The sequence below is a fragment of the Homo sapiens genome, chromosome 4 (genome assembly GCF_000001405.40).
Source record: "Homo sapiens chromosome 4, GRCh38.p14 Primary Assembly".
In the NCBI taxonomy this organism is placed as follows: domain Eukaryota; kingdom Metazoa; phylum Chordata; class Mammalia; order Primates; family Hominidae; genus Homo; species Homo sapiens.
The window spans coordinates 107207344-107351522 of record NC_000004.12 but is presented as its reverse complement, the minus strand read 5'-3'; the positions used below and the strand labels follow the sequence as shown (position 1 = coordinate 107351522).

At 36.2% G+C, this 144179-nt stretch overlaps 1 long non-coding RNA gene across 2 annotated transcripts, besides 2 other annotated features; it reads right to left on the bottom strand.

Annotated features, from left to right (window-relative positions):
- Positions 1 to 49647: 49647 nt before the first annotated feature.
- Positions 49648 to 92949, bottom strand: LOC102725220 (uncharacterized). Of its 2 annotated transcripts, none has more exons than NR_188365.1 (2): positions 92649 to 92949; positions 49648 to 50034 (listed from the first exon to the last, which is right to left on the bottom strand). It is a non-coding gene; the product is annotated as an uncharacterized LOC102725220 (long non-coding RNA). The 2 variants fall into 2 exon arrangements; NR_188366.1 differs by lacking the exon at positions 92649 to 92949 and adding an exon at positions 64780 to 64973.
- Positions 60387 to 60912: an enhancer, noted in NCBI's record as "NANOG hESC enhancer chr4:108211768-108212293 (GRCh37/hg19 assembly coordinates)". NCBI's record gives its function as "activates a minimal SCP1, AML or CMV promoter by ChIP-STARR-seq in naive and primed H9 embryonic stem cells {active_cell/tissue: H9 hESC(naive and primed)}" and the evidence as "EXISTENCE:reporter gene assay evidence [ECO:0000049][PMID:30033119]".
- Positions 82062 to 82621: an enhancer, noted in NCBI's record as "H3K27ac-H3K4me1 hESC enhancer chr4:108190059-108190618 (GRCh37/hg19 assembly coordinates)". NCBI's record gives its function as "activates a minimal SCP1, AML or CMV promoter by ChIP-STARR-seq in naive H9 embryonic stem cells {active_cell/tissue: H9 hESC(naive)}" and the evidence as "EXISTENCE:reporter gene assay evidence [ECO:0000049][PMID:30033119]".
- Positions 92950 to 144179: the final 51230 nt, after the last annotated feature.

Genomic DNA, 144179 nt, shown 5'->3' with positions numbered 1-144179 from the left:
TTTTTAATTTTCTGAGCCCTCTTTCCTAGACTTCATGTTTGTGGGCTTCAGGCCCATGGATGTGTCAGAGGCATTCTAACCAGAGTGACTCCATCTTGAGTGAGAGCTAGGACAATGAGGCTGGGGCTTGCTGGGCTGCATTCCCAGAAAGTTAGGTATTCCTAGCCTCTAGATGTTTATGGTTAAGAGAACAGATTGATAATGTTTACTAAACAGACTCAGACTTGGGAGTGTTCTGATACCCTGATACCTTGAGAACAGAAGCATTCCTACTTTTGCTTTAAAGATAACAATATCAATTCTTGCAAAATACAGAAATTAAGAAAATTAATCCTTTATCACAAACTTTTGTAGCAGAACACATCTCCCCATGATCTTTTTTAAAAAATCTTATATAGAAACAAGTATTGTATCTAGGGTGGACACATTCCTCCTCTTACTTTTGGGAATGCCCTACTCTGTCTATGGAGTAGCTGTTCTTTCACTACTTTACTTTCTTAATAAACTTGCTTTTGCTTTGTACTGTGGACTCAACTTGAATTCTTTCTTATGCAAGATCTAAGTACTCTCTCTTGGGGTCTGGATCAGGACCCCTTTCCTGTAACAGATATATTGGGAAGTAGGGATAGATCCAGGTTGCAAGATACATAAAAAGCTTTTGATAGACTTTCAAGGAATAGGCTCTAAACACACTTAGTTCAGGTTTCAGCTCAGAATGTTCTGGGCCCATCACAGTCCAGCACATCTATCTTCTCGAGTGCATAACTAACTGGAGGTTCACTTTTGTAAGTGAATATCAGATGTTCTTTGAAAAGTGAATCTGGTGCAATAAATATCTTACAAAATAATTCCAAGGGAAAATAAAATATTTTGTTGTTATTTGCTCTCTAGAAATAAATATTAAATAATAAAGTTGAGCTCACTGGGATGATGTCTCTGAAATCTTAAACCAGCTCATTAATAGAAGTGCTTTAGGGGGCTAATGGAGTAAAGAATCTTTTGTCTATTTGGATACCATAAAAGGTTGTACAATTATATTGTAATATTATATTGTTAGCAATGTAAATGAGGTAGCTAAGAAAGTAAATAATTTAAAAGCATTTGATAAAAATTAAGATGCCAACAAATATTATTACTGTGGATCCAATCACAGCTGAGTAGTTTCAAGCAAAAAGAGACTTTCCAATCTCTACAAAGGAATCTGTACCAATTACCCTACATGAAGCCAAATATTTGTATCAACTATCTCACATGATCTGTCCAAACATCTGGACTATGCATCAACAGTTTAGATATGAAATTTGCATTCAAAAAATTATTACAATCTAGGTGTTTAAATCTCAAGCTAAATATAGTTCCTCAACTAAACAACCCATCCAAGAGTATGTAACAGAATTAAGATTTCAAATTTACCACAAATCCCAGAAGTTTACATCCCCCAAATAAATGCATTCCATTCAAAAGCAAACAAAAATAGATTTTCAATATAAGTCCTTTGAGTTTCAAAAAACCCCACCAAACCAAGTAAGTACTTAATCATGCAAATCAACTGCTTTCAAGGAGAAGCCCAGTAAGCAGCATGCATGGATGACAATGAGAAAAGCAGAGACTGTTTTCATTTTCTCAGCAGGATAGATTTCTCACACTACAGATCAAACCCCCCACCCCAACCCTTTTTCCATCTATACATCTTGAAAAGAGACATATAAAAAACTTTTAAAAAAGACATTTTAAATGAAGTAGGTTTCAACTAAATTTCTTTTCCTGTGGCCTCTGAGTTAGCATTAAACAGATCAGTTGTGGTAAAGTAGATATAGGCAAATAGTTGCGTTCCTGAATGTGGTGGCCAATATGATTCAGTCATTGGGAAAAATTCTGGAGTCTTAGAAATGGATATAGAGGGTTATGTTCATCGATGTGGCCAAAGTCTGCCACTACTGAGTGCATTGCTAATCTATTTAGTTACTGAAAAGTAGTATTAGGCTCTGATTGTTCAGATTCCAGAATGAAGAGAGGAGACAGGAAGAGAGGGCTGTCTGTGGTTGGAACTATGACTGATTCTTAAGATAGCAGTGCTAATGAAAGCCCAAGCTATGCCTTTGGGGGCTGTGGGGGAGGGGAGTGTTCCATTTAGAAGGCACATCATGGATAAAGGCCTTATATGGGCATAGATGATGGGGACTAAGGTAGTAGAGAAGAAGTGAGTTAGATACATTTTCCCTGCTTGGGGTATGATACTCCCTGGAGATTTTTAGGACAGAGAATTAAGAAGGCAAATAAAGAATTTAATAGGTGTACTGTATGTTTGAATTCAGTTTAATTTTTAGAGAAATGCAAATAAAATTTTTGAGTTGTTTCTAAATTTATTTTATGGTCAGCACAAAATTTTGTTGAATGTGACCCTACTCCAGAACTCCACTACAAAGATTTCCAAGTACATAAGGAATTTTCATTCTGCATAATGATGAGGAACCTGGCAGGTCAGTGTAACTTGCTGTAAGGTCCTTAGAGAAGGCTTCTACAAGACTGGCTTGATCTCAACAATGCAATGCAACGAGCAGACCACACCTCAGTCACTATGCAGCTATGGTGAATTTTGATTGGAAGATCATTTGCAAACATTCTATCCCATAAGACAAGGAAATCCCTTAGAGGCTTTGAGAAAGCTGGCAAGGGAATCAAGTAGTTATTACTCTGTGTTTCATCTTAGCAAGAAAAAATGTTGAGAAGAAAAAACTTTGGACTTAAAGTCAGGAACACACTACCCTCACAACCAGAGAAGTAATAACATTGAGTAACAACCTATAAAACTTAGGCGCACCACTTAACTGCCCAGTGGGTGCACATTGCCTGCTGCGTACACAGAGCCTATTTATCAAGACAGCGAAATTGCAATAGAGAAAGAATAATTTATGCAGAGCCAGCTATATGGGAGATTGAAATTTTATTACTCAAATCAGTCTCCTTGAAAATTCAGGGATTGCAGTTTTTAAGGATAATTTGGTGGGTGGGCTGCTAGTGAGTCAGGAGTTAGGATTGGTCAGGTTAGAGATGAAATTACAGGGAGTTGAAGCTGTCCTCTTGTGCTGAGTCAGTTCCTGGGTCTGGGGCACAAGATCTGATAGGCCAGTTTATCGATCTGGGTGATGCCAGCTGATGCATCCTGTGCAGCGTCTGCAAAATATCTCAAGCACTGATCTTAGGTTTTACAATAGTGATGTTATCCCCAGGAACAATTTGGGGAGGTTTAGAATCTTGCAGCCTCCAGCTGCATGACTCCTAAACCATAATTTCTAATCTTGTGGCTAATTTGTTACTCCTACAAAGGCAGTCTAGTCCCCAGGCAGGAAAGGGGCTTTGTTTTGAGAAGGGGCTGTTACTGTCTTTGTTTCAAAGCTAAACTATAAACTAAGTTCCTCCCAACGTTAGTCTGGCCTAAGCCTAGGAATGAACAAGGACAGTGTGGAGGTTAGAAGCGAGATGGGGTCAGTTAGGTCAATCTCTTTTACTATAATAATATTTTCAGTTAAGAATTTTTACAAAGATGATTTTACCACCTGACTCAGGAGCCTCCCTAGAAGGAAGGAGTTAGGATCTTTCTTGAAGTAAGTATAGGCAAGGCCAGAAAATGAACTTTGTCCATATTCTGATCATTTACCCACAGTATACCCAGTCTTCTGTCTGTCAAATCATGCTAGTAGAATTGTTTGTCCTCCACTCCCAAAAAGTTTAGTTGCTGTTTGGAAATTTGCCTTGACCCAGTAGTCTTACACTATAGTAAAACTATTATTTTTTAAAAAATCCGGAATCTGTCTACAGTATCTATCTTTAACTGAGTAATGATTTGTAAAATGATGATATTATCACTAAAGATTTTTAAATGACCTTTAAATCCTCAGAAAAATATGAATTTTTTAACATAGATTTTGTCAATACATTTCTTAGTATATTTTGCAATGCTATGTTAGCCAAAGTCTCTAACTAAACAAAGCACTCTATTCTTTACCATGTCATATAAGAGAGAGTTCATTGTCATTTCCATTTGTATACTAGAAACAAAATTGTGAATTTCTAAGGAGCCATTCCAGATCAAGAATTACAGTGGATGAAGATGAAGTCAGCATTGGCTATTAAAATAGCAGATGCTACCATGAAGTTCACTGAGCCCAGTGTAATAGTCTCTCTTTTCAGCCTGTAGGTTTTCCTACTTGCCGATGAGGTAAGGAATAAAATAGTACATGAGGGTTCTGTAGCAAGAGATTTACACTAGAATACCAACTTCTGCCCAGGTGGGAGACAATCCCTGAAAGGCAAATATCCATGTTTTGGGTCAGAAAATGAACTTTGAAGCAAAAACTTATTTTACTTTAATCTTAGCTTAATGATTTTTTCTAGTGGGTTTTACTGCACTAAAATATTTACTTTAAACTTCAGGAGAGTGGAATATAGGAATTATGGAAGGCAGATATATTTACAATCTATAGAGTAATCAGAATTCTTTTTAATGTTTGAATTGTTGGGCTCATGGCCAGATCTTTGATTTCTAACTGAATCCATTTGCTTCTAAAAACCTATGAGTCTTCCGTATTTGGTGATTAGAATGTCTAAGAATTCTTCTAAAACATTCATTGGTTTTCTTTCTAAAAGACACATTTTTCATTCTATTGATTATGTTTTTTCTGTATTTGGTTGCAAAAACAATTTGATTTAATGTCTTTTATTTACTGAAGAATTATTTAATGAAAAGAACAAAGTAATAGTGACTTTTCTCCTAGAGGCAAACATAATTTGTTAAAAAAGTACTAGTTTTTGAGTAAGAATAGCTCAAAGAACATTTCTGAATTTGGTTTTTCATTTTATTTTGGAGATTATTATTTCCTGGAGTAAATTCTGCAGTTGATCAAGGAATGAAAATTGAATGAGAAAAACAGATACACTGAAGAAAATTATCTACAATGAGATGCAACTGTTATCTTTCAACTTTTTTTATGAACTAAAACAATGCCTCATTAATAATTAAAAATATTATAAATTTCTCCTTACTATATCTTATTTTCTAAGACTATGATAAATACAAAAAGTTTCCTCCACAGTCCTTTCCTGAGATTTTGAAATTAGGATTTGGTAACAAGCAGTGAAGGAACAGATGAAACTACAGGTCACCAATAATTTGCCTGCTAAAGGAAAAATGAATCTAGCATAGAGCCTTGCACATAATAGGCACCCAATAGATGGTGACTAGGTAAATGAATGAGACGAATAGGTTATTTTAGTGAATATTTTGATATTTTAGGTTTGCTGTGGTTCAACAGTTTTGGAAACTTAAGCTCTAGGTCTAATCTAACTTATGAAACCTTTTGGAAACATAATATGTAAAAACAAACAATCAAATAAAACATTTTAATTTGTTCCATTAAAAAATATTTTACAATTTCTTCTTGGAAATATCTTCAGCTTCATTATTTTCTATTTTTATTCCTCTTTTCCCCAGCTTAAGTTATGTCTCCTAAGTGGTTTGTTGATCCTTTCTTTTTTCCATTCTAACCAACAAGTTTAAACACTAATTTTAGTATATTACCTCCTTGATAAAAATATTCAATGAATGTATTGACCTCAGGATAAAAAGCAACCTTTTTATTAGCTTTCAAAGCAAAGTTCTTCAAAATTTGGCTTCACTCAATTTGTTAAATAAAGTTTATTACTATAAAAGATTCACTTATTATTTTTTAAATAAAATAAAACAAAACAACCTCCCACAAACACAAAGCTACTTCTTGTTTCCAAGTCTGAGTTTTTTCTTTTGCTCACTAACTCTCCTTTTTCTATCAAAATTCTACTTACTATTCATGTAAGTATTTTTTTAAATGTTGAGATGCCTCTCTTCATAAGGCATCTGCCAAGGCTCAGAACACCATGAGAGTGCCACACCCCAGAACAGGACTCTTGCTGGCCGTCTAAGAACCACCTATCAGTCAGAGCATCTCCTTTCCAGCCTCTGATAAAAGCTTACTCTCTTTTGAGTCTCACTCCATCAGGCAATATGATTTTCTCCTCTTCCTTATTGATGTCATTTATTGATTACTTGATCATTTCCCTTTACCCTTTGAAGTCTTTTAGATGATGAACATTCCCAATTGTCCTCTTCGGTTTATCTCCTGTCATAGCTGAAGCCAGTGCACTTGTAGAAAGCAATCAAGTTTTAAAATTCTAGCCTTCTTTTTCTTCAGTTAATTTTATCTCTACTCTGTCATTCATTTTCAAAGCTCCATTATGAATTGTTTCAATACATGAATGTATGAAGATCTTAATTTTATATATCTTACCATGACCAAAATCTCTTCTCTGTTAAGATTCTCTTCATGCTTGTTACTACTATAACCGCTCTTAGAACTCTCTAGTCTCTGGATTTCTGCCATTTTCTCCCATCATCTAACCTCCTCCAGGCACTTTACCTTTCTTATTCAGTCTCACTCAATGGAAAGACAAGTGTATGATCTTTTTCCCACTAAGTAGCCTTGATTTCCTTGAACCCCTATCTTTCCGCTGTACCAGTAGCATCTAGTAATCCAACCCAAAATCAGAGACATAATCCTATTTCTTGAGACCTCTAAGTAGGTGGTTGAAGGCTAACAGCTCAACCCATACATTCATGCGATTTCGTACTGCTCAATTTTATGAACTTAGCACTGTGCATATTTTTTCCCCATGACTTTGGTTAGCTTTCTTTCTCTGGCCCTTCTATATTTGTTTATGATATTTTATATACATGTAATCATGCAATATGTGATCTTTTGTGAGTGGCTTCTTTCATTTAACATGATGTTTTCAAGGTTCATCCTTGTTGTCGGGTGTATTGGTAAATGATGCAATTGCTGGTTATATGGAAACTCTATGTTTTGAGGAGGAGTCAGTGTTTTCTAAACTGGCTGCATCATTTTACAATCTCAGCAGCAATGTATGAGTATCCCAATTTCTCCATCTGCTCACTAACACATGTTATTTGCTATCTTTTGATTCATCATTCTAGTGGGTGTGAAGTGTTGCCTTACTGTGTTTTTTATTTGCATTTGATGTCTAATAATGTTGAGCATCATTTCATATATTTTTGGTCATTATATATCTTGAAGAAAAGTCTATTCAGGCCCTTTGCCCATTAACAATTTTTTAATTGACATATAATCAATGTACATATTTTGGGGGTACCTGTGATAGTTTAATACATTCATATAATTTGTAAAAATCAAATCAGTGTAATTGGAATATCAATCACCTTTAATATTTGTCTTTATGCTAGAAACATGTGAATTATTCTCTTCTAGCTATTTTGAAATATACAGTAGATTATTTTAAACAATAGTCACCTTACCCATCTATCAAACACTAGGTCTTATTCCTTCTATCAAACTATATATTTGTACCCATTAACCAATGTTTTTTCATCCCCTTTCCCCTCTTACCTTTCCCAGGTTTTGGGAACCATCAGTGTACTTCTATCTTCATAAGATCTCTTTCGTAGGGCCCACATATGAGTGATAACATGTGGTATTTGCCTGTCTGTGCCTGGCTTATTTTACTTAATATAATGACCTCTAGTTCCAACCATGTGCTGGAAATGTCAAGATTTTATTCTTTTTTATGGCAGAATAATATGGCATTGTGTATATATATCACATTGTCTTTATCCATTCATTTACTGATAGGCACTTAGGTTAATTTCTTATTTGGGCTATTGTGAGTAGTGCTTTAGTAAACATGAGAATGCACATATCTCTTCATTAAATGGATTACTTTTCTTTTGGATATATACGCAGTAGTGGAATTGCTGGATCATATGGTAGTTATATTCTTGCTTTTTTGATGAACCTTCATACAGTTCTCTATAGTGGCTGTATTAATTTACATTCCCACCAACATTGTACGAGGCTTCCTTTTCCCCACATCATCTCCTGCATCTGTTGGGCCCAATCTTTTTGATAAAAGCCACTTTAACTGGAGTGAGATGATATCTCATTATGGTTTTAATTTGCATTTCCCTGATGATTTGTGATATTGAACATTTTTTCATATACCTGCTGGTCATTTATATCTCTTCTTTTGAGAAATGTTTATTCAAATCTTTTGTCAATTTTTAAATTAGATGATTTATTTCTTTGCTATTGAGTTGTTTGAGTGCCTCATATATTCTTATCAATAGTTCCTTGTCAGATGGATAGTTTGCAAATATTATCTCCCATTCCCTAGATTGTCTGTTTACTCTATTGTTTTCTTTGGTGTGGAGAACTTTTAAGCTTAACATAATCCCATTTGTATATTTTTGCTTTGGTTGCTTGTGCTTTTGACACAAAAAATCCTTTGCCCAGAACAATGTCTTAGAACATTTCTCCAGTGTTTTCTTCTAGGAGTTTCATTGTTCTAGGTCTTACATTTAAATCTTCAATCAACTTTGATTTGATTTTTTAATATAGTGAGAGATAAGGATCTAGTTTCATTCTTTTGCATATGGTTATCCAGTTTTCTCAGCGCCATTTATTGAAGAGACTGTCCCTTCCCCATTGTATGTTCCTTATGCTTTTGTAGAAAATCAGTTGGCTATAATTGTGTGGATTTATTTCTGGGTTCTCTGTTCTCTTCCATTTGTCTATATGTCTGTTTTTATGTCAGTACCAAACTGATTTGGTCACCATAGCTTTGTAGGATAATTTGAAATCAGGTAGTATGACACCTCCAGCTTTGTTCTTTTTGCTTAGGATTGCTTTGGTGATTTAGGGTCTTTTGTAGTTCCATATAAATTTTAGGGTTGTTTTCTATTTCCATGAAAACTGTCATTTATATTTTATAGGGATGAATCTGTAAATTTAGAATTGTCATGATAACAATATTAATTCTTCCAATCAATGAACATGGAACATCTTTCCATTTTTTCTGTGTCCTCTTCAATTTTATTCATCAGTGTTTTGTAGTTTTCCTTGTAGAGATCTTTCACTTTTTGATTAAATTAATTGCTATGTATTTTATATTTTTCGTAGCTATTGTAAGTGTACTTGTTTTCTTTTTTGAGGCAGGATCTGGCTCTGCTGCCCAGGCTGGAGTGCTGTGGTGCTATCTCAACTCACTGCAACCTCAACCTCTGCCTCCTGGGCTCAAGCAATCCTTCCACCTCAGTCTTCTGAGTAGCTAGGACAACAGGTACATGCCACCATGCCTGGCTAATTTTTGTAATTTTTGTAGAGATGGGGTTTCACCACATTGCTCAGGCTGGTCTCCAGCTCCTGAGCTCAAGCCATCTGCCTGCTGCAGCCTACTAAAGTGCTAGGATTACAGGTGTGAGCTACCATGCCCAGCCATGATTGCTTTCTTGATTTCTTTTTCAGATTGCTTGCTATTGGCATATGTATATATCTGTGTGGGTATATGTGTGTGTGTGTGTGTGTGTGTGTGTGTATGCTACTGTTTTTTAAATGTTGATTTTTTATTTTGCTACTTTACCAAATTTATTAGTTCTAAGAGTTTTTTGTTGGATAGTTCAGATTTTTCTTAGTATAAGATCATGATTTCTGCAAACAAGGCTAATTTATCTTCTTCCTTTCTAATTTGGATGTTCTTTATTTATTTATTTATTTTTCTTTCATAATTGCCCCTGCCAGGACTTCCAATATTATATTGAATAATAGCCTTTTTCTAGAGGAAAGGCTTTCAATTTTTTCTCTTTCAGTACTATGATATCTATGGGTTTTACATATGGCCTTTACTATTTTGAGGCATGTTTCTTCTATGTCCAATTTGTTGAAGGTTTTTATCATAAAGGAATATTAAATTTTATCAAGTGAGGCCTATTAGATCTAGTGTGTAGTTGAACTCCTGTGTTCCTTTATTGATGAAATAAATATGTGGAAAATTTGTTCATTACTGAGAGTGGGGTGTTCAAATCCCCTATTACTATTGTATTTAATCTATCTCTCCCTTTAGACTTATTAATGTTTGCTTTATATACTTGAGAGCTCCAGTGTTGGATCCACAGATATTTATAATTGTTACATTGTCTTGCTGGATAGACCCCCTTTTCATTACATTGTGACCTTTATCTTTTTTTTCACAATCTTTGATTTGTAGTCTATTTTCTCTGATATAAGTATAGCTACTTCTGGTCTTTCTTGGTTTCCAGGTGCATGAAATATCTTTTTATACCTCTTTGTTTTCAGTATATGTGTGTATTTATAGGTGAAGTGGGTTGCTTGAGAGTAGTATAGAGCTAGGTTTTGTTTCTTTATCCATTCAGCCACTGTATGCCTTTTAATTGTCAATTTGAGTCCATTTACATCCTATGATGTTAGCAATAAGTAAAGACTTGCTACTGCTATTTTATTGCTTGTTTTCTGGTTAGTTTATAACATTTATCTTTCTTCCTTTCATACTGTCTTCCATTGTGGTTAAGTGATTTTCTCTGGCAGTATTTACTTTTTATTTTTAGTGAATTACTTTTTATTTTTAGTGAATATATTATAGTTTTTCTGCGTTGTGATTACTGTAGGCTTATACAGAACATCTTATAGATATAACAAATTATTTTAAAAGGATTACAACTTAGCTTAAATCCTAAGAAAATAATAACAACAATAAAAAGATTTTGAATATCCTCTGTACTTGAACTCAATTTACCCCACATTTTGACTTTATGTTGTCTCAATTTACATGTTTTTATATTGCCTATCTCCTAACTGGTTGCTGTATGTGTTATTGTTTTTGATAGATTTGTCTTTTTGGCCTCATACTAGAGTTATGAGTGAATTGCCCACCACAATTACAGTATTAGAGTATTCAGGGTTTTCTTGTACACTTAATTTTTCCAGTGTGTTTTACACCTTCAAATGTTTTCTTTTTCTATATTAGTGATTTTTTTATTTCAGATTGAAGAACTCTTTTCAGCATTTCTTGCAAAATGAGCCTGGTGGTGGTGAATTCTGTCAGCTTTTGTTTATCTGGGAAATACTTTAGCTCTCCTCCATAAAAGGATAGCTGTGCTGGATACAGTTTTCTTGAATGGCAGTTTAGTTTTTTCTTTCACTACTTTGAAAATGTTGATCCACTTTCTACTGACCTGTATGGTTTCTGTTGAGAAGTTTGTTGCCAGATACATCAAAGACCCTTTATTTGTTATTTCCCTCTCTTTTCTTGCTGCATTTAGGATCCTCTCTTTGCCCTTAATCTCTGAGTGTTTGATTATTATACGCCTTGAATTAGTCTTACTTGTACTAAATTTGTTTGGTATTCTCTGAAGCTCCTGTATCTGAATATTTCTCTCTTTCAAGTTTTGAAAAGTTTTCTGTTATTATTTCTTTAACTTAGCTCTCTACCTCTTATTCTTGTTCAACTCTCTCTTGAACACTAATAATGCTTAGATTTAGTCTTTTGAGGTAATTTTCTATATCTTGTAGGTGATCTTCATTCCTTTTATTTTTCTCTTTTTCCTCTGACTGTATATTTTCAAATAGCCTGTGGTCGAGCTCACTGATTCTTTCCTCTAGCTTAATCACTTCATCTGTTGAGAGCTTCTTTTTTTTAGTTCGTGTTTCTGTCCTCTGTTTGCTTTTTAAAAATTATTTTAATCTTGTTAAATTTCTCTGATAAGCCCCTGAATTGCTTTTCCGTGTTACCTTAAAGATTACTAAGTTTGACTAAAGCTGCTATTTTTACCCTTTGGTTACAGAGTTCACATATTGCCATCTAATTAGGGTCAATCATTGGTTCTTTGCATTGTCCATTTGAGGAGGTCATGGTTCCCTGTTTGCTGTTGTTTCTTGTGGATGTAAATCTATGCCTTTGCACTGAAGGATTAGTTATTTATGCCAGTCTTCCTTGTCTGGCTTGTTTTGGTTTTTATTAGATATGCTTGCTTAGATTTTTTTTGTAATTTCTTTGTTGATTTTCTTTCCTTTAAAATATTTTTCCAGTAGAGTGCTGTCTCATTTATGACACTAAACAGCACCTTAAGCCAAGGTTTGCCTTGATTCTAGTAAACAGTGCTGCCTGTCCCAAATTGGGGAGGCCCCAAAGGGGATATCCTGGTAGTGTTGTAAGATTGCTGAAGAGTTCTTGCTCAGGAGACTGTGGAACAAACCTCCTACAGTCTCTAATTTGACATCTTCCTTGGCTGAATCACAGAAAGGAGTTTTCAGGGCTGGGGATGGTAGTTTCACCTCCCCTCTTTTTTTCTGGCTGTCCTCAGGGCTATTTCTCCCTTTATGCACTCTTGATGCTTTCCATGGGTTGAGGCAGAGACAGGTCTCCTGTCAGGAAACCCAAGATGTGGGGAGAGCTGGATGTCCACATTAATCTCACTTTTTCCAGTGTAGAAACTGTGAGTTTATGAGAAATTTTCTGCATGCTTGGTGTGGGGCAATTTGGAGAGAGGGGCATTGTGAATATGGGAGTTAGATTTACTTAACATTTGCTTGGAGTTTTTAAATTTCTCTGTGGTCCTGGGAACTGTCTCATCCCTGTATTTGAGTTCTGGAATACTGCTGGTGGTAATATCAGTACTGTGTATTTGTTTCTGGTTTTCTTTGGGAAGTGGTGGGGTGGGGGGAAATGAAGCCAGCCTTCTATGTCACAACTTTGGAACCAGTTTGATTTCTCATTTTAAATAGGGTTATTGTCTTTTTATTACTGAATTGTATAAAATTTTTATATATTCTAGATACAAATCCTTTGTCAGATATATAATTTACAAACATTTTCTCCCATTCTGTGGGTTATCTTGATGGTCGTCTTTGAAGTATAAAATTAATTTTTAAAGTTCAGTACATTTATTTTTTCTTTTGTTGCTTATAATCTTAGTTTTATATATAAGACACTATCGATAAACCCAAGGTCATAAAAATTATTTCTAAGTATTCTTCTAAGAATTTTGTAATTTTTAGCTCTTACAATTCAGTTTATAATATATTTTGGGTTAATTTGTATGTATAGTATGAGCTAGGGGGTCCAAGTTCTTTCTTTGGTTATCCAGTTGTCTTAGGATTATTTGCTAAAAATATTATTCTTTCTCCATTGATATTCTTGGCATCTTGTGAAAAATCAGTAATGTAGGGGTTTATAATAGAATATCACATTCTATTCCATTTATCTACATGTTTATCATATAAGCTTCCTACTGGGGTGTTAACAAATTGCCACAAACTTAATGACTTAAAATAACACAAATTTATTATCTTAACAGTTATGGAGGTCAGAAGTCTGAAATAGTTTCACTGGGCTAAAACCAAATTGTTTGCAGGCTGTGTTCATTCTGGAGGCCCTAGGACAGCCATGCCTTTTTTATCTTCTATAGATTGCATGCATTCCTTGACATATGGCCATCTTCCATCCTCAAAGTCAGTAATTGCATTACTCTGACCTCTGCTTCCATTGTCATATCTTCTCTGACTCTCATTTTTCTCCCTTTTTAAATCACATATAAGGACCATTGGGATTACACTGGCCCCACCTGAATAATACAGGACTATTTTCTGGTCTCAATATCCTTCACTTAATAACATCTGTAAATTCTCTTTTGCTTTGTAAAGTAACATATTCCCAGAATCATGGGATTTAGAACATGGACATCTTTGAAGAGGTCATTTTTCTGTCTACCACATATACTTATAAGAGTATCACACTCTTAATTACTGTTATTTTTTTGTAAGTTTTAAAATCAGGAAATTTGAGTTTTCCAACTTTGTTCTTCTTTCTCAAAATCATTTTGGCTAGTCTGTGTTCCTTGAATTTCCATGTGAATTTTAGTGACACTTTGTCAAATTCTACAAAAAAGCTAGCTGGTGTTATGATAGGGATTGTGTTGAATCTATAGATGCTAACAATATTAATTCCTCTACAGGTCTTTCAAGTTAAATCAGTCAGATAAAAATAAAAAAAAGAATTTAAAAAATAAAAAAGTCATGGAGAAGTATGGTATTATGTTAAATGACTGAACCTACAAGTTATACGTATTCCTGAAGAAGAAAAAGTAAAAAGTCTAGAAAACCTATTTGAGAAAAAAAAATGAGGAAAGCTACGATAGTCTTGTTAGTGATGTAGACATCCAGATACAGGATACTCAGAGAACTTCAGGCAGATACATTGCAAGATGAACTTTACCAAGGTATATAATAATCAGACTATCTAAAATCAACATTAAGGAAAAATAATTCTAAAATCAGCCAGAGAAAAATGTCTAATCACCTATCAAGGAAATCTCACTGGACTAACAGCAGGCTTCTCAGGAGAAACTTTACAAACCAGAAGAGATTGGGGTTTTGCTTTTAGACTTCTAAAGGAAAAAACTGTTAACCATGAATTTTGTATTCTGCTAAACTAAGCTTCATAATTGAGGGAGAAATAAAGTCTTTGCAAGACAAGCAAATGCTAAGGGGATTTGTAACAACGGGACTCTACAAGAAATGCTCAAGAAAATTCTAAATGTGGAAACCAAAGGTTGATATTTGCCACCATAAAAACACATGAAAGTATTAACTCACAGGTCTGATAAAACAATCACACCATTGAGACTACAAAGCAACTAGGTAACAATTTCATGACAGGAATAAACCTCACATATAAATATTAATTTTGAACATAAAAGGATTAAAAGCTCCACTTAAAAGATAAAGTGGGCTGGGCGTGGTGGCTCACGCTTGTAATCCCAGCATTTTGGGAGGCTGAGGTGGGCAGATCACTTGAGGTCAGGAGTTCAAGAGCAGCCTGGCCAACATGGTGAAACCCTGTCTCTACTAAAAATACAAAAATTAGCCAGGCATGGTGGCAGGTGCCTGTAATTCCAGCTACTCAAAAGGCTGAGGCAAGAGAATCGCTGGAACTCAGGAGGCAGAGGTTGCAGTGAGCTGAGATCGTGCCACTGCACTCCAGCCTGGGGGACAAGGTCAAGACTTTCTCAAAAAAAAAAAAAAAAAAAAAAGATAAAGATTGGTGGAATGAGTAAACAAACAGGAATCAACCATACACTTCTTATGAGAAACCAACTTTACTGATAAAGACACTTACAGACTCAAGGCAAAGGGGTGTAAAAAGATATTCCATGCAAACAGAAACCAAAAGTGAGCAGGAGTCACCTTACTTATATCAGATATAACAGATTTTAAATCTAAAACAATAAAAAAATTACAAAGGTCATTATATAATAATAAAGGGATCAACTTAAGAAGGTATAACTATCCTAAATATATGTGTACCCAAAACTAGAGTACCCAGATTCATAAAACAAATAGCACTAGACCTAAGAAAGAAGACAGATGGTAATATAACAATAGTGGGGGACTTCATCACCCCACTAACAGCACTACACAGATTATTGAGACAAAAAATTAAAAAAAAAACCACTGGAGTTAAATTGGACTCTAGACAAAATGAACCTAACAGACATTTACAGAAAATATTATACCTAACAACCACAGAATATACATTTTTCTCATTAGTGCATAAAACATTTTCCAAGATAGACCTTATGTTAAGCCACAAAACAAGTCTCAACAAATAAAAAAAAATAAAAATCATACCAAGTATTTTCTCAGACCACAGTGGAATATAACTAGACACCAATTTTAAGAGGAACTCTCAAAAGTATACAAATACAAACAAATTAAACAACTTGCTCCTGAATGATCTTTGGGACAAAGATAGTATTAAGACCCAAATTAAAAATAGGTTTGGAATGGATGAAATTGGAGACAGAGCATACCAAAACCTCTGGGATAAAGCAAAAGCAGGGCTAAGAGGGGGAGTTTATAGAGTTAAATGCCTACATCAAAAAGATAGGTCACAAATTAATAACCTAAAATCACACCTCAAGGAATTATAAAAACAAGAATAAACCAAACCTAAAGGTAGCAAAATAAAATGACAAATATCAGAGCAGAACTAAATGAAATTGTGACCCACAAAACAAAACAATACAAAGCATGAAAAAAGTGAATTTTTGTTCTTTGAAAAGATAAACTAGGTAGATCAACCAAGAAAAGATTCTAATAAGTGCAATCAGAAACTAAAAAGGAAACATTGCAACTGATATCACAGAAGTACAAAAGATCATCAGAGACTACTATGAATACCTCTATGCCCAAAAAATGGAAACTCTAGAGGAAATGGATGAATTCCTGGAAACAGGAAGAAATAAATATTCTGAAGAGATGAATAATGAGTAGAGAGAATGAGCTACTAATAAAATATTTCCCAAAAACAACAACAACTCAGGATCAGATAGATTCACAGCTGAATTCTAACAATACAGAAAGAACTGGTATCAGTTCTACCAAAACTGTTCCAAAAAATTGTGAAGGAGGGATTCCTCCCCAACTCATTCTACAAGGCCAGTATCACCTTGATACCAAGGCCAGGCAAGGACCAAACAAAAGAAAAACTACAGACAAATATCCTCGATGAACATAGTTTCAAAAATCCTGAACAAAATAATAGCAAACCGAATCCAACAGCACATCCAAAAGATAATACACCATGATTGAGTGGGTTTTATTTCAGGGATGCTAGGATGTTTCAACACATGCAAATCAATAAATGTGATTCACCACATAAATAGACTTAAAAACAAAGACCATATGATCAGATCATCTCAATATATGCCAAAAAAACATTTGAGAAAATTTAGCATCCCTTCATGTAAGAAATTCTCAATGAACTAGGCATGGGAGGAACATACCTCAAAATAATAAAAGCCATGTACTGTTGGGGTGATCAGACCCAACACCAGGTCGTGGGGGTGACAAAGTCCGGCCGAGTCAAAGGAATGAGAAAAGACAGTGTGAAACAGAAAGTGGGTCCAGGGGTCAACGCGAGTATGGAGGCTGTGAAGGCCCCGAGCTCTGGAAGCCCAGACTATGTATAGTGATCAAACAAAGAAATGGGTGTTGAGAATGTGGGGGTGAAAGGGCAACCACATGACTGATCTACAGCTGTGATGGTTTAGCATTTCCCCTTGAGGCCTATGGAACATGTTCTGCTACTTGAGATAATGGGAGCATGTTCTTCTAGTTTAAGCTAGAAGCAAGGGGCCAGCAAGTCTAGACTCATTCCAGAAGCCATGAGGGGTTTTATGCCCTGAGCCCTGGACATTATGTCAGACATGCAAGCCCTGCCTCAGCCTTTTTTTCCCAAAACTCAGCCTTTTCCCAACATGCCCCCCTTCTCTTTTTTGTAAAACTGCCACAGCTGTCATTATTACTAGCATAAAAGGTGGCCTCTTTTTGTTTTTAAATTAATTGAGCAAGGCAATTGCAGGCTGTGCAGCCCTTAATTGCAGGTTGGTGATACAGCTTCATTTTTCTTAGCCCTTATTAAAAATGGAGTCACTCTGGTTTGAATGCTTCCCAGTTCCCACATATCTCCCCTTTCCGTTTTACAAGAGGACCCTTAATCCTAGGGGTTGCAGAAGGATGAATGTCCATCTTCTGTAACTTCTTCATGCTGAATAGGGGCGATGATATTCCTGGCCTAACTAATTAGGGTCTCTTGTATTCAGGGTAGAGAGGAGCTCAGTCAGAAAGCATTGGTCTTTTAAGCATCTATAGGTAAAACCCTGGTGCTCCAGCAGTTTCTCAGCTTCCTGTGCAGTTTTCTTGATCTGTCCCTATGTTATGGGGGTTGCACCCGCATGGTTTGTTCATCTCCTGCAAAAACACAAGCATACCCTCAACCCCACATTAGTAAATCTAGTGAAACAGAAGCAAAAACTTCTGTGGTTATAGGTGGGAGGCATGCCATTGCTGAAGCATTTGTTAACTCAGCTTCTGCCTCTTTGGTTACTTACCATGAGGTAAAACTTTCCACTAATAATGAGAAACAGGTCCCTTCTAACAGAAGGCACAGAGAAAGCAAATCAAGTGTTCTCAAACCTTCAATTTGCACTGTGCAGGTGGGTCCACTAGATGCTGTGGCTCATGATAGATCTTCAGATGTTTAGTGGGCACCCACACAGGCACCTGATTGTCACCTGGAGAGACACAAGAAAATCCTCTTCCCCATATAATTATCTTTCCTTTTTTCCAACTCTTTGTATGTACATCCCTCCACCATATATCTTGTCCAGCCTTTTTATTTTCCTTTTGTCCTGTCAGGTGTTGTTCCGCTGCAGTTATGGGTTGATTTTTTTGTAAATTTAAAAAATTTAATGTTAATAAAGCTAGATGCAATTGATGCATATGCAGTGTTTTATATTCTGCTCTCCTCCCTTTTGCTTTTGTATTTGAGTTTTTAAAGTATGATTAGCTCTTTCCACTATTGCCTGTCCTTGTGAGTTATATGGAATACCCGTAGTATGGGTAATATTCCACTGTTGAAAAAATGTAGCCATGGCTTTACTACAGTATCCTGGGCCGTTATCAGTTTTGATTTTTTCTGGGATTCCCATGACAGAAAAGCAAGATAAAAGATGTCTTTTAATACGAGCTGTAGCCTCTCCTGTTTGACATGTGGCCCAGATAAAATGTGAATAGGTATCTACTGAAACATGAACAAAGGACAATTTTCCAAAAGCAGGAATATGTGTTACATCCATCTGCCAGATGGAAGTTAGAGATAAACCTCTAGGGTTAACTCCTGTTCCTTGATGTGGCAGATGCAGGACTTGGCAGGCATAACAGTGTTGCACCATTTCTTTAGCTTGTTTCCATGATAAACCATATCTTTTTCTAAGGCCTGCAGCATTAAGATGGGTTAAAGAATGGAATGTTTGTGCATCAGCAAAGACAGCAGACACCAATGCATCCTCCTTTTGATTAAGTTTAGTTAAACGGCCAGGGAGGTTAGTATGTGCTTTCATATGAGTGATATAGAAAGGTGAATGCCTTTGTTGTACTACTTACTGTAAATAATGAAATAAAAGATTAAGTTGTTCATCAGTCACATTTTGAATTAAGGCACATTCAATATTTTGCATGGCTTGTACTACATAGGCTGAATCAGAAAAAATGTTTACTGGCTGTTTAAAAGTTTTTAACACTGTTATCACAGCCATAAGTACAGCCCTTTGAGCAGAAGCAAAATCAGTTTGCAAAACTTGTTGTTGAGGTCCTGCAAATAAGGCTTTTCCATTACTAGATCCATCCGTAAAAACAGTAATGGCCCCTTCAATAGGGGCTTTCTGAGTAATAGAAGGCAATATCCAGGATGTTAATTTTAGAAACTGGAAGATTTTAGACTTAGGATAATGATTATCAAGAATGCCAACAAAACTGGCCAAATTAACCTGCCATTCTTGGGAATTAATATAGGCTTGTTGAATTTGTTGTTTAGTTAATGGACCTATAATTGATTTGGATCATATCCCATTAGCTTTGTTGTGCACAGCCTCGCTTGTCCTACTAGCACAGCAATTTGATCTAAGTACAGAGTGAGCATTTTGGTTGTATTGTGAGGTAGAAAAAGCCACTCCACCAGATCATCCTGTTGAACTATAACTCCTGTAGGCAAATGCTTAGTAGGAAAAACTAAAAACTCTAATGGCTGTATCAGATGAGTTTGTTCTACTTGTGCTTGCTGAATTTTTTCCTTAATTAATTGAAGTTCCTCCGATGCTTTTTTGGACAGGGAGCATTTACTGTTAAGGTTAGAATCACCTCATGAAGTAGAAAAGAGGTGAGACAGCATAGGTAGGAATGCCTAAAGTTGGATGAATCCAATTAATGTCTCCTAATAATTTTTGAAAATCATTTAAGGTTTTTAAATTATCTCTTTGAATTTGAACCTTTTGAGGCTTAATAGCACTTTGTTCTATTCTAAATATTGAAAGGGAATAGAAGTTTGGATTTTTATTGGGGGCTATAATCTGCTGCATTTACAGTCTTTTCTAACTGTTTGTAGCACAACATCAATTCTTCCCTAGTTTCAGCTGCACACATGTATTCAGCTTCCCTAGTTTCAGCTGCACACCATGTAATGGATAATATAACATTTTTTAAACTCTTCTATAACTGGCTTAATAGCTTTCCCAATATGAGTTTGACAAATAATCGGGCTACTTAGCATGCCTTGTGGTAGTACTTTCCAATGGTATCTGTTCTTTATTATTTACGGCAGGAACATTAAAAGTGAATTTTTCATACTCTTGGGCAGCTAAAGCAATGGTAAAAAAAACAGTCCTTTAGATCTATTGCTATAAGAGGCCAGTAGTTTGGAATCATTGTTGGGAAGGGCAGCCCTGATTGTAGCTCACCCATTGGTTGAATTACAGCATTAACAAAGTCTGTTAGCATTCTCCATTTACCAGATTTTTTCTTAATGACAAATACAGGAAAATTCCAAGGGGAGAAAGTAGGCTCTATATGTCCCTTTTGCAATTGTTTCTGCACCAGTTCTTTTAAAGCCTCCAGTTTTCCTGTTTCAGTGGCCATTGTTCCACCCAAACCAGTTTGGCAGCTAGCCAAACAAGAGGAATGGGAGCCAGAGGCTCAACAATGGCCACTCCTAAAAATGACACCCCAATCTGGTCTGATCTGTTTGTCTTTTTAATTCTAAAGATTCTGATTGGCCATTTTAATTTTTTCCTAGTCCTTCTCCCAGGTGATATCCCATATTTTTCATCATTTGTCTACTATTATTACTATATTGATCCATAGGAATAGATATTTCAGCATCCCATTGTTGCAATAAGTCCCTACCCCATAAATTGACAGGAATAGGTGTAATAATAGGCTGAATTGTCCCTTCCTGGTCATCCGGCCCTTGACATGGTAAAATCAAGGAACTTTGAAAACCTCTGGGGCTGTTCCTATGCAAATGATACCCATGGAAGCCTTTTGTCTGGACCAGTGTCGGAGTCATTGATTTAGAGCAATAATAGAGAAATCAGCTCCAGTATCTACTAGTCCTTCAAAATCCTTTCCCTGAATAGTTATGGTACAAACAGGTCTTTTGTCAGACACTTGATTAACCCAATATACAGCCTTTCCTGCTGGATTAGTACTACCAAAGCCTCCTATTCTTTTCACTGTGCTGCTTCCTAGTTTTATGTAAGGTCACAGCAACAACTGATCAATTCTTTCTCCTGGGGAGGCAGACCATGGGGTCAAGGAACTAATAGCTAGTTGAATTTCTCTAGTATAATCAGAGTCAATTATTCCCGTATGCACTGTGACACCTTTTAAATTTAGACTAGACCTTCCAAGTAATAGATCAATTGTTCCTGAGGGTGAGGGTTCCCTAAATCCCGTGGGGACCTTCTTTGGTGGCTCCCCAGGAAGTAAGGAGGCGGGAATTGTGCTGCAAAGGTCTATGGCAACACTGCCTGCTGTGGCGGGGGACAATTGTTGTACATTTGTAAGCGCACTGGCTGTGCCGGGTATGCCTCGGTTTGTTGAGGGGCCCAAGGCGGGCCCCTATTCCTGCTTCCCAAAAGAGGTTGTTCATGTTTGCTAAATTTAGAACGACACTGATTTGCCCAGTGATTGCCTTTTTTACAATGGGAGCATACACCAGGGCTTTTCTGTTGATTGATGATAATAGTCCTTGCATTTTGATTTCCTCTTCTACATTCCTTTTTTGTGTGTTCAAATTGCCCACAATTGAAGCAAGAGCCTGAGAAATGGGGCATATTCTTTCCAACTCTTAATTCAGCCATAGCCTGAGCTAAAAGAGTAGCCTTATGTAAGTTACCTCCAATGCCAACGCAAGCCTTCATATATTCAGCTAAATGAGTTTTCTCTCTCAGGCATCTAATAGCAATTTGACATTCTGCATTAGCATTATCATATACAAGAAGCTGTATTACAACATCCTGAGCTGTTTTATCAGTTATGGCTTTATACACAGCCTCTTGGAGCCAAGCAATAAAATCAATATATGGTTCTTTAGGTCCTAGTTGGACAGAACTGAAAGAAGGGTATTTTTCCCCTGTAACATTTATCCTTTCCCATGCCTGTAAGCACACAGAGCCAGCTGTTCAATGGCAAAATCCTCCATTACTGCTTGATTTTCTAATCAACTCCAATTAGGGCCAACTCCCATGAACTGTTCAAAGGAAACAGGCACAGGTGGCTGTGCTTGTGGGTTTTCCCTTGCCTGAGATTGAGCTTCATCAGCCCACCAGGTTTTAAACTGCAAGTACTGAGATTGAGTGTGAATAGATTTTTTCAAAGTATCCCAATCATGTGGTATTAACCTTTTATCAAGAGCCATATTTTTTAACAAAGTTTGCACAAAAGAAGAGTTTGGCCCATATTGACTAATGGCTTGCTTGAATTCCTTTAACAATTTAAATGGAAAGATGGCCCAATTAGCTATATTCTGTCCTCCTTGCTGGATTATAGTAACAGGAAATTGCCATGCTTCAAGGTCTCCCTCAGCTCTAGCCTTTTGAATAGAATTTTGTATAGCACCACCAATTGCTCCAGGTTTTAATGTTGCAACTACAGGAGCTATAAGTTTTTCATCTAATTCATTTTCTCACCTATTAAGGGGAGAGAGAGGAGGTGGCCATTCACTTAATTCAGCAAGTGGAGCCGACGGGCTAGTAAAACATACTTTTTTCAGTTTTCCTTTCTTTTCTTTAATTTCCTCCAGTTTCTGTTCCTCACATTCAGAATCTGAAGTTAGTTTTTTACACTTGTCCTCCTCTTCCTCATCTGAATCTGCCTTATCATCTGTTTGAAATGGCTCAAGAGCTGCCTTTATTAGCATCCACGTTGACCAAACAGAAACTGGAATTTTTGCTCCATCTTTATACGTCTTTTTAAAATCTCTGCCAATTCTCTCCCATTCATCCAACTCCATAGTCCCTTTTTCTGGGAACCATGGGCAAAACTGCTTTACTGTACTAAAGACTGATAATAAATTCTGAGTACTAACTTTCACTCCCCCTCTTTGTAGTAAATGCCTTAAGAAATTTAAATAAGCAGAATGTTTGCTTTCACTTTGTCCCATTGTTACCCTGGTTCTTCTGAGCACTCAGCTTTCCCACTGAGCTTCCTTTAATCATCCTCAGGTGTCCTTTGATGATGTGTCCTCTGCTTTTACATGCTCTAGCCTTCCTTCACTGGGGTCTTTGTCGCCGCACGTTGGGCACCAGGAATGTTTGGGTGATCAGACCCAACACCAGGTCGTGGGGGCAATGAAGTCCAGCGGAGTCAAAGGAATGAGAAAAGACAGTTTGAGAGAGAAAGTGGGTCCAGGGGGCCAACGTGAGTATGGAGGTTGCAAAGACCCCGAGCTCTGAAAGCCCAGACTGTTTACTGGTGATCAAACAAAGAAACAGGTGGTGAGAATGTGGGGGTGAAAGGGCAAGTAAATGATCTACAGCTGTGATGGGTTAGCATTTCTTTTGAGGCATATGGAACATAACATGTTCTGCTACTTGAGATAATGGGCAGCATGTTCTTCTAGTTTAAACTAGAAGCAAGGAGCCAGCAAGTCTAGACTCATTCCAGAGGCCACGAGGAGTTTTATGCCCTGAGCCCGGGACATTATGTCAGACATGCAAGCCATGCCTCAGTTTTTTTTCCCAACACTCAGTTTTTTCCCAGTGTTGTACAACAAAGCCACAGTCAAAGACTATGAGCTGGAGCAAGACAAGGATGCCCACTGTAACCACTCCTATTCAACATAGTACTGGAATTCCTAGTCAGAGCAATCAGGCAAGACAAAACAATAAAAGATGGCTGGACACAGTGGCTCACACCTGTTATCTCAGCACTTTGGGAGGCTGAGGTGGGTGGATCGCCTGAGGTCAGGAGTTTGAGACCAGCCTGGAAAACATGGTGAAACTCTGTCTGTACTAAAAATACAAAAATTAGCTGGGCATGGTGGCGGACACCTGTAATCCCAGCTACTCAAGAGGCTGAGGCAAGAAAATTGCTTGAACCTAGGAGGCGGAGGTTGCAGTTAGCTGAAATCATGCCATTGCACTCCAGCCTGGCAACAAGAGCAAGACTCTGTCAAAAAAAAAAAAAAAAAAAAGCATCCAAATTGGAAAAGAGGAAGTCAAATTATCTCTGTTCTCTGAGAATATGATTTTATACACCCAAAAAAACCCAAAGATTCCTCCATAAGACTCCTAGATTTGATAAATAAATTTAGTAGAATTTCAGGATACAAAATCAACATAAAAAAATTAGTAGCAGTTCTATACAACCCTTCATGTATAATTCAATTCCTTTCACAATAGCTACAAAAAAATTGCTAAGAATACATGTAACCAAGAAGTTAAAATATCCCTGCAAGGAGAATTACAAACACTGATGAAAGAAATCATAGATAACATAAGCAAATGGAAAAATATTCCATGTTCATGGATTGGAAGAATCAATATCTTTAAAATCACCATACTTTCCTAAGCAGTGTACAATTAATGCAATTTCTATCAAATTATCAATGTCATTTTTCACATATCTAGAAAAAACAATCCTAAAATGAATAAGGAACCAAAAAAGAGCCTGAATAGCCAAAGAATTCCCAAGCAAAAAGAACAAAGCTGGAGGCATCACATTACCTGACTTCAAATTATATTGCAAGGCTATAGTAATCAAATACCATGATGCTGGTATATAAATAGACATATAGATCAATTGAACAAAATAAGGAACCCAGAGATAAAGCCACATACCTACAACCAAGTGATCTTTGACAAAGCAGGCAAAAACATACACTATGGAAAGACACCCTATTAAATAATTGGTGCTGGGAAAATTCAATAGCCAAATTAAGAAGAATGAAACTGGACCCATACATTTTACCACATATAAAAATTGCTAAAACTGGATTAAAAACTTAAATTTTAAGACCTGAAAGTATAAACATTCTAGAAGAAAACCTAGGAAAAATTCTTCTGGTTGTGGCCTAGGGAAATAATTTATGATTAAGACCTCAAAAGCAAATGCAATAAAAACTAAAATAGTTTTTTGATATTTGAACCTGTGATATCTCTCCATTTATTTAGATTTCTCTCAGTTTTTTCTACAATACAAATAGTGTTCAGTGGACAAGTCCTGCATTTCTCTGTTAAATTTATTCCCATTTCTATCCTTTTAATGTTATGGCAAATAATTGTTTTCATAATTTCATTTTGGAATTGTTTATTGTTAGTGAATATAAATACAATTTACATTTGTGTATTAATCTTATACCCTAAATCCTTGCTGATATTGTTTCTTAGTTATAAGAGTTTTTCAGTGGTTTTAGAATTCTGTCTCTTCGAATGTATATATATATTCAAATATATGTATATATACACATCCATATGTGTGTATATATATATAAAATATATATTTTATATATATATTATTTATTCTGTCCATGATGGCACATAGTTGTTTAAGTCCTTAAAATTATTTTTTCTTATTACATATTGAAGTATAATTTATATATAGTAAATTACTCATATTTTCAGTGTACCATTCTGAATTTTGATAAATGCTAAAAAATGGGTACACATGGCCATACAGAGTGGAAAAAGAAACATTGGAGATACCAGAGGGTGGGAGGGTGGGAGGGCTTTGAAGGTGGAAAGTTTACCTATTGGATGCAATGTTCACTGTTTGGTAATGGGTACACTAAAAGCTCAGCCTTCACTATGCAATATATTCATGTACTTGTATCCCCTAAATCTATAATCACAGAAACTGACCTTATGCCTTTTCCAGTTTGCCCTCTTCCCTCTGTCCAAAGTAAATATTTTGATTTTAAACATTATAGATAACTTATGCCTATTATTGAACTAAATGTAGCTTGAATAAAAATTGTGTACCCTTGTGTCTGACTTCTCTTGATCAACAACATGTTTTTGAGAGTCATCCATGTTGTTTGAAATATCAGCAGTTTGTTTTTTGTTATTGCTAAGTAGTGTTTCATTGTGTAGTTGTTTTCCAGTTGATAGATATTTGTGCTTTTTAGTTTTTGACTAGAACAGAGCTGCTGTATATGAAGATTCATTTATCATGGGCACAGGTTGACTATCCTTTTTCTAAAGCGTTTGGAACCAGAAGTGTTTCAGATTTTGAATTTTTTTCAGATTTAGGAAAATTTTTGTTATACTTACTGGTTGAGCATACCTAATTAAAAAATCTGAAATCTGAAATAACCCAAATGAGCATTTCCTTTGAATGTCATGTCAATACTCAAAAAGTTTTGGATTTTGGAGCATTTCAGATTTCAGATTTTTGGGTAAAGGATACTTAACCTGTAATTGCCTAGGTGTGAAATCACTGGGTTATAAAGTCAATGCATTGGTTCCTGTATAAAAAACTGCCCACATGTTTTCTGAAGTGATTGTTACCATTTTGTACCCCACCAACTAAATATGAGGGTTCGGGTTGTTCAAAATACATGCCAGCATTTGGCATTGTCAGTCTTTTTAAAATTGTGATAATTCTAGTGTGTTTGTGGTGGTATCTTTTTATGGGTTTTATCTTAAAAACAGATTTATTGAGATATAATTAATATGAAATAAAATGCACAATTACTAAGTTTAGACATAGGAATACACTTGTGAAATCATGACCACAATCAACATGATTAATATATCCATCATTCTCATGTACAGTTGTAATTCCTCTTTCCTGGCTTTTACCTTCCCCCTCATCTTTAGGAAACCACTGATCTGTCTTCCATTACTATGATTTACAACTGACTCTCCATATTTGTGGATTTTGCATCAGCAGATTTAACCAACTATGGATCAAAAATATTTAAAAAATTAAAAAGTAACAATACAACATAAAAATAATACAAATAAAATATAAAAAATATTTACATAATATTTACATTGTGTTAGGTATTATATAAGTAATCTAGATATGATATATAGTGTATGGGAGGATTTGCATAGATTATATGCAAATACTATGCCATTTTATATAAGGTACTTGAGTATCTGTGGATTTTGATATCTATGGGGGTCCTGGAACCAATCCCCCATGGATACCAAGTCATGGCTGCAGTTTCATTTTCTAGAATTTTCTCTTAATGAAATTATAAGACATCTACTCTATTATTTTCTGGCTCCTTTTTTATTTGCTCAGCATAACTGTTACTAGATTCATTCATGATGTTATATGTATCAGTAGTTTATTCCTTTTTGTTGTTTAGTGGTATTCCATTGCATAGATATATCACAATTTGTTTACCTGTTCATTTATTGATGGATATTGGGGCTGTTTCCAGTTGTTTCTATTGCAAATTAAGTTGCTATGAACATTTATGTACAAGCCTTTTTATGGAGATATACTTCCATTTCTCTTGTATAAATACCCAGGAATGGATTGTTGGGTCATAAAATAGGTATATGTTTAATAGTTTAAGAAATTGCCAAACTGTTTTCCAAAGTGGCTGTACCATTTTGCATTCACAGAAGCAGTTCTTTAGAGTTACAGTTCCTCCACTTCCTTGTCAATGCTTGGTATGGTTAGTTGTTTTAATTTTAGACATTCAGAAAACTATGTATTGGTATCTCACTATGGTTTTAATTTGAATTTCCTAATGATTAATAAAGTTGGATGTCTTTTAATGTGCTATTGGCCATCTATACATCTTCTTTGTTAAAATGCCTATTCAAATATTTTGACCTTTTAAAAAATTGATTTGGGTAGCCAAGATAGCCAACTAGAAGTAGGTAGTGTGTGTGGTTCCCATGCAGAGGAACAGAAGGGGTGAGTAAATACAACACCTTCAAATGAAACATCCAAGTACTTGCATTGGGATTAATCAAGGAAACAACTTGATCCACAGGGAACAAAGAAAAGAAAGACAGGACAATGGCCCACCTGGGAGCAACATGGAAGCAGGGTACCCTCCCCTACCCAGGGAAGTGGTAAGTGAATGAATGACCCTGGGAAACCATGTTTCTCCCAGAGATCTTTGCAACCCTCAGGTCAGGAGGTCTCCTTGTGAACCCACTCCACCAGGGCCTTTAATCTTCAGTCTGACAGACAGAGCTACATGGAGTTTCAACAGAGCAGCCACTCAAGTATACATGGAGACCCTGGAGCCTTGAATACTTGGGCTTTCCAGCAAATGTCACTGCAACTCTAGCAAAGTAGGTTAGACTCCTGTACATACCCCTAGGAAAGTGGCTGAATCCAGGGGGCTAAGCAGCAGCCTGCAGGTCCCACTTTCATGGCACCTCACAAGATGAGACCCAATGGCTTAGAATTCCAGCTAGCTACCAGCAGCAGCATTTCACCTCCCTAAGAAGGAGCTCCCGGGTGGAGGGGTGGGGTGCCATCTTTGCTGTTCAGAAGCCTTAGTGTTCCAGCCTTCAGGCTTTGGAGTGTCTGAGCCAAGCTGGGGTGGAAGGGATCCATCGGCATAGCACAGCTGCTCTACCAAAATGTGGCCAGACTGCAGCTTTAAGTGGGTGCCTGATCCTGTTCTTCCTCACTGGGTGGGACCTCCCAACTAGGGCCTCCAGCTACTGCGGTCCAAGCTCTCCAGATGACAGAGATCTGAAATCCCCTTGAGATGGCACTCCCAGAGGAAGGGGTGGGCCACCATCTTTGCTGTTTTGGGTGACAGAATAGAGATCCTAGAAATAAGGCCACACATCTATGACCATCTGATCTTTGACAAAGCTGACAAAAACAAAAATTGGGGAAAGATTCCCTATTCAATAAATGGTGCTCAGATAACTGGCTAGCCATATGCAGATGATTGAAGCTGGGTCCCTTCCTTACACTATATGCAAAAATCAACTCAAGATGGCTTAAAGACTTAAATGTAAAACCCCAATCTACAAAAACCCTGTAAGACAACCTAGGCAATACTGTCCTGGACCTAGGAACAGGCAAAGATTTCATGACAAAGACACCAAAAGCAATTGCAACAAAAGCAAAAATTCACAAGTGGGATCTAATCAAACATAAGAGCTTCTGCATAGTATAAGAAACTGTCAACAGGGTAAACAGACAACCTACAGAATGGGAGAAAATACTTGTAAACTATGCATCTGACAATGGTCTAATACCCAGCAACTATAAGGAACTGAAACAAATTTACAAGGTAAAAGCAAGCAACCCCATTAAAAAGTGGGCAAAGGACATAAACAGAGACATCTCAGAAGAAGACATACATGTGGCCAACAAGCATATGTAAAAAAGCTCAATATCACTGATCATTAGAGAAATGCAAATGAAAACCATAATGAGATACTGTCTCACACCAGTCAGAATGACTATTATTAAAAGGTCAAAAATAACAGATGTTGATGAGGTTGTGGAGAAAAGGGGACCCTTATACACTGTTGGTGGGAGTGCAAATGAGTTCAACCATTGTGGGAAACAGTATGGCGATTCCTCAAGGAGCTAAAAGCAGAACTGCCATTCATCCCAGTAATCCCATTACTGGGTATATACCCAGAGGAATATAAAGCATTCTACCGTAAAGACACATGCATGCAAATGTTCACTGCAGCACTGTTCACAATAGCAAAGATATGGAATCAAGCTAAATGCCCCCAATGACAGACTGGATAAAGAAAATATGGTACATATACATCATGGAATACTATGCAGCCATAAAAAAGAATGAGATCATGTCTTTTGCAGGAACATGGATGGAGTTGTAGGCTTTCATCCTTAGCAAACTTATACAGGAACACATAACCAAAAACTACATGTTCTCACTTATAATGAGAACTAAAGAGCTAAATGATTAGAACTTATGAACACAAAGAAGGAAACAACAGACACTGGGGGCTACCTGAGGGTGGAGGTGGAGGGAAGAGGAAGAAGAACAGAAAAGATAACTATTGGATACTCAGCTTAATACTTGGGTAATGTAATAATAGGTACAACAAACCCCCATGACACATGTTTATCTATGTAACAAACCTTCACATGTACCCCCCAAACCTAAAATAAAAATTAAAAAATGTATTTATTATTGAGTTTTGAGAATTCTTCACATATTTTGTATACAAATCTTTTATAAAACATGTAATTTGCAAATATTTTCTTGTAGTCTGTTGCATGTCTTTTCATTTCCTTAACAATTCCCTCCAAAGAGCAGAAGTTCTCAATTTTGAGGAATGACTTAACAAGTTTTATTTTATAGATCATGATTTTGGCATTGTGTTTATGAAATCTTGCTAATGCAAGGTCAAAAGATTTTCTTCTAGAAATTTTATAGTTTTGGTTTTACAGTCATTTTTATGATGTATTTTGAGTAAAAATTTCAAAGATTTTTTTTTGTGAGTGGTTGTTTCAGCACCATTTATTAAAAATGTTATCTTTCTTTATACAGAATTGCCTTTATATCTTTGTCAAAAATCACTTGACCACATATGTGTGGATACAATCATGAACTTCATTCTGTTTAATTAATATATTTGGCTATACTTATGCCCCTATTACACTGTTTGATTATAGTAGCTTAATAGTAAATTTTGAAATCAGGTACTATAAATCTACAACCTGGATTTTTATTTTTGGAAACTGTTTTAAAATTGTTTTGCCTACGTTAGGTTCTGTGTATTGGAATAAGAATTTGAATTAGTTTCTGCAAAAAGCCTGCAGTGATTTTTTTTGTATTTATTTTATGATTTTTCCTGTAGGTTTTCTTTTTATATTATCTTTTCTGACTGTTTTTTATCTGGTTCTCCTTTGCAAAACTCTTCCTTTGTAATCACTGAGTCCATTCCATTTCCCTACTTTTACTATTTTCTTGGGCATAGGACTCCATTTTAGTCTTTTTCATCTTTTCCTTAGCTGAGCTCCAATCTCCTTTAATCTAACCCTTTATTTATTCTTTTGCCATTACTCAGTATAAAGAACAAAAATGTAAGACTGCATGAATTTCCCAGAGGATGATATTCTGAGAACAGGAATCCAGGATGGGCTTATAACTTAGCGGCGCTTTCCTTTAAGGCGTTCTTGAATTCTCAAGAGAACTGTGGGTTGTACTCATTTATTCTTTAGGATACATTGCCTCAAAAACCATCCTGGGAAAAAACAGAAGATAAATAATAAATAAAGTATCCTTCTAGTACCAGTCTTTCATTTACCAGGTGTGGTTTAAGGAACTTCTGGTAATCCTGGATATGGGGCATTAAGGCAGATCTGTTATCTATTATTAGGGCCTGGATATAGGAAGCCCATTTTTGGATGGTTTCTTCCCCCTGGGTATCTTGAACTGGGTGTTAAAGAGTGAAACATATGTTTTAGATGTAGAAATTCATGAATAAAATGGCCTTTGGGTAAGCCTAGGTATTTTAAACATCTGGTCCTCAAATGCAGAAATCAACTTTGTGTTTTCTTGATGTAAGAACCATCACGTTGCAGTTAGGGGGAAATTCCAGGACCATAGGAAAAGCATTCTAACTGATCTCATTGTCTTTATTCTGTCCTCAATACTACCATATATTAATATTTTTATTTTCTGATAACATAGGATTGTTTCTCTCTACCTTTGAAAGATTAGTCTTTAACATTCTATTTCCTTCAGAATAATGTTGAATTCTCACCACGTGGCATTAAAAGCCTTTTACCACTTGTTTTCTTTCAACTTCATCACCGTGTACATCTTCTACAGCTCTCTGTTGCAGGCAATGTGGCTATATGTATTTTCATATCTCTCTTTGCTTCTTCAATTTCCTCTGCCTAGAATATCTTTTTTTACTTCTGATTTTTTTTGTATCTTTCAATACTCAGCTCAACCTCTGTAAATTCTAGCCACAAGTTTCTTACAATGCACAATTTCCACTTCTCTGGCTGTTCTTCTGGAAATATAATAGCTAGAATTTACTGTACACTTATGAAAATTTGGGTACTATTAATACCATCACTTTATGGTTAACAGGCACACAACCGGTAAGTGACAGGATTCAATTTTAAGGTTTCTCACTCCAGCACTAATACTTACATAATCTGTGACTCAAGCATGTCTTGTGCCTCTTACTATGACACTTAAAACTGAATGTATTGCATTTTACTTTAAAACATGTTTGCCTTGAGAGTAGAATTGTTTTTCTCTTCCATCAACTGTTTCACAATGCCTTGCAGAGTGCCTTTTATCACAACTATTTGATAAATACAAAATATGCATGGTAAATTCTTTCTAGTTACACCAGACATCCATTCAGACTAGTCTAAACAAAAGGAGAAATCTATAATAAGAAAATCAAGAAATTAAAGGGCCATAAATGAGAAACTGAAAGGTATTAGAAAACAAGGCAACCAAGCCTTCAGATTCTTTCTGGAGTTACATGCTTTCTTGTTTCTCTTTTTAAACACTCCCTGTCTTCCTTTCTTGCTTCCTCTGAGACAGGAAACGGCTGCCCAGCCATGCAGTGACATTGTCTGTGCTCCACTGCCGATAATTGGCTCACTGGCATTCCATGTTCTCAATTTCAATTAATAAAAGAGGAAATCTGAATAGGGCAGGTGCCCATCTTTGGTCTAGGCACCTTTGGTCTAGGCACCTTTAGCCGGAGGACAATGAGAACACTACCAAATGTCCTCATAGTTCTAGAGGCAGTTCTCAGAGAAGGGTAGACCTAAGAAGATACCTCTAAAATAGTATTTAAATAATTTAATGGTCCTATCTTGGTAAGTTCATGATTTATTCGTTCTTTATTATGTGTGATTTTGGTAAGAATATTCTGTTTTGTTGCTTTTTGAGTGAAACAGTGAAAAACAAAAGATGATTTTCTAAATTTTAATTCCAGGGTCTTGCTCTTTAAATCTCATTGAGAAGCACACAGCAAAAGGAAGAGATACCCTTATTTTAAGGAGAAATAATTGTCCATGTTGCCTATATGTTTGAAAATACTTTGTACTCAGTGGCTGGAATTTTTTTAATTTTAATTATATATAGTGATATATGCTCTTGGTGTTTTGTAAGTGACTGGGTACCATGCCATGCCATATTGATATTTAAGAAGTCTCTAATTTTCCAAGGAGCAAATAATCCCTTGGAAAAACCCACTTGGATGTAAGAGGACATAAATCCTTCTTGATGCATCTTTCAAGGTTTCATCAAAAGCTATGTACAATTTTACTGTCTCTGACAAGCAGTGAAAAGAAGTTGTTTTTCTCACTGCTTACCTCCTCGGTAAGCCTGGTGGTTCCTCATATAGAGGATTTTACCCCCGACTTGAGTGAAGTGTCAGATAGTTTTCATCATTTCAGAGTAAACATCAGCCAGATCTATCATTGCACAGTGAGCCATGCCAAAGGGAAGGATGTCCAGGAGTGGACCACAAATTGCCTCCCAAGACTTCATATCATTGCTTATTAATTGAGTGTTGACAGTGTGTTCACCTCTCTTTTAAGTGAGGGAGAAGAAACAGATCCACTTTTTGAGTTCAAGGTCTGAGTCAGTCAGGCAGTGCAGGGGAGGTTGAAGAGTTCTGCTTGTTACATCTTAGGGTATGAGTTGCTTTACTTTCAAGATATAATTTCTTCTTATGCAACCACTAGTGGAGAAACTATGATTTCATAGCATTAAAAAGGTATGAAATTTAGAAAAGCTTTGAGAGATGAAAAGGAGTTGCTTAGCCTAACAACAACAACAACAACAACAGAACAAAACAAAACAAAACCTCTAATTCTTTCCATTTCCTTTTGTGATCTAAATCTCTGTTTTCACCCTCAGAGTGGTTAACTAAAGCAATTGGCTTTTATGTGTAGAAAAGAATGAGTCTCAGAAATGAACCCAAATTCATTTCACTTCCCTGGAGATTTGTGGTTTTTAAATATTAGTACAGATTCCTTGCCTATATGATAAGAGGTGAGAAAGGGTGAAAGTCAAACTGAGTCATCATAACATAACCATGCCTTGCAAATGCCAATTATTCTAATTGGATTACTTCCCCTGTTAACAAGTCCCTTTGCTGCTTTAGACAACTATGGAGGGAATTCCTCATAAATTCTTCCAATCTCATATGACCCAGATGTTACCTATATAAGAATAAAAATGTGAACAAATGTCAAAAAACTTGAAACAACTTTAGATTGTTAGATTCCCTTGGAGCTGGATAGCTTAAGAATGTGTTGCCTTCAAGTCAGTGGTGACTGATGAATTCAATAACAGGATTTGATTTTTGATAGAAACTGCTTCTTGGAACAAGTATTCATGAATCATGGAAGACAGCTAATTGCACCTACATGTTATTCTGAATCCGTGAGGATGAACATGCATTTGTTTTATTATATGGAGTGAAGAAGAAGGAAGATAGAATTATGGTATAGGAAATGAGAGTCAAAGTGGAATAAAATTGTTTATTGGCAGATACAGTGGTGTAAGGGTTACAGCTAAAAACACAAACTATGAATTTTGAGTTTCTAGGATGAAGAGAATGCTTTTGACCATCAGGTAATATCACATTGCTTCCAAATTCTTTCTTTATGGTAAGATTTTTTTTCTTATATCTTGGTGTAGAAGTTAAAGATATAATTTCTTTTGCAAACCAACTATGAATCCTGTACAGTAAATCATATGATTCATAAGTGATTTTGGCTGTGACTGATTTCTTCTATAGAAACACAATTTTGGCTGAGGTTTTCTTCTTTTTGGCTGAATATTATATATTTCTTGTGTACCTATCATGTTCTGCACTGGAACTTGGAACTAGAGTGTACGTTCATTTTATGATTGTGTTTTCTACACTCCTGATTGCACTCCTAATAGAAGGTAAATTTAATTCATAGGTTTTAAACATCCCACCCTACTGTAACTCTAATACAAGATCAACCTATTTCAAGCCATTTTCTTGATCCTGTCTACTATAAAAATATTCTGGCCAGCAGAACTGTTGTGGGATTTGAGCTATGGCTTGTTGTAAGTTGACTAGTATGAATGTCAATCCAAAGGCCATTCACTGTAGCAGAGCAGCCCTTGGGACTCAGAGCACTTTGGATTCTTCCTCCAAAAGCATCTATAATGAACAGAGTTATTTTGAAAGTATTCCCTGCAGTTCATGTCTTAATTCACTCATCTGGGAATAGGAAAGCAGATCCCTCTCAATACACCACTAACTTGGATTTCTATGGTATTATGCACAATCCTCTCATTTATTTTTACAGTGATAGAGTGGTTTCTGAGCCAAGTTCTGCAGGCGTTTTGGGGAGAAGAAATTGGTTTTAGGTGGCTCCAAATTCTTTGACAATTGATATTTTTTGTTTTCTTGGTCTTCAGAAAGAAAAACACACATGGTGAGCTGCACACCTTAGAGCAGAAGGATGCAATTCTTGGCTTCTTGGCTCATTTTGGCAAAAATATACTTTTCTGATTTAAAAATATTTGTTTGTACCACTTTTCTTTAAATTTTGTTGTCTGTGTTCTGAGAATTGCTTTTTTGGCTTTTTCTTAACTTGCTTTATTACTTTGAATCAGAAAAGTAGAAAAGTAAAATTAAACTATATAGGAGAGGTAGATTATGAGACCTAGTTACATTAATCATGAAAATGGTATCTGTCATCTGCTTTAGCATTTGCTTAGCACATTCATAGAAGTGACTGCTTCTTATTAACATTCTTTTTTCCTAGAGGAGGTAATTTATTGAGAAGGGATTCTGATTGATGAATCTTCTGGTAATGCTCAGGTATACATGCAATAAATTATTATATGGAAATGAGGTCAGTAAACTCATGGTTGATTTTTGTTTAAGAAAATCCTTGTTATATAAACAAGAAACTCCAGTAATCTAGCACTTTGAAATTTACTCATAATCTTTCCCCAATTCCCCTCCTTTTTGTTTTGAATTATTAACTATGACCTCAGTATTTACTGTGCAGTGGAGATAAATTGATGATAAGGCACATTTTAGATCCAGCAAAATACTCATTGACTATATATTTATTAAAGAAAGTGAAAATGATGATAAGAAACAAGTCTGGAAACTTTTATGGATAAATATTAGTAAGCAAGAAAACTTTATTATGGGAAATTCCTTTCTTCATACATAATGACATCCCATTAAGTGATTTTAACTGGGACTACAATGACTTTACAATATTAGCTCCCACAAGTTATTTCCAATGTAGAAAACATCATAAATATTTCTATTCAGTATTGAGCTGAACTAGAACCATGTAAATATGTCTGCAGCATCCAGGAATAATGTAAAGAGTAGGAGGAAGTTTATTATTCTGCAGTAGAGTTGAAAACAGCAAGAATAAAGGTTAGCTTTGTTTCCTAGGAGTGATCAACTCTGGAGGAAATTTTACTCCTATAAAATTCTAGATTATTCTATATTTGTTTGGTATAGAAATCCCCAAACACTAGGTTTGAAGGAGATTCAAAATTAGTTAACAGTAGATATTCAAAGTAATGATGGTAATAATGACATAAGTAAAATTTTATTCCTTTAAGACAATGATATTTTTGCAGAATTAGTGGGCTCATCTGAGGCAGTCCTTACATAAAACAATAAACTTGTTGATGTAGTTAAATTGTATATAGGGGATTATATCCCAGAGGTTTTGACATAGTGATCATTATCAGAGTAATGGCCTCTTAGGAATCACAATTCACCTCTGCCAGTCTGTCCTAGAAACCCAGGATAATTGAATGAGAACTGAAAGCTATTATTACATTCTCCTGCCTCATCTACCAAAGTTCTGGCAGTTGTTTAGAAAACTGGATGTAGAAATGAATGAATGAAACTGTGGCTCTAAAATGAGAGAGTCTGAAAGAACACATGGATCTCTCCCTACTTCCAAAAATGATTAGCTTCTTGAGGCAGACCACCTGCATTGCTATGAACATAATTCATAATTTTCATTTCCAGTAGGTGCATGTGCCAACTTAACATTGAGTTAAAAGGTGTAAAATTCTGTTACACATAAATGACTCATCTAAATACAGGTGGTTCCCAACTTATGATGGTTTGACTTCATAAGTCAAATGTTTAGACTTTACAATGGGTTTATTGAGATGTAATCCCATCAAAATTGAGGGACATCTGGACTTACGATGATTTGATAGGATTTTTCAAATTTTTGATGGATTTATTCGGTATTAAATGTATTCTCAGCTTACAATATCTTCTATTTATGATGGGTTTATTGGGATATAACCCCATCATAAGTTGAGAAGCATCTGTGTTCTCCTACAGAATATAGCAAAAATAATATATATATATATATATATCTCCCTTGCAATCCAAAACCCTAAATATCAATAAGAGACTGAGTTACTCTAATAATTTTGGTTAGGTTGTGCCGGTGCCTGGGGGGAAAATGACTCAGAAAACACATTGAAGTATCATGTTTCTAGTTTCTATGAGATCTCTTTCTCTTTCTTTACCTGTTTTAATACCTCTTCCTAAACTTGGCAACAATCAAATTTTGAAAAGCACAGGTCATAGGAGGAATTCCTATGGAATTCTGTTCCCTTTCCTTATTCCTTAAACTTGTTGCAAGGGACCCTGATTGTTTGCCAGGTATACGTTAAATTTGGTTTATCAAGTGGTTTTAGCATGCAAAAAACATAAAATGAAATGAGAACCCAGAATTTCATAAAAATGGCACCAATAGAATTCTGCAAGAGAAAAATGTCACAGAGTGAGTTAGCAAAGTGAATAACACTTCTCATTCCGATGTCCAGAGACACTGTGGTTCTACCATTTGGGAAGGAGAAGCCCTTAATTGATGTTCAGTCATTCTTGGCTTGGCAGATCATAGGGAATCTCAATATGCTCAATACTGAATCTCAATACGCTCAAAATCTGGGTTTGGTGCTAATTCAAGATATAATCAATCTTTGGCTTGGGCCCATGTAAGAGGAAACCTAAACTGATACTTCATCTTTAAAGCCTTTTTCAAATTTTTAGTATGAGGGCTCAGATTGACACTGAATTGATCTCTGGAGGAGAGAAAAGAGAAATGTTTCTCTGGAAATCCTTTAGCATGGTCTGTCTATGAAAGGATTTGTGACTATTTGACCTGAAGTTTAAGTAACATTAGCATAACATTAAGTAATAGGCGCAACAGTTGCAAGCTGACTGCTTTATGAGTGTGATATTTATACAAGCCTCAGCCAAAGTCTTGAACATATTTTTTCATATGTTTTGGAGGCAAAAAATAAGGAATCAGTAAGTCTTAGTGACCCCAGAACCAAGAGTTGAGACAGTCAAACTGACAATGTTGAAATGTAATTTCAACAATCACAGTACTTGTAATAACTTGTGTTACCTTTTATGCTTTAGAAATATTTCAACTAAAGAAACACACAAAACAAAAAACAACTGTGGTACATCCAGACAATGGAATATTATTCAGTGCTAAAATGAAATGAGCTATCAAGCATGAAAAGACATGGAAGAAACTTAAAAGTATAGTATAGTATTAACAGAAAGAAGCCAATCTGAAAAGGCTGTATCACTGTAGGATTCCAACTATACGACATCCTGGAAAAGACAAAACTGTGGAGACAGTAAAAAGATTAATTGTTGCCAGGGGTTCGAGATGAATGGTGAAAGCACAAAGGACTTTTAGGGCAGTGAAACTATTCTGTACAACACTACAATGGTGGATCTATGTCATTATACATTTATCAATACCCATAGAATGCACAACACAAGAGTGAACCTTAATGTAAACTATGGCCTTTGGGTAATGCATCATTATCATCTGGATGTTTGGCTCATTGACTGTAAAAAATGTATGGTGCCCCATGTCAACAGCGAGAGTGATTGTAATTGTTTGGGGACAGAAAGTAAATGGAAACTGTGTACTTTCTGCTCAATTTTGCTGTAAACCTAAAACTGCTCTAAAAATAGTACACTAATTAAAAAATACTTAATCATTTAGTCTTAATTTTAATAATCCTATAAAGTAGTTAAAGCGTGTTATTTTTACTTTTAACAAATAGTGATTGAGTGCCTATTCTCTTCTCTAGGCGCTAGGATTGAGGTACCAAGATGTCCTTGCCCCATGGAACTTATACAGCTCTGTTGATTTAACTACTAAAGAATTTGATTTAAAACTCAAGTCCAGATCTTCACATTTCATACCACAGCTTCTTTGTGACTGAGCTGCACTGGGCAGAGCTGAGTATGAAGGATGTGAGACAAGATTATAGTTACGTGGTCAAGCAAAACATTCCCAGTTAAAAATCACCAAAAAAAAGACATCAAGCTATCATGTACTATACCTAGGCAAGGCGGAATCATGATGAGCTATGTAAATACCTCAAAATGTTGTCAAGTATGAAATATTGAAAATTTTTTTTAAAAAATGCTTTTTGATATGATGGTGCCTTAGACACACTTTTTTTTAATACATGATTGTTTTCATAACTACAGAAAAGAGTAATTTTTCAGAAGTGATTCTAGTATTTCCATGTCAGATTTGACCAACATGTGGTCATTTATAGCTTGGCTGTACGATGAATATTTTTTCTTTAGAAAATATGTCATTTTAAACAGACTGTCTGGAAGAACTTTAAAGGAAATGTGTTGATAGTTAACTCTATTGTAACAAACATTAGATGTATTTAAAATCCTTGTGTCAAAATCAGTCTAGATCTCATCAAGATTATTTTCTATTACAGAAATTCATTTCATCAACATCATTCCTTTATCATCAGGATATGCCCCTGCTTTGACTAAATTAATATTTTTCAAAACCACAATTTAATTATTTTTGAATCATCCATTAAACAACCCCACCTTAAAAATTGGAATTAAATCCAGATTAATTATAATAAAAAGAATCCTTGGCATTTCTCTGGGGCTCCACCCTAGGATTTTCCAGTTTTATCACATAAAAAATAAGCCAAATTTTGGTGCTTAATTAAGTAACACTGACTTCTAATGTTAGGTGGTAGAAAGAGCATGGCTTTGGAAGCAGATCTACTTGGGTTTGAATCCTAACTCTACATTTGTGTTGCCTTGAACAAATTGCTTAGTTTCTCTATACATTCTCTAATTTATCCATGAAATTATATAGTAAATACCTTCTGTGTCAGAAGATTATGTGATCCCATCAACATAAAGCGCCTGCCTTGGAAGAGAACATTCATCAAGATACAGTTCCTTACTTATTACCAAATAGAAGGAAGGATAGAGTTCATATTATTTTGATTTATTTTGACAATACAGAGGCATTTTTGTTAGTTTGTATTTTAGCTTCTCACTGTAATGATACTTTTATTATCTCATGCAGGACTTGCTTGGGGATCCCTGACTTTCTCAAAGTTCTTACAGGATACTCTTGGATTCATATGCTCAGTCTCTGAACTTTATTGGACTTGCATTTCTGTCTCCCAGAGACAATGATTCTCTATAAGAACTTCTAACCATCAGGGAGATAGAGGCAAGGGGGAGAAAAGAACCAAGAAAGTTTAAATGGCAGCCTCCTACCAGATTACTTTTTCTCTCTTTACTGATGTTAGTCATTATTGCTCTGTGATTTTATTTTCATTCCAACTTTTACTTATTGCCTACAATTTGCAGTTCAATAGCAGGATAATTAGTAGGTTGTGATTATTGTTCTTTTTCATAATCCTGCCTGATATGGTTTGGCTCCGTGTCCCCACCCAAATCTTGTCTTGAGTTGTACTCCCATAATTCCCACATGTTGTGGGAGGGACCAGATGTGAGATAATTGAATCATGGGGGCGATTCCTCCATACTGTTCTCTTGGTAGTGAATAAGTCTCACCAGATCTGATGGTTTTATCAGGGGTTTCCGCTTTTGCATCTTCTTCATTCTCTCTTTGCTTGCTGCCATCCATATAAGACGCAACTTGCTCCTCCTTGCCTTCCACCATGATTGTGAGGCTTCCCCAGCCACGTGGAACTGTAAGTCCAATTAAACCTCTTTCTTTTGTAAGTTGCCCAGTCTCGAGTTCGTATTTATCAGCAGCATGAAAACGGACTAATACACTGCCCTTCCAGCATCTTGCCAAAGGTGCTTATGATCTCACCATAACAACAGATATTTTACTACTTGACAAAACTCTTAGGTAGTTTTTTGATATTTTCTTCTATATTGCCATTAACTATCTATCTTCCCCTCCCTATAATGTGCTACATTGCACTAATCATTTAGCCTCGAATCAGGTATCTCTTTAACAGAATTTTGAGCTAAATAAAAATTCTACTTTTTCATATTAACCAGATTGTATAATACATGGACACATTTCAAATGTTTCGCAGATTTTTTCTATGCAATGGTTTAATTCTTGGTGAGACTTAGTTAGGCATTTCCTCACAAGTTTTTGTATCTGGTAACAAAAGAGGAAGAAAGAACATTCTAAAAATTGAACTCAAATTCTTGTTGGAGGGTTGAGCTACGACAGAAGACAATTTTTTAAATAAATAGGCATTAGATTTTGTGATTCATATTCATTTTTTCTTCAAATGAAACCAAAAATTGTTCTAGGAATTTAAAAAATTTACAGAAAACTACAACAGAGAAAGTGTAATATAATATTAATTCATTTTCCCACCAGTAAGAATGAACCATTGTTGACAATTTTGGTGCATTTGCTTTACATTTTCATTGGTTTTTAACAAAAAATAAATCATGGTATAGGTTTTATGAAATTGTTGTGTAACTCATACTACAAATTCAAATAGCACAGGAAATGTAAAATTTAAAGATTTTAAAAAATTCTACTACTTCTACCACCCAAAACCCAACATCATTAGCATTTTGTAAACAACATTACAGATATCTTTTTATTCACATAAATATAGAGAAGAAAGATAAAGAGATATAAATACTTTTATAAAAATTGGATTATGTTGTAGATGTTACTTTAAATAAAAGTTTATATATAATTTGAATCAATTAAACATAAGAAAATCAAACTGAATCTAAAGATAAATCTTAAAACTTCATGTATATGGATATATATACACCCACAGTACGTATATACATATTTATGTATAAACATGTATACAGATGTCTACAGTTATATCGTAATGTGTATATCTTCATCACAAGCAATATTCTTCCTAAAAGATTCTGCTAAAATACTTAAGGAAAATAGGTAAACAGAATAGAATATAAAGAAGTTGAAGTATTTGTGTTTTTCAAATTTTCTAACTATAGTATTTGGTTCAATTTCAGACAGTAGCAGTTGGTTCTCTTCAGTAAAAGAGTTGGTCATAAGCCAATATCATTGTGAAAAATCTATAGTTTTTCTTCGTTGTCAGGGCAATCAAGACCCATTTGTTGCAATAATCATACTTCTCCTAGTGTTTTAAAAATTAATTCCATATTTTAAATTACCATCAGGGCATCGTTATTCCTGAGTTCCTTATTTTGAGATTTGTTTTGAGTAGATATATTTGTCAAGTAGTTTTTTGAAAGGCTCATGGATTGTGTATTCTCCATCTTGTTTTATATTTTTACAGTGAGGTAATAACATAAATTCTAGATCATAAAAGCTTAAAAACAAATAATAAAGCATTAGAATAGCGTAGAAAGGAAATTCAAATATAAAATATTGAGGGTAAAAACAAAATGTTTTTGGAATTAAAATATAAATTTCAAAGAGCAACAAATTCAAGAGAATGATTGCCTACTTATTGCCTTCATACATAAACACCATTTAAGCTAAGTATAATATTCTTGTGTCAAACTTTCCCTCAGAATTTTATAGCTAGTGCTGTATTGTCTCCTAGCATAAAATATTGCTGTGGAAACATTTGAGGCCAACCTGATTTCTTTGCCTTGTAAATGATTTGCTTTAAAGCTTGGATGCTTGCAGAGCGTTTTCCTTATTCCATCTTATTCCTTATTCCATCTTAAAGTCTAAAACCTTAACACACACACACACACACACATATATATATATATATATATATATAAACACACACATATATACACATATAGATACACATACATACACATATATGCACATACACATACACATATATACACATACACATATATATACACACACATACGTGTGTATATACGCATATGTATACACATACGTGTGTATATACGCATATGTATACACATACGTGTGTATATACGCATATGTATACACATACGTGTGTATATATGTGTATATACACATGTATACAAACGTGTATATATACGCATATGTGTGTATATATATGTGTATATATACGTATATATAAAAATACATATATATGTATATACATATATGTATATATGTGTGTATATATATGTATATATGTGTATATATATGTGTATGTGTATATATGTGTATATATACACACATATGTATGCGTATATATGTGTATATATACACACATATGTATGCGTATATATGTGTATATATACACACATATGTATGCGTATATATGTGTATATATACACACATATGTATGCGTATATATGTGTATATATACACACATATGTATGCGTATATATGTGTATATATACACACATATGTATGCGTATATATGTGTATATATACACACATATGTATGCGTATATATGTGTATATATACACACATATGTATGCGTATATATGTGTATATATACACACATATGTATGCGTATATATGTGTATATATACACACATATGTATGCGTATATATGTGTATATATACACACATGTATGCGTATATATGTGTATATATACACACATGTATGTGTATATATGTGTATATATACACACATATGTATGTGTATATATGTGTATATATACACACATATGTATGTGTATATATGTGTATATATACACACATATGTATGTATGTGTATATATGTGTATATATACACACATATGTGTGTATGTGTATATATGTGTATATATACACACATATGTGTGTATGTGTATATATGTGTATATATACACACATATGTGTGTATGTGTATATATGTGTATATATACACACATGTGTGTATGTGTATATATGTGTATATATACACACATATGTGTGTATGTGTATATATGTGTATATATACACACATATGTGTGTATGTGTATATATGTGTATATATACACACATATGTATGTGTATATATGTGTATATATACACACATATGTATGTGTATATATGTGTATATATACACACATATGTATGTGTATATATGTGTATATATACACACATATGTATGTGTATATATGTGTATATATACACACATATGTATGTGTATATATGTGTATATATACACACATATGTATGTATATATGTGTATATATACACACATATGTATGTATATATATGTGTATATATACACACATATGTATGTATATATGTATATGTGTGTATATATACACACAAATAGCAGTATTGTAATTTCTGGAACACATTGCATTTATTTTTCCAATAGAAAATTCAATTTTTTATTTCAAAACTTTATTTATTAAATCAGTGAATACAAATTTTATTCCATTTATTGAACTTTTAACTTTGTGAATAATAATCCTTAACTGAATCATCTTTGCTTTTCTCTCTTACTAATTGCTTCCCAAATGCCATTACTTCTTTTTCCATGTGCATCTTCCATGATTATCTCAAGCTTTCCCTCTGTAACAATAATTAGCTTTATAGTGGTGACTATTGAATTCATTGCTCTTTGAAATTTATATTTTAATTCTAAAAACATTTTGTTTTTACCCTCAATATTTTACATTTGAATTTCCTTTCTATGGTATTCTAATGCTTTATTATTTGATTTTAAGCTTTTATGATCTTGAATTTATGTTATTATCACATTGTAAAAGTTTTTCTTCTGTTCTTCAGTTATAATTTCTTATAATCTGCATCCATGGCCTTTTAATATAATCCCTCTCTGTATTTCTTTAAGTTTCTCTGTTATTTCTTAGGATTTTGATTATGCTTGGGTGGCTTTGTCTATATATTCAATTTGCTGTTGTATAGAATGGGTGACTTCTTGACTCTATTCCAACATTATTGTATTCTCTAAACTATAGGCTATTATGGGAAAGAGGGAAAGCACAAGAGGAGAGGAAGAGAGGGAGGAAATGTTTAGTCTCTTTTAGAACACCTGGGCTCTGTTCTCTTTTCTGAAATGTTTGGAACTTTCAGGTGATTCCTCTTCTGGGAGCAGTAGTAGAATTCTTAATTCTGTAGGAGAAAGTCAAAACTATTTTTTAACTTTCTGTACATTTCATTACATTTCAGGAAGAGAAACAAGAGAAGGATACACATTTAATGTTTTTCTACCCAGGTTTGGAGTATTAATACAAATTCTCATGACTAACTTTCAACAATGTGAATTGTGGTAGGTAGTTGGGTTTAATTGCTGAGTCTTTATGCAGCATTTTCTGTTTCTTTTTTTTTTTTGGTAGTTGGATTTTAAAAATAATGCTGTGTATAACAAGACAGCTATTGTATATACCTTTGCCTTTGTGGTAGGTTATAGAAAGAGACAGACACAAATTCCTTCCATACATATAGGTGCATCCTTTTCCAATATGTCTTTGCACTCTTCCTATCAAGAAAATGACATCTATTACTCCACACCTTGAGTCTGACCTTTGCCAGTTGCTTTCTTTAGTCAATGGGATATTAGCAAATATGGTGCAAGCAGGGGCATGAAAAGCAGTTGAGCAGTGAAGTCTGTTCTTTCTTGATGTTCTTGGAATTCTATGGCCACTATCTGTAGAAGTCTAGACTGCTCTGTTAGAGGATGAGCAACATGTGGACCAGTTGCTCCAATATTCAGGATGATAGACTGCTAATTGCCAGACATATAAGTGAAAGGTCCTAGGCTATAGAGTCATCAGCAGACCAAATAGCTAAACACAAACTCATAAAAGAACCCAAGAGAGAGCAATCAAACTGGTCCAGATCAGAAGAATGACACAGGTGACCCACAGAATTTGGAGATAAGTAAATGGTTATTGTTTTAATGTTTTGAGGGGTTATTGTTTTAATGTCTTGAGGGGTTATTGTTATGCAGCAAAAACTAAGTGATCCAGTATCTTTTGTTGTTATTAGATTCAGGGAAGTACAAACTTCTAAAATGGAATTTTAGAAGAATTTTCCAATACTTACTTGTTTAAGGTCGTTAATTAGGACATATCTTGATATTAATTACAATATAAGTTTAACCAAAATTACTTGTTAGTTAACTAATACTTTGGAATCCACCAAGATAAATTCAGGGACTTCATACATTCAAAACATTGTTCTAGCTATATCTTTGTTTGTTTTTTTTTTTTGAATGAAAAAGTCCAGGAAATCAAATGGATATTTCTGGTTTATTTTTTTCTAACTAGGATAGTAATTTGTATAATCTTTAGTAATCTGTGCCTCCAATTTCATGTGGACAAAAAATACAGTTAATTGAATACAACTTCTCTATTGTTTATATTCTTATCTTTATTACCCTATTTTGAATTTTATTCAGAAAGGAATTAATCATACATCAAAAGAATTTATGATGAATTTATTTTGGCCTGTCAATATGAGAAATCTCAACACAAATCCTACAAAGGGGCCACAGAAAATAATGGCAAACAAATGCTCAGAAGCAAATAGTTATTGAATGCAGCGGAATGTCACGTTTGTTTTCAGCCTCAAGGGCTTAAGATCGTTTTAATGGGCTTTGTTGGAAAAGATCTGAAAGCTTTCAGGTCACACAGCCTGGAAGGTTGATAATTTTGGCTCTATTCCAGCCTGACCTATTAATCTGTAAGACAGCCTGGCTGCAGATACCGTTTTAGTGTTTGGTGTTGGCAGACAAGGTTAAAAGTCTAAGCTGGTATCTTCAATATTGATCTAAATGGCTCCAAACCCCTAAATTTGGCTAGTCGTGGATAAATTCTAGGCTCATTTTCATGTTTCAGCCCTACTACTCAGGTCAAAATTCATACTCTCTCTAGCTTGGAATTTGTACCAAATATTGGAAATAGAAATTTGACTTAGTGAAAAGAGACTCCATCTGAAGTCTTCAACTTATGATTTGGACTTGTCTCCACAACTTTAGATGGGCAACCTCTCATGAGTCTCTTAACAAAATTGAACCTCAATTTTCCTAACTGTAATGTGAGAATTATAGCACATTATTTCCCATGAGGGATTTTTGTGAATCAAATGAATCATTTTATGTAAGTACTTTGTAAACTGTAATGCTGTGTATAATAAGACAATTATTGTATATACAGAATCTCTGGAGAAATAATCTTTTGGTTTACTGGATAGCCTTTAATTTTCATCTTTGAATGATCCTTAGGCATTTGTCCCCTTTGTGATAGTTCCAAATTTATGCATCTCTAGCCAAGATGCATTTTCTGTATTTCAGAACTATTTATTCAGCTGATCACAGGTTATCTTTCTTCTTGGATACCACTGAGGCACCTCAAACTCAGCAAGTGAGAAGAGGAACTTGTCACTCTCTCTCTGAGATTGTTCCTCCTGTGTTTATTATATTGATTAATGACATCACCATATACCCAGCTTCCCAGGCCAGAAATCTTGGCATCATGCAAGGAGTAATCTTTTCCCCCTATTACTTACACGCCAATACAGGCATACTTCATTTTTCTGCACTTTGCTTTATTGCATTTTGCAGATACTGCACTTTTTATGAATTGAAGTTTTGTGGCAACCCTGGTGCAAGCAAATCTAGAGGTTCCCTTTCCCCAGTAGCATGTGCTCGCTTGTTTCTGTGTAACATTTTGGTAATACTTGTAATATTTCAAACATTTTCATGATTGTTATATCTGTCATAGTAATCTGTGACCAGTGGTCTTTGATATTACTTTTATAATTATTTTGGAGTCCCAAAAACTGTCCATATAGGATGACAAACTTAATCTATAAACTTTGTATGCTGACTCCTCCACCAACATGCTGTTCTCCATCTCTCTCCTTCTCCTCAGGCCTCTCTTTTCCCTGAAACACAGCAAATTGAAATTAAGCCGATAAATAAACCTACAATGGCCCCTAAATGTTCAAGTGAAAGGAAGAGTCACATATCTCTCATTTTTAGTCAAAAGCTAGAAATGATTAAACTTAGTGAGGAAGGCATTTCAAAAGCCAAGATAGGCCAAAGGCTAGGCCTCTTGTACCAAACAGTTAGCCAAGTTATGAATGCAAAGGGAAAGTTCTTGAAGGAAATAAAAGTACTAGTTTGATGAAGACATAAATGATAAGAAAGTGAAACAGCCCTGTTGCTGATGTAAAGAAAGTTTTAGTGGTCTGGATAGAAGATCAAACGAACCACAACATTCCCGTAAGCTAAAGCCTAATCCAGAGCAAGGCCCTAAGTCTCTTCAATTCTATTGGAGGCATAGAGAAGGAGTCTTCAGATGAAAAGTTGGAAGCTAGCACTGGTGGTTCATGAGATTTAAGGAGATAAGCCATTTCCATAACATAAAAGTGCAAGGTGAAGTGGCCAGTGCTGACGGAGAAGCTGCCAGAAGATCTAACTAAGATCATTAATGTAGGTGAACATACTAAAGAGCAGGTTTTCAATGTAGATGAAACAATCTTCTACTGAAAGAAGATGCCAGTTAGGACTTTCATTGCTAGAGAAGAGAAGCCAGTGCCTGACTTCAGGCTTCAAAGGACAGGCTGACTTTCTGTTAGGGCCTTATGTAGCTGGTGACTTTAAGTTGAAGCCAATGCTCATTTTCCATTCCAAAAATCCCAAGACCCTTATGAATTATGTTAAATATACTGTCCCTGTGCTCTATAAGTGAAGCAGAGCCTGGATGACAGCACTTTTATATTATTTTATTTTTTACAGCATAGCTTACTGATTTGTTTTTTTTTTTTTTTTTTTTTTGAGATGGAGTCTCACTCTGTCTCCCAGGCTGGAGTGCAGTGGCATGATCTCAGTTCACTGCAATTTCTACCTCCTGGGTTCAAGCAATTCTCCTACCTCAGCCTCCTGAGTAGCTGGGATTACAGGCACACACCACCACCCCCAACTAATTTTTGTAATTTTGTAGAGATGGGGTTTGGCCATGTTGGCCAGGCTGGTCTCGAACTCCTAACCTCAGGTGATCCACCCGCCTCGGCCTCCTAAAGTGCTGGGATTACAGGCATAAGCCACCATGCCTGGCCAGCTTACTGAATAGTTTAAGGCCAGTGTTGAGAACTACTACTCAGAAAAAAAAATTTCTTTCAAAATGTTACTGCTCATTGACAATGCGCCTAGCAATGCAAGAGCTCTGATAGAGATGTACAGGGAGATTAATGTTACTTTCATGACCACTAACCCAACATTCATTCTGCATCCCCTGGATAAAGGAGTAATTTTTACTTTCAAGTCTTATTATTTAAGAAATACATTTCAGAAGACTCTAACTGCCATAGATAGTGATTCCTCTGATGGATCTTGACAAGATAAATTAAAAACCTTCTGGAAAGGATTCACCAAACTAGATGATATTAAGAACAATTGTAATTAATTCATGGAAGGAGGTCAAGATATCATCATTAACAGGACTTTGGAAATAGTTGATTCCAACCCTCTTGGATGACTTGGAGGGGTTCAAGACTTCTGTGGAGGAAGTAATTGTAGCTGCTGTGGAAATGGCAGGGCTTGAGAAGATTGACTCCAATTTTAAAGAAATTCTACTGTGTGTAAAATGCTACCAAACAGCATTGCATCCTACAGACAAATTATTTATGAAAGGAAAAATTGATTGATGTGGCAAACTTTATTGTTGTCTTATTTTAAGAAATTGCCACAGCCACCCCAACCATCAACAAACACTACCCTGATCAGTCAGCAACCATCAACATTGAGGCAAGACCCTCCATCAGCAAAATGATTATAACTAATTGAAGGCTCAGATGATAGCATTTTTAGCAATAAAATATTTTTTAATTAAGGCATGTACTTTTAAAATACATAATGCTATTACACACTTAGACTATAGTATAGTGTAAACATAACTTTTATGTGCGCTGGGAAACCCAAAATTCATGTGATTCATTTTCTTGCAATATTTGCTTTACTGTGGTGTTCTAGAACTAAATCTGCAATGTTTCCAAGGTATGCCTGTAAGCACCGTTGAATTTGACCTTCTTGGTAGCATTCAGATCCATTCACATCTCTCCATCTGTCTTACCAAAATCCTGGTTTAGCTCTTCAATGTCTTATCTGGATTAACACTACAGTTTCTTCTGTCATCTTGCCTCTAGGCTTCCATTTCTTCTCTTATTTTTTTCACACTGTATGTAGAGATCCTGTAAAAATGCAAATTTAATCACATAACTTTCTTTAAATGCTCTGTGTCTCCTTTAGCCTATTACGTACAGTTTAATATGTGAGAGCCACAATAACTTGACCTTGGCTCATCTCTCCAGCCTTTTCTCTTACCTCCTTTCCCCTTGTACAGTGTATTCTACTCGGTTCTTGAACATACCATGAACTTTTTGCCAGTAATCTTGTGCATGCCTGGAATAACCATCTCCTAACAGTCTCATCTGAATAACTTGTTTCTCAGATCTCACATCCAGGTGACTTCACTAAGAAGCCACTCTTGACATACCTCCATTCCCAAATTCAGATTGGATTGGCAGCTCCATGAATTCACTTTGCATTTTATGTGTATCTCTATCATAACAATAAGTCACATTATATTGCAATTAGTTTTTCACTTGACCTGACTTAAAGGCAGAGGCTAGCATTATTCATCAGGTCATTAACTATCACTTCCTATCTACTTCTGATATGTCCTTCTTTTGCAGTGGTTCTGCTAATCTGCTAAGGAAGTAGCATAGTATGACACTTAATATTGCTGGATTTGGAGTCAGACACATAGGAATTTAAGCCCAACTTTTCTTTTCTTTTCTTTTTTTCTTAGATGGTGTCTTGCCCTTTCACCCATGCTGGAGTGCAGTAGCATGATCTTGGCTCACTGCAACCTCTGTCTCCTGGGTTCAAGCAATTCTCCTGCCTCAGCCTCCCAAGTAGCTGGGATTATTGGCACACACCGCCACACCTGGCTGTTTTGTGTGTGTGTGTATTTTTGGTAAAGATGGGGTTTTACCGTATTGACTAGGCTGGTCTTGAACTCCTAACTTCAAATGATCTGCCTGCCTCTGGCCTCCCAAATTGCTGGGATTACAGGCGTGAGCCACCACACTCGGTCAAAGCCCAAATTTTTAATCCCCTGTTTCCTCATCTGTAGAACATGAATGAAAATAATATGTTTCATACAATAAAGTGTTCGTCCAGTAAGAACTCAAAAACTATTATTATTTCTTATTTTAATTTTCTTCAGAAAAGAAACCTGAATATCATAGTCACTTCTATGAATTAAATACATGGGTTCTGAGGCATGGATTTTGAGACATCCTTACTGATGCTTCAACATACTGATTGATTACTTCCTGGTTCTTGGGTATTTAACATTGCCAGATTAACTGTACTCTGGATAAGTTAGGCTTTGTTAGATTCGAGAATTTTTGTTCAGATTGCATGACTAGTACACATCTAATTTCAGATTTTGGAACTCAAGTCTAAGCAAAACAAAGTAACACTAAGTAAAATAATAACAAAACTCAAACTTAAACGGCTTAAACCAATGAAACAAGAGTTTAGAGAGGGCATTGGAGATTTAAAACTTGATCATATTTTCCTATGTAAACATTTCCTCAGCATATGTACTTCTATCTGGGCACACAGTACAGCAGCCCCTCTAAGAACCAGAAATGAATGAATCAGCAGGCTAAAAGAGGCTAAATTTATGTCAAACTCACCTAAATGCTGCTAGTTCACCAACGCTTCTGTCTCCTTGTTGACCTGCTGTGGCTCTGATTCATTCATTTATTCATCCCACAATTATTAATTGAATACCAACTGTGTGCCAAGACAATGGTAAGCACAGGCTCATGACTGAGTGTTTGTGTTATATTCTGAGTTACACTTCACTGCTCATGATCGCATGCCTCCCCTAGAGTTCAGATTTCCACTGGTATAATTCATGGAGTAATGAACACCAAGGAAATCTTCAGTTCAGTGGCATGTTTTGCCTGCTTCTCCTTTGTTTATGAATTATCTTACAAACTCTCAGTCTACAGTAAAATTAGCTGTATCTCCCTTTGCATCCTGAATAGTCTTCCTGACAAATGTCACCTTTCAGCAATGGGACCATGAAGAGGCCTTGATTAGATCATTGCCATGGACACAGCTCTCTCCTGTGTTTTTATCTTGGAACCTAATTAGCCTCGCTAACCAGCATTGGCTAACCTTTACATCCATTTCTCTAAGACAGCATTTTGCAATAGAAATATAATGCAAACCATACATGTAATTTTAAATTTTATAGCAGCAAATTTTAAAAAAGTTAAAATTAATTTTAACAACAGATTTTGTTTAGCCAAATATATATAAACCATTATCATTTCATTATTTAATCAATATAAAAATTTTTCACTAAAATTTTTTTGGCTACATATAGTTTACAAAACCCAATGTATATTTCACACATATAGTACATATGGATTTGAAGTAGCCACATTTTAATTAATTAATTAATTTATTTATTTTTTGAGATGGAGTTTCACTCTTGTTGCCCAGGCTGGAGTGTAATGGCATGATCTTGGCTCACAGCAACCTCCGCCTCCTGGGTTCAACTGATTCTCCTGCCTCAGCCTCCCAAGTAGCTGGAATTACAGACATGCGCCGCCACACCTGGCTAATTTTGTATTTTTAGTAGAGACAGGGTTTCTCCATGTTGGTCAGGCTGGTCTTGAACTCCTGATCTCAGATGATCTGCCCGCCTTGGCCTCCCAAAGTGCTGGAATTACAGGCATGGGCCACCACTCCCGGCCTTAGTAGCCACATTTTAAGTGCTCAATATCCATGTGTGGCTGATGGATACCATATTACCATGTTGAAGAGGACAACTCTAAGGAGTATGTTTTCATCTGTTTAATCATCTATTTATCAAAACATTTTATCAAAGCTTTTCCTTGACCAGAGAGATGACAAGTTTACAATATAATTTAAAGCAGTTTAAGTATACAACGTAAGTCAAATTGTGTTATAAACTATTTTTAAAAGATTATATAGACCTATGCAAAGTCACAACTAATCTTAAAATTGATAGTGAAAACAACAGAAGTTTCAGTAATACAGAATAAGTTTATTCTATTTTTTTATAAAAATAAAAAGCCCAGGTCACAATAATGGCAATTTCTCCTCATACAAGGAATAACGACTGTAGCATTTGCAGGTGTAAAAAATTAGGCAGAAATGAAAATTATGCCCCCAAAATGTTTTCTTCTTGATTAACTTTTTTCTGTAGCTAGAGTACATTTTTATCATATAGTAGAGATCCCTTTCCTTTAGGCTATCTGCTATTGAGTATGGAATGTGCTTTTTAGATTCAGACTGAAGTCATTCAGTAAATTCAGGAAATATCTATGTAAACTAATGCCAGAGAAGTGGATCCCTGGACACTGGGGCTCTGTTAGAGCCATTTATAGGGGAAAATCTGCAGACCTAACTGAAGGGGTTCATTTAGCAGATGTACACCTGGCAAGCAGTGAGACAGGGAAGAAGAAAAAAGTAGTACATTGTGTGACAAAGGACAGATGTAGGGTGAGTTTGAGAGCTGAGAAAGCAATGGGTAAAGATTCTAAATGGGAGGATTAGGGTTAAACTCGAGGAATAGAAAGATGAAGTAAGAGGTTGTGATAGATTTTCTGATTGTTCTCCAAATTTGCTGCCTCTTTCTGTTTGAGGATTATATGTCTGCTTAGCGGATGTCAGGTTTGACCTTGTGTGACTTACTTAGACAAAAGAGAAGTGAGTGGATGCATGCCCCTTTGAAGTGGAAGCTTTAAGAACCATTGCAGATGTTGCCATCTTTGTTCTTCTTCTACAAGGTGATCAGCCTATTTCAGATAGGTGTTGCCAGTGAGGTCCATGCAATGTGAGGGAGAAATTAATTTTTGTTGTTGAAAGCCACAAGGATTTTTTTTTCTGCAGCATAACCTAACAAAAGCTGATTAATAAAGGTCAAAAGTGAGCAAGCAAGAATATTGTGGACAAGTCCGGGGCTGGCTTAAGATGAAGCTTAAGAACAAGAGTTCTGGTCTCTGGGTTTCTCCTAATGTTGTACCTGCCAGACTGTGTGCTTCTCTACAGTGCAGTGTGGTATCATGGTTATAAAAATATGGACTAGGCATCAAGCAGTAGCTCCTCTACTCAATAGGCACATTATTTAATGTCTCTTTCCCTTTGTACTTCAGCTTGCTCTGCAATTGGGATAACAAAACCTACCTCCTGGCGATTGTCATAAGGATTGAGCAAAGTAATAAGTGCTTCACAGACTCTCTGGCACACAGAAAGCACAAAGTAAATAGTAACTATAGTCATTATTTTAGTTTTACACAATGAAATATGCTTAAAATTGAGAATACATGAAAGGTTAATGCATATAACCCATTCAATGAAGGAATACATTTTAATGAAATTACTATAATAGATATTTGCTCAGTTTTTACCTAAGCACTTACTATGATGGCTGTTTAGCTAGTTCAATGGTGCTTCTCAAAAAATAGAAATAGATACATGGTTTTCCAAGTTAAATGTATGGTTTATTGTACATTATGACATTGGCATTGACTTTCATTTATTAAAGCAAAGTATTGTTTATTTTACTGCCACAAGACAAAGCTAACTGATTAGCCTCTGATGAGTGGTAGAATAATTGATAAGAGTACCAGACCTATTGTAAAGGATGGAGAATAGTTTTTAGAATAGGAAAACATGAATTTAAGCAAACATGTGTGGTAGGCAAAATAATGCCTTCCCTAAATATGTCCACATTCAATCTTTAGAATTTGTGAATATGTTAGGTTATACAGAAAAGGAAATTAAAGATGTAGATAGAATTAAGTTTGCAAATCAGCTGACTTTGAGATGAGAATAGCCTAGGTTATACAGATGGATTCAATCTAATCAGAAATTGCCTTATAAGTGAGAGAGAAAGGCAGCTGAGGGAAAACCCGAATGATGGCTATTTGAGAAAGATTTGGGCTGACATATTGGCTTGAAGACAGAAGGAGATCTTGAGCCAAGGAATGTGGGTAGCTTCTTGAAGCTATTAGGTTGGTGCAGAAGTAATTGCAGTTTTTACCGTTACTTTCAATGACAAACCACAATTACTTTTGCACCAACCTAATAGAAGAGGCAAAGAAATAGATTCTCCCTTATGGTCTCCAGAAGGAACAGCTCTGCAAACACCTTGATTTTAGCCCACTGAGACCTTTCAACAAATAGAGCTAAAAATTTAGATATCCACTTGAAAATAACAGATTTGAATCTATAATTAATTAAATTGAAAAGGAATAATAGACCTAAGTGTAAAAGCTAAAACTATAAAACTTTCAGAAGAAAACATAGGAGGATGACCTTGTGTTGGGCAAAGATTTCTTAGATACCACATTAAAAGTAAAGTCTATATAAAATAAATTAGACTTCATCAAAATTTAAAACTTTTGATGTTTTGAAAAGAATCCATAAGAGAATGGAAGATAATTCATATTCGATGACAAATGTTTGCAAACTTTACATCTGATGAAGTCCTTTTATTAAGAATGTGTAGAAAACTCAAAATTCAATGAGAAAATAAACCAATTAAATCTGTGTAAAATATTTGAATAGACATGTCATCAAAGAAAATACCTTAATAATAAATAAGCACATAAAAATATGCTCAATAGAGAAATGCAAATTAAAACCACAATGTCATACTATTACTACACCTCTATTAGAATAGCTAAAATTAAAGAACTGACCATAGCACATGTTGACAAAGATGTGGAGGAACTGGAATTCCCAGACACTGTTGGTGGGAATTTGAATAGTCTGAGCCCAAGCTAAGCCATCATATCCCCTGTGACCTGCACGTATACATCCAAATGGCCTGAAGCAACTGAAGAATCACAAAAGAAGTGAAAATGGCTGGTTTCTGCCTTAACTGATGACATTACCTTGTGAAATTCCTTCTCCTGGCTCAGAAGCTCCCCCACTGAGCACCTTGTGACCCCTGCCTCTGCTCACCAGAGAACAACCCTTTGACTGTAATTTTCCATTACCTACCCAAATCCTATAAAACTGCCCAACCCCTATCTCCCTTCACTGACTCCTTTTTTGGACTCAGCTCACCTACACCCAGGTGATTAAAATCTTTATTGCTCATACAAAGCCTGTTTGATGGTCTCTTCACACGGACGTGCATGACATTTGGTGTTGAAGACCTGGGACAGGAGGACTCCTTTGGGAGACCAGTCCTCTGTCCTTGTCCTCACTCTGTGAGGAGATCCACCTACGATCTCGGGTCCTCAGACCAAACAGCCCAAGGAACATCTTACCAATTTCAAATCAGATAAGCAGTCTTTTCACTCTCTTCTCCAGCCTCTCTTGCACCCTTCTATCTCCCTCTGTCGCTACCCTTCAATCCCCCTGTCCTTCCAATTCCAGTTCTTTTTCCTCTCTAGTAGCGACAAAGGAGACACATTTTATCCATGGACCCAAAACTCCAGTGCCAGTCACGGACTTGGGAAGACGGTCTTCCCTTGGTGTCTAATCACTACGGGGATGCCTGCCTGATTATTCACCCACACTGCATTGGTGTCTGATCACCACAGGGATGCCTGTCTTGGTCATTCACCCACATTCCCTTGGTGGCAAGTCAATTGCGGGGATGCCTGCTTTGGCTGCTCACCATCCCCCTTCTCCATGTCTCTACCCTCTCTTTTCTCTGGGCTTGCCTCCTTCACTATGGGCAACCTTCCACCCTCCATTACCCCTTCTCCTTTAGCCTGTGTTCTCAAAAACTTAAAACCTCTTTGACTCTTACTTGATCTAAAATCTAAGCGTCTTATTTTCTTCTGCAACACCGCTTGGCCCCAGTACAAACTCGATAATTGTTCTAAATAGCCAGAAAATGGCACTTTGGATTTCTCCATTTTACAAGATCTGGATGATTTTTGTTGAAAAATGGGCAAATGGTTCTGAGATGCCTGATGTCCAGGCATCCTTTTACACATTGGTCCCTCCCTAGCCTCTGCTCCCAATGTGACTTGTCCCAAATCTTTCTTCTTTCTCTCCTGTCTGTTCCTTCAGTCTCCACTCCAAGCTCTGAGTCCTTTGAATCCTCCTTTTCTACGGACCCATCCGACCTCTCCACTCCTCCCCAGGCTGCTCCTCACCAGGCCGAGCCTGGCCCCAATTCTTCCTCAGCCCTCAGCCTCCACTCCCCCACCCTATAGTCCTTTTATCACCTTCCCTCCTCACACCCAGTCTGGCTTACAGTTTCATTCGTCAACTAGCCCTCCCCCACCTGCCCAACAATTTCCTCTTGAAGAGGTGGCTGAAGCTGAAGGCATAGCCAAAGTTAATGCTCCTTTTCCTTTATCTGACATCTCCCAAATCAGTTAGAATTTAGGCTCTTTTTCATCAAACATAAAAACTCAACCCAGTTCATGGCCCATTTGGCAACACCCCTTAGACGCTTTACCGCCCTAGACTCAGAGGGGCCAGAAGGCTCTCTTATTCTCAATATTCATTTTATTACCCAACCAGCTCCCGACATTAGAAAAAGCTCTAAAAATTAGATTCTGACCTTCAAACCCTGCAACAGGACTTAACTAACCTCGCCATCAAGGTGTACAATAAAAGAGGCAGCCAAGTAGCAACGTATTTCTGAGTTGCAATTACTTGCCTCCACTGTGAGAGAAACCCCAGCCACATCTACAGCACACAAGAACTTCAAAATGCCTGAACCACAGTGGCCAGGCATTCCTCCAGGACTGCCTCCCCCAGGATCTTGCTTCAAGTGCTGGAAATCTGGCCACTGGGCCAAGGAATGCCCACAGCCAAGGTTTTCTCCTAAGCCATGTCCCATCTGTGTGGGACCCCACTGGAAATCGGACTGTCCAACTCACCTGGCAGCCACTCCCAGAGCCCCTGGAACTCTGGCCCAAGGCTCCCTGACTGACTCCTTCCCGGATCTTCTCAGCTTAGCGGCTGAAGATTGATGCTGCCCAATTGCCTTGGAAGCCTCCTGGACCATCACAGACACTTTGGGTAACTCTTACAATGAAGAGTAGGTCTGTCCTCTTCTTAATCAATATGGAGGCTACCCACTCCACATTACCTTCTTTTCAAGGGCCTGTTTCCCTTGCCTCCATAACTGCTGTGGTATTGACGGCCAGGCTTCTAAACCTCTTAAAACTCCCCAACTCTGGTGCCAATTTAGACAATATTCTTTTATACACTCCTTTTTAGTTATCCCCACCTGCCCAGCTCCCTTATTAACTCAAGATATTTTAACTAAATTATCTGCTTCCCTGACTATTCCTGTACGACAGCCACACCTTATTGCCACCCTTTTCCCCAGTTCATAGCCTCCTTTGCATCCTCCCCTTGTGTCTCCCTACCTTAATCCACAAGTATGGGACACCTCTACTTCCTCCTTGGTGACCCATCAGGCATGCCTTACGATCCCATTAAAACCTAATCACTCTTACCTGGCTCAATGCCAGTACCACATCCCACAACAGACTTTACGAGGACTAAAGCCTGCTATCACTTGCCTGTTACAACACGGCCTTTTAAAGCCTACACATTCTCCTTACAACTCCCCTACCCCACCTGTCCAGAAACTGGACAAATCTTATGGGCTAGTTCAGGATATTCACCTTATCTGCAGCACCTCTTACAAATCTTCCCAACAGGACACACTCCTGCTCCTCCAATATCTATTCTCAAAGGGATATCACATATCCCCCTCCAAAGCCTAAGTTTCTTCCTCATCTATTACCTATCTCTGCATAATTCTTCATAAAAACACATGTGCTCTCCCTACTGATTGTGTGTGGCTAATCTCCAAACCTCAACCCCTTCTACAAAACAACAGCTCTTTTCCTCGTAGGCATGGCTAGGTACTTTTGCCTTTGGATACCTAGTTTTACCATCCTGACTAAACCATTATATAAACTCACAGAAGGAAACATAGCTGACCCCATACATCCTAAATCCTTTCTCCACTCCTTTCTCCATTCCTTAAAAACAGCCCTAGAAGCTGCTTCCACACTAGCTCTCCCTAACTCATCCCAACTCTTTTCATTACACACAGCCAAAGTACAGGGCTATGCAGTTGGAATTCCTTACACAAAAGCCAGGACCGAGCCCTGTAGCCTTTCTGTCCAAACAACTTGACCTCACAGTTTTGGGCAAGCCCTCATATCTCTGTGTGGCAAAGGGACTATGTGTCAATATCTACACTGATTCCAAGTATGTCTTCCACATCCTTCACCACCATGCTATTACATGGGCAGAAAGAAGTTTCCTCACTACACAAGGGTCCTCCATCATTAATACCTCTTTAATAAAAACTCTTCTCAAGGCTGCTTTACTTCCAAAAAAAAAAAAAAGCTGGAGTCATTCACTGCAAAGGCCATTAAAGGGCCTCAGACCCCATTGCTCAAGGCAACAATTATGCTGATAAGATAGCTAAAAAAGCAGCCAATATTCCTACTTCTGTCCCTCATGGCCAGTTTTTCTCCTCATCAGTCACTCCTATTTACTCTCCCACTGAAGTTTCCACCTATCGATCCCTCACCACTCAAGGCAGATGGTTCTTAGACCAAAAAAGAATCTCCTTCCAGCCTCACAAGCCCGTTCTATTCTGTCGTCATTTCATTACCTCTTCCATGTAGGTTACAAGCCGCTAGCCCACCTCTTAGAACCAACCTCTCATTTCCTTTCCATCATAGGACTCTATCCTCAATGAAATCACTTCTCAGTGTTTCATCTGCTATTCTACTACTCCTTGGGGATTGTTCAGGCCCCCTCTCTTCCCTACACATCAAGCTCAGGGATTTGCCCCTGCCCAGGACTGGCAAATTGACTTTATTCACATGCCCCTAGTCAGGAAACTAAAATACCTCTTTGTCTGGGTACATACTTTCACTAGATGGGTAGAGGCCTTTCCCACATGGTCTGAAAAGGCCACAGTGGTCATTTCTTCCCTTCTGTAAGACATAATACCTCGGTTTGGCCTTCCCACCTCTATACAGTCCAATAATGGACCGGACTTTATTAGTCAAATCAGCTAAGCAGTTTCTCAGGCTCTTGGTATTCAATGGAAATTTCATACCCCTTACCGTCCTCAATCTTCAGGAAAGGTAGAACGGGACTAATGGTCTTTTAAAAACACACCTCACCAAGCTCAGCCTCCAACTTAAAAAGGAGGACTCTGTCAAGGATAGAGCCCCAAAATTCACCAACCAAGCAAGATATTATGCTGAACCCCCTTGGGCACTCTCTAATTGGATGTCCTGGGTCCTCCCAATTCTTAGTCCTTTGATACCTGTTTTTCTCCTTCTCTTATTTGGACCTTGTGCCTTCTGTTTAGTTTCTCAATTCATACAAAACCGCATCCAGGCGATCACCAATCATTCTGTATGACAAATGCTCCTTCTAACAACCCCACAATATCACCCCTTACCACAAAATCTTCCTTCAGCTTAATTTCTCCCACTCTAGGTTCCCATGCCACCCCAATCCTGCTCGAAACAGCCATGAAAAAAATCGCCCATTATCTCTCCATATCACCCCCCAAAATTTTCACTGCCCCAATGCTTCAACACTATTTTGTTTTATTTTTCTTATTTTTCTTATTAATATAAGAAGACAGGAATGTCAGGCCTCTGAGCCCAAGCTAAGCCATCATATCCCCTGTGACCTGCACGTATACATCCAAATGGCCTGAAGCAACTGAAGAATCACAAAAGAAGTGAAAATGGCTGATTCCTGCCTTAATTGATGACATTCCACCATTGTGATTTGTTCCTACCCCACCTAAACTGAGCAATTAACCTTGTGAAATTCCTTCTCCTGGCTCAGAAGCTCCCCCACTGAGCACCTTGTGACTCCTGCCCCTTCCCACCAGAGAACAACCCCTTTGACTGTAATTTTCTGCTACTACCCAAATCCTATAAAACTGCCCAACCCCTATCTCCCTTCGCTGACTCCTTTTTCGGACTTAGCCCACCTGCACCCAGGTGATCAAAAAGCTTTATTGCTCACACAAAGCCTGTTTGGTGACCTCTGCACATGGATGTGCATGACAGAATAATAGACCTAAACATAAAAGCTAAAACTATAAAACTTTAAGAAAAAACATAGGAGAATGATGTTGTGTCGGGCAAAGATTTCTTAGATACCACATTAAAAGTAAAGTCCATATAAAATAAATTAGACTTCATCAAAATTTAAAACTTTTGATGTTTTGAAAAGAATCCATAAGAGAATGGAAGACAATTCATATTCTGTGAGAAATGTTTGCAAACTTTATATCTGATGAAGGCCTTTTATTCAGAATGTGTAGAAAATTCAAAATGCAATAAGAAAATAAACCAATCAAATCTGTGTAAAATATTTGAATAGACATGTCATCAAAGAAAATACCTTGATAATAAATAAGCACATAAAAATATGCTCAATAGAGAAATGCAAATTAAAACTACAATGTCATACTATTACTACACATCTATTAGAATAGCTAAAATTAAAGAACTGACCATAGAACATGTTAACAAAGATGTGGAGGAACTGGAATTCCCATACATTATTGGTGGGAATTTGAATAGTAAAACCACTTTGCAAAGTTATTTGGCAGTTTCTTAAAATGTTAAACTTAAAAAAACCCAAATGTTCAGTAACAGGTAATTGAAAAAACAAATCGTGTTATGTCAATGTAGTGGAACACTGCCCAGCAATGAAAAGCAGAAAACTACTGGTACACACAGTATGAGTGAATCTCCAAATAATTATACTGAGCAAAATAAGCTGGACAAGAAAAAAGGATATAGTGTATGATCCCATTTATAAAAAGCTCCAGGAAATATAAATTATTTTATAGTGACAGATAGCAGATTGATGGTGGCCTGGGGATGGCACAGAGAGTGGAGAGGAGGAAGGAAGGAAGACAAAGAGGCACAAAGAAAGTGTTAAGGGTGATAGATATGCTTCTTTAAAAAAAACAAAAAACTTTTATTTTAAGTTTGGGGTACAAGCACAGGTTTGCTACATAGGTAAAATTGTGTCATGGGGGTTTTCTGTACAGATTTTTTCATCACCCAGGTATTAAACCTAGTACCCATTAGTTATTTTTCCTGATCATCTCCCTCCTTTCACCCTCCACCCTCTGAGAGGCCCCAGTGAGTGTTGTTCCCCTCTATGTGTCCCTGTGTGCTCATCATGAAATCAACCTAAATGCCCATCAATGATAGACTGGGTGAAACAATTCTGGTACATAAACACCATGGAATACAATGCAGCCATAAAAAAGAAAGAGATCATGTCCTTTAAAGGGACATGAATGGATCTAGAGGCCATTATCGTTAGCAAACTAACACAGGAACAGAGAACCAAATATGCTCACTCTTTTGATTATAGGAATGGCTGCCTAGGTGAATTCATATGCCACAACCGATTAACTGTAAACCTTATATATGCTCACTTTATTTTATATCAATTATATTTCAGTAATTAGAGAAAAAGATACTGTCCTTTTCTAATCCTTGCATAATGGCAAAGCATAAGACCATCTGGGAATACAAAAAAAAAATTGAGTCTGGGTTGACCCTTGGGTTTAACAATATGATTTCTCATTTAATTGAATTGTGAGACTAACAGAAGTTAAAAAAAATCTATACACACATTCATACTCACTCATGCGTACATTTTTTGGGACCAGCTCTTTCTCTTTATCTCCATCTAGCCGTTTCATGTGAGAATCTGCTAGCATTTTACAGAAATAATTAATTTTTGGATTCCCAGTTTAAAGATTTTAAGTAGTAATCTAATTCAGCATGCAATTAATGTTTTATGAACCACTGGGATTTTCAAGTAGCAATTTTCCATAGTAGGATTTTTGAATTTCTGGCCCAACAGGAATCACTCTGGTTTTTGTCTTTGTACATCAGATGGCAGGAATCCCCAACCTTTCTGTGAAGCAGCTCTACAAATATATTTTGGCTAAGCCATTTACAAACTAAAATTACCCAGAAAAAAAGATGTGCAGTCAAGTCACCCACCATAGGCAACATGGTGAAACCCCATCTCTACAAAAAAAAAAATACAAAAATTAGCTAGGCATGGTGATACACACTAGTGGTTCCAGCTATGTGGGAGGCTGAGGTGGGAGGATTGCTTAAGTGCAGGAGATGAAGGTTGCTGTGATCCAAGATCATGCCACTGCACTCTAGCTTGGGTGACAGAGTGAGAACGTCTAAAAAAAAAAAGGAGGTAATACATATTTAAATTAGTCTATTACTTATCTTTTCTTTTTTGTGCTTCCTTTTTGTTCTCCGGGGGCAACTTCTCTGTTAAGTCTCCTTAAAGCTATTGCTTCTTTTACTAACTTGATGATATATTTCATACTTGTATTTTCTGTCGTTACCTAGCTGTTTTAAGTTTCTAAATTTTTAGACTGATTTACAATTCATGTATTTTTGTGGCATTTTGTAAATTATGCATCATCTCTGGTCTTTAAAAGGCATCATGTTACAAGCGTGCTGCAGTGACTTGGTGACAACTAACTCTTCCCAAGTCAACATGTGCTTTACACAAAAACAGTATGTCTTGCATCCTAAGCTTCTTTCATAGTCTGTACGTTCTCGCTCCCCTCCCCTCTCTCTCACTCTTTCTCTCACGCTCACTTTCTTCCTACTTTAAATTATAGTTCCATGTTATGCTGTTTTTCTCAGAGTCAGCCTAAACAAAATGCTTTTTATTGTTTTATGGGCAGTTGTTTCCTCTAAGTACTGATAACTCAATTATCCCGCCCAATCATATACTTGTGCCTGATTATTGCAAATCCTAAACTTCGTGGGTTTTTTTTTTTTTTTGACATTTATGGCCTTATAGCAAGTGATTGCCATGCAGAATAATTAAAATTACATTAGTGATGTTGGTAATTGACTTCATTGCCTAGATCCGTAAGCTCTCTCTGGTTTGGGAGGTAATGGAATTTAAAGTTTTGCCAGCTAGGCTTTCAACTTTGGCATTTTCAGATTGAAAGATGAAGACACCCCATATGAAGTATTCTTGACTTTCCTTATCTCTTCCTCAAAGAGAGTACTAATCTTGAAACAATAGGTGAAGATTTGATTGCTACAAATGCTTAGGTTTTGGGGGCAGGTTACCAGGAGAGATCCATTGTAAAAATGCTGACCTAATAGGTAACTTCACAAACACGGGCTTCATCTAAGATCTTAGTGCATTAATAAAATTAGACAATTTTAAAGTAGTCCAGCATAGGATAGTTTATGAGGTTATACAAAGCCTCTTGTTTATTTTTATTAAAATTATAAATTTAAATGAAATAAAAATTATATTTTCATGAAGCCACTCATTACATAACTATCCATCTTTGACACATTGTTACCTGTAACCTGTTGTTTAAAAAATGTTTATGGGTATATAGTTGTGTGTGTGTGTATATATATGCATATATACGTGTGTATATATACACATACAGATACACCTACTTATATATATGTATATACACCTACACATGTATAGGGTTTCTGTTTCTCACTTTTGCTACTCTTTCAAATATATAAGCTATATACACACACACATAAATATGGGAGAAGCAAAGTGGACACCTACCCCATATATATATATATAAATAAAATAAGACAATTTCAAAGTAGTCAGCATAGGATATAAGTATGGGGTACATGAGACATTTTGATACGGGCATGCAATGTGAAGTAAGCACATCGTGGATAATGGGGTATCCATCCCATCAAACATTTATCTTTTGAGTTACAAATAATCTAATTACATTCTTTAAGTTATTTTGAAATATACATTAAGTTATTGACTATAGTCACCCTATTGTGCTATCAAATTGTAACTTGTTTTGTTCTCAGTGAAAAGTGAAATAAAATTACCTGGAATGTTCATAAAGATGGAACTATCATTAGAAGAGTATTGTAAGAATGAGGGCTTTGTGTTTGATAGCCTAGTTAAATGGAAGCCTTAGTTGACTCCATGTTTTATGTTAAGTGAGTTATTTAAGCTCCTGATCCTCTGTTCCTCAATTCTAAAATAGACGTCACAATAGTTAACTATGAGATAATGATCTCATAGGGTTTTTGTTAGTATTGAATGAGATAATGTAAATAAATTGGCTAGAAAAGTGACTGACCTGTGAATGTTAATTGTTATTTTTAACAAATATCCTTACAATGTTACAAATATTTGCTTTACTCTGTTTGATAATGTAGCCTCTCTGGTTCATAAACTCCCATCAGTAAAATAAAGGAGTTGGATTAAATTTTTTTTCAAAATCATGCTAGTTGTTTCGAAAGGATTTTACTGGTCTTCTCTCAGTTACAGAATTAGAGTTTTCCAGGGGATGGTATTTTATCTCTCTTTTGCTTCTCATAATTTAGTTGGAAGATAGTCTCTACTCATCTGAAATCTGATAATGATTTCTATATTGATTTTAGTTAGCCTTTTTGTACAAGAGACACGTATATTTAATCTTAATTATTCAGTCTTTTGGCTTTAATTTTATAAAACCTCATTCTCTGGTCAACACTTTGGACAATCTCCCTTTTATTTTATTTTATTTTTTCTTCCCTGCTTACACAAAGTTAATGTACAGCTATCTTGAAGAAAAGCATGTAGGACATTTTTAAAATCTGTGCAGAGATTGTGGGATTTAAGCAATAGATTTATCTGTGGTTTGGGATTCTTTCTTTCCTCAGATGTTATAATCCATCTTCCAGTTTTCCTAGTCTCTTAATCCTGAAGTACATTGTTAGCTTTAATTTTTTTTCCTGAGAGTTGGAGTTTGCCTCCACTTTGCTTCTCCCTTATTGCCCTGGCACCCGCACCCCATGCCAATTCTCTGTGTACTGGCATTTGAATGGTTTTCTATCTTGACCTGGAAAATGTTAAAGTATTCAATAGAGCACTACCTTAACATGCAAAAGAGCAACAGCAGCTAAAACAAATAGGGGATTATTTTTCTCATGTAGGAAAAAGTCTGGAAAGAAGTAAGTCTATGCTGGTGCAGTGGCTTGGTGACATCAGTAAAGACTCAGGTGCTCTTCACCTTTCTGCTCTGCTCTCCTTGGTGGTTTGGCTTCTCAACTCCATGATACTGTTGCCTTCTAGGGATCAGGGCATCACATTTGCTTTCAAAGCAGGAAAGCGACAGAAGAGTAGAACCAGTCACAAATACCTCTTTCATTGGAAAGCAAATTAAAAAGGATGCTTGTGGCCAACATTGTTGGCTCACTAAATATTCATTCCCAACCCCTTCTGCTTTGCCACCTTCCCTCATAAAGGATTAAAAACCTAAATACTCATTTTTTTTTCTACTTCCCAGAGAACAAGGAATGGCCATGTGGCACAATATGACCAATAAGACATAAGAGAAGAAAAATCTGTTGGGGGTAAAAAAGACTGGCTTCTGGCACCTGCGCCCCTGAAAATACAAGTTGAATTGTGCCTTTACTAAAATGGTTATACAAAGTAATACCTTATCATATCTTTCAGTCTAAGACCAATTAGAGTTGGAGTCAAATGTAATTCTCACTCCATTCATTTTTTTTAAATAAACATTGTAAGTTCTCTCTTCACATTAAAGAGCATGGATTGGACAAAACCCACAGAAAAGGCTTAATGCTAATTTGCTTTGTTACTTCTTTCACAGTTCTCCTTTCAATTTTATTTTGTTTTACTTCATTTATGTCTATAAGGGACCTTTGCATATGCAGGATATTTTTGAGAACTCTGTAGGCACAAGATGTCTCTTAGTCTGAGTTATGATAAACTGAATGGTTTTGCAGTATGAAAAAAGTCATATCTTAAATTATTTAATGAACACACAATAATTTGTGTATTATGATTTTACATCCATAACTCATGTGTTTGCATATTTGGTGGAGGTTACCTTATACAATTTTGGGACTTTTTAATGTCAATTTATGTTAAAAAATCCACTTCTATTGGATCTTTTCTATCTGATTACCATCTAATTGGATGTTTTATATCTAATTTATATCTATGAGATGTTTTATATCTAAAATCTTATTATCTATTGTCTTATAGCTTATATATTTGAAAGAGTGGCAAAAGTGAGAAAGAGAAACCCTATGCATTTATCTTTCTCATGTTTGCTACTCTTTTTACTGGGAATAGTGTAAGGGTGTTTCTTTTTCTCATTTTCTTTGTTCCTATTCTTTCCAGGATCATCCAACCATTCAGGTATGATGTGACATCATGGTTAAGTGTATTCTTTAATTGTGTGGTTTAGTGTTCCACAACCAATATTACACTCTGGGGTTGTAAAAGTCTCTGAGTCAACATTATAGTAGAGTGGCAAGAAGCAGGATAATAGGGGACAGGAAAAGATTAAACTGGGTACCAAATTCTCGTTAAGGCTACAATATTTCTATTTCTACCAAGAGGGCAATTGTGCTGCATCTCATATTCATTTTTCACAGGGGTGTTAACCATCTGGTTCCTCTTGTTTTCCCCTTCTCACTCATTCACATCTGTTGCTTCTTCATTGTTCTACACATGCTTACATTCCATACTTGATGTTCATTTCCATAAAAATTCATATTCATGAGAATGCCTAGATTTTACCTATAGTTCTTTTAAGATAATCACAGTGAAACAGCAGCCATGGTCACAAGAAAGAGCATATAGAGATTTGACATGCTCACTGCCACGGAAATCTATGGCAAGGAATAGCTGCTGGTCATGTTTTGCCTGTCTAAACACTCATTTGAAAGGAGCACCAGAGCTAGCAGTCTGACACATCCTTCCTGGTTGGGTCACCACATTAAGTGTGCTTAGCTATTTGTAAAGCTATCTGGAGAGAAAGAGCATGTTAAATTAGAAACAGATGGGAAGAATGACACACATAGCTCTGGAATTCACAGTGCAGGGCGGCAGAGTTCAGTCAGGTTCTTGACATCCTGACAATCTTGTCTCTGCAGGAAAAGGAAAGAAAACACCTGGAGATCCTGCGTTTGGTGGTGGTAAGTTCACATTTGGGGCCATTTGCTTTCTGAGTTGCTCAGATTGGTTTCCCTCCGTTTTTCTTTAAGTGGATTTCTTCATCTGTAGTCTTTTTTCTTTCATCATCCTCACTACCCACTTCTTGCCTCCATCCTGTCATTCCTGCTACCCCCCAAATCAATTTAAGTTAAAGTAATAACTCTGGGCAACAGGTTAAAAGAAATGTAAAAATTCCCAACTTTCTTTTTCTTGGATGCTGGAGTTTCTTCATGCTCTCTGTCATTACCAAGCTTACTAAATACTATTATATTAAAAATAAAACATTCCAATTAAAATTTTATAAGGCTATATTCATATTGTCTGACTATAAAGCCAGTGAAGGGGCAAAGTGATAAGTAAAAATCAGTAGTTTTGATTTCTGTAAACAACATCTTGAGACATTTTTAGTGTCAGAGCAAATACACAAATATAAAAAGCAAATGATACCAAACAACTTACTTAGAAATTAACACATTTAACTCTATTTTTAGATATAATTATATTAAATCATTAATATGATAAAGTGTAAATGCATTTGGACATTTTCTCAGGTAGGAGGTGATGTGGTATCTTACAAATAATAATCAACTGGGAGTTAGGAGGCCTTGTGTCACATCTTGGTTTTGCTATTAACTTGCCATTTTCATTTTACTTTTTAAATAAGATGAGTGGATTTATATTAAATGTTCATTAAAATCCTGGCTAAGTTCAAGAGAACACAGTGGCCTCAAATGGGATAAGTACTTTTGGTAAGTTAATGAGGGAAGAGGGAGCTCTATGAACATTTGATTTAGGTCTGTGTTGGGGAGGTTGTCACAAAGGTTACTAACCTGTAGAGGAAGGTGTCATTAAAGAGGTAGGGTACAGAAAGGTATTTGAATAAAAAACAGTGGAGACTTTCCTGAGCTGTCACAAAAGGCAACTCAAGCTTTAAAAAGATAATAAATAAAATATCCAGGGGCAAATGGAAATTAGAAGCTGAAGTATAAGAAGAGGAAGTAAATAACAACTTAATAGGACAATCTCAAACAGAATTTTCAAGTGAACAAAAAATAACCTTTGGAAAAAATCAGATTAAGAAGATTTTTGCTTATGATTTGTTCAAAGCAACATGTCACTGCCTAAACAGTGTGTCCTTCTAAATCAGGGTTCTCAACCTCAGCACTGTTGACATTTTGAACTGAATAACTCTTTTCTTTTCTGGGGGTGATCAGGTGCATTTTAGGATGTTTAACAGCATCCTTATCTATATCCACTAGATGCTGATAACATCCATATCCTAGTCATGGGAATCAAAAATGTCTCCAGACATTGCCAAAACTGTCCCCAGTTGAGAACCACTGCTTTAAATGAATTAATAATTTTTGGGAGACCATATGGCCTAATGGTTAACAGGTTGGGCTCTGGAGACTGAGTTCCAGGACTGGATTTAAGTCCAAGTTCTATTACCTTATCCACCGTGGGCCTTGAGTGAATTACTTACAAAGTAACTGCTATTATGTGAGTTACTTCCTAAGACTCACTTTCTTAATTTGTAAAAATGGACTAATATGAGTACCTACCTGCTAGGGTTATTGTGAAGATTAAATGAGACAATACATATGGAGCATTTAGTGGTATATGGCATGAGGCGGCTTCTCAATAATGCTAGGAATTGTTCCGTTATTTGACAGTTATGAAAGGGCACCAAGTAAGAAGAGATGAACATGGTTATTTCTGAAAGCAGACTTTTGGACATCAGAGAGCCATGGCAAATAAATATCTGGATTTCATTCCACAAAAGTCTTTAGAGGAATTGGCCTGGTAAATCAGCTAGCAAATATTGTTTGATAATCTCTTCAGTGCCAAGTACTATTCTTATGTCAAGCATGTAGACATGAGCAAGATAGACAAAGTTCCTGCCTTGAAGATCTTGTGTTAAGTGGAAAGATGGAAACCTACTGCAAGTGACTTAAAACTAGTGTGCTACAGTAGCCATTGCTAGCTGTCCATCAAAGTTCATTCTCCAGTTTTTCTACCATAATAGGACATGTGGTTTCCCAACTACACTTAATTTCTAAATTTCAATACAGTACATAGTGCAGTAACCATTTGGGTAAGTTCTTTCCAATAGTCTACGAGAAGAAGTGAAGTGTGCCACTTCAGGTCTTTCTCACATGATTGTTAGTGCTTTTTATTTCTTTTTGTGAGCTGTAAAGTCACAACAATGAGTAGAGTAACCAAAGGAATCTTGGAAGTCACGTGTTAAAAATGGTGGCACTGCTGTCAGCCTGGGTCCCCAAATGACTGTGTGGAGCAAAGGCTCTTGCTTTGGCTGCAACCTGCAAGATTTGCCTGAACTATTCACTGAGAGAGAAGTTAACCATTACTGTGTTTGAGCCATTACGTTTGGGTTTATTTGTTAAGTAACTTTTGTTACCAAATGAACATAGGTGATCTAGAAAGGTTTCTGGGAGGAGAGAAAGTTTGTGCTAAAATCTGACAGAAGAAAAAAAGGCAGCCGTACGTGCATCCAGAAGATTATTTCTAGGGGGAAGAATAGCAGATGCAAGGGAGCTGTCCTTGACAAGTGACTAGAGGCTATCATTAGAGCCCCTACAATATAGAAGGTTCACACCAGAGAGTAAGGTAGGGGCATATAGATAGAAATGGCATTAGCACAAAATGCAAATATGGCCTGTGGATCTACTTGGCTTATAAGCACTCCATGATAACCGGAAATACTTCTTTCTCTTTTCCCAGATAAATAACTGGCTCAATTCTGCCCAAATCTTTTTTGGAAATGTGGCATTTTAATTAGCACATACATCTATCACCTAGTAGTTACATGTTGTTTAAATAAAAAAAAAACAATTGAACTTAAATTGAGCAAAGACCATACATGAAATCATTTGACATAGATTAGTGAGGGTTTTTCCTGCTTCATGTGATATAGATTAATAGAGAATCTATTTTTCAAGTTCTTCTAACAAAATGGCCAATTCAAGTTCTGAAGTGGCTGGAACATCCTGGTAGTTCTATGCTGTTCAAATTATCTGGAGGTCTCGAGAAGATAGATACATTTTCTGAAGTATTAGTATTTCTTTTATCAGGAAAATTCATTTGTGCTCTGTACTGTGTTGCCAACCCCCTAGTATGGCTGTTTATGTAAAATAGACAACACTTTTTGGAAACAGCTAATATAATTTAATTCTTTTAATTAACAAAAATCATATAGATGTTCTACAATACTTTTAATGTTAGGTTGAATATTCATAGATTAAATAAAATTGAAATAAGTTATAAAGAAACAACATTACTATATGCTGGCTTCTAAAATTCAGTGTAATTCTCCCTTCAAATTTCATGTGACTCAACATGAACCCTTTGGTGCACCCATCTTAGATTTGAAAATTCATTATCCCATTGACATATAAATCAGCAAGATTATTGCAAACAGATCTATGGACTTGTGGTTGAAAGGCTTGAAGGTCTGAAAAGGAAAGTGAAGAAAGTTTAGTGTGTAACACTGCAATGCTATTCTCAGTGACTTAGTCTCATAAGGAACTTATGAAGAATAATGTGTGAAGTACTGTTATCAGTGATCTTTGTATGGTTACCTTCTCCTGTTCACTGCTGTTTTCTTAATGCCAGGACACAGCTCCTGTTACATGGCAGACATAGAACAAATATTTGTTGAAAGAGAGGAAATGAATTCTTTTGTAATATAGAAGAGAATGACATACTAGGCTGATGACTCATGGTCAGATACCTAAGACTTTTGAGGGATTTGATGTTTCCCTTTAAATTTTGTTATGTGACACTGAAGATCTATTGATTCCTTAGAGAAGAATCAGGCAAATATTTTCTTTTAAAGTAGCTCTGTCCATAGATTGCATTTCCAGTTTCTATATTCTCTGCCTGTTTTTCATGGTGTATTCTAAAGAAGCACAGTCCCTTCAGATGGGTGTAGCCATAAGAGCATATCAACCAAAAGTGATCATAATGGTCTCATTTCTTGCTCTCTCTATATCTCTCTCACGGGTATGGAGTTCTTACTAAGTAGAACTAAAGATGAATCTTTGACAGAGGGTTGAACCCCAGGATGGTTTTCAGTCCCTAAATCTTTCACATCAAATTCTACAGCTTCCAGAAATCAATTTATATTCCAGCATATACTTCTTATCCACAGGAACCTTCTAAACCAGTTTAACCTGTCATCCTAACATATCTATATTTTAAAAATTCATTTGTTGCTGCAGAACATTTACTGCCGTGGTTAAGAATGAATCTACATTTTGTTTCTGTGTAGTGTTAAAATGGCAGTGGTTAGTATCAATCCGATAGCATCTGCTAGGATGTCTGGAAGGACAAAACTGACTTCTTTCAAGTCTGTTATAAAAACGAAGCAGACAGAAAGCAACTCAAACCATTTCTTAAAGTTGAAAGCTAAAAGATGCAGATGTAAATGGTGAAGATATGAGTAAAACAAATTGTATCTCTTCCCTCAGACCTTGAACTACCCTAATATACCACCTCTGTGCTTCAGACAGGAAGCAAACTCCCTTTCAGCCCTTTTTTCAAAATAAGTTTCAAATTAGTGGCTGGCACTAGGTGGGTGTTATTGAATGGAGGCCTTTTGGGTTTTGATCCTGATGATTCATCCAAAGTTTATGAAAAGTATATGTAGACATTCAGTTAAAAGGTATGTTTTGGAACACGAGATTTTAAGTTTGTTTAGGTTATTGACCATGTCTAAGCTCTGTTATGTAAATTCCAGAGGAACATCTGAGATCAAAGGAGAAAGATCCAGCTCTTTCTGTAATAGGAATACAGTTTTGTTTTCTGCAGACTCTAGCATTACTTTTTTGGGGTTTGGAAATGGCTCTTCTCCTTTTCGTAAAGTACCTTGTATGATGTCATGCAATGCTAAGTATATTTTGATTGCTATATTTTTATATAAATGGAAATTACTTGAATATAACATTTCAAACTTAAAAATTCACAGAAATGCTTATTTGAAAAGATAGCAAAATCAGTCCTGTAAATTTTTTCAAAATAAATTGATCTTTAAAAAGTTTGAGAATGCTCAGTTTTCTCATGTCTATGATCCATGCAAGGCTACCTGTGTATTTTGCTCCTTGTACGTAGATGAGATGATAATTTATTTTATCCCAAATAAATAAACAAAACAAGAACTGAAGACTTTACAGAAGTTTATGCAAGTTCTGAAATAGGGGAAAGTGATGAAGAAAGTTAAGTGTGGATTCATTGCATGTTCTCTAGATAAACTATCATTTCATTTAATGCCTCCCCTCACCACCACTTTTCTAGTCCTGGCTATTAAAATGTTGGTTCATTCTAAACAAGAGGTGGAAAATAGGCAGCAGAAAGGAAAGGAAATAAGCTAATTCAGTTAAACAACATTTTTAAAAGCTATCCTCCCAGCTAGGGCTTTGACCATTTCTACAGCCTCTGGGCCACAATATCAGTTGTTGTCAACACCATTTATGTGGAAAATTGCATTCATGTAGAGTAATTGGTTCTGACATATAATTATAACAGAATGAAGCAAAATAGCCCATCTAGAGTACTCAATACTAGAATTAGCCAGAAGTCCAGACATAATGTAAAACTCGGGAATTGCACTTCAAAACATGTATTTTAGAAGTGATGTGAGACAGGGTGTGATAAAAGGAAGGTTTAGATATTTTAAAGTTCCTATTTTTTTTAAAAGTTTCTAGGAATAGTTTCAAATATATTAAAAGAAAGAAGCAGTGGCAAAGAATGATTTTGGAATGCTAATTTTTCTTTCACCACTTTGGGACTTGAAAGATTTACTTTTCCCAATATTTAATGGACATTGACCTAGGTCATCTGGAGCTAGATATGGTGCCTTGAAATGAACACTCTGGTGGACTGCTGACAGAAAGATAGGCAGGAGCCGTGTCTACTTTTCTGATGAGAAATTTTATTTCTGCTCTTCTCAGATAAGAATAAGTAAAGACTAAGATGACTAAAACCCCCTGGACAAGATTATTTGTTCTGAAATCATTAAAACCAATGGCTATATATTCAGTAAAATGATGATTCCTTTTATTACTAACAAATAGAAATAAAACTTTGTCAAATTTTTCTTCATCTCATTATTTTCAGCCAGTGTCTCAGTTCTTGAGTCACTTGTTCATAACCCGATCCAGTGTATTTCTAAATTGCTGCTACTGTACCATGGTGATAAGAATAATTAAAGTGATATTATTCCTTCCCTGGAGAAATAAAATGTGCCAGTTTTTAATACCTGTGTGATTATCACAGCAAGATTGTCAAACACACATAAGACATAAGATTTAGATGGACAGGCATATACACATTTATTGTTCAATAAAAATGCATATTCTACATATATATTATATTTTATTGTATATATAATCTTTTCCACTTGGTATATGCCCTTTTAAAATTGTAGGGGAGAACCTAAGGCAATTATGTTAATGTAGAAAGATAAACATGAGTATTAATATTAGTCTACCTATAAAGCAAGTTCTTTGAAATATGAAATTTATTGGTGAAGATATTTTTGGCTTATAGATATGAGATAACATATTTATTTGAATTTAATCTCAATTGGGGCACAAGTTTAGCTAAATTTTCATATTACCTGTTATAGAAGGAAAGGGGAAATATTAAACATGAAAATTATAAAGATTACAATTCTAATTGTCGTGTTCTTAAGCTAGCACAATGGGGCGGGGATGCAGTCCTCCACTGAAAACATTCTGGAATTCAAACAGTTGCCTTGAAGCATATTATGTATGCTATATCACAACATCAGAAACATAAATCTTGATAAAGGTCAGTTGACCTGCTTTCTATTCCTTTCTTTCCTTTAAGATATTTATTCTCTGTGGTTCCACTATTTAAATACAAGCTATTCTGACCACTAATGGTAATGACTGAAATAAGTATTTTATTTATTTTTTCCTCTGTCACAGTCCATTTAAAGTTCTCCTTATAATACTCCAACAAATTCTGTTACTTCATTCTTATACAGCCCTCTCCTATTTTTCTAAATGCTCAAATACTAAACCACGACCACCTGGAAGCTGCATAATTCTATGAAGGTCAAAAATATTCAGTTATTTCCCCAAAGTAAAACAGCCTTTATTGTAACCAATTCTTACATTCTTCTTCCTATAATAGAGATTTACTACCCAAAGAAATTAATAGCCCAATGTGGGGGGAAAGAATTCACATTTATTGAAAATTACTTTATGTTAGGCATTTCACATGCTATTGCATTTCAATATTTCAATGGTCCTGTAAGATGAAACTCAGAAAGTTCAAGTAATTGCAAAACTTATGAGTAGTTGAGCTGATTTGACAACTTGATAAATCCACTTGACTCTAAAACCCATGCTTTGACCAGCATAAAGCCTGTGGCTTATAAAAGAAAAGAACCACTGATGCTTGAAAACATACTCAACAGAATTGAGAAACACATACCTTGATTTTGAGTTTGTATGTACAGTCTGAGAAATGACTTCAAAGTTGACTTGCATTTTTGTTCTTGAAACATATAGAGAAGCGTTTCTTAAGCTTTTTTTTTCATTATCACTCCCCTAAAGAGACTTTTAGACATTTTTCCTGAAGATTACTTCCCTGTCCCATGAAAATTTAAAACCACAGATATAGTGTATATCCTATTATGTACTGTGACTCTTTGGAGGACCACAAAACATTGTAATAAGAATGTACACCCCTTTGGGTGAGACGTTTAGACTACAGGGCATTGATGATTGCTATAATATCCCCTCCCTCCTCCTAGCTCATTACTAGGTTATTTACAGGAGCAGGCAGAGTGGAGCAAGCACAGCTCTGGACCTGAACAAATCCTGCCTAGATTCTGGTCCTGTCATTTGTTCCTTTTGGGAGGTAGGGCAAGTGACTGGCTCTCTGAGCCGAGTTTGCTCTTTAAGAAAATGGATTTATAATTCCTAACTTAAGAAGTTGTTGTGAGAGTGAAAAATGATGGCATCTTTAACATACCTAGCAGGAGACAACAGAGTTCTCAAAAAGGGAGGTCTTTTCCTTTCCTTCTGGAGATATCACTAGACTCTGTTTTCTGGGAAAAGGTCTTAGAGTAATAGTCTAGAATCTGGAAAACTTAAGATCTGACACAAACTCTACTAACTAGACATGGTTTTTCTCTCTGTAACATGACAGGGCTCATTGCTAAGTGTCATTTTAAGCTTTATAATCTGTGGTTTTGTAATACCATAGTAGGCCCTCCAACATAAAATGATTAATCACATTTAAATTTTTTGTTGGCACTTTTAATCTCTATGCCAAAAGTTTTGTGACAATGTTTTCCCCCTTCACACATCCTTCAGGCCTTGAATATTAAGAGTTAAGAACCACATGCAGCAATGAGTGACACCAGTTGGACTAATAAGAATACATGTTATTTGGACTGGAAACTGTATTTAGTGATTTCCTCAGGATCATTCTTCTGGAAATATAGATGAAAGAAACATAGCCATGTTTCTAATTTAACTTTATTTCTATTAATAGCTATTATAGAGTAGACACATACATGATATTAGATGACAGCTTATTTTAAGGAATAAAAACCAGTTTTCAAGGTAATGATTTTTCTCCATATACGAAAGTGTTAACATTAGTTAGAATTCAGTGCACAACAGAAAGAGGCAAACTTTGAATGAGCAAGCAACTTGATCATTGACAGTGTGATTATGCCTCCCGGGGAACACTAAAGAGCTAGCTTAAGTAGGATAGCAAAGAAAAAACACGGAGAAACATGGAGATAGTTTAAAGATTCTCTGGGATTGTGGAATTATTTGGAATTATTTCAGACAAACAAAAATGTGTAAATAACACTTTAATGAGCAGCCATGTATTCACAAGTAGTTATCCAAAGAAAATGTTACAGATCCTGTTGAAATCCCTCACGTGCCTTTTCCTAATTATACTCTCCTCCTTTTCCTGTTTAGATATATATTCTCCTGAGTTTGGTACTTGTTATTCACATGCATTTCTTTCTTTCTTTTTTTTTTTTGCATGTACATATCTCTCTTAGCAATAAATTGAGTCATATTGCATGCTTTACATTCATAAGGTAGATATCACAATACATGTATTTTTCTGAAATTTGCTGTATGTCACCCAGTGTTGTGTTTACAAGATTTACTTTATCTTTGAATGTTTTATTTTGAATAGCTAAGTGATTTTCTGTAATGATATATTCTTTTACATTAAATCATGTTATTATTACTTTTATCAATAAATAATTGATTTGATTCACATTTAGTTGCATGTTTATAAGCCACTTTCAAGGTGACGGGCTTTTAAATCTCTTTTGAAATAATTCATTCTGAAGTACAATCCATCTATTCATTTATTTATTGGTAAAATGATATTTAAAAAACTTTCTAGCCTGTGACAATGCTAGGTATTAAAAATACACTGGTGAGCAAAACAGACGTTGTTCTTCTTTTTATGTACCTTACAGTCTAATGTATAGACAAGTCTTAAATTAACACCAATAATAATATATGATTCACTGAACAGAAATCTATTGATCACCTTGTATGAATTTAAACAGTGAATCAAACAAAAAATATCTGATGTTGCAGAACCTACATTCTAATTGGGTGGTTGTGGGAGAGTGGGGCAGGCATATAGTAAGTGAGATAAGCTTAAAGTAATATAATTAAAAATTATATAATTAATTAAATATTTTAATTAAGAAATCTGTAAGCCGGGCATGGTGGCTCACACCTGTAATTCCAGCACTTTGGGAGGCTGAGGTGGGAGGATCACTTGAGGTCAGGAGTTCAAGATCAGTCCAGTCAGCATGGTGAAACCCTGTCTCTACTAAAAATACAAAAATTAGCTGTGCATGGTGGCGCATGCCTGTAGTCCCAGCTACTTGGGAGGCTGAGGCAGGATAATCGCTTGAACCTGGGAGGTAGAGCTTCCAGTGAGCCGAGATTTTGCCACTGCACTCCAGCCTGGGCCACAGAAAAAAAAAAAAATCTCAAAATAAATAAATAAAAGGAAATAAAAAAAATATAAAGTATGTTTAAAGGTGATATATGCTATGGGGTAAAATAAATGGAGTTAGAGCCAGGCTAGGCAGTAAGGGAAAGCTGTAGTTTTAAATATACTGATCACAGTATATTAGTTCTCACTGAGAAGGTGATGTTTGAGTAAATATATGGAGAATGTGAACAGAGGTGAAAGACTGAGCAATGTGGAGATGCATATGGAGCAATCCAGGCAAAGGGAGCAGCATGTACAAAACCGAGATTGTAGTAGTGACTGTCAAAGGATAACAGAGTGACAGGAAAAGCAGTAGGGAATGATGCCAGAAAGGCAAGAAGAGTGGTGATATAGGAATTATTATTATTATTATTATTGGTTTTTTGGCCATTGTAAGGACTTTGGTTTTTACTTGGCGTGAGAGGTAAAAATCACTGGAAGGTTTTGAGTAGACAGGTGGCATGATCTGACTTCTGTTTAAATCAGATCACTGTGCAAGCTATGTTGAAAATTGAATGAATTGGGCATCACAGCAGAAGCAGGGAGGCCAGTTAGGAGGCTTATGGAATAATCCCATTGAGGGATCATGGTGGCTGGAACCAGGGTAGCATCATGGAGGGAGGGAGATGTAGCTGTCTTCTGGACCTATTTTGATGGTAGACCCTACAAGATTGCTAGTAGGTTGACATGGTGTAAGAGACAAAAAGAGGAGTTGAGAATGACTGCAAACTTTTTAGTGTGAGCAACTGGAGAGATGGTTTTGCTATTTTCTTAGATGGGAAACTTGGTTTGGGATATATTAAGATGCTTACTGGGTCATCCAAAATGAGATATAGAGTTGGCAGTTGGATATAAAAGAATGAGTTTATGTATATATTTAGCTTGTATTAATTTGTAAGGACTGCGATAATGAAGTGCCACAGCCTGGGTGGCTTAAATAACAAAAATTTATTTCCTCACAGTTCTGGAGTCTAGAAGTCTGAGATAAAGGTGTTTGTAGGGTTGGTTTTTTCTCAGGCATCTCTCCTTGGCTTGTAGATGGCTGTCTTCTCCCTGTGTCCATAATTTTCCCTCTGTGTCCTAATATCTTCTTAAAAGGACACTAATATTAGAATAGGGCGCACCCTAATGGCCTCATTTTAACTTAATTACCTCTTTAAAGACCCTATCCCTAAATACAGTCACATTCTGAAGTGCTGGAGGTTAGGTCTTCAACATAGGAATTTTGGAAGGGCAGCACATTTGAGCCCATAACATGGCTCATGGTCTTGAGAGACATGTGACTGATTGAGATTGTCAAGGGAATGTGTTTGAAAAAAAAGAAAAAGGGAAAAGATCCATGTACCAAACCCAGGGGGACTTCATTCAGAAGTCAGAATTAGAGAAACCAGTTAAGAATTTTGAAAAGGAGCAAACAATAAGTTGAGAGGAATATCCGGAAAGAAAAGGGTGGTGGCCAGGCGAGGTGGTTCATGCCTGTAATCCCAGCACTTTGGGAGGCTGAGGTGGGTGGATCACCTGAGGTCAGAAGTTCAAGACCAGCCTGGTCCACATGGTGAAACCCCATCTCTACTAAATATATAAAAATTAGCCGGGCATGGTGGCAGTCGCCTGTAATCCCAGCTACTTGGGAGGGTGAGACAGGAGAATTGTTTGAACCCAGGAGGCGGAGGTTGCAGTGAGCCGAGATTGTGCCATTGCGCTCCAGCCTGGGCAACAAGAGCAAAATCTTCATCTAAAAAAAAAAATAGAGAAAGAAAAGGGTGGTGTCCAGAGAGCTGAATAGAGAAAGTGTTTCAAGGTAGAAGTGATCAACTGTATCAAGTGTTTCAGATAAGTCAAATAAGAAGAATATTGAGAATAGACCAATATATGTTGGATTTAGCAACATGGAAACTTAGGAAAACCTTGAAAATAACAGTTTTTGTGGAGTAGGTGAGAATCTGATGAGTTTCTTATTCCTGGCAAGAACAGTTAGGTGCATGGAAGGTAACTTGGAAAGACTGGGAAGACTGAAGAAGAAACAGATTAGTAGGAGTAGTCATGAGTTTAATTTTAGATGTAGGTTTTTTTTTGAGATTTTGTGAGACATTTGTATGGTTAAACATGCTTTACTTCTAGGGATCTTTGAATTAAAAAAAACAGTTTATAGAACTTTGCTAGGTTTACTTGAAATAAAGCTAAAGCATGAATAGTAGGCATTTCAGAAGCTTGGAAAGTCATTAGGGGAGTGAGATTAGGGACCTAAATCCTACCCCACAAGCAACTGTCTTTAAGTAAGTCTATTATTATAAGTAAGGCCATTTTTTCCCAAGAAACATTTATAAGGAGAAAAGAAAGAAAGAAACAAAGTTACAGTGATGTTGGGGTAGAAGAGAAGATCCTTCTGATGCAAATTCCTATTGTATTAAAGATTATGGGAATTTACTTTCTTGAAAAGTCGGTACTTTATTATGGAAAAAATATCTTGAAAAATCTAGAGATTGACAGAATTTAGTGTTCCCCCATCTGTGTTGTCATGGTACTAACGGCAGCGCAGGCTGTCTGGAGTGACCACTGCCATCACACTGGCTGCAGTGGGGAGACACAAGCTGTGGCCACAGAAGTGGTTGTGGGAGCAGCAGTGGTGGCTGTGGGTCCCCTCTGCGCCATACCCCTGGAAGGCAGCTGACTGCACCATTCCGACCCTTGCATGGCCAGACAGGACCTACTCCCAGTCTTGGGGCCTCTGCTGTGGCTCAACCTCACTCCTCACTGCATCCCAGGGTCCCATGAGACCTGGCTGAAGGCACAGCAAGGACTTGCAGGGCTGGCCCTGGGAGCATCAGGTTCATTTGTGTGGGGTTGGCCGGGGCCACCACACCACCTGCTCCTTGCCTACTGCCCAGGGATCCTCTGGGATGGAGCTGGGCCAAGTTGCCCACTGGAGTGGGAGCAGTGTGTTCAGGCACAGAGGGGAGGGTAGAGAGGGCCCAGAGGCAGAGATGGGCTTGAGGTGGTTTCGTGTTCCATGGAGCCAGTGGGAGCTGGGAGCGGGCAGGAGGTCTGCCCTCCCAGGCAAGGCTGCATCTGCACAAGTTGTGGCTGCAGCCCCAGGTGCCTCTGGACTCTTAGGGACCTGGAAAGGCCCCCACTTTGCCCCTTCAAGCTTGGAGGTGTCTTCTCCTGCTGCCTTGCATCTCCCCACTGTCAGCACCCTGTCATCTCAACCCTCTCTGTACTTTGGGCATCAATGATTATGAGAGGGAGGCTGAAGGGGTGCCAAGTGCAGCTTGGTGCTGGCCTGCAGGCTCCACTTGGCACAAACAGCCTGGGCACCATGAACAGTGGCAGGAGGCAGACAGGCTCCTGGATGGAAGAGGGTGGGTCCTGGGTGAAGCTCCACCTTCAAGCAGGGGGGAGGGCCTGAAGCCTGAGGGCTGGGCTGTCAGACCCTCGACCCGAGTGGGAACTTGTGGTGCCTTTTTTGGCCCCACCCATGGCTGCCCATGGACCAGTCAGCACACACTTCTTCTCCTCTGAGGCCCATAAAAACCCTGAACTCAGCCAGATTCAAGAAGATGACACACGGCCAGCTGCAGAGAGGAACAACTCTCTCTGCTGAGAGCTGGACACTTGTTGGGAGGACCTGCCTAGCAGAGAGGAGCTACCCTCTCTGCTGATACCTGAGCACTCACTGGGACACCCTGGTTACAGAGAGGAGCTGCCTACTGTAGGTGTCCTCTCAGCTGTACAATTGCTCAATAAAGCTCCTCTTTGTCTTGCTCACCCTCCACTTGTCTGCGTACCTCATTCTTCTTGGATACAGGACAAGAATTCGGGACCCGCTGAATGGTGGGGCTAAAAGATCTATCAAACAAACAGGGCTGAAACATGCCCCTTGCCCACCACATTGCAGGTGACAAGGAGAGAAGGGAGAAGGAATGAAGAGCTGTGGCCCTGCAGGGAGCCCAGATCTAGGTGCTTGCTGAACCTGGGCTGTGACATTCTCTTTAGGGTGCTGTGATTCCTGGTATCTCCAAGCTTCTGGGTGCCACACCACATTCCCTGGTGTCAGCCATGGAAGCTGCTTATGGTATGCCTTGACCAGTCACAGCTTCGCAGGCAGCTGGCACCCAGGGCAGCTGGAGTCTAGAGCTGCCCACCTCACCTCAGCTAGCATGCCTGGCTTGTGCAGTTGCCAGACCCCAGGCTCGCTTACACACCCCTTGCCACTCTGCCTGGCTGACCCTTGGCAGGTGTGGGATCCAGGCTGGTAGCAGAAACTGAGTGCAGCCTGCCAGACTGAGTGGGCAGAAGAAGCCCAGTGGGCCAGAGCAAAACTTGGGCAAAGGTGCCACTGGCTACAGAGGACTTGGGCAAAGGTGCCACTGGCTAGAGAGGTTTCCAGCTGGTGAAACAACACCCCAAGGATCCTGTAACAGTACCTTGTAAAAATTACTGCCTGAGCATTTATCACACCCTGCCATATTGCAATTATTTATTTACACATCTGTCTTCTCTATCAAATTGTGTTTTGTTTTTTTTTTTTTGTTTTTTTTTTTTAGACAGAGTCTCACTCTGTCACCAGGCTGGAGTGCAGTGGTGTGATGTCAGCTCACTGAAACCTCCGCCTCCTGGATTCAGGCAATTCTCCTGCCCCAGCCTCCCAAGTAGCTGGGACTACAGGCACCTGCCACCATGCGCAGCTAATTTTTGTATTTTTAGTAGAGATGGTGTTTCACCATGTTGGCCAGGATGATCTTGATCTCTTGATCTCGTGATCCACCTTGGCCTCCCAAAGTGCTAGCATTACAGGCATGAGCTACCGCGCCTGGCCAAAATTGTTCTCTTTGAGGAAGGACATGGATGTTATTAATTTACTTGTCATTATTACCAAAAATGGTGCTGAATGTATAGTCAGCACTCAATAAATGCATACTGCATGAATCAAATCAGTTAAGAAAAAACTGATGTGACATTCCACTAGATAGAGTTAAGTTGGAGATACCAGACATGTGTATGATCTGTGTTTTTAATAGAAGGTGATGGTAGATGTATGGCTATGGACATCAATTGTTTGCTGGTCTGGCATTGTGAAAATGTGTTCAAATGTCTTTGTGGTAATAACCTCTTGCTGTTATCATGCAGTATATCATAATTTCCAGGAACATTATATTATCACTGACTTTTTAAATACCCTGATGTACTGTAGAATATATGTCTAAGAATAAATTGTATATCTGAACTAATCTGAATTCAGGGGCAGAGTGGGTTAGGACATTTTCTCCCTGAGAAGAGGGAGAATTTGTTGGCAAGTTCACATGAAAAAAATTCTATTTCTCAAATGAAATAATCCCACCTGCAAATGAAATCCACTATTGTTATGTGCTATTTGTTAAACACAAGCTGTGTCCTCAGTATTAAAAAAAAAGAAAACAAAACAAAACACCCAAAACACACCCTGGAGGACTATATGATCCATGCCTCAGGGCTTAACAATCCACACCTGGCACAGCATGCAATTCATACATGGCAAAAGCAGAAAAAGTGATTGCATCTCAGAAGCATCAGTCTCTTAGAGATTAGTTTTTTAAATGGCTACAGAGGACTTCCATGAAACATTTTGCTTAAAAAATTTTATGAAAATGAAAAAATTTCAGGAGGAATATTAGAAGAGGAGAGAGGCAGTCAAATGACAGATTGCTAGTTTGGCCTGATCCTAGGGTGAACTCAGGTGCTTACCTATGGGAAGAAGATACTGGTGAGTAAATAATTAATTTAGGTAAAGTAAAGACACATGTATTCATAGACCAATTTTAGATACTGACTTTTTAATATATTTTTGATATGAATCTTCATTGTAATAATGGACTCATTGTCATGAGCTTCAATACTTATGAAAATAAGTGTGATAAAATCTTAAACATAAGAAAATTAAGTAAAGTAAACCTAGAGAAAAAATATCCCTTAAACTTCATCAAACTTTAATGCAGGTTTAAGTGATTCAAATGCAATGACAGAATGTGTAAGAGGTTACAGACAAATAGCAGAAGATTTGGATTAGATATACAAAAGGCTAATGGTGTTTCTGGAAAACAGCGGGATACTGGAAAACATTTGCTAAGGATGTTGGGCTCAGGGAGGCTTAGGGAGAGAAATGTGCACCTGAAATTGTTTCCAAAGAACATAGATCAGACAATAGACTGAGAGGCTGAATCTGGCATTTTCTTCATGAGCTTTTATAGGTTAGAAGAAGAAATGACAGATTATCTGAAAAAGTGTGCACAAACTATAGCACATATTATTGACTTCATCTCTACTTTGCACACTCAGGAACTCACCATTATAGAGCACTCTCATACTGTCAAGTTTTGAGCTTGATGCTTTTCTCTTTAACAATGTCTTTCCTGATTACTTTTTTCCTCCCAATTTGTAATATCCAAGGAGTTTGTTGCTCATCAACAACATGCTAGACACTCAATACAGAAACGTCCAAAGAGCCATTCCAACTTAGTAGAACCCTGACCTGTAATGGTCACCATATGTCACTATTTGAATGCTACTTCCTGGGACCACCCTAGGCTCCTAGACTTGGCTTCTGCTCTGCCTCTGCTCTGCCTCTTTCATTCTGAATTACCCCTGCTGTCTGCAGTCTTCTCTTTAAATACAGAGCTAGGATATGGAAAGAAACATTGATAGGATGAATTCATAATATCTATTATCAGCTGGGTCACTCCTGCTATACTTTAAAAATATGTAGTTATTTACTCTTTAGAGAACTTCAAACCATTTTTCCTGAGCCTTTACCACCATCAAACTCCCAATTGTCACATTCTGTCTCTTCTGCTGCAGGAGACCCAGCCCTCTTTTCTACAAATTCAAGTGCCACAAAATGAACTCTCAAATCTAATATTGTTTGCATGTTGACTTTTCTCTTTCTAGATTATCTCCTTTCCCTTCAGTTTAGAGAACAAGTTTTTCTTGTTACTCTAAATCTCTCCACCTGTATTCTAAAGACTTTCCCCACCTGGGGAATTACAATTATAAAAGCTGGGAAAACAGCTTTTAAACCTCTCACCAGTGCCTCCAATATTTATTTTCTTTACTGTATGAGCTCGTGTTCAATCAAAGAAGCAGAAAAACTAGGATGTAATTTTTAAATAGGTTTTACCTTATGTCACTGTGGGAGATGGTTGGGTTGAGTAGTCTTTGTATGGCTTTCATCTTCTTGTCTGAAGCGGGAGCTTGAACTCCACAAGGTAGACAATCAGAAAGGGAAGATGGAATTAAGGTGGGGAGAATAAAAACAAGCCAGGAAATATGAGTATGAGCTGTAGTTCATGAGGATTGACCAAAACCTGTGTTCGTGTTTTTTTCCTCTAACCTTGGTGGCACGTCCTGCAGAGGCTTTGCCCAGAAGTCAGAGAAGCTGAGGGAGTATCCACGGCAAGGTGGAGAAGTCACAGGGCTGGCCTCTGCCTCGTGTCATCTGATAAGTGACATGTACAGCTGCTGCTTCACTTCCGTCATCCAAATTTCCCATAAGAATCTTTATTGTGGTCTACCTTAACCAAACAAATATGGGAAAGGGAATTCTGGGAAATGTAGTTTTTCAGCAATCTGACATATTACAAAGCCACTGCAATCTGCCTTTGCCAACTTGTCACTCATACACTTCTCCTTAAACTACATTTTAAACTCAGCGTAAAGACCCTAACATATTCATGCCTCTGTTTAATATGATACAACTATCCCATGTACAACTGATTACTTGCCAACCAGTTTTCAAGATCCATCTCTCTGCTGCACAGGCCAAATATGTGAGTTGAATGTGGATATGGTAGGAATGACTACCCTTTCATCTCTCAAGTCCGCCACGGGACTAATCTCTGCAATTCCTCCAGGAATGTGCTGTTGTTCCTGGTTTACACTGTTGTAGGTAAAGGCATATCCAGTAGCTTTCACTTGACCTTTCTTACCATTATAGACCTTGTTGCACGTATCAGGAAAACAATGTGTGGATTCTTCTAATTGCTGAATATATTTATCCCAATTATGCATTCTGTATCTGAAAAAATAACCACAGGGGACCCAGGGACCTACTATGAGATGGACTTGAGCTAAAACTTCACTAATCACTGAACTCCAAAAGCCCCTAGTCTCACTGGTGGACCACAGTGACAGTGATATTTTGGGTTTCTAGGAATTAGTGTCAGTTCAGAGCCAAGGCCTAATAATCCCCCCAGATCTTATTATTTCTCCTTCCCCAATGCAGAATCACACTGTAACTGGCTCAAGGGGTCCTAGATTACTTTCATTTCAAGGCCTCTGGGTCTGTGAACTGGCTCAAAACTGGGAATTCATTGAAGAACTGTACCTCTTTGTTTTCACCATTTAAGTCAGACTTTAGTTCGCTAGACTTAGAGCTTCTCTGCTTAAGCAAATCAAATAAGATTTTAGCAGGCTATTTTAGCAGGCTGTTTTTACTTCAGTTCTAAGAACATCATGATCAACTATAATAGCTAATGTCAAACATCTTTGTAAGTCAGACTATTCTGGTTAGTGCTTTGGCTCTACGGTCCATTAGAGTAATAACACCCACCTTGCCTTTGGAAAATCGGTGCTCCCCTTAGCACCTGCCCACCTGGAAACTCATTATTCTCATCATATTTAGAGATCTCAGTGTGATGATAGTGGTCTCCAGTGTAATTTCTGGCCTTCAGGGGTGAGCCATTACAGGATGCTGAAGCTCATTTGTTCCTGAAAGCCATGGTGAAGGTCATGTTCTCTGGAACCTCATGAGGTAGGTGAGCAGATCAGTCATGATAAACTCCTTCTAAGATTCCAATCTCCCTAAGCCATTGGATACCTTCCTCTATAGCAGGTGTCAGCAAACTACAGTGTTAAGGCAAATCCAGCCTACTGCTTATTTTGTAGATAGATGTTTGTAATTTTGTATTTTGTAAATAGGTGTTTCGTAAATAGATGTAAATGTTTATTGTAACATATTCATGCTCATTCATTTACATATTTTCTATATCTTCTTTCATGCTACAATGGCAGAATTGAATTGTCACAACAGAAACAATGTGGCCCACAAAAGAGAAAAAATTACATTCCGAAAAATATTTTCTGACCCCTGCTCTACTTCTATGAAGGAAGTTCTGGGATATCAACTTCATTTAATGTACACTACCTTTTTATTATGCACCAGTTAATCAACCAAGCAAATTATACAGCCATTCCTAGCCCCTCATGCTACTATATCAAATCTGAAATCTCTATTTCAATAAATTTATTCTCATATCAATAAATTTATTCTGACTTTTAGGCCTTCCACTTTGATCTCATAAACTTAAGATGCATTCTAATACATATTGCCTGGGCCTCTGTCAATATACATTAAAAAAATCATGCAGTTCTTTTGATGTGTATGCCAAATTATAGGTCACATTTTGTAAATCACACTTTTGGTCTTGCTGGGACCTGATTCTGGTTATAGGTCTGGAAGAAAGGAAAGGGATACTCTGAGGAGAATCAGCAGATAAGTGACAAAATGTGTGAGTTATAAATGGCTGTTATTTTACTTTGGTGCCCCAAATATTTTGTAGGAATCCTTCTTGTGACCCACCCTGCATGAAAACAGAAAAGGGGATTCTGGGAAATGTAGTTCAACCTAGACAAGTTGGTACATTATGAAGCTACCATAGCAGACATTAATAGTTCACTCAGGCATTAAAAGGTCATGACAATATAACATATTTTGGCTTTTCTCTTCTCTCTAGCCCTTCTCTTCCTTCCTTCCTTCCTTCCTTCCTTACTTCCTTCCTCTCTTCCTCTCTCCTTCCCTCCCTCCCTCCCTCTTCCTTCCTTCTTTCATTTTTTTAACTGCTTCTTTTTTTGTGTTGCTGGATGTTTTGCTTTAACTGTATTTATTTCTCTTTACCTCTTTGCCTTCTACTTTGCTACTCTAATGAAATCTTTCTCTGGAAATATTAGGCTATTAATCTAAGATTTGCCAAGTCCTTTTTTTCTTTGACATTCTGCCATATTTGACACACTTGGTTAAACCTTCTATTTCTAATATATTTCCTGAATTGACTCTTTCTTTGTGGTTTTCTTAAATCTTTGGTTACATTCTTCGTTCATTTTCTTTTTCTCTTCCTCCAGTTTTGACTATTTCCTAAAAATGAATTCAGGTCCTAAAGTTCCTTATTACAATTTAGGAGTATTCATCAATTCTCAAAATTTTTATGATTACCTCTTAATTAGAGATCCCCAATCTATAATTTTAGACTTGTCCATTTATTTAATTTTGAACTGTCTCCTGTATAAAACCAATGGATAATTTGTCATAATCTCCAATCTAGCTATAATGACTCTCTTTAAGATGAATGCTGCACAATGAAAGTTTTGGTTTATAGTTATATCTCTGTAGTAGATGCTCAACAAATATTTGCTGAATCAATGAAGAAATGTGCAAACTCTTCAAGTGTAGAAGTTAGAATATTATTTCTTTCAGTAGCCAACCTCAATTTTCTAAACCTCTTTTAATACCACATTTTCCCAGATACCCATTCTTATAAATGGCATCATTTTTGACATCCAAGAGGGAATTATCAATAGATGAAAAGGTAGATATTTGAGTAGTTACCTTTACCTACGTTGGATTTAAAAATACTAAGAAATGTAGTCTAGAAAGTTTTTGTTGGTTTTCCTTTCCTACACAATGGAGAGAATCATATAATGGCATTTTGAGGAAGGCATTGTGTACAGTAGTTTAGATCACACACTCTGTTTCCAGACTACCTTAGTTCAAAATCAAAATCTGACATTTACTAATTCAAGTTTCTCACCTCTCTGGTGCCATAGTTTTCTTGTCTGTAAAATGGAGGTAATAAAAATAGTACCTGATTCACAAGTTTCTTGTGAGGATTAAATGGGTTAACAGTTGTGAAGCAGTTAGAAAAATACCTGATGCAGAGTATTGTGAAAATGTTATTATTTTGTAATTCTAGAGGACTGGAGCACCTGGAAATAAAGTATTATTTTAATGCACCTCACAAAAGCATTGGTTTTAGATCTTCTTCATAAACAAAATCTCCTTCCTGACTTTTTTGTTAGAATTGTTGAGTAATTATATGAAATATCACTTAATCCAGCATATTTTACTATTCTTCCGAAGGCTTTTCTAACTCAAACATTTTAAGTTACTCATTAAAACTACATTTTCCAATTTATAAAATCATGATCAGAACAAATAACATCAGATTTACCCTCTAGGTAATTTTTAAGGATATAATACATTATCGTTGATTATAAGTATAAGGGTGTACAGAAAATCTTTGTAGGCCTTCTCATTATTTAAACAATTCTTTCATGCAAGAATGTTTGTGTATACATGCACATATGTATATATGTATATGTGTATATATATCACACATTTGTATATATGTGTAAATATGTAGATATGTGTGCTATTAGATATAGAAAGTCATACATATATGACTTCCAATCAGACCTAAAACTGACTTTAAATGTAAAATGAAATTCTGCGTTTGACCTATCTTACCACTACTACCAGCTTAACTGGAATCATATGGATTAAACAGTTTCTATTTTAAATCTTTGCACACTTAACACATTTAATAGAATACTCATTAGCTTTAAAGAAGGGAAGAAAATCCTGGGTGTTTTGTTACAATTTTGTATTTGCTCTTACCACAGAAACAACTTATGTTTAGGTCCTATTTCACATTTGAATTTTGTGTTTCTAATATCAAATGAATGCAACTCAGAGTTTGGTTAAGTAAAGCAACACTCATATTTGAAGATGTTCATTGTGGTTTAAGGATTTTTATGACACATGTCAACATATATCTTCATTCAACAGCAGTTGATGATACTTATGTCATTGTTATGTAAATTATGTGGTTGCTGGAAGATGAACATCTTTGGTTCATCTTGACTGGTGGCCAGTGAGATCAGAACTGTTCCATTAATCGAAGAAAGCATGTACACGTGAACTTTTTGCCTTGATTGTTTTTTCTAGTTTTACAACTATGAAATATAGTAATTAGTTATTCCAAGATGTGCCTTTCAGGAAGATTACTGCCTCAGGTTGTGGAAGTCCTATAACATTTGGCTGAGAAACAGTTGTGTAATCCCTCAGGAATGTTCTGCATCTTGTATCGGGATACTTTGGAAAGGAGTTGATCTACCTTGAAATGTAGATTTACTTGTATGAGCCATAAATTCAGTCTTGTCTCAAATCTCAATTCAGATAAACAATGAAAAAAGAATGAACAGTGGGTTAAGTACATTTTGATAGTCTTTTTTTTTTTAAAAAAGTTTGTGAATAAGCAATGTTTTGGTGAGAAAGTTTATCTGGCAAAAGATAGGATAGACATTTGAATGTGAAATGATTGCTTATTCACCACTTCTCAAATGGTTTCATGTTGTTTATATTTTGGAAGAAAGTCTTCCTTAATAAAAAAAGTATATTGACCACCATGTACAAGTGACACAATATGTGTGCTCTATAAATAGTATTTTTTTTTTTTTTTTTTTGCTGTTACTGTGTGTTTATTCTTCACGAGTTGGTGTATTCTTCAAACAGACCATGGTTGTTTTTCTGCACCTTTAATTCTGTCGCTGATACTCAACTATTCCTCTTCTTCTTCCACTCTCTCTGTCATTCCTGTCCCTCTCAACCCAAATAGCTCTTAAATTGCATTCTGTCCATTTAGCTTTCGCCGAGTTGGAATATTTATTTTCTCATCCTCTTACCTAATAATATCTAGTCCAGCAAATGTATTCTGTTTTTAATTCCATTGGCCTCAGATGAGAAATTTTCTCTACAATTTTTAATCTCGAAGCCCCTGTTATCGTTTCCAATACATTTCCCATTCCTTCTCCATTTTCTTTACGGCTTTATTTTCTACTAAAGGCACTTTTTGAGATTTGTCTGAAATAGGCGTATAATAAACATTGTCTAATTTTGTGATTCCTATTTCCATCTGCTTTTCTTCCCATCTTTGTTTCAATAAAACAGGATTGAACAAATTGGGAAATCAAAATGCTCTAGTTTTCTTGGTACATGTGTTTTGTCTAATAGTGTTAAGAAAGTCAATGTCTGCCCAACTATTTGAATTATTCCTAAAGCAAACTAGCAAAAAATTTCTTGAGGAAGAATGGCTTTGTAAGATGTAGTCCCATCTTCTACCAGAGGCAGAATGTGAGCGTCTAATAAATAATGGCTATGTCTAATTCATCCTTGAATTTCACTCCAGTACCTAATACAGAGCCTTACATATCGTAGATAGCCTGAAAACTGGAAAAACGAATAAATTGGTTAATTTTTCCTGGTCTGGGGCGTTATAATGGACTGAAAAACTAGTTCTGCTAAATAAATAATAAACTAGATTGACTCTACAATATTTCTCTTTACCAAGGGTGAATTGCATGTCTTCTTTATAGCATATTTCCTTGTCATAGTCTAGTCAGTATCAATATCTGAAATTTCCACATGGTTTATAGCATTGTGCTGTGAAGTAAAACTGTCATTAACTTAGAGATGATGTCCTGATTGCTAGACCAGGAAAATGATGAAATATTTCTATAAACCAGACCAATTATATCTGTCTTTGGCGATCTAAATATTAAAACTGAAAAATATTTACCCAACAGCTAAAGAATGAGAGTTAGGCTGAACATCCTAGCATATATTTGATTTCTATTGAAGTAATCACTAATTTTAAACAATGAAGACCCCAGGACAGCTAGGAATAACTTTAAATTTAATTTGAAACCCCACATAACAGACTGTACTGCCAGCTATTGCAATGAAAATTTACTTAGGTTTTTTTTTCCTCAGAAAGCTTTTACTTAAACAGGACATCTTCCTGTCTTGTGAGATTATTTCAATAGGAATATGCATAGCTATTGTTCAATCAATGAAGTTCCTGGTTTTATTTTTCTTGTGAATTGTTGATGACAGTATCCAGCAATGTTAGTGTTAGGTTTCTCCAATTCTGAAATTGCCTAGAATATAAACTTCTATAATTTAGTGAATTGAAGGAAGAAAATACATATTTTCATCCCCAGTGGACTTCAGTGTGAATCCTAAACCAGGCTTAGTTTAGAATTCTTAAATGCCATTTTATAGGCCACATTTTAGCTTTAAGTCAAATGTTTACATGTAGCTCTACAAAGATTTTCTACTAATTAAGTAGTACTTCATGAGAATAACAGCATTCTAGTGCTATTTATTTATTATTAGTGATAGTATGCTGATATTCAATAATAATTGTTCCAGTTTATAAATTCTTCTTCCTATTTTTAAGGTAGGCTACACTGCCAATCCCAGCAGAGAATGTTGAATTGTTTATCCAAAAATACTGGGGGTGTAATAAAATAATATAATTATGGTGTCTTACCATATCTAACTTGCAACCAGTATTCTGAATTTAAATGGGCACAATACCAATTATAGTCTATGTGAATGTCACTCTCATCTCCTCTCCATCGTAACATAGAATACAGTGGGAAAGGTTCCCTTTGGCTGTGCAAAGGGGAAATATTTTAACCAAAAAGATATATAGAAAAGGCTTTATAATGAACATGCAATTAGCAGTGATGAACTTACACATTTTGTGACATATTCATTAGGTAGTACTTTTACTAAACGTAATATTTATCACAAAAAGTAATGTACCTTTTGAGGAAATGCCAGTCTATCAGCTCTTCAAAGCTTGCTGTTCAGATCACTTACAAAAGTGGGCAGTATCCACAAGTCTACTTGTCCTTGTATCTGATTAAACCAAAGTAAAGACATTCTCTTTCCATATCTGGACATCTCTGAGTAAGAAAATGTGATTATTAATATTCATTTGGGGCCATGTGAAAGGGTGAAGAAAATCAGAGAAAGAGGACAGAAACAACCCATTGTTTTCCAGCCCCAAGGTCTCCTGAGCCTGAGGTAAGGAGCCAAGGAGTGGGTCACAGCAGAGTAGCTGATTATGAGGGCTGGGATGGATCACTGGATAGACAGGAAATGATGAAGCCTGGCTGGATCCCAATAGAAAAACCACAGGAGAAAACTGATGCTGGTACTGATGTTGTTGAGAAGGGCAGAAAGCAAAGCAGCTGCACAGAGAAAAACAGTGCCCCTCCCCAGTCGGAAACTGCGGATACATTTCATTTTAGCATTAGTTCCTGAAACATTGGTTATGATTACCATAAGGTTGTACACAGTTCAGAAGTTATTCAGAAGAGAAGCATGGGAGTATTTGATTCTCAAAAAGGAGACTGTGTCTACTGGGGGGCTTGGAGACGGAAGTGGAAACAAATATAGATCAGCTACTTGTGTTTTAATGAGTGAAGAAAATCCCACAAGGTAGTTTTAAAAATCAAATATTTTGAAAGAATTTCAGGATTCCCTGGATAAGTAGATATATTGGCTTATTTACTTCCTACTTGTATCAATTATTTCAAAAACTGAATTCTAATATGTTAAGTTTTGCTACATCTGAACAAAACTGGATGCAATTACAGCAACAATTATGATATTTTATTGTATTTAGATAGATATGAAAGAAAATCTCTATGGTACAAGGCCAGGCAGAGCTACTCTGTGCTGTTAAACATCAGGATAGTAATTAACTTTGGGAGAGAAGTGACAGTGAGGAAGCAGGTAAGTGACTGAGATATTGAGACTATTCTACCTTTTAGTCTGGATGTTTTGTTACATGGGTAGGTTCAGCTTGTGACAGTTTATGCAGTGCTAAACATAAACTTTTTTATATTTTATATTTTAATAAAATATTTTTAAACAAACAAACAACTCTAGGAAGGAAAGATTTAGGAATTAATCACTTTGGGAAAATGACTTCACAATGTTTAAATACATGAAATAATATGGGCAGAAGTTATTCAAATCAAAAGTTATTTAACCAATTGCTATCTATCCTTCCTAGTAACAGAGTATTGAGGGTTTGTTTCTCCTTTCCAAATAAATTGATCTAACGAAGCAATGTAAGGGTGGCCTGAGTGTGACATTAGGTGATACATAAGTGTGTGTGTATTTGGGGCACACTGGAAATTTGGGGTAGGAACGAAGGCTATCTTTGTCTTTCTTTCCTCTGCAGTTACCTTTTAGTTACTCCCTGCTTTGACCTTGCAGACAAAGACTGAGGGATTTGCAGTTGAGCAAGACTGATGCAAGAAGAGTAATGACAATTCTCCTGTTTACTAGCAGATTTTAATGGATGGGGAAAGATGCATCAGGTAGAATCCAGACCTCTATTCCCTTAATTGAAATATGTTGATGTGGATTCTCCCCTTCATTAAAATAATCCTAGATGGAGGAGAGAATGACAGGGGTGTGGGGTAACTGACCCTTCTCTCTCTCTTATTCATCCTAAAAGAGACAATACCTAATGCTGTGCTATGAGAAAAAGGAGTTGGTAACCCAATGTGTTTAATTTTCTTGCAGTTAAATCCTGAAAGCAAGAAGGAGTAGAGGAATTTGTTCAGAATAAATATTCTAAATGTCATTTTGACGATGAAGAAGTGCCATTTTAAGTCTAAAACTTGTTTTAGATTTTACCAATTTTCAATGATCACTTAAATTCCCAGCATTTCTTTAATAATAGACAGTTCCAAAGTCTTGCTCAAACTTTCCCTGGGCCCAGAGAATAAATTGGAGCCAACATGCAGCCAATATTTTGAATTACATAAGCTGTATTGGAGATGGTTTCATCAATTTCTTAAACTCATGTCAGGTAATGGAAAACAAACTTGCATCTTGAATTGGCTTCCAAAAATGAGATATAAAGTTAGTGATTCTAGTAATTTAGAACAGGGTGGTGTAAGATTTTCCTTCTTGGTTATGATGGATCACTGTTGTGGTAAAATCATGTCTGTGTTAAATAATCCTGTTAATAGCAAAATGTAGATTGCTTGTTTTCAGGAGAGGGGATATAATCATATGCAAGTTTTACTTCAGATTTGACAATTATCTTACAAATATTAATGGCTTCCAGTGGATAACAATTCAGTGTTGGAAAGGATAATGAATCTAATGAGTATGAAGATGCTGATCCATGTGTCCAGATCCTTGTAGACAAAAACAAAACAAAACAAAACAAAATAAAACAAGCAAACAAAACAAAACAGAAAAAAAAAAAACAAAACAAAGATGCATGGAGCAGCCAATGCCCCAGCATGTCAGTTTTCAGCTGGTTCTAAGAAATGTGTGCTTTACCATAATTTCCATCATAAATGCAATGGCAGCTTTAGAAATGCATATCCTGAGGGGGAGAAACCTCAAAACATAGTGGTTTTTATTAGGATTTTGAGCGGCAGAACCCCATTTTTAAGTCATAATTCTGTTAGGCACACAGTTACAAACTTGTTTTCTGATTAGGTATATTCTGGCCACAGAGAGGAAAATGAGACCAAGACAATAAGCAAATGTTAATTCTAAAGTTGACATATCACTTTAGTGGCATGGTGTTTCATTAAAGACGTGGTCTCTAGGAAAACCACTAGAATGTAAGCTTCATAAAGTCAAGGTCTTTGGTGCATGGCTGTATCCCAATGCCTGAGATAGTGCCTAACCCATAGTAGGTATTGGATATGTATCTGGAATCAGCAAATGACTGAGTTCAACTTAACAGGTACTTTTGCAGGCACAGCCTTGTGGAGAATGATACAATACACTAAGTTTTTTTTTTTTTTTTTTTTTTTTTTTTTATCAAGGCTACTGGATGAGTCAGAGAAATTTACGCTAAGACTTGTACTGAAAAATAAGTGCAAGATTGCTAGATAACAGATTGCGGAGGGTAAATAGCCAGACAAATGAAGACCTGGAGGCAGAAAAAATGGACTTGTGCAGGCAGTTTATATTCTGAAGTATAAAAAGCTTATTGGAAGTGGGTGAGGGGAGGCTAAAGAGTGGGGGGTAGAAGAGGCTTCAAGGTCAGATAGGAGCCAAATGATGCAGAAAATAGAAGAAAGGAAAGTTCCACATTTTCCTTCACTGTATTATCCCACTTCCTCACCATCTCCCCTACTTACGTCTGTGCCCATAATCTCTTGGTTCCATTCTGTTATTATGCATGGATGTCCATTTTCCTGTCATGGGTACACTTTCCACTTGTATTTGAAATCTCATCATTTCTCAGTAACTTAATAATAATGTTTAAGGAATTCTTCCTTCTCCTGAATCATAATATTTAATCTCTTCACTGGCTTGACTCATTCCCAGTAACCTAAAAGCATGCTGTATTATCTTTCATCTTATGAAAATTCTCTTTTGCCACTTCTACCCCCCAGTCATTGCCCCATTTCTCTTCTCCACTTTCTAGCAAATATCCTCAAAATGATTTGAAAAGAGAACTGTCTTTAAGTCCTCTTCTTTAATTCTCTGAGAACTCCATTCCACTGTTTGAGTACAACTGTATCAAATGAGATATTATCAGCCCCACCAATGATCTCCACATTTTTAAATTCAAAATTAATTTCAGTCTGCAGCATGACACTGTTGTCTATTTTTGAAAGGCTGGTTTTTGGGACACTGCTTCTAGGTTTTCTTCCTTTCTTACCTGCCATTGATTTTTTGTTTTCTTTGTTGGCTCCTTCTAATATTTTTAATCTCTAAATCTGAAAGTGTCAGTCAGTCCTCAGACTGTGTCTTCATCTATGCACACTTTCTACGTGACTTTACATAGTTTTGTGGCTGGAACCCAAATTTATGATTTTCATTCAAACTTAAAGTACAAATGCTAGACTTTATATGTACTTGTATATTCTACTTCCAACCCACCGTCTCTGCTTTCATCTCTTTTTGTATATTTGTTCATTGTCTATCTTCTTTTCAGGAATATGAGCTTCATGAGGATTTACTTTGTTTGTTTCTGTTTACAGCATTTAGAACAGCCTGGCATTGAGTAATTTGTCAGTTTTGTTGATTATGTTGCTGCTCTGTTAAATGAAATAGATGTATACCTTATGACCCAGTAGGTGTCCCACAGAACCCAAGCACCACACAAGGAAAAAATGTTGAATAAACAAAAGAGGTGACACTCAGTGTATAAGTGATAGAGGAGTGGCATAGTAAATAATGTCCCACCCAAAAGGGAAAGGACCCTATGCTGTCCTTGAGTAGTTAACTCAAAATTAAGCATCTTAAGAGATGGACTTCCATGAACCAAGTTTTAGTCACCTTCACTCTTCTTAACTGTACCAGGTTTTAAGAGAAATAAAACTGGAAAAGCAAGTCTCAAAGGAAAGCAGGATAGAATCAAGATTTATCTAATCTGTTCACAGACTGAGAAAGATAGCTTCTCAAAGTAAAACCAGGTGGATAAAGCTACATAGAGGAAAAATAAAACCATTAGAGACCATATATTATCAAAAATTCCTTATAGATAACAAGTAACAATAACCCTAAATAGTTGTTCAATGGCATCCTTCATGGAAAATTCAGTATTATTTTCTCTTGGGAAAAAATGTATACTAAATTTTTAGTATAAAATACAATTTTTAGTATAAAGTATAGTTTTCAGCTATAAATTGAATTGAGAGCTGGCCTAAGTAACCTAAAGTTTTGCCAGTGATAATTCATATTCAGGTCATGATGACCGGGTACAGGAGTCAGTGCATAATTGAAACAGTTGCCAGTCTAAAAACAAAAACGAAAACCAGAAACACACACACACGGGCAAACACATTAGTCCATTAAGTTAATAAAATAGCTGAGTTTATAATCATGTGGGATCTTAAGCTTTTATTCTATGTATGCATTATCTTTTTATGAGAACCATAAATCTTTCCAGAACATTTTTTTTCTTGATAGTCATTACAATTTTCTGAAGTTTAATTGAATGATAACACTACTGAAGATTAAAAACCAAATTCTTTAGATTTAGGTTTTTGCTTTGCTTCTGATGTCTTTTTGTCTTAAAACTTTTGATTTTCATTATTTTATTTATCTGTTGGCACCTTTCCTGACAGAAACATAATTATATTAGTTTGTTTCTGTCACCATTGCCTTTCACCTAAGGTTCTTGGAGGGCATTGTGAAAATAGAATATGCTTAGAATAGCTTCAGAACACTTTATGACAACCGGTGAGGGAAACACAACAATCAAGCCAAATAATGCTGAGAACAGTACCTCTCGACTGGAATGTGGATACTCATTAGCTGTTCTCAGCAAGCCTTCATGGCCATGACTTTATGGTACCCACTGTGGAAGAATGTGAAATGTCTAAAAACGTTCCCATAGTAATCTATGCCCACAGTGCAGCTATTTTTAAAGTACGTAACTGATCCAACTCAGTTCTATATTCAGTGAGACACACAGATTCCTAGGTTGGAAGGATGAAAGGATGAATAAGGCCAAAAGGAATTGTGCCTTTCTCAAGCTCAGAACAAACCAATCAATAAATAAAAGATATGAACAAGCTAAATGATATTAACCTTGCCACCAAAAAGTCCTAAAACAACCATCAGCTTTATCTAAAATATTAAACTGCAAAATAACCATCTCTGAAGACATTTTATCTTAACTTGGGAAGGGTGGAGCTTCACAGGAATGGATGGTTGGTGTCAGAAATCAAGGATTTAGTAATGGGCTAAAGTAATGGACTATCTTGGAGGCAAGTAAACAAAGGGAGTGTATGACCAGCAGGTGATTTATTGTGTCTGTCTGAGAGTGTGTTCAGCTGTACTCTGATGAACTTTGTGGTCCCCCAATTTCAAAGTCCAAGAGCAATTTTTTGTCATTGAATGGCATCACAGTGCGCAGTGGGCGGGCAATCTGCATTCCTGTCTGACAATCAGTGGGAAGATTTGGATTATCTATTCAGACTAATGTCTGGAATGGCTAATCCTTCTTTGATTTGCTTTGCCAAAGAAACTACAGAGGATGCACATTGTGGTTAGAAATAGGGCTTGAAAAAATTATTTTAAACAATTGAAGAATGGAAATCAGAAGGGGAAAAAGTCTTTTGAAACTTTTATATCCAGACTGCAATGCTGTAATAGGATTTTTTTTCCAACTGAGTAAGCAGAAACTGAGTTAGAATGCATAAAGTTGTTTATTATCTGTCAGTGGATACATACATACACATCTCTATATATAGTGACTAGAAGAGGTTTTTTAAAAAGACTTATCTTCTATAATCTATGCATAATGCAATGTTTGGCACAGGGTGGGCACTTAGAAAGTATTAACTAAAAAATAAAAGAATGAATTATTGGATTCTACTGCCTCTAAAAAGTTGTTCTGGGAGTTTAAATGTTTGATTTTCATCTCCATTCATTTCTTCTCTTCCGAAATTCCTGAGGAAAGGTGCCAACAAATAAATAAAATAATGAAAATCAAAAGTTTTAAGACAAAAAAATCAGAAGCAAAGCAAAAACCTAAATCTACAATAAAGAATTTGGTTTTTAATCTTCCAACCATCCAAAAATATTATAATATTCAATAAAACAAGTCTTGATTTTAAAAATCTCAGCCTCATAAGCCAAATTATGGTCTCATTCATTTAGGCCCATGGAAACTATCCAAGATTTGTCCTCAAATTGATTTTCTTAAGACAATCTATTTTTCCATTATCAAAGCTATGTAACAATGTTAAGAAAACTTCAGGATATTCTTCTGTCTGTCGATTATCTATCTATCTGTCTGTCTGTCTGTCTGTCTATCTATCTATCTATCATCTATTTATCTCTACCTAATTGGCTAATTCCTTGTATTTCCCACACACATATATTTTCATAGAGTTATGTGAAATTTTATAGCTTTAATAAATCACTTGGCAATTTTCTGTCAGGATTTTGTCCAGAATAACTACCACCAGTTGTACCTTATTCTTACATCTAACATATTCCTAAATATATTAATGTATAAATATTTAGGCACTGTCTGCATCATGTGTGGTATGTTTCATGCAGATCCGGGAAAACAGTTTTTTGAGGTTCATTAGTAGCAGAGGATATTTACTGATATGAAAATATTATAGTGCTATATTTTATTGTTTTAATAAATAAAATCTATAGTCATCAGGGTCAGAGTCGGTCTCTCTTGGAGACTCTGTCTTCTCCTATTATATATAGGAATTGAAGGAAACTTCAGCTGAAGGTATCTAATGAAGAGATTATACCAAAAAATGACAGATTCCAAGAGCTCTACCCAGAGCTCTAGCCACAAGCAGAAATGCTAGAATACCCACTATGGTGGCCTGGCTCTAATAAAACTAAACCAGAAATTCAGTTTCTAGAACTTATTCTTAGTGCCACTAAAGCCTTATCTCATTCAACAAATTTCTATTTCTTAACTTTTGATTTTTTTAAAAAATCAGTGTCCCAACAGACTGAATGATTAAAACCCATCTATTATTCTCATCATTGTATAATTGTGTACACTTTTGTATACTTACATTTAGCAAACAATGCTGACAAATGATTTTGTATTGCAGACTGCGTCTGTGGGCTCAGCAATAATTACAGTGATTAGTGTTTATTTTTTTTTCCTTGCGATGAATGAATGATTCGGGGTCTGCTATTAGTTACTTCCATTTGTTTGTTACAGCTAGTCACTGAGCCTGAAACAAGTGGTAGGTGCAGCTTCTTCATAGTCTCCATAACTTCCTAGAACATTTATAACTTAGTACTGTATACATCCTTTAGTAATCAAAAGGAAACCAACTATCATGTTATTTTAAGCCTATGATTCCAAAAAATGAAGAAATAAGTGAAGGCTGGTGGCTCATTCTCTGCCAAAAAACAAAAAATATGCTCGAGTCTTCTGCACTTAAAGAAGTCTTCCTTTGACCTTCTATTCTGTTCTCTCTCAGACCATTTGGCCTTTACATCTGACAAATCATTCATTTTCTCATTTCTTGAAATATGGCTCTTTTCCACATTGAGTTATGTATGCAGCTCAGTGAGGGACGCCAGTTACCTGTGTCAACTTTACTAAATTTACCCCAGCTCCACTTCAATTGTTTACTTTCTTATCTGATTACTTAGTGATAATTTGAAATGTGATTTTCTTAATTCCAAATTCACATTTTCCCCCAAATTGCTTTGTTCTGAAGATTTATTTCCTATTCCTTTGTTATATCATGCATGGCTATTTTAAGATTGTCCTACCTCAGCCTCCAGTCTCTCCCAGCCTTGCTGTGCACAGACTATTTATTAACATAAAATACAACAAAAGTGGTAATCAAAATAAAATAAAAATTAAATACCCCATTCCTTTTAATTTTTTGAATTATACTTTAAGTTCTGGGATACATGTGCAGAACACGCAGGTTTGTTACATAGGTATACATGTGCCATGGTGGTTTGCTGCGCCTATCAACCCGTCATCTAGGTTTTAAGCCCCACATGCATTAGTTGTTTGTCCTAATGCTCTCCCTCCCCTTGCCCCCCAACCCCCCAACAGGCCCCGGTGTGTGATGTCCCCCTCCCTGTGTCCATGTGTTCTCATTGTTCAACTCTCACAAATGGTGATCGTTAGAAAGTCGGAAACAACAAATGCTGGAGAAGATGTGGAGAAATAGGAACACCTTTACACTGTTGGTGGGAGTGTAAATTAGTTCAACCATTGTGGAAGACAGTGTGGCAATTCCTCAAGGATATAGAACCAGAAATACCATTTGACTCAGCAATCCCATTACTGGGTATATACCCAAAGGATTATAAATCATGCTGCTATAAAGACACATGCACACGTATGTTTATTGCAGACGTATTTACAATAGCAAAGACTTGGAACTAACCCAAATGCTCACAATGATAGACTGGATAAAGAAAATGTGGTATATATACACCATGAAATACTATGCAGCCATAAAAAAGAATGAGTTCATGTCCTTTGCAGGGACATGGATGAAGCCGGAAACCAACATTCTCAGCAAACTAACACAGGAACATTCTTGTTTTTAAAATTAACTTATTCTTCCTAGGTAGACTGTGAACTTGTTGAGGGCAAAGGTTGAGACCCCTTTATTTCCTAAACATTTACACAATAAATATTGGTTGAAGATTCATCATCTTCATGTTTTTATCTCTTGATGTCTAATGATTAATGCATATTAAAATAATCCCATAGTATTCAGATTAAGTTAACAAAGGCTGTTAACATTTTCAATATCATAGAATTTTTTGGAATCTGATGAAAACAATATACTTTCTCCTTAGGAAAAGAAGTACACATGTGCTTCTCTACTTCCCCTTCTCCCCTCATGCAATCACACAGACTATTTTTTCATACACTCTGAGGGTACCCCTGGACCCTCTAGGATCCATCTATGGGGTGCCAGGTTAGAAGTTACCACACAATGGTTTTGTTGATAATTTTACTGTCATTTTTGTGGGAGTATTAAAGAATGGTGATAGGAAAGAAATAAGAACACAAGAGAGAAGAGGAAAGGCAGACAGAAAGGAATGGCATGGTGAAAATAGGGAAAGCAAGACAATAGGTGGTATTGGAAAAATAAAAGGAAATCACAAAGTGGCCATGAAGCACTGACAATTCTCTAGGATCAAAAAGATTCTGGATTTAGGCTGGGGTTTGACAAGACTTTCTGCTGAGAAAGAAACCATGGCACAAAGCAAAGAAATGGCACCCCTCCACGCATTGCCTCAGTCTGCCTGAGCCAATGTGAGCACAGAGAGAACAATTTCTTAGGCATGCCAGGAGTGAAGTTTTTTTTTTTAGGGGATCATTAGATCTTGAGTTTGACTATCAGTGAAGAAGTACTAGGAAATACAAAGAAAATATCAAGTCTGGGAGAATGATTCAACATTGAGTCACAGTGAGATGTGGGCATTGGGAGAGGAAAATATAGGTGCGTATTCCCGAGAAGTTTAAGTACTCTCTGTGTTTTATCCTTTTACAACTGACTGGAGTTAGGAGGAGGTTTCAGGTGTAATAACCATGGGCCCAGTTTTATATCCTTAGTTTAATAACAGTAATTGTTAATCTTTATTCAAAATGTATAAGCCAGAAGCGGGACTGAGTGCTTCAGTTACTTGGGTTATTTCACTGAATGGCTTATTTCATTGAATTCTCACCACAACCCCAGAAGCCAAGAACAATTATTTTTCCCATTGTGAAAATGGAAAACCAGGGATTTAAAAGGTGAATTAGCTTATCTAAGGTCACAGAATCAAGAAGTTACATGGCTGGGATTTTAACCCACATTGTCTGATATCAGATCTAGCCTTCTTTACCAGAACTTTAAACTGAAGCTGAGACCTGAGACAGAGTCAGTGTAGCAGGGGCTGCTAGTAGTAGATGGAGGACAGATATACTGAGTCCAAGTACCCTCCAGCCAAGGAGATGTTAGCGATATAGTTGATTTCTTCTTCTCAAATTTTGAACAGCTGTGAAGTGTTTAGAATACTGAGTCCAGTATCAGGATATATAAATAACTCTAACTTGATCCCCTTTGATTTTATTTTTGGATGTCATAGCTTTGTTCTTTCTTTATTTCAGCTAAGCCTCTATTGCATGTTCCCTGAGCAGCAGAATGATCCATTTCAGGAGCATATTTTATGTGATGCTGACACCAGCTGCTCGAGGGAGACCTTCAAGCTCCTGCCAGAGTGTAATTGGCACCCAGGAGCAGGCAGGCTCCAAAGTACCAAAAAGTGAATATGTTTCACAATAAGTCTTTATCTCAGCATGGAAAAAAGCAATAAATTGTGATGAGTCTGAACAGCTATTCTCTAAATATACACACAACAATTTATTATACTAAGACACAGCTTATTGCCAAAAAGGAAGACAACAGGGCTGTCTTTTTAATAGCCTCCATGTAACTTGTTTTTTCATGCTGTTTATTTAAAGCTCTCTAATATCCAGTGCTGGGTGATTTAAGATAATGTAATCAACATTCATTCATTCAACAGACATTTTGAAACACTATAAGTCAGACAATATTCTAAAAATACAGCAGTTCACAACCAGCCTGGACAATGCAGTGAGACCCTGTCTCTACAAAAAAAAATAAAAAATAAAAATAAAAAAATAAAAAAGAAAGAAAAGAAAATTGGCTGGGTGTGGTGGCCTGTGACTGTAGTCTGTAGTTTCAGATACTCAGGAGGCTGAAGAGGGAAGATCATTTGAGCCCAGGAGTTCAAGGCTGCAATGAGCTATGATCACACCACTGCACTTCAGCCTGGGCAACAGAGCAAGACTGTCTCTAAAGCAAACAAACAAACAAATAAAAAGCAGCAGTAAACAAAGACAGACATAAATTTCCACCTTCATTGAATTTACATTATGGATATAAATATGATTTAAAGAGGTGGAGAAGGTGGGGAAAAACAGATCCATCATTTACCTCTTTTAAGGTTTCATTCTCCTGCATTAGGAAATTTTACTTTTTATCTCAATTGATTGAGGGAAAAAATGACAATAATTTCTATGGATTTAGAAATGTTTCCTTTATATATTTCCAGTTAGAATTGCAAGTCTATGCGTTAGAAATAGAGTGATATATGTGAGACATATTGATTTTGTCTATGGTCTTGATTTCTTCATGGTTTGGCTCTCCTGTGGTAATTTCACAGCTCCTCATGGGTCCAAGAACCACAAGTTGGGATGATTTCAAGATTCTTTCTAGCTCTGAAGGTGGAGAGCTGTCTTATGAGAATGCTAGATGCTCCCTGCTGGGAGATGTTTCTAAAACACAAGCCATCTCTTATTCAGCTCATCCTTGCTGTATCAAAATATTTTTAGATAATTCAGTACATTTCCCTGAATCTTAAAATTATCAAGGTATAATATTGCTCCTGTTTATTTTGTCTTCGTTCTGTGTCAGATAACTTCTTCTAAAATGACCTCATGAAAAAGTTTTTACATTTTACTTCTTTCTTACCGAGAAGGAATGCAATTGAATGAAGCCTTTTCATCTTTGTAATCATGAGGAGTCAGGCCATTTTGTGCAGAATAAAATTGTATAATTTATATTCAATATGAAGAGTTTATGTGAAAAATAGGAAAAATATTTAACTTCCTTATGCCATTTTAAATTGTGTTTATTAGGTGAGAAAAATCACACCTATGTTCTGAAAATTTCTTGAAAAATCAAAATGTAATAAAAAATGTACCACCTTGCTTTGCATATAATCTCTGATAAATCATTTAATCCTCCCTAAATTTATCTAGGTGGATTATTTCTGTAGTGCTTCAGTGCAGTGATGATTACCCAATTTCTGTCTCAGTGAGATCATAATGCAATACCTCTCACTTAAGTTTTAATGTCATGCAACAGAAAAATATTAGCATTATCTTGTGCATTTGCTGGTTGCAGAAAAGTTTCTACTTAAAATATTTCTATCGTTTGAATAATTCAGTTCTATCAAAGAAAACTGAGATGAATTCTAGAATTATTTGGAATGAAAAACTGTTTTTGTAAGACTGGATCTTATAAACTTTGCCTTTTAGATTAACTCGAGATGCTTTGCAACTTAGATATTTTGATCTTGTTGAATATACATAATAGAAATGAAAACTAAAGAGGAACAATGGTTTCTACTTAAACCCTAATTACAAATATAAGCCCTAAGATTTTGCTTTTATTTTATCATTAGTCTCAATTTCTTGTTTCAGCAACAAGAGGAAGGGAAGGAAAGGAGTGTGGAGAAATTTATTCAATATCAATTGCAATTGAATCTGAAAAAATTAGATCAAAGAAGAAGTAAGGGAAAATAAAACGTCATTCATTAAGCACTTTCACTGAGTACAAAGCTCTGTTTAAGTGATACCAAAGAAATGAAAAATGAATTCCTTGTTTTTGAGAAATTTGTTATAACATAATACTTACATGATAGTTGAAATGACATTAATAGAAAAATGTCAAATATTTATTACATGCTTATTAAATTCCTAGCTCTGTGATTATTAATGAGAACAAAATACTTATTGAGAGATAGAGGAGAGATGAAATAGGGAAAAATTGAATCTGACATTTCTTACGTCAGTGAAACAAAGTAAACCATAGTAAAGAACACCTTAAAAGCAATGAAAGAGTGTTCACAGATTACCTACAAATTAATGGTAAAGAGGGCCCAGACAACTCAATAACAGCATTAGAAACCCAAACACAGTAGATGGAATAATATCTTTAAAATGTACTGTGACAAAATATTCTTAACTTAGATTTTCATACTCAGCAAAGCTATTGTCCAGAGATAAGAGACACAAAAATTAAAAGACAAACATTGAAAGGATATGCCATCCTCAAAATCTTGCTAAAAGAACACGTACAATTTGTATTTCATCCAAAAAAAGGGGAATCTAAAACTGGGAGAAAGGATTGAGTAAGTAGTAATAGCAGGCAAAGACACAGATAGAGATGTGGGTAAATCTAAACAAGCATGGAGAGAATGTGATGATATTGATGGTGGCATCATGATGATGATGACGATAATGATGATGATCATGATGACTAACTCTGGGGATTAAAAATAGGTGTCAAATTTAAATACTAGATAAGAATAAAACATATGAAAATCAAGTAAAATTATTCTAAAGTACTTCTATTAACTATGAAGAAAAGACACTTTGGGGAAAAAAATCAGCAAAATCCACAGTATATGAACCTCTACAGGATCTCTGGAGTCAAACTGCCTGGGTTTTACCTCTTGATAGCTGTGTGACTTCCAGCAAATAATTTAGCTTGTCTTTTCCTGTTTCTACATATGAAAATGAAGTTGATGATAAAAGTACCTATCCCACAGTGTTGTTATAATGGGTTTGATGTTTACAAAGGATTTAAAATCTGGCATTATGAGAGTATTATTACATATTATATATAAAGTATTTCCTAATAGAAATAATGCAATAGACAACTAGAGATCTGATTAAGATCAGTTATCATGGACCTTAATTAAGGTCACAGTAGGTTCTTGAATAGAGTGTGATATGATAATGGCATTTGAGGAGAACTGGAAAAAATATCAACCTTATATTTCTTGGTTTCAATACCATAGGCAATGGAAAAGATGTTTTACCTTTATTCTCAGATTTTGCAGAGTGGCATCTTTGTTCTGTCTTTTTTTTTTCTTTTTTGGTCTCTTAGACAAGGATACTATTTAATAGAACTACAAATACAAGTTTGGAGCAAATAACATGATACTTTTATTTAATGTATAAAGGTTTTGTATTTTTCAGTTCAAGGAAGTACTTGTAAAAGTTTTAAGAGGTATAATAACACATCAAACACGTTTATTTGACAACAATCTTTTCTTAAACCTATTTTTTCAATGGAAACAATATCTAGATTACAGGGCAGCATCAAAATGAGTTGACTTACATATTGACATCATGTTATAAGCTCTCTTCTTTGGAATGAATTTGTATGCTTTTCTTTTCCAACTAAATCACATTCACTGTAATTATTGTTCTTGAAAACAACAAGGCACGCTTCCGTTATATGGGTCACATCCTAGGTAAAAATGTTAATCTCTTTTATATATCATATCGTGTTTCCTCAGATAATTATGACAAAAGACAAAAGGAGGTAAACATGGAGAGCTGTTGTTAGCGAGAGGTTATTTCAATTAGAAATAACCCTTTTTAGAAAGAAAATATTGATTGGATCTAAACTAAAAACATTTCTCATCTAAAATGATGTAAAAATTACATGTACCCATGCTGTTTTTTTCCTTCGTTTTTCACTAATCTTGTCTCATTCTGTCAACAGGGAGCTGTGCAGTTCTGCTCTGTGTTGATGGGTGCTGGTAACGTTTGCTCACTAATGTCACGTTGAGCAGTGCAGTAGCACTGGAATTTTATAGCATTCAGCTGTGGTTATTTCAGTATGGTCTTCCAGGGCAGTCTCTGAAACTGCCTCCTAATGCAGTCCTGAGGATGGATCCCCTGTGGATTACTCATCTCTTTGGTGTGTCCTTGGCACCAGCTGTGCAGCCCTGGCTCAGGTTCTGAAGGGTACTTTATGCCGCAAAAAATAATTCCACTGGGCTCTTTGATCTGATCCCATTTGGTCAGCTGGGAAAGTGAGCTCTCTCTCCACCCTGCAGCTCCAGGTTGGCTGCTGGCCCTTAATGTAGTCTATTCTTCTAATGCCACAGGGTTCTAGCTCTCCTCAGCTGCTCACACGGGCATTGGCCCCCATTCTGGCACCCTGATTTATCTCTGCTGGCACTGGCCCCATTACTCTGGCTTTTGTTCTTTGTAAAGCTGCTGAGTTTCCCTCCTGACTCTGGTGAACTCCCTAATTCCCCGGGGAGCCTGAGATGTAATAACATTTCAACTGCTGTCCCCATATGAGGTACCAATTAAATTAAGACGAAAAAGGAGTAGGCTCTGAGATAGAAAACTAGAGCCAAACTTTACTCATCTCTGAGCCATGTTAGGAGAAAGAAAATGACACACACTCTGAGGTTTGGATTCTAAATTGTAGTTTAGAGGGGGTGAGGAGATTTGCTTTAGATGCGTGTTTAGAGTCAGTATGAGCTTTCAAATTTCAGTTAGAAGGAAATGCTTGGAATTTCTTGTGAAAGAATTGCTGAAAGACCCCCAGAAACAAGTGGAAGATAAATCCTATTGCTACAAGTACACTAAAATAGAATGAAATATTAACAAAGCATCATGCATGAAAATTCTTTTCCCAATCCCCTCCAAAAAAAAATGTCTTTTGTTTCTAACCTCAGTAAGATAAAGCATTGCAAATTTATTCAGGAGGCTGCAGTACCCTCTACAGTACTTCAGCAAGGGGTGCCATTTGTCTTTTGACAGTATTAAAATAGCTGGTGAACCAAAGACCTCCATATTGTGGCTTTAGAAAGCAAGGAGGGCACCTGAGGGAATTAGAGACAAAGAAATGCCAATAAATGAAGTTGGAACTGAAGATCTAAAGGAGGGGAAGAAGCTTACCATTCATTTGTTTTCCAGGTTTTGTTACTAGGGCTCATTGTGTGATATTTTATTTTATTTATTTTCCATGAGCCTGCATAAACAATCATGAGTAACTGCCAGTATTTAGTTTTTATTATTTATTGAGATGGAGTCTCACTCTGTCACCTAGGCTGGAGTGCAGTGGTGTGATCTTGGCTCACTGCAACCTCCATCTCCTGGGTTCAAGCAGTTCTCATGCCTCAGCCTCCTGAGTAGCTGGGATTACAGGCATGCGCCACCACACCTGGCTAATTTTTGTATTTTTAGTAGAGACGGGGTTTCACCATGTTGGTCAGGCTGGTCTCAAACTCTTGACCTCAAGCGATCTGCCCGCCTTGGCCTCCCGAAGTGCTGAGATTACAAGCCTGAGCCACTGTGCTCAGCCAGTATTTACTTTTTAAAATCACTATTTCAAGTCAGTATGGGTAGGTTGCGGAGGAGAGTATACTAATGGGAAATAAAATTCCGTTTTCTTTACAAAAAGATGCTACTAAAAACCACTTGGTTCAAGGGAGAAACTCAAAATTGCAGAATTGTTGAAAAATAACAATAATGAAAACAGAAAAACAGAATCTGTGGGATATGACTATGTTATCAAAGGAAAACTTACAGCATCAAATACTTATATAAATAAAAATGAAAATGAATGAACTAAACACCCAATTCAAAAACCTAGAAAAAGAACAACAAAGTAAATCGAAAGAAAGAAAGAAGAATTAATATTAATAAGAACAAATAAATTAATTAGAAAACAGAAAAATAGTTCTAAAATCCTATCAAGTTATTTCTTTAATAACAAAATTAAAAAGCTATTACCTAACATAATGAAAGAGAGAATAGAAAGATGAAAGCAAAACCCAAAATTAAAAATAAAAAAGGAGCAAAACCAAGCAATTTTGAAGTTCTACTTAAAATGTATATACATGAGTGACCAGAGTTTCTGGAGATGCTTCCCTTGGCCAACTTTGAGCTACAGTGATGACACCAAAGCATCTTTCTCTATCCCCTCAAAATCACTCCAAATAAACACATAATCTATTTTTAAAATAAACTTTGACTTTGCCCAAATCTATGCAAATAGATTTGAAAATCTTGACAAAAATGAATAATTTAAAAACTAAATTCAATTTACCACATTTGACTACAATAAAACATAAATCAAACGATAATTATAAAAGAAACAAAAAAGTAATTAAGCTCTAACACAGGCCACCAGATTCAGTTTGTCTCATAGAGAAATTCTACCAAACCTTTAATGATTTGATAATTCCAATGCGTTTAAGGTATGCCAGAACAAATAGACAAGGAAGAAATCTTTCAGTTCCATTTTCTGAATATATGACAACTTTGATCCCAAAAGCTGACAATGATTGCACCAAGAAAAGTAGAGAAAATCTCATTTATAAATATCGACATAAAAGTCTTAAATAAAATATTAGTAAACATAATTCAATAGCACATTTAAAAAATAATGCATTATGACAGTGTACTGGGATTAATTCCAGAAATGTAACAGTGGTTCAACATTAAAAATTACATTGAATTTTTAAGACATATTAAAAAAACTAGGCAGAAAAAAATTACATAATAATACCCATTCATATTATAAACAATAAAATATTAATTAATGGATACTTAACATGATCTCTCTCTTTCCCGCTCTCTTTCTCTCCAAAGTCATCATCTAGGAATCTAGCATCTTATTTGATGGAGAAACAATAAAAGATTTTATTCTGAACTTGAAACCAAGTAAGATTGCCCATTTTCTCCACTGCTATTTAACATAGTTTTAGAGACATTAGCTAATGTATATAACTCAAGAAAAAAATTACATAATCATCTATAAATATACAGAGGTGTTATATTTAGTGTACCATAAGGCCAGCCACATCTCAATCAATAGAAAAAAAAAGATAAAAGTTTTATTAAGAAGTTTTGGGGATGGCCATGTGGAAAAATAACATTAGTTCCATTCTTTATTTATTCCTTACATAAAGCTAAAATCCAAAAACATCAGAGATTAAATATAAAAACCACAACACCATACAGGTTCTGAAAGGATACATGAGCGAATTCCTCTATTCTGAGAATGTGATTTTTTTTCTAACTTTAATTCAAAATCTAGAAGCAATAAAGAAAACGTTTGAAATTTTTGACTGCATTAAAAGTTTTGCATGGGAAATTATGTCATAAGCAAACATACAAACTATGAGCTGGGGAAAAATACTTGCAAATTCTGTTAGAGACAAAGGGTTAATATTCCTAATAAATAAAGGGCATCTGAGGATTTTGAAGGTATAAGACCATCTCCTCAGTGAACAAAGATAATCTGACTTCTTTTTTTCCAATTTGGATGCCTTTTATTTCTTTTTCTTGCATGATTGTTCTGGCTAGGACTTCTAGTAGTATGTTGAATAGAAGTGGTAAAAGTGGGCATCCTTGCCTTGCTCCAATTCTAAGGGTGAATGCTTTTAACTTTCCCTCATTCAGGATGGTGTTGGCTGTGGGTTTGTTGCCTTTATTATTTTGAGGTATGTTCCTTTTATGCCTACTTTACTCAGGTTTTCTTATCATGAAGGGATGCAGAATTTTATCAGATGTTTTTTATGCATCTATTGAAATGATAATATGGTTTTTATTTTTAATTCTGTTTATGTGGTGAATCACATTTATTGTCTTGCCTATGTGAAACCATCCTTGCATCCTTAGGATGAAACCTACTTAATCATGGTGATTTATATCTTTAATGTGGTGTTGGATATGATTTCCTCGTGTTTTGTTAAGGATTTTTGCATCTATATTCATCGTGGATATTGGTCTGTAGTTTTGTCTTTTGTGTGTGTGTCCTTTCCTGGCTTTGGTATTAGGGTGATACTGGCTTTGTAGAATGAAGAAGGGAGGATTCCCTCTTCCTCATTGTGATGGTTAATATTAAATGTCAACTTGATTGGATTGAAGGATGCAAAATATTGTTCCTGGGTGAGTCTGTGAGGGTGTTGCCAAAGGAGATTGACATTTGAGTCAGTGGACTGGGAGAGGCAGACGCACCTCAGTCTGTGTGGGCACCATCTAATTAGCTGCCAGAGTGACTTGAATAAAGCAGGCAGAAAAAGATGGAAACAGTGGACTTGCAGAGTCTTCCAGCCTTCATCTTTCTTCCACACTGGATGCTTCCTGCCCTTGAACATCAGACTCAAAATTCTTCAGCTTTTGGACTCTTAGACATACACCAGTGGTTTGCCAGGGGTTCTCAAGCCTTTGGCCATAGACTGATGCTACACTGTCAGCTTCCCTACTTTTGGGGTTTTGGGACTCAGACTGATCCACCACTGCCTTACTTGCCCCTCAACTTGCAGATGGCCTATCGTGGGACTTTACATTGTGTTCGTGTGAGTCAATTCTCCTTAATACACTCCTTTTCATATATACTTATATCCTACTAGTCCTGTCTCTCTAGAGAACCCTGACTAATACACTCAGCCTTTTGGAATAGTTTCAGTAGGATTGGTATCAGAAAGACTCTTAGATTTGATATGTGAACTCAGTGAAGTCTCAGGTTACAAAAACAATGTACACAAGTCGGTAACTCTGCTGTATACCAATAATGACCAGGCGGAGATTCAAATCAAGAACTCAATCCCATTTACAATAGCTGCCAACAAAGTACCTAAGAATATATTTAACCAAGGAGATGAAAGATCTCCACAAGCAGAACTACAAAACACTGATGAAATAAATCACACAGGACACAAACAAATAGAAAAACATCCCATGTTCATGGATGGAAAGAATCAATATTGTGAAAATGAGCATACTACTCATGCTTCCAGAGCATACTGCTCAGCTTCAGTGCAATTCCTGTCAAAATACCTATGCCATTTTTCACAGGATTAGAATAAACAATCCTGAAATGCATGTGGAACTAAAAAAAACCATGAATAGCCAAAGCGATTCTAAGCAAAAAGAATAAATCTGGAGGCATCGCATTACCAGACTTCAGGCTATGCTACAAGCCTATAGTAACCAAAACACCATGATACTGGTATAAAAATAGATACATATTCCAAGGAAACCGAATAAAGAACCCAGAAATACAGCCAAATACCTACAACCAACTGATCTTTGACAAAGCAGATGAAAACATACACTGGGCAAAGGACACCCTATTCAATAAATGATACTAGGAAAATTGGATAGCCACGTGTAGATGAATGAAACTGGATCTCTATCTCTCACCTTATACAAAATTTAACTCAAGATGGATTAAAGACTTAAGTGTAAGACATTAAACCATGAAAATCCCACAATAAGAATAGGAAAAACTCTTCTGGACATTGGCCTAGGTAAGGAATTTATGGCTAAAACCCTAAAAGCAAATGCAAACAAAACAAAAACAGACAAACAGAGCTTAATTAAACTAAGAAGCTTATGCATGGCAAAATAAATAATCAACACAGTAAATAGACCATCTACAGAGTGAGACAATATATTTTCAAACTATACATCTGACAAAAGACTAATGTCCGGGACCTACAAGAAACTCAAACAAATTAGCAAGAAAAAATGAATTATCTCATTAAGAAGTGGGCAAACGACATGAACAGACATTTATCGAAAGAAGAAATACAAGTGGCCAACTAACTAATGAAAAAATGTTTGACATCACTAATCATCACAGAAATGCAAATTTAAACCACAACAAGATGCAACCCTATCCCAGTCAGAATGGCCATTATTTAAAAAGTCAAAAAAAACCAATAGATGTTGGTATGGATGAGGTGAAAAGGTGAATGCTTATACACTGTTGATGGGAATGTAAATTAGAACAACCCTTATGGAAAACAGTACGGAGATTTCTCATAGAACTAAAAGTAGATCTACCATTTCATGTAGCAATCCCACTACTGGGCATCTACCCAAAGGAAGATAAGCCATTATATCAAAAAGACATCTGCACTCAAATGTTTATCACAGCACAATTCACAATTGCTAAGATATGGAATCACCTTAGGTGCCCATTAACTGATGAATGGATAAAGAAAATGTGGCACATATGTACTATGGAGTAGTACTCAGATATAAAAAAGAATGAAATAATGTCTTTTACGCCAACTTAGATGGAATTGGAGGCTATTATCTTAACTGAACTAACTCAGGGGAATGAAAAACCAAAATCTGCATCTTCTTACTTATAAGTGGGAGCGAAGCCATGGGTACACAAAAGCATACAGAGTGGTATATTGGACATTGGGGACTCAAGGGGGAAGGCTGAAAGAGGGGTGAGGGAGAAAAAAATCATCTATTGGCTACAGTGTACACTATCTGGGTGATGGTTACACTAAAAACCCATACTTTACCACTATGCAATTAATCCATGTAACTAAAAACTATGTGTACCCCTAAAGCTACTGAAATTAAAGAAATAACAGCTGAATATAGAGACAAGTAACTATAAAAAATGAGTTAAAATACAAATTTTTGAAAGAAAAAAGAGCAAATGTGTCTAAACTATGTGAAAAGATGCTCATAATAGGGGGAATACAAAATAAAAACATCACTGAGATGCCATCTATTTCCCACCTGATTGTTAAACACCCAATTTCAAAAACTTTCTTTTGGCAAGGCTAGAGCTGATATATAATGGTACAACCACTATGGAGGAAAATTTGACAATATTCAGCAAAATTACACATTTGCTTCTGGATCTGTAAAAATCTGAATTCTAGGGGTCTATGCCTATTACACAATAGAAAAATACAAAATGATGTATGCATAAGTCTGTTAATTGCAGTGTTTTTATGATAAGAAAAGACTGGATATAATCTAAATGTTCCATGCTAGAATGAACTATTGTTTATTATCTTACAGGAGTACTCTTCAGGCCTAAGAAGAAATATGGAAAATCTGAATATACTACTCTGGAGTAATGTGCAGGATGTATTGTTAAATTAAGAAAAAGGTGTGGGGGGGAGAAGTATACACAGTATGTAACAATTTTCATAAGAAAGAATAACTGTATTGCTTATGTTAGAAATGGAAAATAAACCATAAAATAGAAAATAAATGGGATGTGAGTGTCTCATGGGACATTTTTGGTAAGCAGAATTGGTGCTGCTGGATGAAGAGGAGAGAATAGGTTATAAGGGGACATGAGTGGGACTTAGCCTTCTTTGAATATACTGTCTTTCAAGTATTTGATTATGGACCACTGTTAATATTGTACACAGATAAAATATAAAATTAAACAATTAAAATTCCCTTCACATCAAGAAGAAAATAATACAAATGAAATGAACTGTGTCTCCAGTTGGTGGATAACCACACACAGAGGAACTAGTCTAAGTGACTTCAGAACACAGTAACTTGTACATTTCTAGTGGAATATCTCTTCAGGGCAAAAGTAGCAGTGAAATATTTTTAAAATCTGTTTTTAGTAATCATAATTTTGGTAGTAGTTTGGCATTATTATACAGAGATACTGTGTGTATTGTGTGATAAAGCAGATGAGACATATTGGTGTTGAGAAGCAAGTTTTACGGTGTGGTGAAAGAAGATACAGATGTAATATCCATGAATTGAAAATATTAATATGAACTCAAAAGGCATTTTATGTTTTTGTTTGTTTGTTTGTTTGTTTGTTTGAGACGGAGTCTCCCACTGTCGCCAGGCTGGAGTGCAGCGGCACAATCTCGGCTCACTGCAACCTCCGCCTCCCGGGTTCAAGCGATTCTCCTGCCTCAGCCCCCAGAGTAGCTGGGATTACAGGCGCGCGTCACCACGCCCAGCTAATTTTTGTATTTTTAGTACAGACGGGTTTTCCTCATGTTGGCCAGGATGGTCTTGATCTCGTGATCCTTCCGCCTCGGCCTCCCAATGTGCTGGGATTACAGGCGTGAGCCACAGCGCCTGGCCGGCATAGTATGTTTCTTAAAAAGTATGTTTTCTATGTTATTTCCTCTGAAACAGCCAAAACCTCAAAAGCATGGAACACCCCTGGTGCCAAGATTGTAGTCTCTAAACACCATTTCACATTAGTAGGAATTAGAGTTTCCTGGAGAAAAGAGTGATTTCAGTTGATGGTAGAAATGTGTAAGATAAACCTGGAACAAATTGTCATACCAGAAGCAAGGAAGCTGTTAGAGACTACAGAGGTTGCACTCAAAGGACTCAGGAGCCAACATGAATTGTCACCCACTGGTCAAAGATGGGCCACTTTGAACGTTAATCAGAGTAATAACTGCAATGGATGGAAACATATCATATTTGTTTAAATATATTAATAATAATACTAAAATAGTTACTTTTGGAGACTATCAGGAAACTAGCTCATTAGTTTCAAAAATTGGCAAATTAGAACAAAAGCAATTATTTATCCTTTCTTCCTTTTATGAGCTATACCTCAGAGTACAAATGAGTAGAATAGTGGGGACATAGATGAACCTTAGACTTATTTGAATATAATTTGTTTCAAGTATTTGACTTGGGTACAAACGACTGGAAGACCAAAAAATTTATAAAAGAAATTTCTCTTTATAAAATGATTCCAATTAATAAATAAGGAAGAAATGATAGAATATTACCATTTTCTAACCTCCCAAACTAATGAATTTCAGTGATAATAATCAGTGGCAAATAAAATCACACACAAACAAAGACAACCAGACATTGTAGACCTCTTGGTAAGTCCACAGTGTCAGCTGTGAAGTTACTAATTATGACCCACCTTCCCTTTCTCTGTCTCTTTTTCTTTTAGACAGGGTCTTGTTCTGTTGTCCAGGCTGGAGTACAGTGGTACAACCATGGCTCACTGTAACTTCGACTTTCCAGGCTCAAGTAATCCTGCCACTGCCACCTCAGGCTCCCAAGTAGCTGAGACCACAGGAGCATGGCCCCACGCGTGGCTTTTTTTTTTTTTTTTTTTTTGGTAGAGATGAGGTCTCACTCTGTTGCTCAGGCTGGTCTCAAACTCCTAGGTTCATGTGATCCTCCCACCTCAGCCTCCCAAAGTGCTGGGATTATGGCCATGAGCCACCACACTTAGCCCACCTTCCCTTTTTCTATCCCTCAAAAATAAAACCAGAATGTGATTAAATCTCTGGAGTTGACCACCAATTCAAAAGCAATATAAGGGACAGAGGAACAAATTAAATAACACCATGGAGTTGCAATCAGTGAAATCCAGATGGTAAAACTGTACAGGACAAATGATCTGGTTGTTTGTTTTTTAATAAATGAATTCCAAAAAATTGGGGAAAGCTCTAGATTAAAAAATCTTTAAAAAATCAAATCTTAAAACCAATCAATTCAGATATAAGCCTTATTTGAATAATGATTCAAATAAATTGTACAAATCATTGAAGACAATTAGAAATGTAAACACTACTAATATATTTGATAATATGAAGGAACATTTTTAGGAGTAATAATTACACTTAGTTTGCTGAAATAATACTTAGCTTTCAGAGATGACATAGTTAAATATGTATCAATAAATGATATAGAATTTCCTTCAAAATTATTAAGAAGTGGGTAGCGAGTGGGATATAAATAAAGCAATTATCTGTCTTAATTATTAAAGCTCATATGAACTCATATGCTATTCTCCCTACTTTGTATATAAATATTGAAAATTTTCTATAAAATATTTTTAAAACCCTCAATACATGAGGTCTTTCAGTAATAATTCATGCTTCTTAAGAAAAAGTAATCTTTAAATGAACAGTACTAAAATTATTTCAATTACAAAAATACAAATATATGTCCTTGATAATGAGGAAATTAGAAAACCTTCTTAGATGATGAGCTTTCTTATGAGGCAGATTTGGAACTTACTGTCATGATGCCAGTGGTGTGGTGATGAATATTAAAGAACCAGCTCTCCAATAAGGGGTGAAAAAAGGAATGATTTGTAATTTTTAGCATTTGCTTATTTCCTTCATGTAAGTACTCCCTCTGTGGCAGATTTCAAGCTCCCAACTTGACATAATTGAACCCAGAATTGGAAGAGATATGTGCAATTAGTTTTCATAGCCAGCTATAATCAGTTATCACGCCAGCTAATACAAGCCAACTCTATCACACAGTTGCATGGTCCACATTAAAAACCTGTTGAGTCTTCAGATAACTATTGGCACACTTGCTGCTGTTTTCTCCACCTCCTTCACACAGTAGGCCTCAGAGCACCCTGCTCCATTAAGCCATTAATCCAAATCTTTGGCTTTTTTTTTTTTTTTTTTTTTTTTTGAGACGAAGTCTTGCTCTGTCGCCCAGGCTGGAGTGCAGTGGCACAATCTCAAATCATTGCAACCTCTGCATCCTGGGTTCAAGTGATTCTCCTGCCTCAGCCTCCTGAGTAGCTGGGATTACAGGCACCTACCACCACACCCAGATAATTTTTGTATTTTTAATAGAGGTGAAGTTTCACCATGTTGGCCAGTCTAATTTCAAACTCTTGACCTCACGTGATCCACCCGCCTCAGCCTCTGAAAGTGCTGGAATTACAGGCATGGGCCACCATGCCTGGCCATCTTTGGCTCTTTTAAAAAAATTTTTTTGTGGGTACAGAGTAGGTATATATATTTATGGGTTATATGAAATAATTTGATAAAGGAATGCAATGTGTAATAATCACATCATGGTAGGTGGGGTATTCATTGCCTTAAGCATTTATTCCTTGTGTTACAAGCAATTCAGTTATACTCTTTTAGTTATTTTAAATGTACAATTAAATTATCTTTTACTATAGTCACCCTGTTGTGCTATCAAGTATTAGGGCTTTTGTATTCTTTTTGACTATTGTTTTTGGTACCTATTAACCATCTCCACTTCTTCCCACAACCCTTCCCAACCTTTAGTAACCATCCTACTCTCTGTCTCCATGAGTTCAATTATTTTAATTTTGGGCTCCCACAAATAATTGAGAACATGCAAAGCTTGTCTCTCTATGCCTGGCTTATTTCACTTAACATAATGACTTCCAATTCCATCCATATTGTTGCAAATTATAGGATCTCATTATTTTTATATAGCTGAATAGCAATCCATTGTGTGTATGCATCATGTTTTCTATATGCATTCATCTATTGATGGACACTTAGGTTGCTTCCAAATCTTGGCTACTGTGAACAATGCTGCATTAAACTAAACATGGGAGTGCAGGTGTCTCTCTTTGATACCCTGAATTCCTTTTTTTTGAGTATATATCTAGGGGTGGGATTGCTGGATCATATGGTAGCTCTATTTTTAGTTTTTTGAGGAACCACCAATCTATTCTCCACAGTGGTTGTATTAATTACATTCCTACTGGCAGTGTGCAAGGGTTCCCTTTTCTCCTCATACTCACCAACTCTTGTTATTGCATGACTTTTGGATGCAAGTCATTTTAACTGGAGTGAGATGATATCTCATTGTAGTTTTGATTTGCATTTATCTGATGATCAATGATGTTGAGCATCTTTACATATGCCTATTTGCCGTTTGTATGTCTTCCTTTGAAAAATGTCTATTCAGATCTTTTGCCCATTTTTAAATTGGATTTTTAGATTTTTTTCCTGTAGAGTTATTTGAGCTCCTTATATATTCTGTTTAATCCCTTGTCAGATCAGCAGTTTGAAAATATTTTCTCCCATTCTGTGGGTTGTCTCTTCACTTCGTTGATTGTTTCTTTGCTGTGCAGAAAGATTTTTAACTTGATGTGATCCCATTTGTCCATTTTTGCTTTGGTTACCTGGCTTGTAGGTATTGCTTAAGAAATGTTTGCTCAGTCCAGTGTCTTGGAGAGTTTCTGTAATGTTTTCTTATAGTAGTTTCATAGTTTGAGGTCTTAGATTTAAGTCTTTCATCAATTTTGATTTTATATTTGTATGTGGTGAGAGAGAGGAGCCTAGTTTCATTGCTTTGCATATGGATATTCAGTTTTCCCAGCATAATTTATTGAAGAGACTCTCCTTGCCCCAATGTATGTTCTTGGCACCTTTTAAAAATATGAGTTCACTATAGATGCATGGATTTATTTTTATGCCAGTATCATGCTGTTTTGGTTGCTATAGTTCTGTATCATAATATAAAGTCAGGTAATATGATTCCTCCAGTTTCATTTATTTTTGTTTAGAATTGCTTTGGCTATTCTGGGTCTTTTGGCATTCCATATGAATTTTAGGATATTTTTTCTATTTCTGTGAAGAATGTCATTGGTATTTTGATAGGAATTGCATTTCATCTTGGTAGTATAGATATTTTAACAATATTGATTCTTCCAATTCATGAAAATGGAATATACTTCCATTTTTGTGTGTGTCTTCTTTCAGTTCCTGCATCAATGTTTCATAGCATTCATCTTAGAGTTCTTTCACTTCTCTGGTTAACTCCTAGATATTTAATTTTATTTGTCGATGTTGTAAATGAGATTACTTTTTAATTTCTTTTTCAGATTGTTTGCTGTTGGCATATAGAAATGCTACTGATTTTTGTATGTTGATTTTCTATTCTGAAACTTTACTCAATTTGTTTATCCGTTCTAATAGCTTTTTGGTTGGGTCTTAGGTTTATCCAAATATAAGATCATATTACCTCCAAACAAGGATAATTTGACATGTTATTTCCAATTTGGGTACCCTTTATAACAGTGGTGAAAGTGAGCATCTTTGTCATGTTCTTGATCCTAGAGGAAAGGTTTTCAGTTTTTCCCCATTCAGTATACTAGGTATGGTTCAATTGTATGTGGCTTTTATTATGTTGAAGTATGTTCCTTCTATACTTAATCTTTTGAGAGATTTTATCATGAAGGAATGTTGAATTTTATCAAATGCTTTTTTCATCATCATTTGAAATGGTCACATGGTTTGTGTCCTTCATTCTGTTGGTATGAGGTATCACATTAGTTGATTCATGTATGTTGAACCATCCTTGAATCCCAGGCATCCTACTTAGTCATGATGAATGATCTTTTTAATGTGTTGTTGGATTCAGTTTGCTAGTATTTTTCTTTTGAGGATTTTTGCATTAGTATTCATCAGTGATGTTGGCCTATAGTGTGCTTTTTTTATGTGACTTTGGTTGGTTTTGGTGTTAGGATAATCTAAATTAGGAGAATGAGGTTGGAAGTATTCCCTCCTTCTCTATTTTTCAGAATAGTTTGAGTAATATTGGTATTAGTTCTTCTTTAAATGTTTGGGATAATTCAGCAGTGAAACTATTGGATCCTGGGCTTTTTTTGCTTGGAAACATTTTATCATGGCTTTGATCTCATTTCTTTTTATTGGTCTGTTCAGGTTGTGAATTTCTTCATGGTTCAATATGTAGGTTTTATGTGTCTAGGAGTTTATCTATTTCTTATAGACTTTTCCAATTTACTGGTATATAGTTGCTCATAGCAGCCACCAAGGATCCTTGGAATTTCTGCAGTATCAGGTTGTAATGTCTGTTTTCTCATCTTTGATTTTATGTATTTGAGTTTTCTCACTTTTTTCCTTGTTAAAGGTTTGTCAATTTTGTATTTTCAAAAACCAGCTTTTTGTTTAATCTTCTGTATTGTTTTCTTCATTTCAAAATCATTTATTTCTGCCGTAATCTTTATTATTTCTTTTCTTCTACTGATTTCGAATTTTATTTGCTTTTTCTTTTCTAGTTCCTTGAGATGTATCATTAGCTTGTTTATTTGAAGATTTTCTTCTTTTTAGATGTAGGCATTTATAGCTGTAAACTTGTCTCTTTGCTGCTTTCACTGTATCCCATAGGTTTTGGTATGTATATCCATTATCATTTGTATCCAGAAATTTTAAAATTTCCTTCTTAATTTGTTCATTAACCACTGGTCATTCAGGAGCACATTGTTTAATTTCCATGTATTTAGATAGTTGCCACAATTCTTCTTGTTATTGATTTCTAGTTTTATTCCATTGTGGTTAAAGATCTTTGGTATTGTTTCAATTTTTTGAATGTTTAGGACTTGTTTTGTGATCTAACATATGGTCTGTCCTTAAGAATGATCCACGTGCTGAGAAACAGAATGTGTATTTTGCAGCTGTTGGATGAAATGTTCTATAAATATCTCTTAGGCCTATTTATTCTATAGTGAAGATTAAGTCTGATGTTTCTTCATTGATATTTTGTCCGGGAGATCTGTCCAATGCTCACAGTACAGTGTTGAAGTCTCTAGCTGTTATCATATTGGGGTCGATGTCTCTCTTTAATGCTAATAATATTTGCTTTATATATATCTGTGTGCTGCAGTGTTGGGTGCATATGTATTTACAATTGTTATATCCTCTTGTTGAACTGATCCCTTTATCATTACATAGCTACCTTCTTTGTCTCTTTTTATAGATTCTGTCTTGAAATTTATTTTGTCTGATATAATCATAGTTATTCTTTTTTTTGTTTCCATTGGCATGGAATATCTTTTTCCATCTCTTTATCTTCAGACTATGTGTGTCTGTAAGTGAAATGTGTTTCTTATAGACAACTGATGATTGGGTCTTGTTTTTTAATTCATTCAGCCACTCTGTGTCTTTTGATTGGAGCGTTTAGTCCATTTGTATACAATGTTATTACTGATATGTAAGGACTTACTCCTGCCATTTTGCTATTTGTTTTCTGATTGTTTTGTGGTCTTAGCTTCCTTATTTCCTTCCTTCCTATCTTCCTTCTATGGAAGTGATTTTCTCTGGTGATATAATTTAATTTCTTGCTTTTTATTTTTTCTGTATTCATTGTAACTTTTTTGATTTGAGATTACTATGAGGCTTGCAAATACTGTCTTATAACTTGTTATTTTATTCTGATAACAACTTAATACTGTTTGCATAAACAAAAAAGCAAAAAGAAAACTAAAAAACTCTATACTTTAACTTTGTACCCAGTATTTAACATTTCTTTTTATGTCTTATTGTACCATGTATGCCTTGAAAAGTAATTGTAATTATTATTTTTGATCGGTTCTTTCTACTTAAGAGTAATTTACACACTACAGCTATAGTGTTATAATATTATGTGTTTTTCTGTGTACTTACTATTTTTTTTTTTTTTTGAGACAGAGTCTCACTCTTGTTGCCCAGGCTGGAGTGCAGTTGCGCGGTCTCGGCTCACTGCAACCTCCGCCTCCTGGTTTCAAGCAATTCTCCTGCCTCAGCCTCCCAAGTAGCTGAGATTACAGGTGCTCGCCACTACGCCTGGCTAATTTTTTTTGTATTTTAGTAGAGACGGGGTTTTACCATGTTGGTCAGGCTGGTCTCGAACTCCTGACATGAGGTGATCTGCCCACCTCAGCCTCCCACAGTGCTGGGATTACAGGCATGAGCCACTGCACCTAGCTTCTGTGTACTTACTATTAACACTGAGTTTCGTACCTTCAGATGATTTCTTGTTGCTCGTTAACATCCTTTTCTTTGATTGAAGCATTCCCTTTAGCATTTCTTGTAGGACAGGTCTGGTGTTTATGAAATCCCTCAGCTTTTGTTTGTCTGGGAAATTTATTATTTCTCCTTCAGGTTTTAAGGATATTTTCATCAGATACACTATTCTAGGTAAAAGCTTTTTTCCTTCAGCACTTTAAATATGTCAGGCCACTCTCTCCTGGCCTGTAAGATTTCCACTGAAAAGTCTGCTGCCAGACATATTGGAACACTATTGTATGTCATTTTTTTTCTCTTCCTGCTTTCAGGATCTTTTCTTTATCCTTGACCTTTTGGAGTTTCATTATTAAATGCCTTGAGATAGTTATCTTTCGGTTAAATCTGCTTGGTGTTCTATATCCTTCTTGTACTTGAATGTTTTAGGTTTAGGAAGTTCTCTCTTTTGGCTTTGAATAAACTTTCTACCCCTATCTCTTGCTCCACCTCCTCTGTAAGGCCAATAACTCTTAGATTTGGCTTTTTGAGGTATTTTCCAGATCTTGTAGGTGTGCTTCATTGTTTTTTATTCTTTTTTTCTTTTGTCTCTTCTGACTGTGTATTTCCAAGTAGCCTGTCTTCAAGCTCACTAATTCTTTCTTGTGCTTTATCAATTCTGCTATTAAAAGGCTCTGATGTGTTCTTCAGTATATCAATTGCGTTTTTCAATTCCAGTATTTCTGCTTAATTCTTTTTAACTATTTCAATCCTTTGTAAAATTTATCTGATAGAATTCTGTCTATGCCATGCACATGTGTGCTGGTGTTGGTGGTAGCAGTGGCAGGGTTCTCCCCATTCAGCCATTCATAGATGCTGAATTCTAAGGATTGTGAGAAGTTTACATTTGAACTTGGCCTTCTAGGTCACCATGAAGTGTATTTGTCAAACAAGGAGGATAGAATTTTTGTTAATTTAATGATTCGTTAGCTTTTAAAGCATGTAGACATATGACATGTGGGTCTTGATTTGTACTTTTCTTTCAAAGTGTTAATGAGGGTAATTTTTGTAATCCATGTTAGAAGTGCTCAGCTATCACAGCAATGGAAAAAACAGAATTTTCATGTGTGTGCTGATTATATTGTATCCTTTTGAGATGTACATTTTGAGATATCTAATGAACTCAAACTAGTGTGGTGAGGAAGCTTCAGTGATAATAAGCATAATGGCAGCTAATATTTGTTGAGCGTTAATTGTGTTTTAGCCTTTGTTTTAAGCACATGAAACATATTAACTCATTGAATTATCATAAGAATTCAGTGTTGTGAGCACTATTATTTTCACCACTTTACACATGAGGAAACTGAGGTTGAGGGACTTAGCAGATAATGGGGCTAGGATCTTAACACAAGGAGTTTGGCCTCAGAGTTTGTGCTTAACCAACTGGCTATCCTTCTTTAAGCTTTTCTCCTAGAGAAGGCTATGTCAGTTAGCTGGAATTACAATGGCCATTATAGTAACTTACCATGGAATGAAATTTCTTCAAATGCTACCTTTGGTATTAATAGGCACTATCATAGATAATTTTACTTAACTAGCAATTTGAAAAAAGTAGACTTTTACTATAGACTTTATTATTATAAATCTAGTTTCAGTACTTTTGTTGTTTTATTCCTTAAAATAGTTTATAACTTAATTTTTTATTTCAAAGTACTACATGCTAATTGAATATATAAAAGTGAAAAAAAAAAAAGGAAAATGTACAAAGCATATTCATAGTCCCACCAACCAAAGACAGACTCTGTCAGTGCTTTAAGGTTTTTCTTTTCTAGAATTATCTTATGTTTTATAAAACATCATAACAAAATATAGCTAAATTCATTACCTGTACAATCTCTATGTTAGTTTTTCAGCTAACATTGTAATGAAGTTTTTCTATATTACCAAAATAAGATAAATTATAATTAATTTAATAATTTATTTATTATTTGGTTTTCTAAATGTTTCCTTTCACTTAACTCAATCATTTATTTGCCATTAAAAAATCACTGCATTTAACATCTGTGTGCCTAAAACTTTCTTCATATAACAGTTTATTTCCTTAGGCTGGATTTCAAGAGGTCAAACTGTATAAGAATTTTTTGGGCCCTTGAAATACATTGCCATGCATCTTTTTAGAAATTTTACACTCTGGCTGGGCGCAGTGGCCCATGCCCAAAAATCCCAGCACTCTGGGAGGCCAAGGTGGGTGGATCACCTGTACTCAGGAGTTCAAGACCACTGTGGGCAACAGGGTGAAACCCTGTCTCCATTAAATGCAAAAAATTAACCAGCACTAAAATACAAAATACGTGGTGGCACGTGCCTGTAGTCCCCAGCTACTCAGGAGGCTCAGGCACAAGAATAGCTTGAGCCTGGGAGGCGGAGGTTGCAGTGAGCCAAGATCTTGCCACTGTACTCCAGCTTGGGCTACAGAGTGAGATTCCGTCTCAAATTAAAAAATAAAAAAAATTATACTTTTTTTGAAATTCCAAACAATAGACTAAGAGTTTGCTGATTCTTTCATATTACTTCTAACATTTAATGGTATCACAGAAAAAAAAAAATCTTGCTAATCTGACAGTTCTAACAGTATCATGTTTTTCTGTCCATTGTCTGCTTATGGCTCTTTGTCAATTTATTATGAGGATTTTGATATTTGTTGTGACAATTTCTGTGGGCCTTTATAAGGGAATGATATTTTAACTGTCATTTCTTTTTGTGAATATTTTCTTGTAGTTGATAGTCTGCCTTCTAATTTTGATCAGTTTTACACACAAAATTTAAATTTTTAGGTGGTTATATTTATCTTTTCTATTGTAAATTTTCCATTGTTTATAAGCATCATGATCCTTCCCTATGCAGAAGTCAAATTACATTCAACAACATTTTATGTTTGCCATGTAAGATTTTTAGAATTAACCTTTTAATCCACATAAAGGTTATTTCAATATATGATAAATACCTCCATTGACCTCACATTGATTTCCTTTCAATGGTTATCTAGTTCTCTTAACTCCATTGGTTGTGCAAGTCATATTTGCCACAGTGGTTTGTGATGTTTCTCTTTTATCAGTTTTCAAACACTAAATCAGGCTATGTATTTAGTTTCATTAATCTATTTATTTTTGGACTAGTGTGAGAGTTTAAATCATTACAATGTTAAAATATGTCTGTACTGTCCAAGTATACTATTAGTTGAACGAATTAGATGGTTGTATATCTGAGAGAGCACTAGGACTGGAAGAAGAAAAGTGACTTTTCCTTCTCATTCTTCAAGTTCCAGTTCCTCTAAACACACAATGAGCTCTTTGAAGGAAGCCAGTAGATCTTATATTTGTTTGGAATCTCTCCGTAGGGTCTGGCAAAATGCTATCTATATTATGCAAGCTCAATTAATATTTTCTCTTGTCTGGTATTAATTGGTTTCAGCAGTTACTTCTACAGAGTCTATCAAAAGTTCTGCTTGTAAAGCTTGCCAGGGTGAAGGGAAGAGTTGACCCACATACTGAGGTCTGCTGACTTTTCAGTGTAGTCACACTTTTTCTAAGGTCTCTGGGAGAGGCAACTGCTGTTTTTCTGTGCTAAGCTATTAAGTATAGAGCCTGATAAAATTTTCCCTTTACTTTATATGAATATGGGATGGGTTATAAATATCTCCATGGGAGACATGAATAAAATATGGCAGGAGGCATTGGAATGAAGAATAATTGTGTTGATAAGTAGCCAGTTGGTACACTTTAAGGCTTTACTATGAGATCACAAAAAGAAAAGTCCTCTTTAAACTTCTTATACTCGCCTTAGAAACAGTGATAGAATTCAAACAACTATAAATTAGAAAAGTCCCTGAGAATAATCTACTTTAACTCCTTTATTTTGGAGCAATCTAAAGGATAGACTAGGATAGAGCAATCTAAAGACTAAAATCTGTTTTCATGACTAAAACATTTAATTAATCAGTAGTGGAATCTCTTAACTCCTCTTTAAGTACCCTCTTTATACTCTCTTTATCACATCCTGGTTAAATTAAAATGATGGTGAAAATTTGGCCCCTCTAGAACCTCTAATATTTTTCTTTTATATAGCATATAGGTGGAAAATGCATGTTTAGAAAATTCCTAGTGAATTGCAATGGGCTTCTTAAGAAACACACCATTTTATTTTATTTTTTATTATTATTTTTTTTTCACATGCACACGTATGTTTATTGTGGCATTATTCACAATAGCAAAGACTTGGAACCAACCCAAATGTCCAACATTGATAGACTGGATTAAGAAAATGTGGCACATATACACCATGGAATACTATGCAGCCATCAAAAATGATGAGTTCATGTCCTTTGTAGGGACATGGATGAAATTGGAAATCATCATTCTCAGTAAACTATCGCAAGAACAAAAAACCAAACACCGCATATTCTCACTCATAGGTGGGAATTGAACAATGAGAACACATGGACACAGGAAGGGGAACATCACACTCTGGGGACTGTTGTGGGGTGGGGGGAGAGGGGAGGGATAGCATTGGGAGATATACCCAATGCTAGATGACGAGTCAGTGGGTGCAGCGCACCAGCATGGCACATGCACACATATGCAACTAACCTGCACATTGTGCACATGTACCCCAAAACCTAAAGTATAATAATAATAAATAAATTTATAAAAAGATAATAAAACAATGCCATCAACACCAAAAACCGACGTTTTTGAAAACTTTGGAGAAATGGACAAATGGCTAGAAAAATGTAACTTACAAGAACATAAAAAGAAATTTTAAAATCTTGAATCATCCTATAACTATCTTAAAATTCAACGCAGTGGTTAAAATCTTCCTGCTGAGGAAATACTAAGTCAAGACTGTCTTATAGTTGAGTTCTACCAAGCTTTCTAGAAAGAGATAATCTCAATTTTATACAAACACTTTCAGACAAAAGAAAAAGAGGGAATACCACACAACCTATTCTGTAAGGCAAGTATACTTTGACATCAGAACAAATAAATTATGAGACATGAAGATTACAGGTTATTTTAACTCATTAATTTAGATGTAAAACAGCTAACAAAATATTAATGAATCAAACCCAAAAGAGTATATGAAAGACAATATATCACAACCAAATGGAATGTATTCCAGGTATACAAGGATGGTTTATTATTAGAAAATCCATAAATGTACCTTACCATATTTACAGAATAATACAGATAACCAAAAGATCATTTCAATAGATAAGTCTTTCATCAAACTTAAAACCCACTTATGATTTTAAAAACTCTTCTTCAATTAGAAATGAGAAAGGATAGTTCTTAACCTGACTAAAAGCATCTATAAAATAATCCAAAAGTTAACATTATCTTAAATGAGCAAACATTGGAAGCATTCTCTTTGAAATCAGGAATGGCACAAGGAAAAAACTTATTACCACTTTTGTTCATAATTGTACATGAAGTCCTATACGGTATAATGAGGCAATCAGAGATATAAGGATTGGAAAGGAAGAAACAAAATTGTGATTATCTACAGATTATTTGTAGATTATGTGATTTCTATAGAAAACCCAAAGAGTAAACCTTCACATTATTAGACACAACATGGGAATTTAGCAAGGTAACTGCATATAAGATTAATATAGAAGATTCATTGTGTTTTCTCTTTAAATATAGTTTTAATGGCTTGCTGCTGACGAATAGAAACACACCATTTTAAATTCTCTTTCCAATCCCGATTAAACTAGACCACAGAGCCAAAAGTTCATTGCAATTTAATAGTTTTTTCTTTTGTTCTGCTTTGAGAGCAGAATCTCCTAAAACCCAGCTCTAAACTCAGGCATGTGATATGTTGTCTGATATCATTTTAAAGACAAAAGTAAAAACCCCAAAAAACAAAAAAAAAAATGATGCTGCTAAACCATCTCAGAATTGTAGTCTTCAGTACAGAATTACAGCAGGTGCTCTGCCCTTAGTGCTAGTGCTGGGAATCACATGTGCTTTCATCTATTATCTGAAAGTTTTCTAATTTTAAAAATTTTCATCTCTCATGATGAAAATAAATAGTTGTTTAATTTGAAAAGTAAGATGCTAAGTGTGAGTCAAAACAAATCTATGTGACTTTGAAATGGGGGTGATATTGGAGCCTAGATTTTATTTTCTTCTTTTTTCTCAAGAGTAATAATTTCCTCAGGACACTGAAAAACCAACTCAGAAAGCAAGTGGCTGAAGGTATGTGTAGTTCATGTGCCCATAACTATCAAGTAATTTAAATTAATAGAATAGTTAGCGTAATTACTGAGTAGAGAAATAGGTACTACATCATCTAGCTGTGCATGTCCAAACTCCTATCACTAAATCAGATGTTAGACTTTCCTTTTAAGGACATTGCTTTGCTACATTTCTTGGAGAAGATTTGTTTTTGTGTTTCTTATAAAGAAATTCAATGAATTAAAATGTCCCATGGATTAATGGGGAGCTTAAACTTCAAAAGTTTCCTTCATTATTTCCTTAGCATTAACACAGGAAATCAATTAGGTCATAAAGATAGGTCTTATTATCAGAATGTTCTCCACGATTTTGAACATAATAGAGAAAGAATGCTTCATATGGTAACATCAAAGCTTAAACTAGTAGGACTTATTGTATTGGTTAGAAGATGATACATTTCATTTCTCTTTTTACAAAAGGAAGGGGTTGACTATTGCTTAATGGGTTGTATAAAAGTCTCTTATGCTTTGAGTCTGTTATTGCATCTGCATTTTATGAAAAACTCATATTTTGGGCTTAGCAGATGGACTCATTTGAATTAGATTTGCTTGAAAGAGTCTTTCCAAATTATACTATTTAAAAGATTAAAGTAGTAGATTTGCCTCAAGATTTTCTAGAACAATGGTTAAGCCCAAGACCCCTTAGGATAAAGACATGGTTGTAACAAACACCCAGAACTCTCTTAGGTGGTAGGGGCAGAATCCTTCTAGGAAACCCACAGTGCTTACCTCAAAGCCATGGGAAAAAAAGCTCATGTTTTTCTGACTGACTGACCCAGATTCTTCAGCTGCAAAGCAAGTAGCCTATGAAATTTGCTTTTAATTTCCAAATAAAATCCATTTGACTAACACTCAGCATCCCAACATATTGCAAAAACAGAAATTTCACAACACTAACTAAACATAGTACATATTTGCTGCAAACATTTCATGAGATGGGGTCAGTTGCTTCAGAAGATAAACTGTTTCAGAGAAACAAAAAAACCCCTCAAATGCTAGCAATTCTTTCTGTTTTTAGGCTTTTAATAAAATATGTGGGAAGTGGTCACAGAGACCTGAGGATCCTGGTAAGAATTTATTTTTAAAAGCAGTTGTCGAAACATCCTAGTTATTTTCTACTTTTTAATTAGAAGAATACAATTCTTGTTCTTATGCACAAGTTCTGTGAACATAGATTTAAAAGAAACCTGAAGGCTTTTGGGGAACAACGTGCTCACTGGGGGAATTAGCTGGATGGAAAGAAAGCTGAATGGGGCAAAATGAATAGTTTTTAGTACACTCAAGATCCAATTTGAAAAGCAGTCTAGGAAAAAAAATTAAGTGGAATTGGCCAACTTTGGTCCAATACATTTTTCTATTCTGGGTAAGAGAAGTAATGGGGACATGGGATAATATGACTTTTTCCTTCTCTTTCCTTACTTCTACCTTCCCTCCCTCCCTCCTTCCCCACTCTCCCTTCTTTCCTTCCTTCCTTCCTTCTTTCCTTCCTTCCTTCCTTCCTTCCATAACAAACTAAGGAAAGAACATCATCAATGATGGGCATATAGATAGACCTATGAAAAGCAAATTGACTTACAGATATTCTTTGTTATTAATAAAGGGGTGCTTTGCCTGGAGACACTTCAGGAATCCAAGGATGAGCTTTGGTGGTTGATGAAGTCCCTAAATTCTCAACATATGCAATTTGCATTTTTCTAGGAAGAATGAACTTTTGTCTTTCACCAGATTCTCAAGAGGCTCCATGACCTTGAAAAGTATAAGGACCCTTAGTAGAAAGCCTTTAAAGCAAATGCAATAGTTAAACACTGCTATAATTTTTAAATGATATTTTAGAATACCTATGAATTTCTTAAAACATTTTTTCAAGCAACTTCAGATTAGAATTTTTCTTGTAGCACTACTAAAACAGGACTTTTTTCTACTTAAAATTCTCTATCTCACTAAAATTAGTGGGCAGAAGTTTGGGGGAGAAAAAGGAATTTGCATAGTCTTAAATGATCTCCTTCAAAGTTTTATCTATATAGGGAAAAATAATAAATTTACAGTGGAGAAAGCCAGCATATACCACATTAGTCAAGTGTAATGAGACATATATGTACCATTAACCCCTTGATAAGATTCCTTGAGAAAGAAATGACATCATTTCTGTGGTATTATTGCCAGCAATGCAGAACTTCCTTCTAATGTTGACACAAAAACCAGAGAAACCCAAACCGAGAGACATTCTACAAAATAACTAATCAGTAATCTGCAAAGTATCTATATCAAGAAAGATAGAAAAATTGAGGAGCTGTTATGGATCAGAGGAGACTGAGGGGTATTACAACAAAATACAAGGTAGGATCCTGGTGGAATCCTGAAATGAAAAAAAAGAACATTAGTGAACAAACTGGTGAAAGTAGAATAAGGTCTCTAGTTCAGTTAATAGAATTATATCAGTGTTAATTTCCCAGTTTTGATAATTGTCCTATGTTTATGTAAAATGTTAACAAAAGGGGAAGCTTCATGAGTGGTATACAGGACTCTTTTACAAGTCTTGATACATTTTCTATAATTCTAAATTTAGTGCAAAATAAAAAAAAATAATAAAACAGAAAACCTGATGACATCATTTTAACTTTTGGGCCCACTTTTGCCTGAATTCTGACAATCTTCTAACAGTGCAACTAGGTAAGACAATACATTCCCTCTTTTCTTAAAAGATTAAGACAAAATAAAATAGTCTTTCTTCTTTGTTACTCTAGGCAATGTACTTGAGCTCATTAATGCCCTACAAATATGTTAAATTATTTTGATCTTTCCTCTCTCTTTGATTTTGTTGAGTTATAAATATGGATTCTCATTTGACTAAGCATCCTTGATTCAATTGTCCTTTATTCTTGACCTTGGACACAAGATCATACTTTTGTGTCACATCTAGGCATGGATCATTGACTTAAAGTTTCTGGCTATTGATTTTTATGTGTTTAATAATTACTAGAAGATCAGTTATGACCTTTTGTTATTAAGTTGGAATAGATTGCCTTTTCTCTTTTTCATAATTTTTGCAGAATGCTTCCTAGTAGACATACTATATTGTTTACTATCAGACATCTAATAGCTCTTTGTACCAAGAGGATGTGTAGGTTATCTTACACTGTTCCTCCATCTTTCATTCACTTAAAAAATACTTGAGTGATTACTAAGTGTCATTATTTTTCAGATGAGAATAAGACAAGCAAGATCTCTTCTTGTTCATCACCATCATATCTGTATTTCACCCCATAGAAGGGAGGAAAAAGGGAGTTTGGAATTAGTGGCTTTGCATTTAGAGATCACTTGGAAGTTGCACACATATAAGTTCTGCTCATATCCATAGCCCAAACTTAGTTGTGTGGCTTTACCTCATTAGAACAAAAGAGGCAGTCACGTACTCTTAAAACTTGCTGGAGGAGGCTGAGCGCGGTGGCTCATGCCTCTAATCCCAGCACTTTGGGAGGCCGTGGCAGGCGGATCATGAGGTCAGGAGATCGAGATCATCCTGGCTAACGTGGTGAAGCCCCGTCTCTACTAAAAATACAAAAAATTAGCCGGGCGTGGTGGTGGTCGCCTGTAGTCCCAGCTACTTGGGAGGCTGAGGCAGGAGAATGGTGTGAACCCAGGAGGCAGAGCTTGCAGTGAGCTGGGATTGTGCCACTGCACTCCAGCCTGGGCGTCAGAGTGAGCGTCTCAAAAAAAAAAAAAAAAAAAAAAAAACTTGCTGGAGGAGATCATTATTTTAAAGAAAACAGAGAATAAGGAGATATCTGCCACACTGGATTTTAAATGCAAGACTCATAAATACTGATCTGCTCCTTAAAAACTTCACTCTAATAGCTTTGTGGATAATGGAGTTCAGTGGAGCAAAAACAGAAATTTGGAGACCAGTTAGGAGGCTATTTGCAGTTGCTTAGGTGGTAGATCATGGTGGTTACTTGGGAGTTGGCATGATACACATTCAATGTTAACCAGTAACAAGTTAAAGTCTCACTTGGATAATGAAATCATTGTAAAATTTAATAAAATATAGAGTATTACAGTTGCCTTTACATAATCATTGTTTCCTATACCTGGAGGCTGATTGTATTATTATATATACAATTATTTTACAAGTAAATATAATAATTTACTTTGGTTTTATTTTGACCACCAAGCTAATAAGTCTGATTGGCTTTTCAACATGATATTAGCTGAAAGATGAGTTAATAAGTTTTTGTCATCATGCAAGTGAGAGATGATAGTGGCTGGACTAAGACTGTAGTAGTGTGGATAGAGAAAAGAAGGAAAAGTTAGGATATACAGTATTAACAGGTATAGTCACAGAACTAGCAGATGGAATGTGAGAGGTAAGAACAAGAGAAATTAAAAATGGCTCATAGGTTTTAGCCTTTATCAATTTGGTGAGTGTTTCTGCCATTTACTGAGACGTAGACAATGGAGAAGAAATGGGTTTCCAGGAGTGAGCTGAAATCAAGATTTACATTTTGGTCATCTTATGTTTAAGATCTCTAACAAAAAACAAAATTAATATTCAATAGCTGATTAAATATAAAAGCCTGGGGTTTAGGTACCAGGTCAAGGGAAAGATAATCTATAAACTGACTGGGAGTTCATACGACACAAATGTTCCTGGGAATTTTGAAGGGTGAAGTGAAGCAAATAAACCCAGGAGAAAGTGGAAAGTTCCAGGAGATGGGTCCTGCAGCAATACCAATAATAATGAAGTCTCAGAGTGAGTAGGCTGGGCTTACTTGCTGAACTAATGGCTCTACCTTTGGTAGCATTCACAGATGGAGAGGTGCCCATTCTCCACAAAATACTTAAATTTTTATGGTGACTCTACATAATTAAGTGGATAATGGCAACAGTGGATAGGGATGTCCTAGAATTCTTTTTAGAAAGAGCCACCTCAAATAATGTGCAGTTCATAAGCCGTCAGCTTCTGCCCTTTGCATACTCCACATTCTTTTGCACTATGGTGTCTTTCTTCTTAACTCCCCAGACCTGCTCACTGAGACCTGGTAAACTTTCAAGGTCAGTTGATATTTTCATCAGGATAGGTCAGTAGAACTTTGCAAGCATATCATAATGCTTGGAGGCATCATTTGTGCATTCTTGAACTTGAGTCTAGGTCCAAAGATTTTACAGGAACACACTGAACTTTTTGGAGCTGGTCTCTCATAGGTAATGACAACACTCCAGATAGACAACCAGGAGTAAAATTGGGAATGATGAAGTGTTACTTTGCAGTGCTTGCCACTTTGAACTTTTTATTTGGTCTCCTACAGCCTACTCTTCTGTCTCTTTCCCTTCCCATCTCATCTTTTATCCTCTTGTATCACTTTTTAACAGTTCATCACAAAGGGAAAGTAAGAATTGGATGGCCTCCCTCTCATTTTGTAACACATTGGACTAAAAGTGGATCTTTGAGAGTAATCATTTCCAGAAAGGACTTGCATTGTGTGCCAGTAAATTGACTATTACCTCCAAATACATGAGCATGTAGGGGCATTGTGTGTTGGGTTGGGAGGGGTGTTATTTTTTTTTTTCTCTTGCCAAGACACAGTGCTGTTTTCCTGTGCTCCTGGTCTTTATTTTGGGAGAACCACATCTTCTATCTGATGAAACATTTTAATAAAATCAGAAGCCAACATGCCTTCTATTCTAAGTTCTCTCTCTCACTTTCCTCTTAAGCTCCAGGTCATTATGTAAAAATCAAAGCAGAAATGCTCCTTTATTCACTTATTTGTTGTTCAGTCATTTATTGTTTATTGAATACCGATGCCTGCTCTGCACTGTAGTGAGAATTTCAAGAACTTTGAGATAGTTTTATGGTAGTTGTTTCTGTAGTGTTTAAGATTTTTCTTAGGATGATAGAACTTATGCTTTAACCATCTAAAATATAATTATAAGCTAATATTTGATTATGTTTGTAATTGGGTGGGTCAGTCTCAAGCCATGAATACTCAGGAAATTCAGAATAAGATACAAACTATAGTGGGCATAGGATTGGTAACTGGTAACTTTTTAGAAGAGAAACTCTTTAAGTAGCCTTGAAAGAAGTTTAGGGGTTGGGCAGGTCACACAGTAGATAGATTACAATCCTTTGCCAAATTTCAGTCCCTATTTTTTTATGTGAGTGGGAAAGCCTCCAAGGATTCTAGGAGATAGTCTTGGTTCTGATCCTTCTTATGTTAAAAGTTATCCATCAACTTCTGCAGTGTGTTTTGCTCATTATATTCAAGTCTTTTCTCCGCGTAGTAAGCGTCTTAATTTCAAGGTCTATTTCCGTCCAATCTTAGCATCCCTCTTGGCAATTGGCACAATTTTCTGAATTCCTGACAGATTGCTTTTGGGGAGTGAGAAATAAGTAAAATAATGTCATTCAGGTAAGGTCCAAGTTACATTTTCATTCTCCCTTGAGGTAGTTGCTTGGGAGCTCATTAAGAATGGACCACAGTCAAAGCTCTGGAAAATTCAGTCCAAATTCTGGGCCAGGCTGTGTTGGAAAGTCTTCTTCTAGACAGATATCAAGGGAGCATCAAAGGCTGACAAATAGCAAAAGCAAATACTAGAGATGAAAGGGCCCTTTCATGATGACCTCAAAGTTAGTCAACACTCATTCAGGTGCCTTGGAGAAAGGCATACCATAGTATTGAAGAGCATGATCTTTGGAGCCAGGATGCTTGGGTTCAAATTCAAGTGGTGCCCACTTCTTCCTAGCAGCTTGACCGGACATATTAATTAAGCCTTCTCTGTCTCAGTTTCCTCATCTTAACCTGAAGATAGTAACACCACCTTTTCCATAGCACTGTTGTGAGGATTAAACAAGACAGTATCTATAAAGTGCTTAGAAATGTCCCTGGCCATCATCGTCATCATCAAATTTTTATTTAGAAAGCAGGAATAAAATGGAAACATAAGGATTATTTTGGAAAGAGAAATATGTGGGTGGTTTAGGTAAGGAAGGAATAATGAATGAAATATTTTAAGTGCTAAGCTGAGTAGTTTAGTAGACAAAGGTGATCAGTAATCACTGGGTAAGATGTTTCAGCCTCAGATCTACGGGCCAAATCATCTGGAATTAGAGACTTAGAGACTCAGAGCCAGGGATTGGTTTGGTGATGGTGGAGGAGGCAACTTAAATATGGCAAAGAGAGCAGATAGCCAACCATGAAATTCCATTACATGCTTAGTGTGCAGAGGACTTTTATAGCAAAGTAAATATTTGTACCCCTATTTAGTCAGCAAACATTAAGGTGTTCGGCTAGTATTATCAAAGCAAATAACTTCATCATTGTATCTGTCCTCATAGAGTTTATGGTTTTGCAGGTAGCCAGATTTTTAACAACTTCAATAAAGTGTGATGGATGTGAAGAGGGAGAAGCCCAGATGGCTGTGGAAAGCATCTCCTGGTCTGTTTCTCTCTCTGCCCACTCCATGCTGCCAACGGATGCACTTAGGAACCTTTCGAATCTGGCTCAAAACCTACCTTCATCCAAAAGTCATTGTTGGTGGTTTCAATATTTTTATTTTTTCTGGTTCTTAATTCTGTCATTCTACAAACATGCAGTGCTATTCTAAGTTTTCGTATTCTTCTGAACGTATACAGCTTTCTCTCAAGAAGAAATAGGGACAGAGTACTGGACTATTATGGCTCCTGGTACTTCCCTGGATCCTTTTCTGAAAATCCTGTGGAATTAGGGATTTATCCCCTAAAATATGCCTATTTATTTTTTTCTCCCAGAAGACACACTCTTTTGAGGTCTGGGGTATCTCTCTGCAGTAAGCGTTCACTCATCAATTTTCACTCCCACTTCAGTAGAGCCTTTTCTGTACCTGGGTTCTTTGATAAATGTATTTTATCTTCATTTTATCTGAGAGAGCCAAGTTCATGATGAAAGTCAGGAAGTCAGATATCCTGGCACCTTGAAGAAGAAGCCAGTTCTGGGTCTCATTTGCAGTACATTTTTCTGTGATGAGTGCATATCTTTTTTCTTAGCAGGGCTAAGAATGTGGGATATATATTTGTTAAACTACTGAAAACATCACTTATTGAATGAACAAAAAAAGATAAAAGTTAAACTCTTACTGCAAAGACAATGAATAATCTTCGTGAACATTTTTAACAAAATTGAAGTCTTAAACAACAGTCTCCTTATTTTTGTCCTTAAACTTGATGTGGCATAAGATAAGAGTCACATAGAAGCAAGTCCAAGTTAACTGGAAACCCCCAAACTGCATGCTCAAAGTGGTTGATTACAAGAGAATTGATTTTTTAAACATGGTGAGACAGGCAATTATCTATCATCTCTCATATTAAGACTGATCTTTGCACTGACTCATTTTAGACCCTTTCTGTCTCTGGAGAATACCATCTGTATAAAACTGCAAGGTCCAAGACAGTGATGATCCGCTAGACATATGCACAACAGATGGCCGAAAAAATTATCTGCCCATTCAATTGCTACATTACTCATTTCCGCCACCTTGCTGCCCATGAAAATGTAGGGATGCATAAAGCCAGTGTTTAGGTCATTCCTTATGTTGATTCAGGGAGGTCACTTGGCATGACTGTCTGTAGAGGGGTAGAGGGGCCAGCACCCCCAGACAATATTGCCTAAATTCCCAGACTGCTTTTAGGGAGTGAGAAAAAAGTAAGATAATGCCATTCAGGTAAGGTCCAAGTTACATTTTCAGTCTCCCTAAAGTAGTTGCTTGGGAGTTCATAGGGAAGGGACTTCTATGAAAGCTCTGAAAAATTCAGTCCACAAGGCCAGCCTGGTTTTAGAAAGTCTTGTTGTAGACAGATACTGAGAGTGCAAAAAAGCTGACAAATAGCAAGGCAAATGCTGGAGATGAAAGGGCCCTGTGATAACCTTGAATGTTGCTGCCTCCGTCATTTCCACACTGAAATCAAAGGCCAAATTTGCAGTTTGAATTGTCCTAATCCTTCACTGGGGTAAATCACCAATGTTTGCAATCAGATATTTCTTAATTTCCTCTTATACCCATGATCCAGGAGAGGAAAAAGAATCAAACCAATACTAGAGAAATTGAGTATTCTGTGCTTAAGTTGACCGAGTCTTGGAATAAGTCATATTCAATTAATGTGTTTTTGCCCAGAGTTAGGCCTAGTAATATTACAATGAAAGCCAGGTGAGTTGAAAAGGTCACACTGAGAATCTGTGGTCTCTACCGCAGTATTTTCCTGTTTCCATTTAATTGAATTTTAAGTGGGTTCATAATAAATGGGTAAAACCACTGTACTGTTTCTGCCACTTGGTTTTAATTAGTGACTGGGAATAACACAGTCCTGGTTTAACCCTTTAGCAGTGAAAGATTTATTTTGAGGCCTGAGAAGAAGTGAAAGAATATGCTGTATTAGATTTCATTTTATTTTGAGTTACATTTCTATCATTTCCTCAAATTTACTATACATTAGATTTGTGCCATGTACTCTAATGGGGATAGAGCATTCTTGTCTTTGTGATGCTTACATTGCATAAGATCACATTATTGTTTAGACTTGAATAAGAAATATTTGAGAAAAGAACTATCCTGGAAAAATCCTGACACTAATAGTAAAACAAATGTGGACATACATTAGATTTAGCACACTCTATCCACTCTATCCATGACTGCAAGTGACCACTTTTCTGGTCAAAATTATTTTCCACTCTCATTGAAAATATTGGTTATAATTCTTGATTTTAAGGATATTATACAGTGTAAGAAATACCAAAAACTATTTTAAACATCAAAACATAAATTTTTATATAATTTGTGCAAAAATGGCCTAACAGCCAAACAATATTTGTGACGTTATAGTTAAGTGGCAAGGAGAGCCCAAAGATAGTAAGGCTTCTGAGTGAAGCTTTGCAAAGAGCACACACACACATTTAAACCAAAAGGTTGTTTAAAATTTTGACCTAGATAGCTATAATGTGCTTGTTTCTCTCTTTCCCTCTTCACTCTTTTCTTTTATCCAGATGATGCTAGTATGGAATAAATAATATGGTGAAGCGGCTTTGCTTTTTATGGTTTCATAAGGCTATGACTATTTCACAAAGATTAGTTCCACTGGAAGGCCCAGGTTTCCTGTTTCTATTATCCACACTTCACACGGTGGTTTAGACTAAATTGTCCATTGCAGAGTTTGGAAAGCAGTCTGTTTAATGCAGTAAATTGTGCTGCTACTTCCATACCCATCTCTCACAGCCCACGTTCTGGGGCTGATCAGATACACATTCACTAACACAGAACAAATAAATGCTTCATTTCTCACCTATTTTTGAAGTTACCTCTTCTTTAAGGTTTACTACTTCAGTCATGTTTATTTGGCCTGTTGAGTGGACATCAGGAAACAGGTAACATGGAAAGAGAGATGACGATTGGAATGTAATTTCCCTTTCATCCAGAGGAGCCCCTTCACAATTGGGACTGTCCCACTCCTGACTAGTGGTGCTGAGGGCTCAGTAATGAGCTCAGCTTGCCTAGTGAATCCGGAGTAGGGAAAGCAAACATCTCTAGATGCAAATATGACCTGAAGTTAACCAGATTAAATCCCTGGTGAACTCTTGTAAATAGAATTTCACTTCTAGAGGATTGTCAGCATGCTCAGCAGAGTACAAAGTTATCTATTCAATGTGCATGGTAATTTAGCTAGTCAGCAGCAGGAGAAATGGTAATAGGTACACAGTGATTTATAATAACTGGTAATGAGGTAGACACAGCAGGTAATCTCAGCACAGAATAACTTGGCAGAGGAGACGGGAAGGGCAGATTCAGACATTGTTGCGATGAGGCTACGGTTTAAGCTGGGGAGTAAACAGCAAGCGGCCGCATCGGTGCTGTCCGCTCTGAGCACTGTGCAGACTGGCTTCATGTCCAGTGCTGCAGCCTGTGGCCACTCATCTGTCTTCCCAGCAGACGACAACTGTCCCAGCCTCACGACTCCTCGAAACAACTACTGTTGCTGTTTTTCTTCTGTTTTCGTCACTTTGATAATATGTCAGTAATGTGTTCTGTCCCATAAATGGCGGTGAATTTAGAAAACAAAACCGAAAGCAGCTCAGTAGCTGTCAGTGAAGAGCTTCATGTGTCCAGGCATTCAGGGACCCCAGAGATAGCATTTGCATGTTGTGCTCACTGCAAACTTGGGCAGTCATAATCTTGGAGGCATTGTTGTCCTCATTTTATAAGCAACAGTAAAACATTACCTTTATAGTAGACTGGATTGTTAAATCCAGGAAGATTCATGCCCTGTTAATCTTGTCCCCTGCTACCATGACTCCAAGTATTTTTAATTCCACAAAGCCTTTCTGCAGTTTTCATCACCTTCTTGTTTTCCCTGACTGCTTCCTTATTCTGGTATTTTGCTGAGTCATGATAAGGTATCAGAGAACCAACATGTAGGAACAAGTAAAGAGAATCCTAATGTTTTGGCTCAAAATAAAAGGATGGAGGAAGATCTACCAAGCAAATGGAAAACAAAAAAAGGCAGGGGTTGCAATCCTAGTCTCTGATAAAACAGACTTTAAACCAACAAAGATCAAAAGAGACAAAGAAGGCCATTACATAATGGTAAAGGGATCAATTCAACAAGAGGAGCTAACTATCCTAAATATTTATGCACCCAATACAGGAGCACCCAGATTCATAAAGCAAGTCCTCAGTGACCTACAAAGAGACTTAGACTCCCACACATTAATAATGGGAGACTTTAACACCCCACTGTCAACATTAGACAGATCAACGAGACAGAAAGTCAACAAGGATACCCAGGAATTGAACTCAGCTCTGCACCAAGCAGACCTAATAGACATCTACAGAACTCTCCACCCCAAATCAACAGAATATACATTTTTTTCAGCACCACACCACACCTATTCCAAAATTGACCACATAGTTGGAAGTAAAGCTCTCCTCAGCAAATGTAAAAGAACAGAAATTATAACAAACTATCTCTCAGACCACAGTGCAATCAAACTAGAACTCAGGATTAAGAATCTCACTCAAAGCCACTCAACTACATGGAAACTGAACAACCTGCTCCTGAATGACTACTGGGTACATAACGAAATGAAGGCAGAAATAAAGATGTTCTTTGAAACCAACGAGAACAAAGACACCACATACCAGAATCTCTGGGACGCATTCAAAGCAGTGTGTAGAGGGAAATTTATAGCACTAAATGCCTACAAGAGAAAGCAGGAAAGATCCAAAATTGACACCCTAACATCACAATTAAAAGAACTAGAAAAGCAAGAGCAAACACATTCAAAAGCTAGCAGAAGGCAAGAAATAACTAAAATCAGAGCAGAACTGAAGGAAATAGAGACACAAAAAACCCTTCAAAAAATCAATGAATCCAGGAGCTGGTTTTTTGAAAGGATCAACAAAATTGATAGACCGCTAGCAAGACTAATAAAGAAAAAAAGAGAGAAGAATCAAATAGACACAATAAAAAATGATAAAGGGGATATCACCACCGATCCCACAGAAATACAAACTACCATCAGAGAATACTACAAACACCTCTACGCAAATAAACTAGAAAATCTAGAAGAAATGGATACATTCCTCGACACATACACTCTCCCAAGACTAAACCAGGAAGAAGTTGAATCTCTGAATAGACCAATAACAGGCTCTGAAATTGTGGCAATAATCAATAGTTTACCAACCAAAAAGAGTCCAGGACCAGATGGATTCACAGCCGAATTCTACCAGAGGTACATGGAGGAACTGGTACCATTCCTTCTGAAACTATTCCAATCAATAGAAAAAGAGGGAATCCTCCCTAACTCATTTTATGAGGCCAGCATCATTCTGATACCAAAGCCGGGCAGAGACACAACCAAAAAAGAGAATTTTAGACCAATATCCTTGATGAACATTGATGCAAAAATCCTCAATAAAATACTGGCAAACCGAATCCAGCAGCACATCAAAAAGCTTATCCACCATGATCAAGTGGGCTTCATCCCTGGGATGCAAGGCTGGTTCAATATACGCAAATCAATAAATGTAATCCAGCATATAAACAGAGCCAAAGACAAAAACCACATGATTATCTCAATAGATGCAGAAAAAGCCTTTGACAAAAATCAACAACCCTTCATGCTAAAAACTCTCAATAAATTAGGTATTGATGGGACGTATTTCAAAATAATAAGAGCTATCTATGACAAACCCACAGCCAATATCATACTGAATGGGCAAAAACTGGAAGCATTCCCTTTGAAAACCGGCGCAAGACAGGGATGCCCTCTCTCACCGCTCCTATTCAACATAGTGTTGGAAGTTCTGGCCAGGGCAATCAGGCAGGAGAAGGAAATAAAGGGTATTCAATTAGGAAAAGAGGAAGTCAAATTGTCCCTGTTTGCAGACGACATGATTGTATATCTAGAAAACCCCATCATCTCAGCCCAAAATCTCCTTAAGCTGATAAGCAACTTCAGCAAAGTCTCAGGATACAAAATCAATGTACAAAAATCACAAGCATTCTTATACACCAACAACAGACAAACAGAGAGCCAAATCATGGGTGAACTCCCATTCACAATTGCTTCAAAGAGAATAAAATACCTAGGAATCCAACTTACAAGGGATGTGAAGGACCTCTTCAAGGAGAACTACAAACCACTGCTCAAGGAAATAAAAGAGGAGACAAACAAATGGAAGAACATTCCATGCTCATGGGTAGGAAGAATCAATATCGTGAAAATGGCCATACTGCCCAAGGTAATTTACAGATTCAATGCCATCCCCATCAAGCTACCAATGACTTTCTTCACAGAATTGGAAAAAACTACTTTAAAGTTCATATGGAACCAAAAAAGAGCCCGCATTGCCAAGTCAATCCTAAGCCAAAAGAACAAAGCTGGAGGCATCACACTACCTGACTTCAAACTATACTACAAGGCTACAGTAACCAAAACAGCATGGTACTGGTACCAAAACAGAGATATAGATCAATGGAACAGAACAGAGCCCTCAGAAATAATGCCGCATATCTACAACTATCTGATCTTTGACAAACCTGAGAAAAACAAGCAATGGGGAAAGGATTCCCTATTTAATAAATGGTGCTGGGAAAACTGGCTAGCCATATGTAGAAAGCTGAAACTGGATCCCTTCCTTACACCTTATACAAAAATCAATTCAAGATGGATTAAAGATTTAAACGTTAAACCTAAAACCATAAAAACCCTAGAAGAAAACCTAGGCATTACCATTCAGGACATAGGCGTGGGCAAGGACTTCATGTCCAAAACACCAAAAGCAATGGCAACAAAAGACAAAATTGACAAATGGGATCTAATTAAACTAAAGAGCTTCTGCACAGCAAAAGAAACTACCATCAGAGTGAACAGGCAACCTACAACATGGGAGAAAATTTTCGCAACCTACTCATCTGACAAAGGGCTAATATCCAGAATCTACAATGAACTCAAACAAATTTACAAGAAAAAAACAAACAACCCCATCAAAAAGTGGGCGAAGGACATGAACAGACACTTCTCAAAAGAAGACATTTATGCATCCAAAAAACACATGAAGAAATGCTCATCATCACTGGCCATCAGAGAAATGCAAATCAAAACCACTATGAGATATCTCACACCAGTTAGAATGGCAATCATTAAAAAGTC